The sequence below is a fragment of the Sturnus vulgaris genome, chromosome 5 (genome assembly GCF_052056855.1).
Source record: "Sturnus vulgaris isolate bStuVul1 chromosome 5, bStuVul1.hap1, whole genome shotgun sequence".
NCBI classification, from domain to species: domain Eukaryota; kingdom Metazoa; phylum Chordata; class Aves; order Passeriformes; family Sturnidae; genus Sturnus; species Sturnus vulgaris.
In genome coordinates this window covers 4,969,919-5,109,820 of record NC_142247.1, presented here as the reverse complement: position 1 = coordinate 5,109,820, position 139,902 = coordinate 4,969,919, and the positions used below count along the sequence as shown (strand labels likewise).

The following is a 139,902-nucleotide window of genomic DNA, read 5'->3' as shown; positions in this document are numbered from 1 at the left end:
TCCATCAAAGCTTGCAGGGTGTGCAGATTGTCAGATGTGTGCTCATACACAGCAGCATACTTCTGCTTAACATACACAGGGGAGCTTGATTGCAAATAAAGATTGTTCTTTACCATATGATTGTTGTAAAATTTTCACCAAGTTGGGAGTCCCCTCTCAACTTGATGTCCTGGGTCACCTTTCCTGAATTGAGCTGCAGCTGTTCTTTGTATCCCAAGGGGTGCAGTGAGTTACCAGCTCTGTCATATCAGCAGAAATGGAATCTCCAGCGTGATGGACACCAGCTGAACTGATTGTCAGATTTGACCAGACTGTCAGGGTGATGTCACTGCATAAATGATTATCACCATGTCAGGATGGAGACCCTGGATATTCTGCTGAGGCAGTGGACTCATCACATACTTAGTTTTACTCTCTATATGTTAAAGTATTGACATTCTCAGTAAAAAATGCTGGCAAAGCACCTGAGTCTTTGACTGCCTGCCAGTAATCCTGAGTGGTGCTGTTATCTACAATTTGAATATTAGTCTCTGTGTGTTTGCCAGCTGATAACTCACTTTGTCACCTTTCTGCATATACTTCCTGAGTAGCTGACTTTTTTTCATCATAACTTTGTCGAAAAACAGAGTATAAATTCTGAGTCTTAGGTAAAGCTGATGAAACCTAAGATTTGTCTTTAATGCCCTTCCAAGGCCAAGATGGAAGTAAATTCTAATATACAGTAAAGAGGATTCTGTGCTTTTGCTGTATTAGAAGCAGCCAAAAAAAGCTCTCTGCTAAGATAAAATCTTTTTCAGGAGTTCTGATACAGCTCCTGAGGACTGATCCCGTGTGCACAGCTTTGGTCAAGTTTCTCCTCACAAAACTCTGTGTTTTGGTGTGCAGACACTGAACTTTAGGCTTCTTCATATTTGAGTCTATTTAATAGTCTCAGATTTAATCCTGATAATTCATTTTGGAATGAGATCCTGAATTTCTTTTTACATTTGTAGTGTGATCACTTTTAGGGGAGTTGCTTTGGTTGGATTTAAGGCAGACCCTTGCTGCAGCTCAGAGCCTCAAACAGCTTCAGTTCAACTTTGTTGTCTTCTGCTTGTTGCATTCTTTGCTGCCCTGGGTGACTGTTCATCATGGGAACTTTGCTTTCCACCCTGGCTTGTACTGGCACTTGGGCACAGGACTGAGTCTCAGCTTGAGGAGCATCCATACTAAACTGTGTGCATCTTATGCTTTTGTGTAAGAGTGTTAATGTCCTATTCCAGCTGAGAAGGTTCAGGACAGGAGCTGTCCTGCACTAGGGGTGCTGCAGAGAAATCAGGTGAGGCACACAGATGTTGTGTTCTCAGAGCATTGTGTGCTGACAGCCTGGCACAGCTGGGGCATGGGGAGCTCTGCACAGTCACTCTTGTGTCCTTTCTGTGCTGCTTCCATCCTTTGGTGTGAGCCTGCTCTGTTCTCCACAGATCTGTGCTGCTGTGGCTGCTGGCCTTGAGGCTTTGCAGGGAATGTTCTGGCTGTGGGTTCAGCCTAGGACAGCTTCTTTCTTCCATACCCTGCTGCCACTGTTTGTTCCTCTCCGTTTCCCAATTTTTCACTGCTTAAGCAAGTTGGCCCAGCTGTAAGCTGTGTGATGCTTAATTCTCACAGCAGGAAGACAGCCCTGAGTTGGCCAGCAGATGCAACACTGCTTGTCTGTTTGGCTTTAAGGCCAAATTGTGTAGATAAGGCCTTAGGGGAAACATAAAGTAAAAATTGATTTTTAGTTTGCTCTGGGTATGGTGCAAGTCAGAAGAAATCTCTGTGTATTCTTTAAGGCAGTGGAGCAATTTCCCTCAGCCTCCACCTGCTCATGTTTGAGCATTGTTGAAAAGGTTTTGTTATTACCTAGTAGTAGACAATAAAGTACCAAAAAATCAACAATATCTTATGTTTATTATTAAAGTCTCATCTTCTCTGGGAGCTGGTAAGCGCTCCTATTTTGAGAATGAATACATGCCGAGGCAGAAGGCTTTAAGAAGTTACCTTTTAGCTGGTTTTCACAGTTTTCTAGCTCTATTTATTGATTCTTGTGACCTGCAGAGGACTTGGAGACCCTCTTGGGGTACTTTAGGTGAGCCATGTGAGGTGTGTAAATGCAGCAGCTGTGATGCAGGAGGAGGACTGCTGTTCTTACAGATGCACCCCTGTGAGTACAACTTGTGCTGTTTTTTCTGGAGTTTGAAGGTAGTTAAGTCATGACATAATATTTTAAGGAAATAAAAAAAATTCCTGTTACCTGGCATCTTTAAACTAAACTTGGGACATCCTTGACAAACTCAGATGACTTTGAAATGTCGCAGTTGAATTAAGTGGAAATCCTATGAGTATGGCTGGCATGGCATGGGATTCTGGGTGCTGTGCTGCTGGAGAAGTGAGACAAATCACCTGGAAATTGCTGGATGGTAAATGATTCATCTGGTCTCAGAATCTAAACTTTTCCTTTGACACCAACACGGTAAGTGTTGAAGTAAGCTTCTTCTGTCTCTTTAAGTGCTTCAGTGCAGGAGAAAATCAGCATAAATGTTGACATCTAAACTGTCAAGCTTAATTTTTATGGGTAGGACTCATTGAGGTGAATCCTTGACAGTTTTAAGGATCTTTGAGGTTGAGAAAGAGAGCACAGTATCTCCTGCTTGCATTTGGAAAGTGTTGCTGGACTTCATTTTAAAGGCAATTAACACTGATATAAAGCTGGGGACACCAGGAAAACAGACTGGCCAACAGTGTGACAGAGCTTGACTTCTGAACAAAATAGCATCAATGTGAAGTAAACAGATAATGTGGGTTTGGCTGGGATTTGTTCAGAAGGTTAGGACAGCAATTTTCAAAGATGTCAACTGTGCAGCCATCATTTGATAATGGGGGCTCCTTGATATCCCATAATATTTCAACTTTATTGAGTCTTGATTGAGCTGGAATGAGCTGTGACACTGCTGTTGCACAGCTTGGAACACCAGTCTTTGCAGAGTTATTTTAACTGGTGCATTTCCATCATATTACTGCAATCAAACCAAGGCTGTCACTCCTCTAAGTGGTATTGCAGGTGCTTTATACAAATTATCTACTCGTTTGGTTTTAAGGAGCAAATATGACAGCATGCCTCTGAGGAATTTTTTTGCAGACATTCCAGTTACTTGTTATCCTGATGAGATATTATTCACATATTTTCTTTTTCCATGCTTGAACTCTTGCTTTGTCTTTTCATTATTACCAGGAATAAATCTGTGGCTTTTATGCTGTAGTTATTTTCTCAGAACCCAATTTTATATCTCACCTGAAGTCACCTTACTTCTCGTTTTATGACATTGCAGCATTTCTTGGTGATGCCAAAAAGAGCAGTTTACATAGTTCCAGTGACAGATAAATACTGTAAACCAGTGGAATCAGATCGATGGCACTTGGGTGTGCCCTTGCCTTGCCTTCTCTTCTGCCATTTCCATGGCAGGGTTTGGCCTGATGAGCCACACTTTGGGGCAGACATGTGCTGTTGTCCCAATCACCTGTTTTTGTCTGGTTGGCCTTTAATCCTTTTGCTTGGTATAGTGTTCATAATTTTGGTATGCTGACTCTAAGTGGTTTTTTTTGTACGTGATATTTGGAGACAAAAATAGATGGTCTTGCCAGGTATTGGCAAGGACAAGCTGAAGGATGGAAAGTGTTGGTACCTAAAGGACAGGCAAGACTCTGGGCACAGCAGAACTATTTGCCATTTTGTCTGCAAGAGAAAATAGGGCATTTTTGGAGCTGGGGCAAGAACAGACTTTCATTCCTCACTCAGTAGCTGTGCCTCCAGTGCTTGCTGTCTGTATACCCTGCTTGCCAGTGACAGTCAGGAATGTATTTCTGAAAAGACTGTCTGTGACATATCTAACACTGATGATCTCTCTTTTGTTTTTACACTTCACTTAAGGAGATGAGTGTTTTTCACCTCTCTGAGTTACTGCTTTGGGCAGTGCTCACACCTAGGTGGGTGGGAGGTGCTGCATTAATGTGTGTTTGGCTTGCAAACTGGTGGAGAGGGGAGATCACACTTGTAATGCACAAAGACTTAAGTCCTCTCTAGAACCCTTCTACTCTGCCACAATGGTAAGTACCTTCAGTGTAAACACCAGGCATCGAGAGCATTGGAAAAACCCACACCTGAGCTCTGGAGTACAGTTATGTAGCAATTTAACAAATAAATCACAGTTACACAGTGTGCCAGAGCTTATGTAATCTCAGCACACTTGGTATCCGTTGTTTTCTGCTTTTCTTTTCTGTAGAAAGAATGTTTATGTGCAAATGCAGAAAAAAAATACACATGTGTGCATAAATGGGAGTGTTTTGTCCTTAAAATGTTTTGGGTTTTTTTTCTGTTTCAGTGTTGTCAAACTATGTGTAAAATGTACCTACATTTTTTAAATGAGAAAATTGTTTTAAACTTACACAACATAATGTCCCCTCTCTTTTCTGTCTTACCTGATAGTGATAACCTGGTACGAAGAGCTGCATGCCAAGAAGCCCAGGTAATACTGTTTAAAGTAATTAAATTAGATTAAAATCTCCCTCTTATCTTGGTTGTGCAGGTCTCCTGAGATTTTCCCAGAGGGCCTTTCCTACGTGACAAGCCTTGCAATGATGCCATCTGTGTTTTTTCCCTCAGTGCCCAGGGATGGATGGGGGTACTGTCCCTTGAGTGTCCTGGCACTGCTGCCGGGGAGTGAAACGTTGTCCTCAGGGTGATCTTAGTCCCTTCTGGAGCCACCCAGACCTCCCTTGCTGCACATGCAATTGCTCTGTGCCTGTAAACTCCTTGCAGGAAGATGATTTGTTGATAAGAGTGAAATCCCAGCCCTTCCAGGAGGAGTGTAGTCTGGGCAGAAGCAGCACAAACCACTTCGAGTCAGTGCTCAGCTGCAGAGACCTTGCCCTTGTCTGTTTGACCCTGAGTGACTTTATCAGGGATGCCAGCTGTGACGAGTGCCTGAGCCAGCTCTTTTGGGGACCCATGTACTGGGATCTTAATGGGGACAGCCTGATGCTGATCAGTGACAAGAGGGCCACTCTTCAGAGGGGGAGAGTTACTCTCTCAGGGCCTGCATGGGCAAACAGCACTCAACAAACTCCCATACTGCAATATTCCCACAAAGAAATCTTGTCCTTAATAAGCAGTCTTCTGGAGGTGTAAGTGCTGCTGTCCATGGATGAGATCCCTTCTATAGGATTTTAAGAGCTTTTACTTCCCACAAATAAAGTTTATTCTAAACCTGCTTCTCTCATGACAGATCTTTGATGTTTTGCTGGGTGTAACACTACTCCCATCATTGCTACGTACTGGGGCCTGAGTAGAATGGTGAAAATTATTTTTCTCAGTAGAGATATGTTGTGCACCTGAATTATCCCAATTTTAGCCTGTCTGCTGTTGAAAGATTTTCACAGCAACTTGTCTTGTGCAATGGATCTTCATGCCAGAACAGGTGTGAGGGAACTCATTGCTCATGAAAAAACAAGGAAAATCTTTCTCTGAAAATACTGCTTTCATAAACCATACTTGTAATTTCAGAGTCTTATGTTTTCAATATTCAGTTTTACTGCATAATAACAATGTGATAGAAGTTCTTTATATCACAAAAAAATAACTGTTAATACCTCAGAATTTGGAGCATGCTGACCAAATTAAACCAGTTTTTTTAAAAGGCACCGATGAAGTGGTTTGTGTGTATTGCCAAAAAGGTGTAAGTGCTAAGGAAAGGACTGGTACCAACAGATAGTTCAATTGTGGAAATCCTGAATTTCCCATTTCTTAAATCCAGTTATTAAGTCACAAGTTCTGTTCTATTATGGCTTATTCTTAAAAATGAAAATACAAAAGCACTGTCAGTAGAGCTTCCTGCAATTTTAGTGGTTAAAGCCTGGGAAAATGTCCTGCAGAAGACTCCTGCATTAGAAAAGAATGAACCAGAAAGCCTAGTAATCAATTCTTGCTGCAATTTCCATTCTCACTGATGTGTCAGTGCCAAATAGTGCTTGAAAACACACAAAAGTACTGCATTAAGGCATTAAGTGTCTGGTATGTTCTTCAGAATAACAACAATCTAAAATAGTTTGAAAAATGCTACGTGCTTTATAATGCTGTATATAAGTACTGGAAAAAAATAGAGGCAAACTCACCAAAGAAAGTTTTGTCTGAATGAAGTGTGTATGAAGTTCTTACCATTTTTACATTGGATTTTTAGATTTTAAGCCTGTTACATTATCAGATTGATGAGGGAGCTGCCTTGCTGAGAAAGTATCCACAACAGCAGTATGTCCTGCTAGGGTTCCACCACGTGTATCTGAATTTAAATACCAGTTTATGATGGCAGCCTTGGTGTGGCAAATGACTATGGAAAGATTCTATAATAAAGAACCCATTAATCATATTGTAACATTTTTACTCTGTCTCTGGAATAAGTCAGTGTTGACTGACTTAGACTTCCTTGGCAAATCAGTCTTGCTGATTGACCTTGTTCTTGCTGAGCTCATGTTAAAGAGGTGCTATTTAGCTGGCAAACAATTCACTCAAGGATAGTTTTCTGTAAAAGAATGTAGTTTCTTTGCTGGTATTCATGAAGCACTATAAAAGCTTTGTGTAAAGGATTTTTCATAGTTTCATAGTAGAATAGTGGCTGTCATTTTAGAAGTCCAGAAATACAATACCTGGAAGTGGGCATTTGACAAGAAAGCAAAAAAGGCATTGACTTACCTAAATTATACCTTCATATATATATTTAATAACCATTTTTATTATATGACCATTAATTGTCTTTACTTATGTTCTGCTCTGAAAGACTTCTAGAATATTGCATTATTATTTATTTCCTGTCTTACAAATCAGCATTTGCTTTAGAAATGCCCCTGTATGTAACATAAATGTCTAAGTATATTACATAAAGAAGCAATTATGTCATTACTAATAAAATCTTTATGAGCCTTGTTGGGTTGTTTAGAGCCTTGTTAGATTGTTTGGAGTGTGCAAATACATCACATTGTGCCCCCCAAGCAAATAATTAGTTGTTTCTAATAGCTGTAACATGCTAGAGGTCCCCTATTCCCCAATTCCCACCCAACAATTGCAATGTAATAAGTTGGTCTGTTTTCCAACTGGTCTTTGAGTTTAAGACCTATTCATTTGTTTCATTTTCTTTGAAGATTTCTTGACTCTCAGCAACTTCTCTCATCCTTTTTCTTTCCTGAAGAAGAAATTCAGATGTTTTAAGCAGCACAGCCAGCTGTACCCCTTCTTTAAATTGAGTTTTCGTGACCAAATTTGCAAGTGGAATTAATAAGAAGTTTGAACAGCTAACAACCAGTAAAATGTACTGTTCTTTGTGTACAGTATCACCTCCTTCAATATAAAAATTCCTGCTAGGGGATTAGCTTTCAAGGTAAAGGAGAAAAAAAAGGGACAGTTGATTGAGCCACGTTCAGCACAGTAGTCTTTGGTTCCTGCTCTTTCTGGAGCTTCTGGGTGGTATTGCTGAATACTTTGTATTCCTTGTGTTGAAACCCTTTTTTGATTTGGTGTGTTGGTGAGGATGCCTTTAAGTGACCTTCTAGAGACTTACAGAGCAGGATGTAACATGTGTGGAAGTTTTGCATTTTCTTGCCTGTGCTGAACAACTTTGGAAATGGGTACAAAGTGCAAGAGGCTTTGTAGAGGAACTCTCAAAGATGTGAAAATTGAGACACCTCTTCAGAATTGGATTAAAAGTTGAAGAGGAATTGAGTGATTTTTATAGAGAGAGATTAGCTTTAAAAAAAGTGTAAGAAACAGTGGGCTTGCTTATAGGTCAAGGCAGATTCTCTTGTAATTATCTTTCCTGTCTTCAAAAACTGAAGCATAGAAAATACTAAAATGAGTAGAAGAGCTAGAGGAATTAAAGTTCAGAAGTTGGAAAGGATGCAGAAAGAAGGTGGCAGGCAGGTGTATGAGAATTACATAAGAAAAGAAAATCTAGTAACCTTGGAGTCAAGGAGAGCTCCCTGGATCTCTGCCCATTGCAGAAAACCAGAGGTTGACAAAAACGAAATGGTGGTGGAATTGTAAAAATGAGCTAAAGAGTACTTATGACAGGGATGTGAGCTGCTGCTAAGAGTACAGGTCTTTGAATGAGAGACCTGTACAATGGCTGAAGATGGCAGTCATTTGAATGTCATGAGGCTTGAAAGCCCATTGACATTTGCAGAGATGCATTATTTTGAACTGTTTTAGCAGTGTACTTAAAAGATAAACTGAGCCCTGCTCTTTTTCTCTTTCTTAGGCTTTTGGCAACCAGCTGATCCCTGCCACTATGCCATTGAAGAAGGCAACAGTGTTCCTCAACCCAGCAGCTTGCAAAGGGTAAAATTCCCCCTTCCCAGCACTCTCATTTCAGGCACTCTGTCTGCATTTTTGCTCTGCTATCCACTGTAAAAGCCAGCCAGATTTTTGAGCTCATTTTTGCCTCCCTCTGATGCCAAGCTGGTGCTATGTAACTATGCCAAACTTTATTTCACAAAAAATATTGGGATGAGAAATAGAATTAGTTACTTGAGGTGGAAGAATGATTTCTAAACATATATATATATATTTTTTTTTTAAATCCTGTGTTTTGGCCTTTGTCATTCCTTCGTATGTAAAATTCCTTTGTATTCCTTCCAAACTTTTGCATGTGATGTATTTCCATCCTCAAAATGTAGAAATAAGGGATGACCTTGATTGCTTCAAGACTTGAAGTTGGCAAGAAGTGATCTTACTTCTGTGGGAACCTGCCCTTGAAAGGGATGTGCCCACAAACTGAGAGGCTAAATATGGGCTCGGAGCAAGACTCCTGGAAGAGGTCTGCTATTTTTACATGCTCATTAGCAGAAAAACTGTAATTTTGGATGTGATGTGTGTCTGTTTCTGCTGATCAGCTTTGGAATAGTAGCATTTTGTGGAGGGGCAGAGAGTTGTTACTACCAATGTGAGGGGAATATTATAGCTGACATGGACGTGCTTGGACTCATGTGCTTTTGTGAGTGTGGAAAATGCATAGTATTAATCAAGTTTCGTGTTTCTACTTAGTGATATTTTATTATATTTTATTATGCAGTGACAAGCATAAAATTATCAGTCCTATAACAGAAAAGGTCAGATAGAGTTTTGTTAATAATACGTGGTAATAAATAATTGGGATTTAAAAAGATATTTCTTAAAACCTACATGGGCCTTCTTTGTGGTCCTAAAGGCTGGTGCTTTGTAAGTCATTCATTTTCTAAAAAATTTCTTTCTGGAGATCTTAACTCGTTTTAATGGTTTTTTGAAATTATTTTTGGCAAAAGTTAGATAGCATCTTGTGCATTTATTAAAACTGCTACAAAACCCTGACATATGAGATATGAGACTAGAAATGTAACACATTGGAACCACATGAAATCTCATCTTTCCTGACTGTCAGGTTGAGTGACTGATTGTGGAGATTGAATGCTTGGTTTTAAGTAGATTTCTTCTTGCTATACATTTGTTACTTTCATTTTTAATGTTTTTTTTTCAGCCACAATACTCATTAAACAGTTTTTACTCTGTTATTTCTAGCAAAGCTGGGAACCTTTTTGAAAAGAATGCTGCACCAATTTTGCACTTATCTGGCTTGGATGTAACTGTGGTTAAGGTAAGAACTGATAGGTTTTGCTAATATAAAAAGATTGACTGCTCTTCTTTACCCTCTTGAGGAATTGAAATTCAAATCTGGATGCATTTGAAATTCTCAGTTGTCCTGTAGACATCTTATAGGAGGAAATAAATACTGAGATATTAGCTGATACCTAATCTTTTTAATTCACAGTTAGTTTTCAAACAGTGTAGTGAGATTTTAATTTTCAGCTAAAGCAGTACATATGCTTGTTTGTCTGTCTAAAGCAGCCCTTCTATAATTCATCTTTGAGAGAAAGCTCTCTAAATATTTGAGTGCTGGCTAGTGGTGCGTGCCCATTGCTGTTGAATTTGTCATTTCTGCCTGAACTTGAAGAATTGAAAAGTGAGGAATTTTGACATGCAGTTGAACTGTTCAGATTAATTAAAAATAACTTTCTATCTTTACACTGAAATTATTTCTGTGTCTCTCCAAATAATTAAACGTTCCCACCCCGAAAGCAGAGCACTGAGCTCTAAGTGGTGTGAATTAATAAACAAGTTTTCTTTGGAAAGAGAAGAACAAGGAAATACTGAAGGGACTCTGATCTTTCTGCAGTTTTTGAGGCTGTGATATGTGGATTACTCAATAGTCAGTGTGTCCTAACAGCAGAGTACTCTGATATCCGTCTCTCTGTCTTGGAATCTTTTCCACAAGGTTTAGTATTAAAATGCTGTATTATTAATCTCTTTCTCTGATCATTAAAAACACCTAATCCCACCCTAAGAGAAGAAATTATTTTGCAAGACTTAAAACTGATGCTTGGTAGCATCAGACCTGACAAGTCGACAAAACAGGGCTGAGCAAAGAAGTGAGGTTGAGATGACTCTGTAAAAGACTCTAATTTTGTAGAAAACAGTGTTGATGGTTTAAAAAGTCAGTACTCTTTACTGCTAAATCCATTGTCAGTGGCTGTCAGGCAGTGGCCTTTTGTGTAGTTGATGCTGTGTTTCAGGAGATGCACTTGAGCACTTTGGCTGTTAAAGACAGTGGGAGTTTTTCTGCAAGTGGCTGGCTTCTGGATTTGTTTCAATATAATATTACCTGGAAATAAGATGATTGCTATGGTGTTCTAGATCTATTGAGTGAGATTTGTTCTGATACTTCATTTAACCTCTGTGTGTGTGTTTGCTTGCACGTATTATATTATGTGTCAAACTGGTTTTATAAGTTGAAAAAAACCCTCTGACTATAAGTAATATACAGTACTGTGTGCCTATATAAAAATAACTATTAACCAGATGGATAGATATTTTTTTTCTATAAAAGAGATATACTAAAAATAATCATTTGAGTCCTCATGTTTAGATCTCTGTTTCTTCAGACTGATTATGAGGGACAAGCAAAAAAGCTTCTGGAATTAATGGAAAGCACGGATCTGATCATTATTGCAGGAGGAGATGGCACAGTCCAAGAGGTACTGCAGGAGCTTGGTTTGTTGAGAATCATAGTTGGGCTGAGGGCAAGAAGATTGAGTCTGTGCAATGTAGCAGCATCATAACAAGTGTTCCTAGAGATCTGTCTAGTTTAGTATCTGTGTTTTCAGTTAATGTTATAATATTCTGGGGACACTCTGCTTGTTGGTGTTAGTCTTAAAGAGGAGATGGGAATGGGGGCAGAAAGAGTTTGTGACATAACTGCCCTCCAGAACTTTATTCTAGAATGAGCAAACTCTTTGGAGGGACATGGTTCTAACTTTTGCTTTCTGTGTAATATAGTTGTAATGGTTTGATGTTCAAAGTTCCTTCCTTTCTATAAACTCCCCAAGAGGAATGCATATTTTGCTAAGTGGGAATCAGATAATGTACAAATTATGTGGGAATGATAACAAAGCATAGAAGGTATTTAATTAATGCCTATTGTCAAGATGATTAATGACAGGAGCAGAACTGGGGGATACTCTCTTTTTCAAGACTGTATTTTATTCAAGCAGCTCCTGGTTTCTTAACTACTGATTTCATAAGACAATGGCTAAATGAATGCAATGACCTTAAGAGAAAGTGATCAGAATACACGTGCAAGTTCATTCTGACCTTTTGTTAATTGCATTGACCAGTGCTGGTTTTGCATTATTCAGAGCATCATTCAGTGTTAAAACATTCACACTAGCGTTGGTTGTGGTGCCAGCATGTACTCAGGCACGCTCATAAACCTGCTGTTTCCAACGTGTTTGCAGGCTGAACATTCCTCCTTTCCTATGTAAACATCTGTAGCACCTTCCATGAAAGAGTAGCTGCTCCTTAAATCTACTCAAAGACTAAACGTGGTTAAGAATTTCATACCTTTTTACTGTAACTGAAAAATAAAATTCTTAGAGCTGAGCATTTCCTATGTTTTTCAGGTCATAACTGGACTTCTCCGTAGAGCAGATGAGGTGAGAAGGTGTCATTTTAAAAATTGTGTTTATTTTTTGGAGTGTCTTGTGCATCCAGTGTGATCCCCTGGCCTCAGCTGCCTTCAGCAGATACATTGCTTACTGCTCTGGAGCCAGCTTGCTGTGCAGCAGTCCAGCTGGGCTACTGTCCTGCAATGCTGCCTGTTGTTCTTTGTTCCTTTTCTGAGGGACTGCAGTGACTCTCAAGCCATGGCTTTGGGAAGTTTCCAGCATCAGAGCAGGGATTGTGGAGAAGCCAAATGCTCAATTTTCAAAGACCCATGGACCAGCTGTGCATGCCACTTTGTTTGGCAGAAACACTGGGCAAAAGTACATATTTTTCTTGTATTTGTACATGCTTGAAACTGAATTCAGTTATGGTCAACTCGTTCTGCTTTGGGATTGCTGTGCTGTTTCTTCAAGCAGTGCATGCCTACCTATGCAGATGGCTGTACTAAGCAAATTTTAACCTCTCAAGGTGGATCACTCTGAATGAAAATGAGAGAGATTTTTCTTTTTAAAGTGGGAGGACAGTGTTATTGAAGAAAGGAGGGAATCATTGTTCCCAAAACCTTCTGGCAGGAGCTGGCAGAAACTCAATTAAATGATCCAGACAAGATTATGATGATACCCTTGGCAGCTAGAATTGTATCTATTTAGGCATTTGCTTTGGCTGAATGTGACAAGGAGGACTCTGCAACCAAGTCAATATTTTTAAAGGAAGGCTGCTTATATCAATTCTGAGACATCATTGTTTTAAATCTAATATTATTATTGTTGAATCCCAAGGCTTTTACAATCTGACGATAGTGGAAGAAAAGTTTAGAGGTTTTACTGGCCAGTTTCTCTTTATTTTTTTGGCTTCTTATCTCGGTGTAGCTTGGATGGTTTTGCAGTAGTGTAGGAAATTCTGCATCCAGCAAAATTGTGGGTGGAATACTGCATTGTAGTATTGCCACTATGTCTTTGGCCAAGGAGTTCTTGTCCTTCATGTCACTCTGTCCTAGGAGTAGAGATCTGCACTCAAGCTCCCTCCCTCTGTGCCCTGCTTCCCTTTTTCCTCGGGGTGTCACACTGCTGTTGCCTGCATAAGAGCCTTTGCAAGGTATTCCAGAAGCCTGTTCCTAGCAGCCAGGGGAGCAGAGCTTGACTGCAGGAGCTGCAAACAGCCTCTCATCTGCACACTGTGCTGAAGGAAATGAGAGCAGGGTGTTTGAGAGTGCTAGGATTCAGGAATTCCCAGTGCCTGTGGATTGGCTGTGCCCCGGTGCTGTGGGCAGCATTGCCCAGCAGGGGGATGCTGCACTGGAATATGGGGTAGTTTACACTGGTTTGCTGACACACTTCAAGGAGCAAGGTTTAAGTGAAGTACAGCGTAGTAACTTGCTCCTTCAACAAGCCCTTCTGCTGAACAGCAGTACAGAAAAATAATGTGGTCAGTAACTTCCAAAAATTAGACCTTCTGCTGCTTCATGATTTGGATGGCAGAGGAATCAATTAATTTCCTTTCCTTAAGTGAGAAAATCTCTTTGCAGTGGTAAATGAGATTCAGAGCCTGTGATGCCACTATCAGTATTAAGAAAGATGGCAGATTGCTGACAGAATCCATGCATTAGTTGGGATGTGGCTGCCAAAATGCATGTAACAATGCTCTTAATGATTACAGAGAGCTCCTTTGTACCCAGTTGGCAGTGGTGGCTTCACAGATTTGGGTGCCATGTTCTGAGTCATTGTGTGAGGAAGTGCCTGGCTGCTCAGTGCCAAAGGGGTGATGCCAGGCACAGCTGTGATCTCCACACAGGAAGCTTCATGCAAATGTTAATTTACTCTCCTTATGTGTCCAGGCAGCCTTCAGTAAGATTCCTATAGGATTCATACCCCTTGGAAAAACTTGCACTTTGAGCCACACTCTGTACCCTGAGAGCACAAGTCAAGTCCAGTAAGTATGACACGTTTCTGAAACATGGTTGGTTGTTTTCAAGGAGCAGTGCTTCTTGGTAGCTTGATGCTTTTCTTTTTCTTCTGTGTTACATAGAAGTTGGCATTCTCTGGGCACAGCCTGATGATTCTCTGGACTTGCCTGAGTTAATGACTTCCAAAAACTGACTAAAAATTAAAAGAAGGAAATGTATGTATTATTAGAAATCATTTGCTGTGGCTAATTTCTCTGTGATCGTGTGATGCTCAGAGTTTAAAAAAAAAAAGGGATTAAAAGGATCAGCCTCTTAGGAATAGCAGAAAGGGTATGACAAGGATATAGCAAGGATATGACAAAATAAGCCAAAAATAAGTCCTCTTTCTGACCCTCCTCCAGTCTAAGAATTCTAGAAACTGGTCCACATATAGCCTGATTAGGACCTGCAAAGTGAGGCATACAACAATATGGGCAAGATTGGATCCCATTACTGACTTTGCAGGATAGGACTGACTTTTCCTGTGGTGGGACTGATGCTGTAATCCAACAACCCAATTCTTATCTTCAGTATCCTGGATATGATCCAGTCTGGTGGTATCTATTGCCTGCAGTTCAGTTTCTTGCAGGATTCTTCTGTCCACTTATAAAGAGAAAAGGGAGTCAAGTAGACTTTCTTTTCCCCACACTTCATTTTTCAATTCACTTTTCAATTTTTCCCTTACTTTCCTCTCATAATAATAAATATATTTCTTCTTGGTCCTGAAATCTTTTACTCTCCCAGTAACTCATTAACATTGTTCTTTGTGGAACCCTTGCTGGTATCCATCATACATAAAACCCACGAGTCAACTGGCATAACATCCTTCATTAAAACTGCCAGAGTGCTTTGAAGCTCAGAAAGGTGGACAAGGCTGTAATCAGCAGCTAAGATTAAAATAATAATTTATATTTGGGTTCTAAAGAAGTTGTTTGAAATGGATGATCTTGTCCCAAGGTAATGAGCTGTGCAGGTGGGGCTGCAGCGCACTGGTGAAGTTCAAGGTAATTTGGTCAATAAGCTGCTTAACAACCCACACCAGTAACAGAGCCTGAGTTAAGAAGTGCAGAAGTGATATTTTTCAAAGAAATATTTGGGCTTTGGTTCCTTCAGCCTTCTCTTACTTTGGAGTGTAGGAACTGTAAAGGTCTTAGAGAAAGATAAGAACTGGGAGAGAAGACGAGCTGTGGGAAGAGCAGCTTCCTTATCTGTCTCAGTATTGTAATCCTGATGAAACCAAGGGCAGTTTCTCCCACTGATTCACATGAATATTGGGCTGGATATGAAAACTGCATTTTTTCCTTGTCCAGCTGAGACTGGAAATGTATGCAGTGTGGAAACGAAATATTACCCAACTTTGCAAACAGGGAAGGAGTTTCAATCGAGTAAATGCTTCAAGGTTTGAACAGAGATTGTTTAATGGACTTAGACACTTTGGTTACGAAATCTTTACAGTTTGAAATGACAAAGTGCCCTGGCTACTGTCCACAACTTAATGGAGACCTAAATGACATGAGCACTGCTGATGGTAGATTTATGTTGATTAAAAACTTCAAAATAAATTAGCACATACTTATGCAGTTCAATCTCAGACATCTGAATTGAGACCAGCCATGCTGTCCCATTCTCTCCCAGGCTATAATACTTGCTACCACTAAAATAAAACCATGATTTGGGTTTCTTAGTGTGTTAAGTATCTGAAACAAGAGGTAACACAGCTGGCCTCTGACCTGCTAGGTTAGCTCAAAAAGGAGGAGTATCTCAAAAGCTTAGGCTGACAATTTCCTTTTGCTTTTTGTGCATTTTGCTGTTTGTTAGGTTTTATCATGTGTTGCAACCACCCATTTCACTTTCTGATTTCAGTTAAGTGCAGCATGTTTCCCTAGGGTTTTTTACTTTTGCTGAAAAAAAGCCCTAGCTGGACTCATAGTGGAATTTGCTGGAAAAAAAATGTAATTTTTAAGCTTACTCATTTCCTTTCTCCTGCTTGTTTTTTTAGCTTTTTTCTGTTTGTTTTGCAGACATATTACTAATGCTACGTTGGCCATTTTGAAAGGAGAGACAGTTCCACTTGATGTCTTGCAGATCAAGGTGAAAGCATCTACTTATTTGGAACCCAGCATTCCTAAAACTTTCCTGTTTTTATGTTTACATGGACTGGTTTTCCTCTGTGTATTGCTGTTACAAATTTTAGTTTATGATATCAGCACTTCTGCTGGCAGTCATTTCTCCACGATGTGCTATGGCATCAGACAGTCTAGACAGGAGAAAGCACTAGAGTTTCTCAACATCACCTTTCTTTGAGACTCAGAGTATTGATGAATCCAGAAATTACTACAGTGATATTTCTGTAGCAATGGTGAGAGATAACAGTAGCTGCCTGCTGATTTGATGCATTCATGTGTATTGTGAAGTTAATAGCTTTCTTTGACAAAATGAAAAATACAAAATGGGAAAACCTTTGACTATGCCCCGTATGGTTTCTGAATATTTTCTGTTCAGTTGTAGAATAGACATTTCTGCAGCCAGAGTGTTGTGTCGCTGTCCAGAGCTCCTTGCTTTTGCTGACAGTCAAATCCACAAAATGAAATTGCCATTGTTGGGCGTGCAGTCAAACTCAGGCTACCTGTTCAAAACTTCACTTCTTATATTTCTCCCTGGAGCAGATGGAATGTACAATGCTTAAATTCTGCTAAGCTTTATTAGAAGAATTTATTAGTTCTTTGTCATACCTCTTCTGTTAAACTTCTGTGTAGAAATTTAACAGAAGGTTTTATGTAGAAATGCTGTTTTTCCAACTTCAGAAAGTAAACTTGGAATCAAGGTAAGAGAAAACAATTTTGCAGTGTTTATTTTTCTTTACAGGGAGAAAAGGAGCAGCCTGTGTTTGCAGTCTCTGGTTTAAGATGGGGAGCTTACAGAGATGCAGGAGTTAAAGTTAGCAAGTAAGAAAACACTGTTTTTTGAAACGGTACCCTTTTTCTTGTTGCTTAAAAAGACATATCTCCCTGTCTCAAGTAAGTCTTGTTTTTGAGTGTAGGCATCTGACAGGCAGAGGCACCCACTCTTGCTGGTTCTTACATTACACACATGGGAGTGTAAGATGTATCAGAATTCTTGTAATTTGAAATAAACACTTACTTGGTGCTGACCTGCTCTTTTAAGTATTTACTTTCTTCTTGCCCTGTGGTATCAGCTTCTGGAACTTTATTCAAATTGTAACAGGGAGAAAATCTCTCCCCTGAGTAAAGTCTAAGTAAAGTAATTGGTCATTGTTTTTCATCATCTGCCAATGAAAAGCTGTGTGTGTACTCTGAAACTCAATTCCAACAAGGGACATCAGATGCAGTAGAAATGCCATTCAGGTTCCTGCCAGAAATGGCATGGGCTCTGCTATCTGATGACTGTTCTCTGAATGCTAAACTCATAATTACTGGGTTTTCTCCAAATGGACATTTAGCATGTCACTGTCTGTATATCAAATGACAGGCATTATCTGCTGAAGGAGCAGCAGAGCCAAAGCAGCTCACTCCCCAAACTCTTATGGAGGAAATGCAGCTGTAAGAAAATACCACGTGCTTTGTGAATGAGCTGTCTTTGTCAGGAAGGAAGAGGTAGCAGACCTCTGGAGTCTGTCAGGCAAATGTTTGAGTAGGTTTGAGAGGTGGTGTGGGATGGGGGAGATGCAGTAAATGGTCAGGTTGTTTGTCCCTGGGTAGCCAGGGACATTCTTAGTAGGCTGTGTAGGTGCTGACTTGGCTGTGCTGCAGGCTCTCCTGCTAATTACAGCCCCCAGTTAAAGGGAGTGCACTTCTCTCTGCTCTGCATTCCTGCTGGGCTTCCTGCCCATGCCCTGGTTTTCTCCTGGTGTCAGCCTTCACACCTTTCCCTGCAGCACTTCCCTTTTGTAAGAGTCCTTTGGGCTCCGTGCTGGAGGCATGACAGCACCTTTGGTACGTGAGGCACACGAACATCCTCAAGCCTTGCTTCCTTCCAGAAATGTTTTTGAATGCAGAGAAACATGTCCAGCTTGGAAAGCTCTTCAGCAATAAGGTGCTTGGAGTCTGCTTGGAACAAAATCCTCATGTGCTTGTCCTATTTTTAAACTTTCCCACTTCATCCACTTTTGCACCCTGTGAGAGATGGGTTATTGGACTAAAAACATTTGGTGTGTTCCAGTGCAGCTGATCTTAAACTGAAAGGAGCTCAAAGGGAGTTAAGCCATAAGACACAGTTCCAGAAGTGTGTCTGACTATCCCTCTGCTAAGGACTGTGCTGCTGGAGATCTGGTGCTGTTTTATGTTACTATTTTACAGACAATTTCATGGCTTGAGGGGAGTGATGGCACAGTTGCATGCCTTAATGGTTAATGAGATCCTTAGATCTGCAGTACTCTTGAGCTGGTGGTGTTTAATGTGCTTTATCGACCCTCTTTGGTCAAAGACAGTGATCAAAATGTGTGCCAAGCCTGCCTAAATACAATCACATCTCTGTGACTGTATTCTATACAGTGCTCTGTGGCTGGCAGGATTTTTATTGTGTAAAACCCTGATTTCCATCTGAGAATCCTTTGGGACTAATGAATGTTTACTGGTTCTTTTGTCACTGAAGCTTTTGAGTTTTTGTTTGTTTCCTCCAACCTTTGGAAATATGCTGTATTGCATGTTGTGGAGATGCACACCAGCAGCTGTTAGACCACAGGCCTTTAAATCATCCCCAGTTGTCTCACATAACAAAGTAAAATTGTGATAGTGAGATGTCCTGCTGCCTGTAGTGCAGATTATACACTGCGTTTTGGTGATGTGTAACTCAGGATAGGGATGTCACTGCTAGGCTGCTGGTGATGTGTAGAAGCTATTTTACAGTATCAAAAAGCTCAAGGTTGTCAGGGAGCACTAACTCAGTGGCAAACAAGTGTGTGTCCTCTGACTTCATGCAGGTTTCTCCCTGGATATATAAGTTCTGTTTCTGTTCTTTTTTCAGGTACTGGTACCTTGGGCCTCTGAAAACCCAAGCAGCTCATTTTTTCAGTACATTTAAGGTAAACATTAGTTGTGAAGAATGTGATTTTGTTTGGGAAATGAACAGGCTGACTTTGCTTTTTTATAATCTATCTGCAAGCTTTTGTGAAGGATTCTGGTAACAATATGAAATGGAACTAAAACTCAACTTGTTAAAAAGCCTACGAATTGATAGACTTAATTCTGAAGAGAGGAAGGGGAAGAGAAATACTTCTAAATTTCTTTTTCTTTTTTTTGTTGCAAGATCACCAGGGGAAGCCAATAACCTCCTGTAAAACTGGTGAGCAGCAGTGGTGAAGTGCTAAAGTACTCAGCCACCTTTTCTCAACAGTCTTTGTAATAACATTTCACTCTGATTTATTCTTCTGGCAGAAGGGTCTATAATTAGACTGCTCATGCACGTTGATAATCAGGCTTCCTTGTGTAGTAAAATGAACATGAAGATGAATAGCTTTTATCTCACCTTAAACTTTTCTGTTGCTTAAAATTGATCCTGGAAAGATTAAAATTTGACCTGCATGAAAGGTAAGGCATTTTCATTCACATGGTTTTCCTGTTCTCTGAACATATAAGGAACCTCTTGAAAGGCAGTGAAAATACCCAGGAGCTGGTTCAGTAGATCAAATAGTGCAGTCTAGCCATGCTGTCTGTGACAGTGCCAATGCTTCCTCTATAGGAAACTCCTGTAAAGGGGGACTTAATAGTGATGTGTCCAGGAAAGTTGGGCTGGGCTTTCCCCCTCTCATCCACAGAAAATTTGACTTTATGCTTCTGTGTTCTGGCGTTCTAGGTAGAAACTTATTCTTCATTTCTGTCCACCTCTTTTCTCACTTCCTCTGAGTCCTTAGGCTCAGCTGGGAGTGGTGATAGTGGATTTCTCTGATGAGCTATTAATTGTACATTAAAAAGGTCTGTTTAACCTGCTGAAGGTTAAAGAGAAGTGCCCACTTCTTCAGCCATTTAGACAGAAAACTTTCTACCTGATCTCACCTAATTGTGGTTCATTGCTTTATGTGGTTCTTATGTTATGATTTCATTAATTTCTACAAGAAGTGGCTGTAGCCTGTTGAGTTTAATCTCTTCTTGGTTTGTGTTTGCTGCTCCATGCTTCATATTTTCTGATTTTACTGTGGGTGTCTTTTGAAAGAGGATGACCTGTAGCTGAAAAAAAGTGTAATGGGAAATATCACCTCTGATATTGGTAGGGGCATTGTTATGAGTGTTACCATCTCTGCTAAAATACACAGGCTAAAATTATCACAGCATTGCTGCTTTTCCATTTAATCATTAATATTTATTGTTTGTGTACTGCCCTACTGACATAACCTCTGTTTTTCCTGCTTCTTATGTAAGTGTGAGAGTGGAGTCTTTCCTTGCTCTCAGAAGTGTGAGGTGAATTAGTTTAACAACTTGTGCTGTATGATCCAAAACTACTTCTCAAGTTTTGTCCATAGAAATCAATTGTACTCAGTTCATGTGGGCTCTTGGCTGTGTTGTTTTAGTATATAGATCTAAAAACCAATTAAATGATTCCTTCTCTAAGTCCTATGTTTGGAGCATTTCGGAAATTATTTTCAAAGCAATGACAGGAAATAAACTTTGTCAGCGTCTGGAGATATTTCAAAAGCTAAGGTTCTTTTGTAGGCAGGCCTAGTGGTGGGATCTGAAATATCACCCAGAATAATGTGTTAGTACTTTTTTTTTCTTTTTTTTTTTAAGATGTTTATAAAGCTCACATGACTTGCCTTAAGAGCTTGTGTTGCTGTTTAGAAGCACCTGACTGTCTGCTCAGGTCTGGATTGTTTGAGTTGCTGGAGAACAAAGGCCTGTCAGGTTTTAGTGCCCCTTGGCTGCACAGTCTCTGTCTGTTTGCACTGGATCCCACCGAGCAGTTGCCCTTTGAGGTTGCCTTTGTGCCATGCAGAAACCAGCTGTGCTTTCAGACATTACTGCTGACCTGGCTGGTTCGGGTTGTTCCCTCCAGCCAGAAGCAGCTGTGTCACCCTGCCACACATCAGGAGCAAAGGAAACATCCCTTCACCCTCTGTTCATAGAGGGGAAAACGACCTCACTTCTGTGCAGGGAAGGATTAGATTAGTGGATTTGGGAACTGTGGGTAATCTTTTTGAAACTGCAGAAATGTCATCTCACCAATGCAGCTGGAGACTGGAGAGCCATAAAGTAGGTTGAGGCAGTGGGGGGGGTCTGAGCAGCTCTGCAGCACATGTGAGTACACAATAAACAGGCTACAGGGCTAAACAGAATAAACAGGTAATGCCCTATTGCTAAACAAAAAGCCCTTTTATCTTCTGTCTTTTCTTTCCATGTAAATCCAAGGAGTGGCCTCAGAAACATCAAGCTGCTCTCATGTACCTGGGTCCAACTGAGAGACCTCCAGAAGAGCCAGATGAGAAATCCAGGCCACCTTTCTTTGTGAGGCTTTACAGACGACTTATAGCATACTTGTCATCTCCAAAAGGTGAAGTTCTGGCATAAACTCACATGCAGGCTCTACTCCTCTAACAGATCCAGGGGTCTGGTGTGTGGAGGGCATGTCTACTTTACTGCTCTCTTTTTTATTGCTGTTATTTATTTGCTTGTTTCCCTTTTTTAATTTATTTAAACTGCGATTTTTGCCAAGACAGTTATACTGGCATCTGTCAGAAGTGGAACAGAGTAGTCCTGCCAGTGTTTGTGGTTTCATAAACAAATACTCTTTTGTAAAGAACCCGGGGCATTCCCTGGACTCACAGTTGCCATTGCAGTGGAGGCATCCACAGAGGATACTTGGCACTTCTAGGTGAGCTTTTTGTAATCTTTTTCAGCAGAATGGCTTCTTAGTGAGCTGGGAAGAGAGGAGCAGCCCTTGTTTTCCAGGGTAGGGAGAGCTGCTGACACAGAGCAACAAATGTTAGTTTAAATAGAGCAGTAAAATTTGGGCCATGCAGAAGCCCTAAATTTCTCTTAGTATGTTAAATTCTTTCTGTACCATAAACTCTCTGTTCTCTGAGCCTCTTTTGGGTTGGGTTTTGTCTGGGCAGTGCACATGGCAGGCACAGGAGGAAGGAGCAGTGAGTATTTGGCACAGTCTGGTGCAAAGACCTCGTTCCTTCTTGGCCAGCAGAGGTGATTCATGCAGGGGCATGGACCAAGTAACCTGGGTATGAGAACTGAGCTGTGGAGCTGCCTCCTGTAGAAAATGTGTTACCACAGCCTCCTGAACATTGGATTCCTGACTTTTTTAGCATTTCATGGGTTTTCTAAATGTTCCTGTCACCAGCCCAGGAGATCTGTTAATCCCTGGACATAAGGACTCACAGGGCTGTGATGTATTGTGCTTGACAATCTTTTCTGCCATTGTGTAAATGCTGATGGTATTTTTTCTATTTTTTCTTTTCTTCAGTACTCCCAAGCTCCCTTTTAATTTCTGAAGATTTTGACATTTTAGAGAAACAAAACTAGTGGCCAAAATGGCTCAGACTGATTTGTATATCTGGCATCTGCTTCATCGTGATCTTTGTAATTAAATTCCACTTAATGATTGATACCTTTTCTTCCTGATGTGCAGGATCCTCCCAGGAGGCAGCCCCTGAGGATTGGGAAGAACTGAAGCTGTCCACCATTGAGCTTTCCATTGCAACTCGGAACAGGCAGCTTGATCTAACAGTAAGTCCATAACATGATTGGATTCCAAATACTGCCTGCCCACACTTTTCCTGTCTTGCTAAACTCCCATTCTTGTGTCTGTATAAATAACACTTTATACCTCATGCAAGAAGAGGTCTGTGATTGAATCCAAGAATGGGCAGTGTAAAAGCACTGGAGACCAATGTAAAACTGGGATGCAGTGGAATCAGAAGGAATTTGTACTAGGTTTCAATAGCCAAACAGGAGTTTTAGGATTGCCCATGAATAAACAAAGCACCAAGAAGCATTCCTTTCCCTCTTCACCTACATGAGAGTGATTCTCTTTTATCAGCTGCTGCTTAGAAGGAAGCTGAGTCGGAGTGTCTGGCTGGAATTTTTGATTCTTCTCTCTTTTTTAGACTTGCAGAGTGGAGTTAAAAATAATTGGTACTAGGGAAAAGACAGGGGCTACACTGATTTGAAGGAAAGGAAGTGCAGGTGGTTGAAAGAATAGAAGCAAGGCAGCAAAGGAACTGTTCCTGTCATAACCTTCTCAGCATGTTCATGCTGTTCGTTCACTGTTTTAGAATTTGTCTTTGGCTTATGCCTGTGTTTTGGTGCAATTTTACTGCTGTGAAAGCTATTTGGATAGATGTCAGTCTTTAATTTTACAGGAAAATCTAACAGTGATCCTGTACACATGAGCTTCTCTTCATTTCCTCCTCAAGGCTGCAGGAAACCCTTGCCACTATACCCAGGTTAACAGGAGGTGTTGAACTTACTGCACCATATTTCTTCCTTAGAATTCAGGGTCTTTAAGAACATGAAAACCTGAATTATATTGATATGTTATTTTCTAGGATCAGACAAAAAAACCCAAACAAGCCAATGCAATTTTTAAAATGTTCTCTGGGTTCTTCTTTGTCCTGGTTTATGATTTGGACTGTCAGTGTCCTAGTAATGGTAGAAACTAGACAGAGACTAGTATTTGGGTATTTTTTGTGATTTCTAAGTGGCACTTGAACACAAGAGTTTTGGTTGTTGAACTGGATTGGAGCCAGTGATGTAAAGTAAAAACAGACCTTCCAAGAGCAGAAAAAGTATCTGACTGCCACAAACTAGCCCTTATGCTCTTTCTGTTCTTTGGTTTGTTTTGTCTCCCTTAGGCCTTCAAGATGCACTTTAATATTGGTTTTGAAAAGAAGGAGTGATGGAGAGTTCTCAGGTCTCTTGCATGGCCTAGAAAAATAGACAAGTTCATGTTAGACCAGTTGTACTTTCCTGTTTCTAGAGCTGGAAGTATCTTGATACTGCATCTCTTTTTCTACAAGTATGGATTCCTTATTGCACTGAAGTCCCTCTCTCGAAGCTATTATTGTCCCTGTAGCCCTCAAAGCTGAACAGCAGCTCTCTGGAATCAGTACCAAGCCATATCTGCTGCCTGCTGCCAGCCACTGCTGTCTCTGTGTCTCAGAGATTCATGCACAGGCTGCCCCATTGAAGAGAAGCTGATAAAGCCATGCAGGTGGAGCTCAGGCAGTGCCTCTGCAGAAGGGCAAAGGAATAAACCAAGTTACACTAATAGATGCATTTATTTTTACTTCTGTCATTTCCTTTGCATCTGCACTAGGACTTTCGCCAGGACAGAAATATTAAAATAAGTAAAAAAATAACTTGCATCTTAATCAAAGTTGCTTTCCTGGAAAAAGCTGTACTGTGTACTCAGTTTAAGGGCAGATTGTAAATAGGAGAGAAGCTAAGTAAGGAGTTTAAAGGATTGTTACCAAGGACACTTTGATTCCAATTTGTATTGTTTAAAATTCTCTTACTGTGATGTTTGGTGGCCAAATGTATCATTGTACTATTGCTTAAATTCATGAAAGACCCACTGTATATAAATTAAATAAGTAAACCTAAGAGATCTGCTATTGTCTTTAATTGTAATAAGAAGCCAAACATGTGACTCATTATTTTCCTCCTTGTGGTATTTATTGAATATTCATTAATGGGAAAATACTGTCTGTAATTTCTAATTCAAATCTCAAGTTGAGATTTGAATAAAGCATGAAATGCAGAAATGCATCTTCTGCCTCCTTTTGTGGGACAAAGGACTGGCCATTGTGTGAACATATTGCAGTATCATGGGTGTGGCATTTTCAAATGTTAACTGCTTGATTTCTGCATCCTTTTTTGCACAGCGCACTGAGGACTTCATGGACATTTGCATTGAAGCAGAGAGTGTCAGCAAAGGGCAGTTTGTTCGCAGAGGGTGAGTATGGGAAGGCTGCAAAAAGGGGACAGGATCTCTGAAAAGTGTGCTGGTTTTCTCTCATGCTGTGCTGCAAAATTCAGAAGCAGAGGCCTGTAAAGCACAGCAGTCAGTACTGCTTCACAGGGACTAATACTTTTGTTCTTTAAAATTCTTACTCTTCTTCTGTTTCTGTAAACAAGGCAGAACTCCAGAACTGGAAGTGTCAATATTCAGAACCTGGAATTCTTCCTAGCTTCTGAGTTTGCTATACCTTTCATCTTTGTCCCTGTTGCTGTAAGTCAGTACTGCTTGCATATTACTGTCATTACTGAGTTTCATAGGCAGCTGTGCAGACTTATCCCAGAATCTTTTAGCCCTAGCTGCTCAGTGGATTGAGAGGTGGGTCACAGAGCTGGTATGTTTGTACTAGTGGTACCTGAGAATTCTTGAACTGTGATTAGACAGGCCCTCTTCAAAGAAAAGAGCTTCCTTGCCTAAATAGCTCTTGTGAGGAATTAAGTCTGAGCTGGAAGAACTTTGGAAGATGTGAATTTAAACAGGGACTTCTAGCAAATGTATTGGTCCTGCTTGTATTTGGAATAAGAAGGCTGCAGGTGTGCATGTGGAGAAAGTGAATGTTACTGCTTCCTTTGTGCTTGTGATGTTGTCTTGTAGTGTGCTTGTTCCTCCTGCTCTCACAAGATGCAAATCAGAGCTGCCTTTTCCAGCTCCGTGTTACAGTCCCACTCACAAATATATTGTGTCTTCAGTGCAGGTTTTACCAGCAACAGATTTTTCCTGCTGAGTCCAAGAGAGCTCCTCTCCATATTACCTTTTAATTTGCTGTTTTCTCAGTCTTCGAGCTCCCTCTAGTGAAATCAATGGGAGGATTTCAGTGCAGGTTTTTTACCTCCTTGTTATCACCCTAATAATTCCTGCAAGACACTTGTTTATGATACTAATGGCAATTCAGGCCCCTTACTTGAGCCTCCCAGGAGCCTCAGTAGGAATAGGATCTTCTGAACTATGCATACACTGTAAGTCAGGTTACCACCTGCAGCTGCTTTTAAATTGCATGAGCATGTGGACCGTGGTTGGTTGGGACTGCTTTATTTGCTTTGAAGGCTACAGAGGGAAAGGAGAAGGTGGTTTTCCTTTTAGAAGCAAGAGGAATCTTGTCTCTTGAACGAGGGAGATAAAGAAGATGTTGTTCTGGGTTCTCAAACACTTTGCTAGCAGAAAAATGTAGATGAGCTTGTGTGACTTGAGGGAGGCATATTCAAGTGTATTCCCAGTGTAAATAATATGTCCTTGTTGACTGGACATGCTTCCTGCAGTAGCGTGGCACATTTTCTGACTGCAGTTACAGTGTCGTGCAGAAAAAGCCTCTGAGGAGCATTACCACTGCCCTGCTGTTGAGAGCTAATTAGAGGCAGTACTGAAAGCTTTGAGCTGTTCAAGCAAAGTTCAGAGAAACAAGCTCCTTTGATTAAATAGTGCCAAAAAGCCTGTAGGTAACAAAGAAAGACAAAGAGGGGTGTGGGGGGCGGGGGAGCAGAGGGAGGGGATGGTTAGTTGTACAGAGAGGAGTCACTGCAGAAAAAAGGTCCCCTGTTTTTTCAAGGCAGAATCAGGGTGTGTTCAGAGGTCCCACTGTGCCTTTGCCAGCTGGATTTGAGTTAAGCCCATTATCAAAGGCCCCCCATTGCCTAGCACCAACAGGGTTTGTCTTTGGAAATGTGTGAAACAGCTCTTTCTTTTTTCTTCTCTTTTTAGTGCACAGTTTAAATACCAGAATTTGGGGGATTGAAAAAGGTTTTTAGGGGAAATACCTTAGTGCAGATATCGAGGAGTTTTTATATTGGAGAGGGCACTGACATGAGCTGATAAGAGCTGATGGGTCACGCAGAGAAAACGACACATCCAGCAGGAAACTACCATGGAGGCTCAGGCAGTGTGTGTGTCTGGGGAGCTGTGGGGCTGCATCAGTATGCTGGAGGGCAGCTGCTGTTGGATTTCCAGGAAAGGAGAAGGTCATCCCAGGTGTATAAAAGTGCCCTCTGGCTGTGGATCAGATCTGTGTGAACAAGAGCATCTGCAGCAGCCACAGAGCTGATGTTTAGACAAGGTGGGGGAAGAAGAGTTGTTTCCAATGGAGTGCTTACTAAGAAGTGCTGCAGGGAAGGAGAGCAGGCATGGAAAGTGTGGCATCAGTAATCCACATCCTGGTAGCCAGTTCAGATTCTGTATATGAAAGTATGGAGAGCTGTCACTTCAGGGCACAAGTACAGTTATCACCTACAGTGCAGAAAACTCGGGTTTCTTGTTAGAGGTCTTACTCTGAATCATTTAACATTGGCAGCTTCTGGGTGTATGTAAACAAGGTTCCAGTTGTGTGTTATGTGCAGTAGGTGGTGTGGTTCTTTCTCTGCCTGTATTTTTGTGGTTCAGCATAGAGTGTGATGCAACATGGATTCCATTTCCATGCAATGGAAATTTGCTGTTAGACTTCTTGTCTTGCTCGTATTTCAAATTGCTGTCTGGTCTTGAGTTAGGAGCAGAGTCTAAGGGAAATGAATTATGGTTTTTTTTTTATGCTGGACCGCTAGAGAGGTAATCACTGCAAGTGGAGTTGTGTCTTATTTGCTTCTACTAATTTTCTCCTTTGATTGGTCTTTAATTCCATGTCTTGGCTCTTTTGAGTTTACCTTGACCCCACAATTACATCTCTATAGATCTTCATGTGTCTTCATTGACCAAAACAATCTGCTTGCTCACCAGAGTATGCCTTGTATGTATCTAGTATCTAGGACCTTGTATGATAAACTCCAAGCAGGTTAAACTTTAAGTGGGGAATCTTGCTGCTTGTTTGTACAGCACTGTATAAACTGACAGTATTGCATGCCATCAAAGATTTATAATTTATATTGCTGGAGGATGTTTAATTCCCTCACAGTCACTCATCAATCTTTTAGTGTATACATATTTGATTAAAACCAAACTTTCCACAGTTAATATTGCTTCCGTCCTTCCCTGCCCTTTCCTTAGCTTTTCTTCCTTTGTCTTTGATTTTCATCTCCTGTTTCAACCCTCTTTTCTCATGTTCCTTCTCTGGGATTTTCTGTGACTTTAGAGGCACTGCCTTCCTCGGGGCATAGAAGATTCGGTGTACAGGGAGAGTCTGATATGCTTTTGTGAGTTCTTTTCCTAGGCAATATTTAAATCTATCCTTCTTTCATATCAGTCTAGAGATGGAAATTTGGGGACAGCAGGCATTGCCTGTCAGGAAAATATCTGTGATAATTCTGCCATGTTTGAGAGTTGTGGTGTATTAACACTGTAATTCTGTGCTGTTTTCTTTGCCATTTGTGTGTTGCTGTCTGTCTGTCTGTCTGGAGAGGGGCCCAAACTGAGAGATTGCTGCCTGGGGTGCAGTGTTACCCTTTGCAGTGCCAAAAGGTTTTGTGTGTGGTCAGTCAGGAGGCCAGAGGAAGGTCAGCACAGCAGAGTTTGTGCTCACTCTGCAGCAGCACTTGGGAAAAGGAATCACAGCTCACTGTTCTCTAACAGCTGAGCCAGTGAGAGGACAGCAGCCTAAGCCTTGAAAAAGACCACGTGGCACTTGAAACACCAGCTTTCCAAGACAGGAAACTTCATTCCATGTGCTCCCTTTTGACACCAGCAGTAGTAGGAAAGGAAGCAGCACTTATCTAAGTACAGTACATAAATAAGAATCTCACAGGCACTAGAAGAGCGAAACTGTCAAAACTGGATATGTTATTTGGAACTGATAAAATGGTGGGGGTTTCTTCATGAGTGATAACAGAAGCAGCTGATGTCATGCTGATTGGTGTTGATATGAAAAATGTGGGGCTTTTGTTTTTTTTAGATAGCAATTTAATGGTTCCATGTAACTATAATTCTTTTTTTGGTTTAGGTTGTTTAGGTTGCTGGTAAGTTTAGGTGCACGAGATACCAGGAGATGATAGTCACTGCAGGAAGTGCACAGTTCAGCATGGAAGTGAAGAGCACAAAACTGTGCTCAATGTTCAAATATATTCAGTGAGACTCAGAGCAGAAGTTGGTTGGATGCTGTCAGTGCATTCTGATGTGCACTGATGCAGCAGAAGAGGGAAGGACTCTTCTACTTTTTCACAGTTAAACCCACAAATATTTGTGTGTGTATATATATATAACCTCTAAGTTTACCAAATGCATAATGATTTACCACAATAAAATGTCATCCCTGGAGAAGGCTGTTTCTGAGAGAAGCATATTCTTACCTTACCTCTCTTCTGGTTTGGACAGAAGTCACAAGATGCGTGAACCACACATGTGCCCTGAAGGGACTCAGTACATCCAAGCCAGCAGATGCATCTTGCAACTTCCAGAGGTGAGAAGCTGAGACAGCTGAAAAACTCTTACACTTTGTTTCTTGTGCCTGTTGATGCTGCACTTTAAGAAATTCCTACTCTAAATCTGGGAGATTGATTACACTGCAAGTGAGACACTCAGTTCCACAGTGCAGCCAATGAGTCCCTTGCCAGGATATACATACTGCAGTTCCCCAAGTGATCTGTAAACCTGAAGGGGGAGCTTTGTTCTGCCAGGAAATAGTGGCAGATCTTTTATGAAGACAGTCATGGTGGTTAAAGGGTCTCTTACTTGAGTGTATTGCATACAAATGGGAAGTTCTACCTGAACATGAGGAAGAACTTCTTTACTGTGCAGGTAACCAGGCAGTGGAGCAGACTGCACAGAGAGGTTGTGGAGTCTCCCTCACTGGAGATAAACTTGAGAGCCTGTGCCATGTGCTCTGGAATGATGCTGAGACAGAGAGGTTGGACCACATGATCCAGTGTTGATTCCAACATATCCATTCTGTAATGCTGTGATATGCAGATCTTCTTCTCCTTAACATTGGAGATGGGTATATTTTAGAAGGCATTGTGCTGTAAAGAAGAAGATAAATAGTAGAGACAAAGGAGGGTAAGATAGGGCAGGGAAGCTTAGATCAGCACAAGGAAGTGCCTCAAAACTTTGAAATGGTGAAGCTGAGAAAGAAGACAAAGCTGTGCCGGCCTGTGTAATTTAGATTCATCTTTTGCTGCCTCTGAGCTGTTATTGTGGCCCTGGGAGGACAGTTTCTTGTTTTTACAAGAAAACGAAATCAATATCACAGATAATTTCTATCTTCAAGTGATCTATCATTTGGCAAAATAATTCCGTATGAAGGGAGAAAGAATGTATTGAAAGGCAAAAAATTCTGTTGCTACCAAGTAAAAATCATGAATTATGATGTCATGATTAACCAGCATTCTAATACTTCCACTGAATTCAGATCATGGCAGATTTGTGATTCTGGAAGAATACTCTGCAGTGCCTGGGATAAGTACAGCTGGACCATAAGTAAGGGTTGTGATATAAAATGAGCTGTTCCTGCTGCAGCTGCAGGATCTTCAGAATATGGGTGCATGGTACAGAGCAGTGCTGCTCAACTCCATGGCCCAGCTTTAGGGAAGGACCTGGAGGCAGCCCAGATGAGTCTCACCATCTTATATTGATGGAGGTGGACTGCTTTGCTGTACCTCTGACTGCCAGAACTTGTACCAGTTCCTTTAGTCTGTGCTGCTCTGGTGTCCCAGTTCCCTTGGAGTTGGTTTGAATACCCACGTAGCACAGCCCTCCCATGAGTAAAGGGCACGCAAAGCAGTCACTGAAGTTGTTTTTAGGTAAATTCAGCCTGCCATTTTGATGAATGGTTTTAATCACATGGTGACTTTATCAGCATTAAACACTTGAGAAAATTCTACTGCTGAGTAATTCCTGGCCAGTAAATTACTTTGCATCTCATGTTTCAGATCAATATAGTAAAACAATGCTGAAAGGAGTTTGTAACATGGGTTTAATAGAAGTTACTTAACAGGAATTTCTGCAGATTAGTTTATGTCACCACTGGCAGACCCAAGATCTAAGTGCACATAATTGTAGTTCCAATAGCAAATAATCCTTCAGTATAAACAATGTGGGTCATTAGAGCTTCCCAGTGTTTAATTACCACTAATTAGTAACTAAGTGAGGTAACATCTTATGCACCAGATTCTTAATACATTCTGTGCAGTGAAGAATAGGTCTCCCTGTGTTGTGGAGAGCAAATGGGCTGGAAGGCAGAGGCAGGGGTTCATCTTGGTCGAGACTGAGCTAAGTATGCAACTGTATTTTATTTGTAAAATCGGCATTACAGCCTTGCTGAACTCATGTTTGATGTTTAACTGTTATGTGCACCCAGGGCACTGAGGGATCCTTTGGCATTGATAACGAGGAGTATGAAGCTATGCCTGTGGAGGTGAAGCTCCTACCCCGCAAGCTCCGGTTCTTCTGTGATCCCAGAATGAGAGAGCAGATGCTGCAGGCAGCAGTACAGCAAGAATTCGTGGCAGAGGGGCAAAGCCCAGCAGCCTCACCAGGGTCTATTCAAGGCACATGAGACCTAACTAACTCAATTAACCCCACTAGACTAATAAGCTTTTTGGCTATTTTAATGTGCGAGGTACTTCCATTGGAAGTGTATGATTTGACTGGTCTTAAAGGGGTTAAAAATGCAAATGAAAATTCTGAAAAATACATGTTAACTTGATGGCATCTTTTCTCCCCCCCTCCCCTAAGAAGTTGTCATTGTTCCATTTACAGCACTACAGGGTGAGTGCTGTGTACCAGATGCTACTGCTGTAATGCAATTGTATATGAAATTAAAATTTAAGTATACTTGTCCTTGTGTTCTGAGAGTTTAGGTTTACTTTACCCATGTAAAAATCTTGCAAAAACTGGGATCCTGGAAAAAAATATTTGGGGGGTGTAATGCTAAGGAATTCTATGAAACATTGGAATTGCCAATATTAAAATAGGTGGTTGGTTATCTACTCTGTCACAAAATAGACTGGAGACTGGTGATACAAAGCTTGAAAGCAAGTTTAAAAATACCCCATATGTAGCTGGCTAAGGTATTTATGTTAATTGTTTTCATCTTGCCAGATTCAACAGCACAGAGCTCCAGTAATTGTATAGTAGAAATGTATTCCTTTGATCAGTTTAGGTATATTGCACAGAAGCAAATTGGAAAACATCATTGACTTCAAGCTGTATGAAGTACACTTGGAAAGACTCTTTAACAAGCTGAGTGAGTCTTTTTTTTAAGTATTCCTTTTATTCCTGCAGTAGTATAACACCAGTAAGGACATCCAAATAACATTTATTATTTATTGTGTCTGATTGCTCTTCTCTAATGTAAACAGTGCTCACCACTCCATATGCAATCTCCATCCCCTTGAGCCTCAGTGCCGTAATTAGTTTTGTTGCTTTTATGAGCTTTTGTTTATAGCTTTAATTGCTGAAAGGAAGTATTGCTGATTTAGGCAAGCTTATCTGTTGCCCTTATTGTAACTTAGAAATTCACATGATTCTGCCTTGCTTACTGGAAGAAAGAAAAATGTCTTTATTTTTCTGGTGTGATTGTTTGTAGCCAATGTGTTACGCTGTGGTCTAGTCTAAGTTCACTTGTTGACTCTGCTGTTATCAAAATACAGACATAAGTGAGTTGGCTTCCAGCAGCTCTGTCAAGGGCTGAATCCTGGCAGCCTGTGCTCCAACAGCATCCTCTGCTGGAGAATCTTAAAGGAAAAAAATGCCTCGAAAGGGGAATCAGGATTGGGTTTCTGCATGATGCTGAAACCAAACTCCATTTTCTTCTTCCCTGGACTACACTGTTGAGAGACAAATTACCTAAACGAGGTGATCTTTAAAGTCCCTTCCAGCCCTAGCTGTTCTGTAACTCTTGACTGAGACTGAAGGGGGTAGAAGCCTGCTAGTTCCCTTTCACAGTTGTGCTGGTGATAGGACCTGGTTTGTGCTGTCTTTTGGTTTGCAGTAATGGAGAGTGCCCAGTGGAGCCCTGGGTCACTCTCCAAGGGACATGGTGGTTGTGCTTTGCTCTTTTTGCTTGCCACAGAGACACCTGGGACATTGCTCTGCAGCCCCTGGCTCATTCAGAGTAAAGGGCAGTTCTCACCACTGGAGTTTTTCCTCAAGTTGATGTTTCTGTAATAAAATCAGCAATGTGTTTTTTCTCCAGTGGCAGGAAAGACAAGGCAGCAGCCATTTCAAAAAGGTAAGCTTTAATTGTATTAAAAAATACCCATGTTTTTAGTAAGCAGTTTCTCTACAGAGCCACAGGCCTATGGGAGCAACCACACATCTGCAAGATGGAAACAACATCAGAGCTGTTAGAATTACACCCAGCCTGCTGCAAGGGGTTCATCTGTACCATTATACAGGGAAAATCACTGATTCTCTCCCATAACTCCCATTGCAATGTGATTCCTTGCTTGAGGGTAACCAAGAGATCCTTTCAGAATTGGTATTGCTGATGCTGTTCTGATGTTAAAGTGTCAAGGATCATGTGAGACACAGGCTGGTATTTAAATATTCTTATCAGCATAAGTTAGCTTGTATAAATACCGTTCAAGTAATTTTTCTCTTTCATCTTAGTTCAGAGTTTTTCCAGTGCAGGGTAATTCTAGACCTCTGAATTGCAACATTCAGGGGGGAGGTGTGAGATAGACACTACATAAAATAGGCAGGGGCTGAACCCACGATCTCCAGTGTTTAAGGAAAGGACTCAGTTCTTATGTTTCTGTCTGACAGCAACACAAGAAACTTTCTTTGTACAAACTCCAAGACAGGAAGGAGGAGTAGAATCCTAGGTCCCACTCATGAAAACACTTATCCTGGCTTCAACTTACAGTCCATTCTAGAAGGGTTTAAAATACTGTAACATAAATAAAAAGGATAACAATGTAATGATGGACCAGCTCAAGGCACCTGTTTATTTTGACCACATTTAAACATTCCCATTTGAATGGCATGTTGCATTAACCAAGATCTAAAATCCTGGTTCAGAGGCATTTAGTACCCTCTATTTTAGACAGATCACACTGTTAAGTCAGTACATTCCAGTCCCTTGTAAGACATTTATGTTGTCTTTTCCCATAATTACTACACCACTGGTGTTGAGAAGGTGGGAAAAAGACAGCAACTAACTTAGAATGGCTAAGATGAGAGTTTGGGTTAGGGTGCATGCTTTGTACCTAGAATTTTGCTTTAGGATAGAGTGCTCTTGCCCTGCTATTCCAGGAGCCACTGTCTTTCCACCTCCCAGAGGGAAGCATGCCTGTCCCTTGCATAGTCTGTGGCCAGGAAGGCCACAGCTACTGCCAGCCTTTTGCTCATTAACTTTGACAGATATTAAAATGGGCTATCACCATATCTCTACTGAATAACTGTACAGGGAACTACTTCCTCTTGAAAAGGTGATGGAATTTTCTTCTGCCCAGAAGAATGGTGGACAGGCAAGCACAGCTCCTGGGACAGTCATGACCATTGGCTGTAAGATACACTGCAGTAAGTACCTCATGTATACTGGAAAAGAAGGTAGTAGCATGTCTGTAAGACAAATCTGAATTCTGATTCCATAAAGTGCCTTTCTTCTAGTATGCATTATAGTTCTTTATTGTACTTGGCTCTGTGCAGCTTGGCCTAACCTTGCAGTGAGAAGACTTTTGGATGATTTAAATATCTGGCATAGTGTTGCTTGTTCAGATTGAAAACCTAGCTTTTATGTCTCTCATAAGCTTTACCCTTCAATGCAGATAGTACAAGTAGTAATAATTCATTGCTTGATTATACATTTCTAGTGCATTTTGAGTTAAGATGCAGTTAGGAAGATCTTGTTCTCCTGGTTAAAGTCAAGCAAGTACCAGCTGAGAACCTGCACTGGCTATCCAATGACTTGAGATTTGGAGAACACACTGGGGCACAGCACAGACCTGGTTACTGTAACCACCATTCAAACGTGGGCTCTGATCACAGCAACTGACCAGACACATTACACCCAAGAAACTGAAGGCACCACTGTAAAGGCAAAGTATTCAAAGGGAGAAATCACCAATATCCTATCTTATGCCACACTTTCCTCCCTCTCTTGATTGAAAACACACACAGTAGATGTCTTCCAGCTGCTAGTATGCAACAAAGCACCGAGTGCCCAGGAGGGGATTTTGAATATCTGTGTGTAACTGTTTTATCTTGAATTATGTTATTTTCTGGAAAGATAAGACTCAGTTAAACTGGTTCCACATAACAGTCCTTCATGTCCCAAGCTATAACAATTTGTTTCTATTATGTACCCATTACCCATTTCTCAAGAACTTTGCACATGTGACAAACATAAAGCAGTGTCTTTCAGAAAAGGAGTGCAGGTGAAAGCACTTTTGCAGCTATTCAAATAAGGAAGGGTTAGGACATAAAAGTCTTGTTCTGTTTTCTGCTGGACAACTTCCTGACTATTGTAGCAGTTGCCTGCCAAGAGAGACTTGGTAGAGAAGCAAAATTACAAGGAAGCACAAAATAACAAGGAAGAACAAAATAGGCTGCAGCCATTCCAACTGGATGTAGCACATGGATGCTACTAAAGTAATCTGTTTGCTTTGGTGCTTCTGCACCCATACTGCTGCTAACAACTGAGGACCTAATTTCTGCAAAGCAGAGGTTTAATAAATGTCAGGAGTTTCAGGAGCTTCTGCTCTGTGGGCTCTGGCAGTGCTGTCTACTGGACCTCATGTTCCAACAGCTTGTAAACAGCAGTGTTCTAATGCAGGGTGTTAGAAAGCCTCTGACTGCAATGACTTTAAATTTCAACATTAAATCAAAGGTTTGTTTCTGTTTAGTTTAGCAAAAGAACTACTGATGAAGAGAATAGAAAGTCATTAACAACTGACCACAGCTAAACTATGTAACAAACCTTCAAGAAAGCGAGGGGAGAAATTGCTAGAGACTAGTTTCAGTTCAGTTTTTTTCTTTTTTGATGTCTGAAGAAGCGACAGCAATACAAGGGCAGCTCAGCTGTACTTCCTCAGGAATCGTCACTGCATACAGAATGTTAAAACAAGTGGAAGTAAGAGAAAAAAAGTATGGAAGTTATGGGCCATTTTTACACTTCAGGTGTCAATTTAAAAACAAAGCCATTTCTTAAGGGAGACTGGTCTTTCCATTAAATGATACTCAGCTGTTTTTACCATTTTTTCCCCCCAACCTTCTAAGGATGATGATGTTACAGTAGTTGTGAGAAATTGGCAGTGTGAAGAACAGCAGATTTTCTTCTGTACAAAAACATCCAAAGCCTTGAAAAAGCAGGGGAGTGAGTGCTCAGGGACAGGCAAATTGCAGGAACAATTGCCTCCTCCTTTCCAGAGGGAGACAATCCACAGAGGGTATCCTTGGAGAACATTTGCTTCACCTGTTTCAAAAAAGTGCTGGCCTGCTTTAGAGTGAGTGAGATCTCAGTGGTTCAGGCTGTCTCATCCTATAAAATGCTAGGACAAGTGCATACATCAGCTACAGTTTGCATTCCTACAACACACAGAAAGCCTCCAAAGGTGCTGAAATCTGTAACAACAGAGGCAGCAACTAATCAGCTATGGCCACAGTTCAGGAAGAACAGTCAGCTTAAAGCTGATATTGCTACTGGCTGAAGGATTTAGGGCAAAGCTGTATACCACACCTAAAACCCACAGTACCATTCTTGGATTTTGCATGGCAAAGGGATTGCTCTTTACTGGGATAACCTTCCTGGAGGTAATGACTAGTCCTTCAGGAACTGAATCCTATTCTTTCCACAGCATAAGAAAACATCTGTTTCGTCTGGTTCTACAGCTCTACCCAGGAAAAAAGACAGACTTGGTTTTAAACATTGTTCCCAACAGCTGGGCCAGTTAGGAATACTAAACTCCAAGGGAACCTCCTGCAAACTTGAGTTGTTCCAGCTGGAAGGTCTGTTCTCTGTCTCACACCGAAAGCCAGGGATAGCAGTAAGCAGTGCTGAAGGCTCAATAAAAGGAGGATTAGCAGACAATTAGTGTTAAAGCAAAGGAGCAACAAGTCCCATCATCTACAAAGGAAGGGCTAGTGACATTAGTTAAAGCATACTTATTCTACCCCCTCCAGCCCAGCACCATCCAGCTGAGGCTGGAGAACAAAGTGACTGCAAAGTGGCTCAGTGGTGTTGGTCCCTGTTAAATGGGAGACCATCTTGCTGGTTTGAAGATTTTAAACCGAAGCAGCAGGTGTGATGCAACTAAAAACCAAAAGAGGTGGTGGGATGGATTGAGGAGAGGGGGTGCTCTTCTCCAGCTGTGAGATAGGTAGGTGCAGTTTAGGTGCAGTCTCTGCCAGTTCAGACCACCTCAGATGCTGGAAGTGAAACCGTGCTGCTCCAGTAAACAAAGTCATAAGGTCCTGTAGCGTCCCCGATCCCAAACTGCTTCGGCCATTTACAAGGAAAGGTGGCTTTACTCCAGTTCACCTTAAAGTTGGGTGAGGAGTGTTTAAAGGAGTCCTGGTTCTTATCATTGGTTTAGCTGTCCCCACCAATAAACTTGGTAGGAGCTCTTTATGAGACTGGGCCATTAACAGCTTGTGCTGAAGCCCTCTTCAGTCCCCAAGTGGAAGGGGGAGTTGATAGGAGGATTTTCCACCAAGTCTGAAAGCTCAGCTGTAGCATTTCACATTGGTTGTCATCAAACAAAGTGCTTTCCTGAAGTCTTCAGCCCTCAGGTATCCAGGCTAGGCCAAAACCTAGCTATCACTGGCAACAGTGAGGTTTGGTGCAAAGGTGCCACTGGTCCTAGCTAGGCAAAACAAAAAAACACAAATGAAAGGGAAAGGGAGACAAAATCAAAAGGAACCCTAGAGCAGGTACTCACTGGGAAGTTGAGTGTGAGAAAATAAAATCACATTTTGTTTTAAAATTATAAATACTCTCCATATAAAGTTATTAAATAACTGTGGCTGTGGTGAGTTCCAGTGATCCTCCTTAAGCAATGTCTGGTAGTCTTTAAAAAGTGATCTTTGCTCCCCATCTCTCTTGCCCTTGGTTTAAGTGCAGCAGGGGTTGTCAATGACTAGCATAACATCAATGCCATACACTTCCAGGAGGTCCATAAGGAAACTTCGATCCCCTTGGGGGTCCAGGCCCATGCCTCGTGCGTGGTCAGCTGTCAGTGTCTTGTCCTGGCTGGCTGACACCTCCATCAGCGTCTGGAAGATGCGGTTGTTCTGCTCCATGAAAAACCTATGGTGCGAAGTCAGCAAAAGTGACCACATTGGACCTCCTAAAAGACAGTGTCTTTACCAAACAGGCAGCAGAGCCCCAGAGCTGCATTTAACCCCCTTTAGAATTGCATTTAACCCCCTTTGGAGCTGCATTGAAGCCCCTTTAGAGTTGCATTTAAGCCCCTTTAGCCAGAGATCCCACCTTGTTAGGTGGTGCTGCAGTACTTTTCCATTCACTCTACTATGGGTGACCCAGAATAAACAAAGATATAAAGCAGTCACTTTGAATTGACAGCAGTGCTCCCATCTGCGGGTGGATTCCCCTCAGAAGAAGCCACATTATCAGCTAAAGTGTGTTCAGTAGTCACCAAGCAGGCATATCACACCTATAGCTCCAATAACGTAAAGGAGGAAGCAGTGCTGTCACCCCTCTGATAAGCCAATGGGTAAATAAATTCTCCCTTACTGGTGCAGAACACATCAGTGAGAGCTAGTTCTTACCTGTTGCTTTCCTGGAAACACACAAAGCCACTCAGAAAGAGCTCTGGCTACACCTGTGAAGCTCAACAATCAGAGCTCTGCCCCCACAGCCCTTCACACAATTTCATCCCATCACTTCTCACCTGCTGCAGTGTGAATAGCAACAGGCACTGAAGGGCTTCAGAGGTGCTAGACACGTGGTTTTTATCTAATTCTGCACCTCCTACTCTACACCCAGTTCTGGTTCCTCTGCTTGCCAGGTATGAAGTCAGCTACATCAGTGGGCCAGTCCTTCACATGCAGGTCTTACCTCTACACTATACCAACCCCCAGCATGGTACAGTGCCTGCTTCCCACAGACATCATCCCTTCCAGAGCCAAATGTTCTGGCAAGAAAAATCCTATAGTGCTTATGTTTGCAAGGGCATTATTACATCTGTGTTTTTAAAATTCACTTCTCTGTCCCAGCACATAAGCAACCCCAGTGGATACTACATTTTGGCTTCTCAAAATGAAAGGAAGATGATCTGAAGAGGAAGAGCCAGTCTGTTTTTGGAACCCTAAAGGAAGAAAGCTGACTATGGAATTATGTCAGACATGCTGTTTCAGAGTATGCCAAACAGTGCAACACAAGATCAGTGCAAGAGGCTCCCTAAAACTAGCAGTGTCCAGCTAAGTATTAGAGGTAGCCACTCACAAGATGAAAAGGTCCTCTTCACAGGAGCTGCAATCCTCACCCACTTCTTGAGAATACATTAACATCTGCCTGAGAGAAGGGAGACAGGTTAATTGCACATACCTACTGTGAACTTGAAAGCTTTATGAGACAACCAGAATCTTCAAGAGATGAGCTGAACCATTGGGATATTTTGAAAATACTACAAGGAGGAAAGCACAAAGGAGCAGTGTCCTCTTTATTCCACATCTCCTATCAGGACCACCCAGATGCCTGTGATTACCTTTGGTCATTGAGCCGTCTGTACTTCTCCTTGTCAGCACTGTTAATTTTCAGGAGTGGCTGCAGATGTTCATGATGTGTCTTCACATTCTGGTTGTCCACATAGACATCATAGAGATCCCGTTTCTGCTCGAAGATCTTTTCTGTTGTACCTGCCAAAATCAGAGAAGATTTTCAGAGCAGCATGTTGCTTTCCCAGCAGACCAACTGTTCTCTCCTGCTTGCATAGTTAGTCATTCCATGCACAACCCATTTCTCATCAGTTCTATTCCAGAGTCTAGTGTCTAAAGACATTTTGCAGCCTGAAGCTAAAAACAATCATGCCTAATCCATCATACTTACAGGCCACATATGATACTTCTGTCTCCAGCATTTCTATGTCTGCCACATTCACATAGAAGAATGGTTTGGACTCTGGGACAGTTCCTCCAAGACCAGGCAGAGAAACATTTGCAAGGCAACAGCAGCAATACACTGTGGACAAGAGAAGTACACCCTGAGATGCTTTTGGTTTCCCTCAAGGGCGCTCTGAACCCCACTTCCCCAGTTCTCCCACAGGCCTCTATGAAAACAATGGTCAGAGCTCTGAAATGCCCTTGAACACCAGAACTTCAACTTCTCAAGTGATAACATCCTGTTTTGTATAAATAATCAGTTCTCTCACAGGAATCCCACATTCTAGAATCCAGTCAGTGCTCTTACAGTCCTGTGCTGACAGGAACTGAGTTTGACAGTGCCAGATGTGTCTTTACTCACAAAGCCTGAAGAAAAGCATTTGGTAGGAAACGTGTAAATGCAGACTGAATGGTCACAATGGATTTTGAAGACTTGCATGACGTCTGTCCCCTCAGTACTCACAGGCATTTCTGCAATGCTTCAGCCTACTGGATCAGAGCTCTGCAGTGTCCCTGGAAACATACCTCTATAGCAGACAACTCCAACTGGGGGTGGTGAAAATATCAGGATGCGCTTGCGCAGCAGGGCAAACTTCCAGAGGACGAGGATCTGCTCACCGAAGAATTTGATGAACTGAGACATGCAGCCAGCAGGGTGTGTGATCTGCAGGTGGAGAGAAAGGGAAGAAAACAGCTCAGAGGTGAATCAGGGACACATGCACAGATGCTAAGTCTAAATGTGGGAGCAAGACCAGCACACAGCTTGCAACAATCCAAGAAACAAAATCTTATCTAAAGCAGCCTACAAAGAGCAGGAGTGACTGCTTACATAAAGGAGTATGAGGCACCAGCAAGGAGCAGCACCCTCTGCCCATTCCTGCAGGCCTCAGGCACCTGCCTCACCTTCATCTCTGGGTACATGTATCTGTGGATGGAAGGCAGCCAGTGGACAGGTTGCTGAGAGCTTGGGGTGCCCTTGCTATCCGGGAGAACTCCTTTCTTGTCATCATAGAATGCCTCTAGATGGGAGTAGTGCCCTGGCATCTCCAGCTGGTGTCTGGAAAAGAAAGGAGAAAAGGGGAGATCTGAAGTGTCTCCAGACTATTTGTTTAGTGCCTTGCCCCCAACAAACATCTGCTCTCCCAGCTAAAAGGGATCCTGTGTACTTCAGTTGCACAAACTCATCCAGGAGGGCCGAAGAACCATCAGGACTACCAGCTCTCAGTGCAGCCAGAGAACATGCACAGGACTGACACAGGCAACGAGCTGGGGTGTGCATAGGACTGGTCCTGTTTTAAATACACTCAGTTGTCTTTGCTACCATCACCATTTTCACTGCTGGATCCACTCAACACAACTGAAGCACATAGCTAGCCAGGATCACCATTACATGATGAGAAGCCTTTTGTAAGCCCCTAGTAAAATGGTTTTCAGAAGGCAAAAAGGGAACTTCTTGTTCTCTCAACTCTCCCTGTGACATTTATGTCTGCCTACAATAACTAGGGTTTGGGTAGCATTTGACTAGCCTGTTAGGAAGGAACAGACTGCTGCTAATCAGTTCCTTGACTCCTTCACACTGTGAACCTGTAATACTTTCTGGAGAAATAGCCAGTCAAGGAAATCACAGCAGAGCATTGTCACTGAATTCTCACTTGCCTAAAACTGCTCTCCATAGAAGGAACATTACCTCTCCCAGGATGGGAATGGCCAGGCTCATTCCCAGGGGAACTTACCTGACCTGGTTCTCCAGGAAGTGCATGTACCTATACAGCAGCGTGTAGGAAGGGGAGAGGATGCCCACGGACTTCATGCGGGCCCCACGCTCCAACTCACTCTCCACGGGCATGTTGGCAAAGCAGGCCAGGCCAAAACAAAGCCCTTTCCGGAAATAACTGGGGACAAAGGTTTGACACAAGGGTTAACGTTAAAAAGAAGAAAAAAAAAGGTAACTGAGTGCTAAAATTACTGATTTGGGAACATATTTTCTTCTGTAAGGAACTGCCTGAAATCCCACCCTGCTAGCTGAAGTGCTGAGGACAGGCCTCGGGTGCCCCAGTCTTCTCAGTAGCTAGACAAAATATTTAAGGCAAGAGTTCCCAGGAGTTCCACTAAAGCCAAGTCACAGACTGGTAAGGAATGCAAATAAATAAATAACTTGGAAGGAAGACCAACAGAATGAGTGATTCAGTCAGTGTAGAGCCCTTCCTGCAAGGAAGAAGCCTGCAGTGAATGCAGTTCTGAGTACAGTACAGCTACCCGGTCATATTTTGGGTGTGCCAGCACCTTGAAGCACACTCTGATTATCAGACTGCAAGGGTTCAATTCACATGCCTTTAAGAAAGTAACTGCTATTCCTGACCCAAAGGAACTGTGACACTGCAGTTCATTGCAAAATATTGCTGCATTGCAACATCGGGTTAGCAGAATGCAGAAAATTCCTCTTAGGTATTTCCACTGAAGGAGCTAGCAAAGAAAAAAGTGAGTGAGACCTGTTTGTAACAATATTTAAAGGAACCAAAAGCCCTGGCAGAGTTAAGAACATTTTTCTAAGTCCTGTTCCTGCAAAATCCTTCCCATTTCACTTCTGCCATTGCTTGCTCTTCACCCTAGGCCTCTGCTGACAGTCTCAATAGTGGCAGTGCAGATGATTTGCCCAGTAAAATTAAAATTAAAATTTGCACACCAGTAAGAAGCTGGCCTGCCGCAGTTGGCTTCCACAGGCAAAGCAGACATACAGCAGATCCCTGTATTTAATATGATACTGGAAGTGTCTGAAAAATATCTTTGGCTCAGGTAGAAACAGTTTAGCAAGCAGGTTTCTGCAGCAGCCTAGCTTCCTAGGTGGCATTTTTCTTGCATGTTCTGAATTAATAGCTGATGGTGTAGATGTCCAATTAAGAAAGGAAAAAGTAATACAGCTCAGATGTACTCACATGAAATCTGACTGGATTTTGTGGGACCCGCTTGCCATGGATTTGAATTCCACACCTTCCAAATCTATATCTTGGGGTAAACACCATTCCACCATGTTGCCTGCAGAGAAGCAAATTAATTTGGGTAAGCTTGGATACAGTGAAATGCATATATCATCAACAGCAAGTTGTTGCTTTTCTAACCCTGGGATACCTGTAGCAGTGCCCTAACACAACTCCTGAACTCCTAAACTGTCACAGACAGTAGGTGACATACAATATGCCACACATCTCTTGCAAATGTTACTTGTTGTAGCACAACATGCAGACACTGCAGGACATTTGGAGCCACTTCTGAAGCTAATGCTATTTTATGGGTTTATCCTTGACAAGCTTAATCACAGAGCAGCTATGATTTTACCTGATGGTGGATCAGCTTTGGTCTACACAAGTATCTATCCTATACAGAAAGAATCAAAGGACAGACTGTTGCTCTTTAGGATGAGTTTCTGGGATAGTTCACACCACCACTATTATTCTTTGCCTTTGACAGGTCTGGTCAAACACAAACCCCTAAGGCATCATCCAAGTCATCACTTCTTCCCTGAAATCTCTATTGTTTTCTTTAGGGTAGGAGGAGTTAGCTGAAGCTTTATATGGAGGCTGAGGTGATCCAAGCACTGCAATGTGTTTGTGTATGCTAGAATAACCAACAAAAAAGGACATAAATTACAAGCTAGATCAAGATCAGCAAACATCTGTCTACCTCCCAACCCAGCCAGAAAGCATGCAGTTGTTCAGGGGAAAAGGCCACCTGAGGAGCCTGATCCTGGAACAGATGGTATCAGAGAAGTCATAAAATGTCCCTAAAGCAAATGAAGTCCAACAGGTTTGCCATGGACCAAAAAAGGGGTGACTTCTCACACTTTCCCATGCCAGCACTTCAGAGCCCAACCTGCTCACCTGGACATTCCCACTGCACTGATGATGAGATGTGCTCCAGATTTACCCACTGACTTTCTGTTCTGTCAGTCTGCCCACAGCATTTGAAGTTTTAAACACTTAGTTTTAAAAACAAGGCAAACAAACCAAAATTCTTCAGGATAATGCAATGGCAGATGCAGCACAAAGATGCTTCCTACCAGTTCACTCCTTTCCCTGCCCTTTGGGGTGAGTATTCCAGCTGTGCTTGTGTGGACAGTGTACATTTGGAAGGGCCTTACACTCAGCCAAGATTCTTGGAGATATTTAAATCTGAGGCCTCATTTCTGAAGCCTGTCTTTTGTCTCATTACTCATACTGCTCAAGTATATGCCTGCACAGGAATAGGGCTTAGCTACTGACATTTAAATAGGCTATTTTTCTTCTCACATAGATGCTGTATTCAGTAGACCTCCCCCAGCCCTGCCTGGCAAGGACTTCAAAAAAACCAACAGCATTAGGCATGGCAACAGGAGAAGCTGTGCATGCAACTGCCCACTTGCAGTGCACAAGCAGAGCTCTCCTGCAGAGCAGGGCTGGCCAGGGAGCAGCAGCAGCAGCCTCGTGACCCCAGCACAGCCCTGTGCAGTCACACACAAAACCACAGAGCTCTGTGTGCAGTGCCTTGGCCTCTGAGGCGTGTGAAAGGCTGGCAGAGAGAGCCACTGACATCATAGCAGCCTGCACACTCCCCTGGAGAGCTGGCAGATTATATAGAGATGGTGGCTTTGTTGTTTGGGGTTTCTGTGTGCCTGTTTGGTTCGCCTTTTAAAGGTGCAAGACCCTTCCTTGAAAGCATCAGGAAGTCAACTCTTGAGACTGTTGCTTCATAACCACGAAATTGTGATTAAGGCCAGATGTGCTTTTAAAGCTTGCCCCACAGCGAATCCCTTATTGGTCATCAGCTGTAGATTAACAGATAGATAGGCAAGGGTGGCATCAAGAGCAAAGGAAGATTGGCTTTGCTCAGTTTAGTCACAAACACTGTCAGGTGGTGTTGAGGTAGACATGGCTCAGCAATACCTGTTCTGTAACAGCAATAAGGAAAGGATGCCTTGATCTTTACCCTGCATGTGACCTCAAAACCAGCTCACCTATCATGTAGCTTTTTTTTTTTTTTCCTGAGATCTGTCAGGAGCAACCTGCACCTGTGCTCCTGACTGTTCCTCACGCCACCGTGCCCTATGAGCACATGAGCGACGTGGCAGTCGGAGAACAAACGCGGAGATTAAAAAGTAGGAAAGTCAGTCTGGTGAAACAGGAGAGCAAACAAAGGAGAGACTTCACCCAGATGTGATACGACTGCCAGCCTGACCGAGAAACCAGAGGAGGGAGGAGGGAGCAGTGCTGTACAAAAACAGGAAGCATTGCCCTTCCCCGTGGAGAAAGCAGCTCTCATGCATACAGGAAACTTTCCAAGTGAGAGTCACCCAGCATTAGAGAGCAGGCTAGTGATTTTGCTGAGAGTCTGATCTGCAGATCTGATCTCCTGGAAGCTGTCTCCCATCTTCAGATCAGGCCTGAGCCAGCACTCTTTTTCTAGTGTGCAAAGTTAGGGATGTTCTTCCTCCTTCTCTTGTATTTTCTTTCCACTGGACTTTCACATCCTCACAGACAAGATATTGGCACCAGCATTTGGGGGTCATCACCTGGCCCTCCTCACTGTTTCCCAAGGCCTTTAGGGTCCCCAGCTGTGCAATGCTACCATGTTGTGCCAGGACAGGAGAAGCATAAAGTGCAACCTAAACATCACACTCACTCCATTTCCTGCAGGGAAGAAATGTGGGACAGAAAAACAAGAGTATTTGCATGTTCACTGGTGCAAAACACATTACTTCTCTCTCTTCCCTCCTTGTCTCTCTCCATTACTTACAGACTCTTTCAGCTAAACAGACTGTGTGGAACCTCCACAAAGGTGATTGTTATCAGCTGCCCCACAGCAGCAGTGAAGAGAGCTCCTTCTCAAGTGCCACAAGGTTCACCATGCTGCAGGTGAGGCCAGCACCGATTCAGAAGCTGCCTCTGGCTCTTACATCAGTTATTCACATGAATTGACAGTCACAGGGACACCAGAACTGTGACAGTGACCTGGCAACCCCATAACCTACCTTTGGAAACTCATCACATGCAACTGCTATACACTCAGCCCGTCTGCTTCAAGCCCTTCTAAATTTAGGAGGGAAACTGTTACATTCTTTATTAGCATGGTCACCACTTCATGCTTCTACAGTAAAACCTCTCTTGCACACCTACTTGTCTGTAGTTGAGCAGACACTACCTGGCATAACCACCTGCACAGCCACTACCAGAAATTGGGCTGTTCCTGTGCCTCAGCAAGCTGCCAGAGGTGCTCTGCTGTGCTTTTCCTGGGCAGGATCATGCAGGTTTCCTGCTCAGACACTAACTGGATGATTTCCTTGAAGTCATACGCAATAAAAACATTACAGAAGTCCTTCACACTATCTGATGTGGCTGACCATTATTTCCCGTATTCTCTTTTTGACCCTAGCAAGTTCACACCACTGCAACTTCATGATCTTTTTCTAAATCCACACCCTCAGTAGGGCACTTTGCTCTCAGCTGTAAAGCTGACATTTGCTGGTGTATTGCTCACAGTTCTATCATCCATGCTGGGTAGCAGCAGGAGGCAGAATCTTCCTGGACTTGACAGACTACTCCAAGGCTGGTGACACCCAGCATTAACTGCACATCAGATGTGAGAAGAGCTGTTGCCCAACTTTCTCTGGACTTCATTCAAAGCAACAGCTGGTTCAGAAAAACTCCTGAGAAAGCTCAGCTTTCTGCCAACTCTCAAGAAAATCTCACTATTTCATAGAAGGCATATGCTGTCAGATCGAAAGACAACCTGCTGTTGCTGCAGTCATCCAGACTCTTTCATGTTTTGGATACTTAGGACAAACACCTAAGTGTCTCCTGGTGGAAAGATGACATCCAATCTCATTTCAGATTTTCAAGAGTGAAGAGCCTCTGACCTCTAGACTGAAGACACCTCTCTGGTGCAGTATGAAAGGGTAACTTCTCAAAACCCTTGGGTGTTTTGGGACACAGCAGCCATGCTGTCTGACAGTGGCATTGCTGACAGCACATCACACCAGCAGCTACGTCCTGTTCACGGCTTCCTTAGGATTTTCAGTTCAAGGCTGGCATTTATTCTTCACTAAGTCTCTCTTGTGAGCATGATGTCAGGTACTTGCCCCTGCCACTGAAGAGCCAACCTCACCATGCTTTAGAGACCTCTTTCCTGTCTCTTGTACTTTTGCTGTGCATTGGCTAAGGCAGTGCCAGTCTAGAGAAGAAAGAGAAGCTCAGTCTCACATCTGGATGCAAATGGGCTTCTGAATCTCCCTCTCTTGCCTTTGAACCCCAGGTTGATGTCTGGCGGCCGAAAGACCCAACAATGTGTCTCAGGACATCAGGCCCCTCTGCAGAGCAGTACCTGTGTTCACAGGTGCAAGGCAGGTGCTAATTTCATACCTGTGTCCTAACATCCTGTTTTGTGGATACTGTGGGAGCAGCAGGATCGGAAAACAAATTTAAGACATTTTCCGAAATGCTGATTTACAGGTTTGAAATTAATAACCTTTGTCAATAGTGATACAACACCACAGTCCAACAGCACTGAGAGAGATGGATATAGCAGTGAGAAGTAGAAAATACACTCCCTTGCCCCTCTCCTCTGGATTGCAGCACTCCTTCAAAGCACTAAGTCCCAGAGATCCCACCAGAGGCCAGCCTCTAAACACATTGGTCACCAAGAAACATGCAGCTGAGCTGCCGCTGCTGCTGCTGGTGATCATGCCCTGCGAGCCTGCTGGATTTACGCCTGCCACAAACGCCATCCATCACGGATAGCTGCGGGCAGGTCTGCGCCACTCCACGGAGACAGAAGGATGCTCTCAAGATGCTGCTAACAGGTTGGTGCCCTCCAGGCAGCGCTGGGCAGAGGCTCGGCCTAAATCGGGGGCACAGGGGATGCCCCAGCGCCGTCCACAAACTCCCTGTGCTGTGACCCGCTGCGGGGAAGAGATGCACCCATCCTTCTCCTCGGAGCGGCACCAGACGCGGCGCCTTCCTCCCGCCAGAACTTCTTCTCGGAGGGATGGAGACCAAAAGCCATCCCCTCGTGCTCCGTTTTCGGCAAACACCCACGGTCCCCGGTCCCGACCCCGGCAGCCGTGCGGTGGAGCCGCGGTTCCCCGCGGGGGCAGAGCAGCTCGGCTCCCGCTCTGCACCGGTCCGGCCCCGCTGCCCCAGCGCGCCGGGAGAAGCGGTCCCTGCGGGGCGGGATGCGGGGGGAGCATCCCCAAGGGACGCCCAGTCCCGGCCGCATCCATCTTCCTCCAGAGGCACCGGGAGCCCCAGGCCCGGCCCCCGCGCCCCGGCCCGCCCGCCCCCGGCGCCGCTCACCCGTGCGGGGGTCGAAGGTGACCACGAAGACGGCCACGATCTGGTCCTCCTCCGCCTCGGCCCGCGGCGGCCCCGCCGGCCCCTCGCCGTCCCACGGAGCCGCGCTCCAGCCGCCGCCGAGCCGCCTTCCCCCTCCGCCGCTGCCGCCGCCGCTGCTGCTGCCCGGCTCGGCCGCGGGCGGCGGCGCCGACACGGCGGGGCCCTCGGCCCAGAACAGCAGCGGCGCCTCGTCCGAGCGCTCCACCATGGCCGGGCCAGGCCGGGATGAACCGGGATGAACTGGGATGAACCGAGCCGAGCGGGGCAGAGATCAGCCGGGCCGGGATGAGCCGAGCCGAATGGGGCACAGATCAGCCGGGCCGAGATGAACCGAGCCGAGCGGGGCACAGATCAGCCGGGCTAAGATGAACCGAGCCGAACTGAACCGATCTGGACCGAGCCGAGCCGAGCCGAGCCGAGCCGAACGGAGCCGAGCCGGGCCGAGCGGAGCCGCACCCCCCGCGCCGCACCGGCGGGGCGCGGGAAGCGAGGGGCGGGAGCTCGGGGGTGTCACCGGCGGGGCGGGGCCGGGGCCGCGGGGCGGGGATGGCGCCGGAGCCGCCCGGGGCAGATCCCGGCTCAGAGCTCTCCGTACCGGCTCCTGGAGGAGCACGGGGCGCTGGCACAGCCCGGCTGCCTGTGCTTCACCTCCTCGGCAGGGCAGAGCCAGCTGTCCCCCTTCTGTCCCCCCCAGGTGTGACCCCAGTGCCGAGCAGCTGCTTCCCCCAGCCCGCTTAAAGCCATCCTGCCGGGAAAGGCACGGGAATTGGGCAGAGCAGCCTCAGGGCCAGCAACGGGGCAGGCTCGCACCCCCTCGAATGGTTCTGGTGAAAGCTGCGAGCCGCAACGAGTCAAGGATACTGATCCAGTATATACTGGTGTGTGTGGGGGTGTGTATATGTGTATATATATATGTGCATATGTGTATATATATGTACGTATATATATGTACATATATGTGTGTATGTATGTATGTGTATAGCTATGTACTTATGTGCTACAGAAGGATGTGAAACAGTTTTAGGCGGAAGAAGAATCAGCTTGAGGTTTGAAGATGGGGACACAAGCATGACCAAGGCATCTACAGGCAGCCAACTTTTTGTAATTACTGTCCTCCTTATGCTACCACCAATGTCATTAAGTGTCATTAGGATTAATTTGGTTCCCTTGGTCTTTCTGATTAATTGAATTACCCAATTAAGCAGACCACAATTAAAAGAAAGATGCTGTCATAAAAGCTTTAATTGTCTAACTTTTTTCCTGTTGAGCAGTTCTGAGTGTTCAATACCCCATTAAGAAACCCATCATCCAGTTTCCTCAGCAGTGGGGTTTGGGTTTTTTCTTTTTTTTTTTGTAACATTAGCATCCATTTGCTGTGAGCTTCATTTCAGACAGCTCCAACACTGAGTGGGCATTTTATTTTGCAAAGCCCATGCACCAAGTTTACTTTGCAGAGCTATAGACCAGAGTAGGTGGTTTTTAGCAGATGGAGTTTTTCATAGAAGGTGACTGGTAAAGAAAAAAAGAAACAAACCTTGCACAATATTTTGTTACTGTGTAAAGAAAAGCCAGATTCTGCAAATACTTGGCCACATGCTTGGCTTTAACTGTACAGACAGTGCCAATCTTCATTTGGATGAATATATTTTTGCATGTTGGTGATGCTGAAGTGACAGCTCGTTTCTATCTTCCTCTCCACAGCAGTGCTGCTACAAATGTCAAGTGTCTGTCCTCCAGCAGTCTAGGCAGGAAACAAACCCCAAATAAGAATTCTTCACGACCCACACGAGCTATTTGTGGTGCAGAGCTGTTCCTGGCCCCCCCAGCAGTGCAGTCACACCAGAATTGCCCAGCATGAGGGAGGGGATGCAGTGGGAAGAGCAAACAGTGACAGAGAGCAGGGGCTGCCAGTGGTGGCTCTGAGATGTGTGAAATGCCATCATGCTCTGAGCTCCCAGCTTTGCTGAAAAAACCCATGGGACAAGTGACCTGCTGGTACCAGAGCAATTGATATGGCTTTGGCCAGCAATCCAGGCCTGCTGAGGGCACACTCTTTGTTGGATACATACAAAAAACAAAGGCCACATTTTCTACTGTTTTATTATTTCACCAAAATTGAAAAGATTTAGGCTGGAAGATAATGTTACCCTTCTAGAAATAAAAACTCTACTTCAAAAGAAAATGAACACCTTTTCCCTCCAGCTGAGGGCTCAGGAAATTGTAATCAGGTTTTAGAACAGTCAGGAAAAATGTAAATAAAAGTGTGGGAGCTTTTATTTAAAAAATGCAAGATGAACAAGCTGGGCCTTCTTTACACAGCACGTCCAAGTTTTCTCCTTTACATATCACATCCCTCCTTGGAAAAATGGATACTGCCTCTAAATCCTGAGGGGGAAAAAATGTTTAAAAATTGTTTAAAGTGAGATAGTTTAAACTGGTCTGAAGGAATTTCATTGCTGGATTATTAAAAACAGGTAGTCATGGAGACTAAAAGCATTATTTCTTCAGAATTAATATATTCCACTGTAATGCTTCAGGTACTGAACATCTGATGAATGCAGTCAGATCACAGCAGTACTAAAGGGGTCCTGGACCTCATCTGGCCAGATGCTGCAGACACAGCTTGTCACAGCAGAAAGCAGCCAGTGCTGGCACTGCCAGACTTCTGGAGCTTGCTCAGGATAAGGCACAGGGAGGTGCAGCAGCTGCATTTCAGGCTAAGAGAGACTGCATGGCAGCAACAGCTCTGTGCCTGCAAGAAATACTGCAACCTCTGGGCCAGATGCAGCCAGTACTGGGCTCCTGGCATGTCCTCCTGAGGCTGTTTGGTGAATTGGATACAACTCATTTCTGTATCAAATGAACTGTTCAGTACAGTCTTAAGAAGCAATTTCAGACCCATATGGCCATACTTCTCATTTAAGGAACGGATTAGGAGAGCACAGAGACCTCAGAGCAATGTGGCCCTGTGTGTTGTGGTGGGAATTGCCCTTGATGTGTGCAAAGGAAAGCAGGTGCTGCTTTTGCCAAACACCCATCTCCAATGGGCTGCAGCCACTTCCAGTCTCTGCACATCCTTCTAGCAGCTCTCCTCAAGGCTAAGAAAAAAGGCTGCTGTAACCTTGTTCCCAATTAGTTAAAACTTGCTCTAGTCCCATTTTGAAACACAGGTTCCCAAAGGCTCAGAAGATTCCTGTTTTTAACAGAGGTGCAGTGAGAGGAGACACTGACTTGCTCCCAGGGAGACCTGTGTATGGCTCCTAGCTCTCTCCTGAAGTCTTCTAAATTACACATTCATTCATAAATCTATACATTACAAATTAGGCTAATGACTTCTCCATGCAGGCTGCAACGCTTGCCCAAACTAACACATATCTAAATGCAGGAAGCAAAATTCAGACTTAAAGAAGGAAACACAGGGCCCCATCATCATAAGACAAATAATTTATACAGGTAAAGCCCACAAAGACTGGATCTCTGCTGGGATTATGGAGCAGACAGGCTCCAGGAAGCTGGAGAAGGGATGAGCATGCAGGAGCAGGGAGATGACTCAGACTGAGAAGGAGCCCTGGCTCCCTGCAGAGCTGGGTGTTGGCACTGCAGATCCACATCCAGAGAGAATTCCTCATCCAGCAGCAACTGTGGCCAGGTGCTGCCAAGCTCCAGATGATTCCCATTAGCATTGGCTCAGGTGTGGTGTGGTTATAAATGGTCCAGGGTAGGAGAGAAGCTGTCTGTGGGGTATCTGGTGACTCCTTGGGGCACCCTCTGCTTTTACAGCTGTATGTAGCATGGAATTTTGTTTCTCCCTCTCTGGTTGAGAAATTTAATGCAGAAAAGAGTGAGTGGAGGGCTGTGTGTGTTATCCTTTAGGCTGTGGTTTTTTGTGTGTGATGAGAGTAGTGGATGGAGGAGTTCTCTTGGAAACTTACTGGGGAAGGCAGTGGCTTCTGAGTTGTATCTGACTTATGCCAATAAGACCAAAAAAAAATTTGTTTTTTAAATAAGGCAAAAAATCTGTTGTCATGAGCAGTAGCTGAATGACTTCGTACCTGGTAATTCATTAACCAATGTTGTCTAATTACACTGATGGATGACCAAGGTTTCTGTGCATGTGGGTTTGAGGAGTGTGGTCAGCAGAACTGATGCCCTGATGAAACAAGGAAGAAGATAGTTTGTTTATCTGTAAATAATGCTGTCTTTTCCTCCCTCTGTCCCTCTAACAAAACAGGCCAGTATCAGCTCTACCTGTTCTATTTCATGTGCTAACATGGATGACTGGGACAACAGCAATGAGTTCATTCAGCGACTGGACTTTTCCAGCTGTGGTGAAGAGAGTGAAGACAGAAGTGTAAATGAGGAGGACTCCCTGAGCTCGAGCCCCCCCAGAACCTCAGAGTTCCAGAAATGGCAAGAGAGCAGTCCTATGCCAGCAACCCCTCAGAGAAAGCTTAGTGAGATTTTCCTGAGCAGGACAAAAGCCTGGATGAGTCCCACCCTGAAGTCTTCCCCATCGGTGAGCAAGAGCTGGAGTAAACCTGAGACACCACTGCACATCACCTGGAAAAAGCTGCAGCTCTGTGACACCCCCCACACTCCTAAGGTAATGGCAGGACTGTGGCAGCTCTGTAGGAGATGCATTTATCTCCCTCCAAGAAGTTTGTTGTTAGGCAGCTGCCCTTGCTGTTCTGTTCAGCACGTTTTTGGATGCAAGTGGGTTTTGTCTTGAAAATTGGAAATGCATTTATGGCTGGGATGTGTACTTTGCCTGGCAAGTCTGATCAGCTCCAACCAGCTTGTTGTCTGGTTGCCACAGTTTTTCTTTTTGTTTGAAACAATGTCTCAGTGAATCTGAGGAAAGCAGGGCTTTGTTCTCAGGGTAGCAAATCTCCTATGGAAGGGGTAGCAAACCAATGTGTGCTTGTGGAGGGAAGTTAGCATCTCTTCACCTGTGTCACTGTCCTAAAATGCAACTTAGCTACTGAGCCAGTTTGAGAGAATTATCCCAGTCCCTGTTTTATGTGTAACTTCTTGGAGAGGGTATAATACAACTGCTTTTTGTCTTGAGTAAGCACAGGTGGAGACTTGGCACCAGCTCCTCTGCTCCTAGATAATTTCTGATGTGTGCATGGCTCCAAGCAGTCCAGACCTGCAGTGAAGCGTGGCTGTTGCTCTTCTCTCAATGTTCCTGCTCTACTGATAGATTGTTTGCTCCTTTGCTCAAGTGGTACACAGAAGATCAGTCCTTTAATGCTCTTGAGCTAGGATTCGACTTCTGTCCTCCTCTAAAAAAGTGATTGTGTGGAGAGAAGATGATTCTCTAGCCTTGTATGATAGACTGTGTGCCAGTACTTACTGAGGAATGGCCTGCCACTCTCTAGGGGAAAGCAGACTCAAGGGCATCACTCCAAAGATTTCCTGCAGTGACCCTTTACAAGAAATCTCCTTAAATCTCACCTTAACTTAGGTGAGATGTTATCCTTGCTTTGGATGGAGTGAATTTTCTCCTAGTAACTGGTACTGCACTGTGGTTTTGGGCTTAACTTAAGGACAGTGTTGCTAAAACACAATTGTTGCTGAGAAGTGTTTACCCAAAGTCGAGGACTTTTCAGTTTCCCATGTTCTGCCAGTGAGCAGAAGCACTGGCAGCTGTGTGGCTCCATAGCTAGGACAGCTGCCAGGAATAAATCAGAGGAAAGTTCATGCCATAGAATGTCATGCTCAATATATAAACAGAAGGAAATTAGCCAGGAGGGGCTGATTATGGCCCAGGGATGGGCTGGACATCAGTCAGCAGGTGGAGAGCAATTATTAATCACTTAATTGTCTGTCTTGGGTTTTATTTCTTTTTGTTGCCTCTCTTCATAGAAATTATAATTATTATATTTTATTTTGATAATTAAATTCTTCTTTTCTCAACCCACAGGTTTCACCTGTTTTTCCCTGTTTCTGCTCCCCATCCCACTGAGGAAAGATTGCAGTTGTGAGCAAAGGGTTCACAAGGGCTTAGGTGCTGGCTGGGGTTAAACCATGATAGAGGTCTATAAAAATCTTTTCCAGACCAGATGGGCTGCAGGTAGTGAAGGCTGCTTTCAGGGTGTGCATTGTGTAGATAACATGTTGGCTGGATGATTCAAAACATGCTGCTTGCAATTTGTCATGCTGTAGCCCATAAGTAGCAACTGCATGAAATCAACAAATTTTTTTTCCCTTCTCTCCTGGGATAAAGATCTTGTTTTCCAAGCATGCTGCAGGAGATGGGTTCCAAAGGGTCTAAATCTGCTTATAGACAAAGCTGTGAGAGCATTGGCCTTAGAATATTTGGAAGTGATAGAAAGGATGAGAGAGCAGAGCCCCGTCTAAAATTGCAGACAGAGCCACTAGATGTGAGTGGAGAGGGTCCAGGATCATAACAGTGAGACCACTGGGGGATTTGAAAGATAGAACAGTACCTTGATCTCCAACAGGGAGACTTCTGTTAGTTCTCTTAGTTAAAGGGCTTTTAACTAGAAGAAAGCATGATGCTAAATAACCCTTTAGATTTAACACCACTCTCTTGAAGCTGAAATAAGTCACAACCGAATATTTTTTAAAAGCTGAAGAAGTCAAATCAGAGTGAGTAGATTTTTGTTGTCAGCTCAAGACTGGTGTCTATGCTCTCCATGGCCCAAGGTTCTGGACTAGTGAGTGCAACACAATGGTCTGGGTCCTGTGGCAAGGTAAACTATAGAAGATTCAGATTCTTTCTGAACTGAAATTTCTGAAACTCTGGGTTTTATTAATGAGGAGAAATGGGTTCTTTTTGCTTTGCTAGTAGCTGTATAAAAAATATTTCCAACCACTTCCCCTATCCTAATGCTGCTTAGTGCTGGGAGACTTGGGTGGTGTTCTAGTTCATCTCCTGACAAACCTGTCCTGACCAAACTAATGCAACAGTCCATGCCTGGCAGAGCTAGGCTTTCCATATTAATGCAACATATGATGCAATTCCTACCTCTCTGTAGGAGGGAAAGGGGAGCAGCTGGCTCCTCTTGAGGACTGTGCTTGCCAAAGTGGCTCTGCAGGCCTCACCCAAGCGAGCAGGGAATAGAATATGAAAGGGCTTAACAAAGAATGAAATGCTTTGTGGAAAATGAAAACTGTGGGGACTAAACTAGGGACACAGGGATTTAGTGATTCAGCTATGCCAAGGAAGGGAGCTGAGTTTTCCTCGATTTACAGGAGAACAAGTATTTTATTCTGAAATAGCAGCAACAAAAAAAAATTTCTTGTTTATTTGCCACTTTTCTCTCCATACAGAGCCTGTTGTCAAAGACAGCTTTTCCTTCATCTGCAACAAAGGGTCCACCCAAAGGCTTCAGACATCTGAGACTGACTCCTCGTGCTGACACTGATGACTCTTCCCAAGCTTCTCTTGTCAACATTAATCCCTTCACACCAGAGTCCTATCGACAAATGCTCTTCCATCCTAATGGCAAAAGGAAGGCCAGAGGAGAGGTGTAAGTGAGCTACTCCTAAGCATCAGACTGAAATCAGACTGTTGTAAGGAGATAAGTAATGGAGATGTTCAGTATCTGGGCTCATTTGCTATCAATGAATCAACTACTTCTCCAGTATTCATTGTTTGGCAGATGTATAAAGGTAACAGAAATATTAATAAAAATCTATCATTGCTTTTGTTCAGAAAGGTAAGTGGGGGGACCAACAGCTTTTAGTGCTAAGGCTGCTGCTTCACCAGTAATAATGAGGCCAGGAGAATGTTGCCTCTGGACAATGCCACTGTGCCCTGTGGGCAGTACTGAAATGGCTTTTTGGAGCCTTCTAAATGGAAACAAAGAATTCCTAGCCTGGGACTGCGGTCTTTAAGAGCTCAACTAAAAGCTTTTTTATCAACTCTATAAAACACGATTAGGCTGTAAAGCAAGTTTTGGAGGTTCCTTTGAAAGATAGTTTCATCTCAAATCCGGTTGGGTTGCTGCACTGAAATCATACACCAGACTTTCCTAATCTTCTGTTATAGGAATGATCCTCATCCAGGAAGCCAGATCAAACAGGAGCTACCTACAAAGGTGAGTGTCTGTACATTTTCCTCCCAGAGTGGATAAGGTGTTTGCAAAAGCTTGGTGTTTGATGGAATTCCTTCTGTTATTGGAGTATAAACCATGGCACCGTGCCAGAGGACGAATACCTAAGATAGAAAACGTCTAAGCTGAATGTTTTGTTAACATTTGTTTGAGATGACTAGCTCGGAAAAGGTGGAATTGTTCTTTGTAACTGTGCAATAGCCAGGCTTATGGAAGGATAACGCTACCCTCTAGCCGGGGAGACTGGGACTGCAGGCAGGTGGTCTCCATGGAAAAACTACACCTGCAGAGCAAATCTGCTACCAGGCAACATCCAGGGCTGCCACAATTATTATTTTACCTAGAAGAAAGCCTCAAGTAACTTGTGAATTACTGAACTATTATTCTGCTTGTGTGCTAATGAGATTGAGTATGTAATATAGGTATAAAATTGTGTACTAGGAGCTATTTTACTGCCAAGCTTTTAAAGAGTATTTAATACTATTTAAGGTAGTATAAAATACAGTTGCCTTATGAAATACAAGCTGTTGGCAAGGGCTGCTGTTTCATATAAGCCACATTTTCTGGCTGTGAGGACCAACCCTTACCTCCTCCTCTGTAAGCTCATGTACCATAAGCTACAACAATCACAGCAGTGGTTTCTGTGGAAACCACTGTGCAACGTGAGCTGCTGTCCCTGTAAGGGATGCAGGAGGATGGAGAAAAATCACTTAGTCCACTCTTGTTGTTCACTTCATGCTCCAGTGCTTATCTTTTCTTATTTTTCCCTGCCAGTAGGCATCATAGTACCAGCAGTTCCTAGATCCCTAGTGGCCATTATTGTAGCAATAATTATGTTCCAACAGTTCTGCCAGCTTTCAACCCTTTGTGGAAAAGTGTCTCCAAGTGAGATATCAGTTGAAATACTAACAAATATACTGAGACCAGCTAATCTGCCATTGGTCAGCAGCTGGTGCTTCAAACCTGGAGAGCCTGAGCTGATGCAGAATGGCCTTGGCTGCAGGCAGCCTCAGCTGCCAGGGTAAAGCAGCTCTTGTATAGCTGGGGTCACAGGAAGCCAACACACCAAGCTCCTCTCCTGAGCTCAAATTAGGCAATAGATCTAAGGCCTTCTCAAGTCCTGTCTTTAGGCCAGTATGTTGCTGTTGTTTGCTGCTCATCCCTGACTGACTCCATCAGCTGTGGGTATAGGAACTGGTCTGGCTTGTCAAGAGAAGGGATGTGATGGCAGTAACCCAAGGAAGACTTAAGCATATACAGCCAACTAGACTAAATTTCTCCTTAACTCCAATTTCTACCTCTATGGCTAACAAGTCCTGATTTTTATAAAACTAACCAAACAGACTTGCAGCTTGACCAAACCAGGGATGGTGGCCTTTAAGTGGTCAGAAAAACCCCCACAACAAATGAAATGTAATTCCAATAATTGAAATTACCATTTCAAGAACTGGCCACACACCTGCACGTATGCCTGGATGAAGGACTAGAATGGGAGAGGAGTAGTGTGGGTGCTCAGTGACAGCAAGTGTTACACACCTCTAAAACAATGACAGCTATGAAGTCTTTCAACTCCTCTTTGTCTTTGCTGTTTTTGTGACTTTGCAGAGATATACTCTGAAAGCAAGCAATATGGTTTCCCGCTACAAGAAGGAGTTCCTGGAACTAGAAAAAATTGGTGTGGGGGAATTTGGCTCTGTCTACAAGTGCATCAAACGCCTTGATGGATGTGTTTATGCCATCAAACGCTCCAAGAGGCCTCTGGCAGGATCCTCAGACGAGTGAGTGTGCTTGCTGGAAACTGCCAGCTGAAATGATGGGCGTGTTCTTGAGAGGTGTGATGGGAAGGAGGGAGCGTGGATCTAAAGGCATCTGATGGGTGGCATGAGCAAAAACTGGCTGCTGCTGCACTTCCAAGTAACAGCTGTGAGAGTGGGGGAAGATATCACTGTGCAACTATTGGATATGAATGTCTAGGAAGAAGTCACATGCACTGCAAAGTGAGAGGCTGGCATACCTGAACACCTTGGGTCCATCCAGTTTCTTCACAATAATTGTCAAGAAGTTTGTTTGACAAACATACAGCTGTTCCTGCCTTGCTGTATGGCCAGCACTACTCTTATGTGTATTGAAGAGCTTGTGGTGCCCTCTATGCTCAAGTGAAGTCTTTGAAGCTGCTGCTGCTTTTGCCTCTTGAACAAAAGATTTGCTCAGTGATTTTCTTTAAAACAGCTCGGGGCATTTGAGCAAGGGCAGGTTTTGCTTCAGCAGCTGTGAGAGCCAGTCTGTCTGTCAAAACCTGAGAGAAAGGGGGAACACAGTGGTTCAGCAATTTCAGGCTGCAAACCAGGGCTCCTCTCCTGGTGCCAAGCAGCCTCTGTCAGGCTGTCCCCTCTGCTTTTTCTGTGTGCTTCCCTAGGCAGCTGGCACTGCGTGAGGTTTATGCTCACGCTGTCCTGGGACACCACCCCCACGTCGTGCGCTACTACTCAGCCTGGGCAGAGGACAACCACATGATTATCCAGAATGAACACTGCAATGGTAAGAGCTGCACAGTGCTGCCACCTCAGCATGGGCAAAGTTGCCTTCTTTTGCACTTAAATGTGGGGTGTTTTGGCTTACAAGAAAGCAAAGTGCCCTGGGGCTGCATTTCCATGGAGAATCCAGTAAGGGCACATAATATTTAAATGAAGCTCTGAGTGGTGCTGATGTTTTAGAAACTGAATAACCATCATATTTCTGGGATTTGAAAACTGTTTGTCTATTTTGGCTGGCCTGGAAAAGCATTCCTCATTCTGATGCTTAGAGTTGGGACTGTCCAGGTAACATCTGATATGAGTGACTCAAGAGCTGCTGACTTAGGGGCCAGGTTTCTTGGCAAGAACCTCCTCATAATGGTGGTGGGTAGTGACTGGTTGAGATGAAGGCACTTTGCATCCTGACTAGAAGAAAGAGTTGACAATTGTGGAGGAATGGAGCAAATGATGAGGCAAAGTATAAATGGGGTGCTGCAGGGTGGTAAATCCCTACCCGAGTTTGCCCTTGGCAGTACCATTGCTTGAAAGAAATTGTAAAAGATATCTTTAGCTACCAGAGCTGCTGAAGACAAATATGTAATGTTCATCTTTTGACTGCACCTGTAGTCTTGGGGGTCAATGAAGAATGGTGTGACAGCTGTTTGGAGAATTGCTTTCAAATCTGGGGGAGGCAACCATGAAATGTGGTGCTCATTGCTGCAGGGCTGATGAATTGCTTGTGTTCCAGTGGCTGAACACACCTGAGACTAAAAGAGAGGTGGTGAAAAGTAAGCTGATGGAGGCTGTGATATCTTCTAGCTCTGAAATGTCATGTGATATGTAAAATATCTGTGAAATATCATGTGTATGGTTTTTGTGTGTGTACCTACCTTAGGGGACTATGTTCCTGCAAAGAGTAACGAGGTTTCCTCTCTGCAGCTCAGGATGGTCACCTCCAGGGCAGTGATTCCCCTCATCTCATAATTAATATTCTTTGAAGGGAACTCTTATTTCCTGCCAAAAGTGTCTCAATGGAGATGCACAAAACTCTGTTGAATGCTAATGCTTTTCAGTCAAAAATCTGCTAGTGGGAACTTAATTTCCTTGTTCCACCATTCCTATACCTGCTTTCTGCATCTAAGCACAGCAGAAGCAATTTTTGTTGTTCACTTGCAGCAGCAGCATCATCAACAGGTCAGCCCTCCTGGCAGGATGTAGAGGTGGAGGCTGGAGGTGGAACTGGAATTGTTTATCCTTGTCCAGCAGGAGGCTGGGCATTCCAGGGCAGTGGAAAGGCTGAAGCCAAACAGTCATGTCCCAGTTTGCTCACTGGAGCACACAGAGCTGGTGTGGTTGGGCCTCCAAGTGTTCTGGGCAGCTAAGCTATTTCAAATGTGCTGTTCCATAAAATCTGTGTGACTCTTTTCCCCTAGGTGGGAGTCTTCAAGATGTGCTGCTGGAAAATGCAAAGCTTGGGCAGTATTTCACAGAAGGAGAACTGAAGGAAATATTGCTGCAAGTCTCCATGGGACTAAAATACATCCACAACTCTGGCCTTGTGCACCTGGATATCAAACCTAGTAAATATAGTGCCTTCCTCCTTTGTGGAGGGATTTCCTAGTGATCCCTCAGGGGTAGGACCTGTAATAAATCCTTCTGAGTGGACTGGTTGTAGAGCTTCAAACAAGAGGACCTTGCCTTGTGTATGGTGTTTTGGGGTGGTTCTGAAAAAATTTTATTTTCATTTATGCTACTACTGCTCTAAAATTGAGCCTTCTCTGATAGTTGGCAGCATTTCACTCCTGTCTCATGACCTTTGTAATCCTGCCTCATGGGAATCACCTTCCTACTGCTGGAGCAAGTAGGGCTGCCAGGGAAGATGGGGACTTCCTTATTTACTGCTGTCTTGTTGCACAACACTTGGCTTTTGTGTGTGTACCTACCTTGGGGGATTGAGTTCATGCAAAAATAGTAACAAGGTTTTTTTCTCTGCAGCTTGGGATGGTCACCTCCAGGGCAATGCTCCCCCCTGTCACATAATTAATATTCTGAGAGGGGTGCTCTTATTTCCTGCTGAAATTATGCTTCTAGCTTAGAGGGCAGGGGAAGGTTGATTTCACTGCGATATTTTATTCACAAGATACAAGTGTCTTATGCCAGCTATGTGGCTAAATGTGAGCTGGGCAGAAAGCAGACTAATGAGTGGGAAGCATGAGAAGCCAGTTGTTCTGGCTGCAAAGCTCAACTGCTTTGACAGGTGGGATCTTTACAAAGCTGTCAGGCTGCTGCAGCCTGATTACTGATATCCCCTTACTGCTAAACTTCTTTGTCTTGCAGGTAATATCTTCATCTGTCACAAGCTGGCAGTTTCAGGCCCTGCTGGGCAGGAGGAAAGTGACAGTGAAGATGAATTCTCTCCTGGTGTGGTGTATAAGATTGGTAGGTTTTAGCCCACTTTACAGCTGGCCTAAGATTAGGGCTGCCCATTACTGCCTGAGACTGCCATGTCCCGAAGAGATGTGCACACAAAACTGATAAGATAGTCATGAATGCCCCAATTACTCACCAGAATTAATTTCTCTAAAGAGACAAGTCACAGAAAATTCCTGTGCTTGTTTCCAAGTGCAGATTCCTGAGTTAGGAGCAGGCTTGTTTCTCACTCAGTATTTCTTTGTTGGTGCCTATAAAATGCAATATTTTATTGCAGAATGACTTCATTTTGCTACATTAAACTTAAGTTGCTTGTTCTTTGTCTCAGGTGACCTTGGACATGTGACTTCAATAACAAACCCTCAGGTGGAGGAAGGAGACAGACGGTTTTTGGCCAATGAGATTTTGCAAGAGGTACAACTGCTAGAGCAGGGCAGTGGGGAGAACAGGGTGGAAGAGCAAGTGGGTAGAGATCAGCTGTAAAGCAGTCATTAGTCTAACTTGTTCCTCCCCTTATTTCCTCTTTCTTCTGTCTGTTCTTGCTGTGAAGCCTGTGAAATTAGCACTTTATCATGAACCATAGTGGTGTGGGTCTTATCACATAAATACTTCTTATGTAAATACATCATAAGCAGTTCCCATTGGATTATTGCAACTATTTCCCTTGAGGGATCAGTGAGACAAAACCTTTATCAGTTTGAAGACGTTTGATTTGCATATCCAGCTGAGATTAAACTACTGGATGTAATTATTGAAGAATATTTTTACCCAGACAGATGCCTTGTAAAACAAACACTGAACAAGTGACGGGAAGGTGGGAGCACACCACTTAAACTGGCTGCAGTTTTGTCACAACAAATGGAAAGGGAATTAGTATTGAACAACCAGCTTGGATATGCTATTCAGTTCAGGTAGTGACAATAGGTGTTACTCAGTTCAGGTGGTGACAATTTACGTGACAATACCTATGCTGCAGGCGGATTTAGGAACTGTTAGATCCATGTATCAGATGCAATCTTCAGCCTGAGTTGGGCATGGGTAGCTTGCTGCCTTGTGGTGAAGGCTGGAGGTACACGTGTTAGGCCATCCTCTGGAGTTACTGCAGTGATCCCAAAGTGGCCTGCAAGGTCCTTATGGCTGGCTGAAAGCCAACATGCTGTTGGTTAGTGGCACTGCCTGCTGCCAGTGTTTTTATCCTGAGGAGGAGAAAACAGCTCACTGGGGTGGTGCAGGCAGTGCTATATACACACACTTGCTTGGCTGCTGCTTTTTGAGCTCGTGCCCCAGCTCACCTTTGCTTAGTGTAGCAAGATGTTCCTTTGTAACAGCTTTCCCTTCTCTCTGCAGCAATACTGCTACTTGCCCAAGGCAGACATCTTTGCCCTGGCACTCACAGTGGCTCTGGCAGCCGGGGCAGCAGCACTGCCTCACAACGGGGCCATGTGGCACCACATCCGCCAAGGCAACGTCCCACACATCCCCCAGAAGCTTCCCCACCGCTTTCTTGAGCTCCTTAAGGTGAGGAAATATTCTTGACAGGTTGGTGGCTTTATCAGCTGGCCTGTGATAGGAGTGTTAAACTCTGAACTCCTTTGCCTTGTAGCTCATGATCCATCCTGACCCAGCACAAAGACCTTCTGCCACAGCTCTCACCAAACACCCTGTTCTCCGTCCTTCGTGTGGAAAAGCTGTGCAGCTCCAGGAGCAGCTAAACATGGAGAAATGCAAGACTGCCATGCTGGAAAGGTAGGGCTGGCTTGGCCATGAAGGGGAGAAGGTGTGGGCACAACCATGCTGGTTGCCAGCTTTGAATGGGGGGTGGTAGTGCAAGGAGAATGCATGTGCAGAAATCCCCTGTCAGCTCCTATGCTGGAGCTGGGGGGATGATGGGGCTGGAAAACAGGGACTTGCAGTGCCCAGGGCAGCTGTGCTTCAGCTCTGGCTTGGAGGAGCTGGCTGAGTTACAACAGTGAACTCCTGTGCTTCCTGCACTGGGGATGCAAGATGCTGATACAACCTGCGGCCAGAGGGCAGATGAGGAATTGATAATGCACTGAGATAGTACTCTAAGGATAGAAGGAAAAGAAATAACAGGTGGTGGCAGAGATCCCTTTTTTCCCTTGCTCCTTCTCACTGCTGTTGGCAGTAGCGTTTTGAGGTGCTGGGATCTAAGAACTGCCCCACAACCCCTCTAAGAACAATAGTCAGCTGGGGAGTAGGTTTTCTGTGTAGATAGAAGAGTAAATTCTTTGGAAGAACAGCAAGTACCAAAAACGGAAGAAGCAATGGAAAAGAAGCACATACCTTTTTTTAGGTATTTATGTATGAGATTACATTGATCTAAGTTTCAGCATTCACAACTATCTGAAATAATGGGAGAAAAACTGAGCCAGGTGTTCTTCATACTGGTGCCAGTGTGTTGCTGACCTGATACATAGTTTTCTTTTGGCAAATCTTCAGAGCTCCTATCTTTTCAAGCAGAACTCTAGAGACAGCTACAATAATCTTCATGTTACCCTCCAGGCCCCCTTCCAGCAGCACTGGAGTATTACAGTAACCCTCTTGTGCAAGATTATTCATAGTTTGCTTCTGTAGCTGATGGGGATTTATGCATGACCTGGTTTTCTTCCTTTCCTCTTCCTTCCATCTCCCCCCTGCAGGGAACTTAAAGCAGCTCGCCTTGCCCAGACCCTCATGAAGGACCAAGCCTTAGGAAGTGCCAAGTTACAAGAGTCTGAAACCTCTTCTAAGCAGAAGAGCAAGCGTCTGGTGGGAGGGAAGAGCTGTCGCTCGTTTAGCTTTACTCTGGGTTTCTAAATTTCTGTGTTGTCCAAAGACTGCTGAATGGCCCTGTGAAAGCAGAGGGTCTGCACAGACCAATGCCCCATATTGTCTCTGTCATTTTCTTTTTATTGGTTTTTCTTTTGTGTTCCCCTGTTAGGAGATGTTGGCTGAGAAAACAATGACTGGCTTGCAAATGCTGGATAATGGGATTTAAGGTTGTTCTCTCAGTCTTTTTACTTGTTTAATTTCTTGTGTAACTGGCCTTGCTGTAGATTCTGTGTAACTCTGCTGTGATGAAAGGATGTTGTTTTCTCTGCTCACTTTTTTCTAGAGTTATTGGTGACTTTATCTTTAGAGGGGTGATAATGGCTGTACAGGGAAACAGCATCCCCAGCTGTCTCCTTCTAGGAGCAAGCAGGCAGAGACTATGGCAGCCAGTTTTGGCTACCCATTAGGAGTCAGACTGGTTACACAGCAGTCCTGGGGGGATCACGATGCAGCTGGAGTGATGTTTCAGTAAGGGGGGACAGAGTAATAGGAAATACTTGGAGTTAAGGAGTGGGGAGTTGAAGAAAAATATTCTTTCAAATTTCAGCAATAAAACTTTTGTAACTGGGTGTACTCTGACTAGCTGGCCCCTGATGCTCGACTTGTTTTCTGTCAATCGGGGAGGACTCTTTGTTCATGTGGGAGAGATAACTCAGCTCAGTGTGTTGGTAGCTGGCTCTGCCTGTAATCCATTTTCCCTCACACGTGGTGCAGCTGCCTGCCTGTGAACTGCAGCCTTTCAGCAAAGATGTGGGCAATTAGAAAGGGCTTTTCCAGCTTTTTGGAGCTGCCCATGTTAATGGTGGTCTATATTTTGCATTTGAGTTTTCGTACTCCCCCCTCTCCCCGCTGAATGTACCTTTGGGGGTCCTTGTCGCTTGTTTGTGTTGGCTGGACAGAGCGCTGCCCTGTTCTGAGGGAGATCTTGGTAACTCGATTATTTCCAGCTTTTACTGGTTTGGTTTACGATGTTGCGCATGCTGGCTTTTAACTGTTAGACCCTATCGTTTCGTGCGAATAAAGGTTTTATCACTTTTTTTAACCGATGACGGAGTGATGGCATTTTGTTGGTTTTATTTTTTCCCTCCGCGAGCTCCGGGTGCCCCGTGGGCGAGGGGCCCGCGGTGCCCAGGCCGCGTTTCCGCCCGGAACCGTTTCCTCCCGGGCCGCGTTTCCGCCCGGATCTCCCGCCCGCCCCTTTCCCGTTCCGGGCGCGGCGCGGCGGCACCGGAGAGGCGCGGAGGGCGCGGGGTCGGGCGGCGGGGCCAGGCTGGGGCTCCCTGGGGCGCTGCTTCAGCCCTGCTTTTCCCTCCGCAGGCTCGGCGGCAACATGTGGCGGCGACCGGCGTGGCAGGTAGGGCCGTGCGGGGCCGCGGCGGAACTCGGGCCCGGTGCCCTCGGGGCGGGGAAGGGGCGGCGGGGGAGCAGCAGGTGCCGCCCCTGTGCCCATCTGCGGGGTTGGCAGTGATTCTCCCTCCGGACACGGATCCGCGCTCGGCTGCTGTCCTGGGAAGGGGAGGGGCGGGCAGAGCCGAGCGCTCCGGAGCCCTGGCCCGGCCGTGCCCGCTGGGGCTCGGCGCTGGGTCTGCTCTTGGAGGGGAGAGAGTGTGAGCTCTCCCGGGGGCCTGAGAAATGAGACATTTCCCACGTCTTCTGGGAAATGAGCCTTCTTTCCAATTCCTGCACATGGACCTCTAACAGAAGTGTTACTGGGCTTTTTTTTTTTTTTTTTTTTTTTTTTGTCCCCTTCGCCTTTCTTCTATTAGCTGGAATAATGGCAGTTCCTTTACTGCTTTCCCACTTGCAGTAGTAAGAGTTGTGCCCTAGATTTATCTTGGGGATAAGGGTGTTGGTGCATCCACTGCTCATTCCAGTCCATGGATGTACTTTTTGGGCACAGCTGGTTAATCTCTGAAATGAAGCAGAACTATCAGACCTGTTTGTTTCCAAAGACTAAAGCTCAAACAACTAAACCCCCGTTTTGCTACAAACTTTCTCCCTTCCTATTTATGTATTACAGAAAAACAGTAGTTACTGCATGTCCCAAAAATAACTGCTGGAGTTATACCTTTGGGTCACACTTCTTTTTAGGCAACTCTTCAACCGTAATTTAACCAGATATTCTTTAAATAATCTTACTAGCTTCATTTGGCTGAACAGATTTCTTTCCTCAGCTCCCTCATTACTTATCTGGAAAAGAACATACTTGCAAGTGTTCAGATAAATGAGGTGTAAGGGCTTGTGGGTGCTGTTCATAGTTTGTGTGTTGGAAACTCACATTTCTCTGTTCTGTCAGGTGCTACGCCAGTTTGTAAGACATGACTCTGATACGGTTACCTCACTGGTACTTGAAAGATGTAAGTAACTCCTGAGATACAATCTAGTTGTTATTCATTGTGTTTATCTCAGTTTAGAATGTCTGAAATAAGGCAGGAGAGAAGCAGGTAGGAATAGTAGCTCCTCAGTGTGGGAGCTAAGGATATGTTGTTTCAAACACACAGACTTTTAGGTGGCTTCCAACTTTTGTCTCTGTCAGGTGAAGTAGCATTTTAGGGCAAAAAGCCTTGACAGGGACTACCACCTCTATAGGGCAGGTAGTTGTACTTTATCTGAGGCAGGTTTGGGTTTACTGTTGGCATGGTTTCCAACACCTGCATTCAGGTGTCTGGTGTGCTTGTTTCTCAGACTCCTGGCGCACTTGGTGTGTGCTGCTGCCCCAGCAGGATTTGCTCCAGCTGTACTTCAGCCTTCAGTGTTCACTTCACATACTCATTGTGAACAAGGGATACTTCTCTGACCTCTTAAATTGTCCTTGAACATGGAGAAGGGATAGACTGTGTCTGCCTAGGCCTGGTACTGGTGTCAAAACCTGCCTCTCATTCAGAGGATGGAGCATAGTAATGCAACTTTGTTTCAAAGGTACTGCTGTGCATTGTGATTTGTCATTATGAAATAAATAAAAGTCAAGATAAGTATATGAAAATTAATCTCAAGTGATACATGGATGTGTCTGTGAAAGAGATGGAACAGATAATAAAGAACCTTTGGCTTTTTAAATCAGTTACTTCACGGTGATAATGGCAGTACTGCACAATCAACCATCTGCTGGGGCCCAAAAAAGTCAAATGTCACAAGAGCTTAGAAAGTGCTTAGAAGATGCAGCAAGTTGTGATCCTGGCCCTTGAGTAAAGCTGCTGACTGATGGCTTGCCATGCCTAGAAGCATCACAATTCACCTGTGTGTGTGTTTGGTCTCTCTTGTTTCAGCCATGAATCGTGTTCAGCTGCTTGGTCGGGTTGGACAGGACCCTATCATGAGGCAAGTGGAAGGAAAAAATCCCGTTACCATATTTTCCCTGGCAACCAATGAGATGTGGCGGACAGGAGATAGTGAAGTGGGCCAGGGAGGTGAGTCTGCACGAGCAACATGGCCCAGGTCACTGCTGCATGGCCAGCAGCACCACACTTGCAAATCTCTGGGGTGCAGGAAGGTTCCTCTGAGGTCAGCAGAGATGCTGGTGCATTTGTGTGTCTTTTACTGATCCCCAGCAGCATAAACTGAAGAGAGATCTGCTGTTGACTTTCCTCAGGAGGAGAGGGGAGTGTGTTGTAAGGGCAGTTTGTCACTGGTGGAGTTTGTCAGAGGCATAGCAGTATAACCATACTCTTACTTGTATTTCAGGATGAGAAAAGTAACGAAAGTATTTTCTCATTGATTCTGTCATTAGTTTGCATCTACAGATGTCTCGTTCTCTAAATTCTATTCAGTGTGGAGTGTCTGAGGGGGGGAAAAAATTAATAGCATGAGCACTGTCTTACAGAAAAAGCAATGTCTTGGTTTGAACTGTGCTTCTGCACAAGAATTTATTTGGACACAGACGAGTGGAACATCTAGTTCCAGAGCAAAGGGGGACATGGAGTGCTAGTATACTTGTTTTCAAATCACTTTTCACAATTTGAGATTACTAATGTGTTGAAACTATTTTGAGTCTTGTATCATGAAGAGGATTTGACATCTAGCTCTGTCACTTCTGTGTACCTTAGGTGACATCAGTCAGAAGACAACATGGCACAGGATCTCTGTCTTCAGACCGGGCCTCAGGGATGTCACCTATCAGTATGTGAGGAAGGGGTAAGTGAATAACAAACGTGGGTGAGGATGTAATGCCTTAACAATGGATTACTGTAATAATTGTGACCGGGAACTGTAGTAAGATACAGTTGCCATAAAAGAAGTTAGCAGAGCTGCTACGAACAACTGATACAAAAGCCTGAATCAGATACTTTGAATCAGATCCTAAATTCAGCCTTTTCATCAGGAAGTGTACTGATAAGACAAAGAGTCATGGGCTCCAAGTGAAAGAGGGGAAATTTAGGTTGGACATGTGGATGCGAGCCTTACTGTCAAAGTAGTGAGGCCCTGGCACATGTTGCTCAGAGACTCTGTGGATGCCCCAAGTGTTCAAAGTCAGGCTGGATGGGGCTTTGAGCAGCCTGATGTAGTGGATGATATTCCTCTCCATGGCCAGGGGCTTGGAACATATGGTCTTTAGGATCCTATTTCAACCCAAACCATTCTATGATTACACAGTAGAAAACAGCAGCACAGTTCTCTGACCAAAATCAAATTCTTGGTTTTTTTTTCAGCTCTCGAATCTTTGTTGAAGGGAAGATAGATTATGGTGAATATACAGATAAGAACAATGTGAGGCGACAAGCCACAACAATTATAGCAGGTAAGGAGCAGAGCACCAAGGTGCCCCTTGCCCCTTTAAAATGGAAAGGGCCTGGAGGGCTTCTGAAACAGCTTGGTTTGTCATCATCCTCAGTATCCACACTCAGATTTTGATAGAATGGGTAGTGTGTACCAGATTTCCTCTGGCACTGCTTGTGAACACACAAAATGAGAGTTTACAGTTGCAAACTGTTGGTGTCATTTGCTTACCCCACAGAATGGATAAGGAGTAGACTTGTGCCTTGGATTGACATAGGAAACTCAACTTTTTCCCTAAGCCTTAAAGTAGCCTGAGCATCCTACATCTTTATTGTGGATAGAGCTACTACTGTTTTTCTTTTGAGTGAGGGATAAATTAATTGGGTAGTAGAGCAAACATTTATATTACATGAGTATGTCTAAAAAAACTAGGACAGAGGAAAAGGGGGGATGAAAAAGGAAAAAGAACAGTCGTATTCCTGGATGTTTCTGTAGCCTCTTGAAAAGCTAGCAGTGCTATAAATTACTGGAAGGAAGAAGCAATTCTTTTTTAATTAGTGTTCTCCTAATGGTTTCTTGTTTAAAAGGCCCAGTCTCAAGATGCTTTAGAAATTCCTTAGGCTTGATGAAGCAGGAGCTTCCCATAGTCCTATAGGCTGTTGACACGGTAGTCTGCAGACTCAACATGACAAAAGAAAAAGGAATTAAGCTGTAACTGATAGAGATTGCAGTCAAATAATTAAACCATTCTTTTTAAACGTTTCTAATGTATTTGGTTCAGCAGCTTTTCATCAGCCTTAGCACACTTGTTTTACAGTACATATGATCACCTTGAATTGTCTGCTTTCAAGGGACAGAGAAGGAAGGAACCCTGTATTGGACACTTTTGTTTTATGAACTACTGTTGTTCCAAAATCCATATCTTAGCAACTTATTTGTACACAAGTACCTGGGATTCATGGTGTGAAGGCTTGCAACAAGGCAAAACAATGCTCAAGATTAATTTTTTTCATTTCTTTTCAGATAATGTGATTTTTCTGAGTGACAGCTCGGTGAGAGACAAGGTGTGATGTCCTTAGTGCTTGGATCCAGGCCACTTCATTCCTTTGGTTTTTCACTGCTTCATAATTCTGTAATCACCTATATTGCTGTAGTTTCTTTAAGAAATAAATAAAATGTTTGGTACCTAGAGGGTACATCTGTGTGTTCTGTTTTCCCATGTGCTTTCTCTTATCTTTTGGATTCCTTTTTTTTTTTTCTTCTTAAAAAGAATGTATCAGTTCTTGAGCTGATGCATATATAAATGGGAGTCACTCTGCCCCTTCAGCCATTTTCAAACCTTCTGTCCTTGGCTGCCTTAATCTCTCTCCTGTCTGCAAGGACTGCCAGCCTGATCTCCTCTCTGTGTTGACATCCCTCCTTGTTCTATAGGTGTCATTCCCTGTTTTTCCTTCACTAAGCCAAGTTGGACATTAAGTTTAAAGCAGAGCCATTGGCCTTGACTGGTGCTCAGCTGGAGATTTCGGTCACAGACCCAGAGGAAACCTCTTGTGCATTTGCATCTGCCCCTCTGCTGATCCTAGGTATTGTCTTTCACCAAACCTGCTTAGATCTTGTTTGTTGTGGTATTTGGTGTAGGATGACATCAGCATTCCCATCCAGTCCCTCGTTAGGGTGATGTGCCCGTGGTTTGCCATCAGGAGGAGCTGGAGGAGCGACTGCCTTGGCTGTGCCCTTGGGAAATCCCGTGAAAAACATTCCAGGTTCAGGATTCTTAGTGTGGGAGTGGCGCTTGTTTCACCGTTTTGTTGTCAGAGTGAGAATTATTGTATTATTGCTAAGAAGTTGCTCAATTAAAAGGTGTTTAATTCTACTGCACGAAGAAGAGAAGGTGAAATTCCCACTGTAATACAACATGTTGTGAACAGGGAAAGAAAAATATTAGAGGTGACAATTTCCTGCCTTCAGAGCTGGTGGGATTTTGTATCTCACCTCTCTCTGAGCCCAGTGCAGAATACATTAAGTCTTTGCAGCTCTTTCCCCTACAGAATTTTGGGGCTTTTTTTATGCCCTGTGAACACTGTCTGTACTAACAAAAACTTCAATTCTTTCAATTCAGCAGCTATTCCTGGTTGATCTTAGCTCTAACAAGTATCTGAGCCCCTGTCACCGGTATACTGTGGTGTTAGATGTACTGCAACGGCTTGGCTACTTCAGTGGGTTGTTATCACAGGAGTTTGTCTTTTTAAATAGAAAGTCCTGAATTTTAATTCCTTTAACTACTTGTTTAATCTGAGCCTGTTGTACTGCTCTGAGAATTGTGATGGTGCTCTTGCACAGTACTGATCCAAGTACAGTTTGTGCTTGGTCCACACAAATTTTTCCAAAAAAAAAAAATTTTTGCCAAAAGCTGGGGTTTGTCTGGAGCTTTCTGCTAGGAGGCCTCGAGCAAATGTGCTGAGCTTTTGTTCATTCAGTGGTCACCTCCTTTGCACTCTGCTGTGGTGGAGCTCATGGCAGTTTCTGTTTTGGAGTCTGGGAGCCGCCTTTGCACTCCAGGCTCAGAGCAGGAGTAGCAGCAAGGATTCTCTTCACCACCACCCTGGAGTGGCCAGAACTGCCAGAACTTTCTGCAACTGTGAATGGCTCTTCTCTGTCCGTTTTCTATGTGTGCTTTCTGTGTGGGCTCTCTGGTCCTTGCAGAAAGGGAACAGAATTCTCAGTAAACAAAAGCTGAGCTCTCCTCTGTATCTGCAGACAATGACTCCCCACCCTTTCATGTTCTTATATATTTTTGGTCAATTTTTGCATTCTCCCCCTGTGCTGCAGAGTGAGTTCAAACCGGCTTCAGATAAGTGGGGTGAGGAAAGGGTCTTAGACAAAAGAAATCAGAAATGCTCTCAGAATTACATGAGTGGAAAAGGAAAAATACTATTCCAGCTACTTTAAGAGAAAAGTAATGAAGCATGGAGAAACAGCCTTGATTTTCAGCAGGCTGGTAATTATTGAAATCCACCATTTAAATCTCCAGGAAGTACAGGATAAAGTTAGGATAGCTGTGTCTGTATCATGTTTTTGTTGCTTTTAAGGTGCTTTCTTTTTTTTTTGTTGTAGTGTCAGTCTGTGGGCAGCAACATTAGAAGAATAGAAGAACTGGTGCTGCAGCACAAACACATCAGGGCTTTGCTGTTGGCTGCCACCATGCAAAGCAAATTGATCAGGTTTCCTTACAAAGTCTTGGGTAATTGTTTCAGAGATATTGAAGCTCAAAATTTATATGTAGCCTTGAATACTAATATTAATAATGTGTCAGTAACTGGGCAAGATGGCCTGTTACTTATATTGATATTTGTGCCTCAGAAATGGATAGTTTTGTGTGTCAAAATATTTCTGTAGCCAAAGAAGTCTTCCAGCATACTTTATGAATTTTCAGCAGCTCTGTGTCCCACAGCAGCAGCTGTGCCTCAGTACCAATGATGAAGAGAGAGCTCCTGGGGAAGTGCAGAGGGGAGAGGGACACAACTTTTTATGGTGCAGGAAGAGTGGAAACCACTGGGAAAAGCAGTGTGCCGTTTACCCAGGGTGCCTAATTTTGTATGAGTGCTTTACACAAGGGGGAATGACAGAAGTATGTGCCTGTGCAACCTCTTCCTTTAAATAAATATTTCTGCCTGAGAAATGTGTTAGGGTGAGAAAGTTCAGCCTTGTACTCTTGGCAGGGAAAAGATGAACTTAATTTATGTTTCTGGTTTTTTCTTAACTACGAACATTGCGAGATCAAAATGAGGACAAAAAGTGTCATGGACTTTCAAATTCGTGCAGTTAAAATCGTGATTACTTTTCTAAAAAAGCTTAAAGGCATTTTGTGTCCAGAACATCTTTTTTTAGCTTTAATGTGAAAGAACCTTGCTTGGGACAGCTTGCTGGCAAGATTAGTTGGGGATGGAAAGAAACCTGACTTAGTTTTAAGATGTGGCTTCAGTGCCCAAGAGGGACAGTATGGTGTGGTGGCTGGGATGGAGCCACTGGAGCTCTGAGGAAATGGTTTCAAATTCACAGGCACTTAAGGAGGGGAAAGGGAGCTTGGAATTGCAAGCAAGAAACAAGAGTTTGCAGAAACTTAGATTGCTGAAGAGGCTTCTGAGGCAGCTACTGAGTGCAGAAAGCTGTAAAGTGTGGGTGTAAAGGAGCTTGGGTTGTGGCTAGGGACGGCCAATTAACGGTGCCACTGCAATGATGAAAGTGTTTGAAAAGTATGGTTTGGGGAGATTCTTAACCTGGCTCTTGCAGGTGTCAGTATGGCACAGCTTGGTTGAGGACCTTTCAGTTCTTAACACCTGGATGTGTGAAAGAGGCTAATTTGGGAGAATTCCAAGAACCACCACAGAAGTAAGTGGTTGGAGTACTAGGTTTGTGAGAAATGATTACTGCCCATCCAGTTCACCAGCTGCTGCAGAAGTCTCCTGATCTAGACGATAGTAAGCAGCTCTAGGCTTCAGCAGCGCTGCTTCCCTCCCTGCCAGGGCCTGCAGGCTCGGGGCAAGGACCGCTGGAAGCCCAGCTGGGTGCTCTGTGCAGCTGCGAGCTGACGATGCTCCCACCTCCAGCGAGCCCCGGTACCAGACAGGACGCGAACCCGGCCCCCTCCTGTCCAGGACCCCCGGGGACAGCGGTGGGTGGCAGCGACCCGGCCGGGGCTGGATCCCCGCTGCCCTCGGCCGAGCGGGCCCCTCCCTCCCGGGGGCGGTTCCGCCCAACGCAGGGGGCAGCGCAGCCACCGCCGCTTCCATCCCCATCCGCATCTCCATCCCCGGCGGCGCTGGGGCCGCGCCCGGGCCACGCTCGGCAGAACCGGAGCGGCGGAGCGCTGCCAGACCGGAGCAGAGGAGCGCACCGCCCTTCGGCTCCGCCGCTCCCGGTGAGTCCGCGGGGGCCGCGGCTTCTCCGTGACAAAAGCAGGGCAGCGCCAGGCGAGCAAACGGGCTGGGAGCGGCGCTACAGGGCCGGGGGAGCGGGGAAAGGAGCTCGGTAGGGCCCGGCCGCTGGGCAGGTGGGGGGACCGAGCCCAGGCGGGGCCGTGCGGGCGCGGCTCTCCCGGCCCGCAGCCCCGGCAGGAGGATGGCCCAGGGCACCGGGCTTCGTGCAGGGCCTGGCCGGAGCCAGCCGAGTGGGAAATGTCCAGCGATCTGCTGATAGCTGCCAAATCTGGTACCCAAACGCGTGGGCTACCAGCCAAGCCCCGAGGGTGGGCTTGGCAAGCAAAGGCTGCTGCCAAAGTGCTCCCGCCGCTGGAGCTGGGGATGCTGTCGTTGTCCAGGCAGCTGGAGGGGGGGCACAAGCCGTGGTGCCTCAGGCAGGGATCCGGCAGCTTTGGGCACCTTCCAGGGAGAAGACAATGAGCTGGTGTGCCGGAGTGAGACCAGCGTGCACTCTGCGATCCTCCCTGCTAGGGACTGTTCCAGGGCTTGCACATTTCCCGTGTGTGACTTGCCTAAGAATTTGGGAAAGATTACATTTTCTAGGACAATGGAGGACCTGTGATATTGATATCTTCTTTCTAGACCTTCTTCAAGGTCTGTCTTTCAACGGATAGACACAGAGCCTGTATTTCACTCAGCTGTGTTTGTGTCACTTAGCAATATAAAGGGAACCAGCATCCCAGACTGTCTCCACAGGGATGTTGCTTGGTGTGGTGCAGCATCGAGAGAGCTGCCTTTGACCCCTTTCTCCTCATAGCCCTTGGTGGAATAGATAACAAGAAAGTCTGCAGAAGGAAAGGTAAATAAGGGATTCTCACTTTAGTAGTGGTCTCCTGAAAGCCAAAACCACTGGAGCTTAGATGGAGTTTGAGGTAACACCATCTTCTTCTGAGTGGAGATTCAGAGAACCAGAGCTGGTTCTTGGGGAGTTCCCACTCTGCTTTTAGCAGCAAGTGCAGACTACAGATGGCTTCACACAGTTTTACTTACAGGCATGTTCAGTGCTTAGAAAAGAAACAGCACTTTAGCCAAAGTTCCTGTAAATCAAACTCTCTTGATTTTTTGTGAGAGACAAGAGGAGGCTCTCATTATGAATATTTATCCTGTGCATTTCATAACAACATTTCAGAAGTAGATATCAACCATTTGCAAACCCCAGTACAAGGAGAGCACTGGACCAGCAGTTCCCTTGCAGAATAAGGCCTTCCTGCACTTGTAGAGCACCCCTTGTATATTTGTGCATGTATATTCACATACATGTTTCCAAAGAAAGTTCTTCTCTTCATGCTTTTGAGCAGGAGCGCCTACATTTAATGAAGAAAAGCCAACATTCTCCCATGACATCCCTTGAATGACACAACAAACACCAATAATGGTGAGCAAACAGTTTTTACAGGAGAGAATGGTTATATTTTCAATACATTTACTTCCAAGAGAATACCATCTTTTTCTTTGAATCCTGAGCAATAGCATTTCCCGTGGCTCTGCTTTCCCATGCACTTGGAAGAGATGGCTTTTCCCCTGTGTTTACCACACTGTTGAGCTCTATCAGCTGGATGGTGACCGAGACACATTTGCATTGTTCAGGGCCACCAGCAGGTTCGTGGCAGCCCTCCTCAACTCTTCCTCCTTCACTGTGTCCCCAAGGGACAGCAATAACTTCATTGTCTTCAGTGAAGTCTGCACCTGGCTGTCCAGTATCCTCAGGAGGAGATCCTCAATGTCACTGTTGGGCAGCTGGCCTTGCTGCTGGTCACTGGCTGTCACCTCTGTGGTGTGTGGGCCAGAAGGATTTGGTTGTGTGCTCACAGGTAAGGAGGTGGGGATCACAGCTGCCTCTGTGCCAGGTCCAGAGCCAGCACTGGGAGACATGGGGGGCACTGGCTGGGGATCGAAGCTGCTGGGTGACATGGCATCACTGCTCATGATGATGCTGGTACCTTCTTGGCTGTGCTGCTTGGCTGTGCTGTCTCCTGGGCATACAGTCCTCTGTGGAGGAGAAAATGTTCCTCTGGAGAGCCTTAGGAGCAGGCACCTATGCACAGCCCTGTTCTGTGGGTTTAGCTCTCCCTGCACAATCTCATCTTTCCTGTTTCCTACTAAGATGAGCCCAGGAAAGCAAAAGAAACCTTTGTATCCTTTCCTTGTCAGGTCTCCCTGTAAATCTTTCTTGGGACTTACAGCTCTCTTTACTCTCTTCTTCTATCCTACATGAATTCCCCTTTCTTCTGGAGAAACCTAGATTGTCTCAACTTGGTTGGGAATGAGAGCTGGAGAAGAGGGCTGAGGTGGTCCTCAAAGGTTCATTTTCTTGAAGAATGCCTTCTGCAAAGTCTCTTTTTTGGCAAGTAGATACCATCTGTGTTAGCTCATCAGCTTGGTGTGAGTGCCTCTGGAAGGTGGGCTGCTCATGGCTCTCTTCTGTCTTCCCTGTCTTTTAGCTTTCTGTTTTCCTACTTACTCATATTCAGGGTTCTTTCTTTTGCCTGTTAATTGCCCAGAGCACACCATAATCTTCAGGAAATAGCTAAATAACTCACCTTAAGGAAATACTTTTTCATAATACAGCGATAAAGAGAAAAGGTGCAGAAGTTGTGGAAGGAAGGATTTCCTGGCAGTTCGGAGCATATGGGCCCTACAAAGAGGCAAATAAAGACACAGACCCAGTGACAGACTCCAGTGCTGGCATCCCCCTCAGCAATAACCTCCCTGTGGAGTCACAGCCCTTCATGAAAACTCCTTTTGAGAAACTCCACTGCTTCTTGGTCATCTTCATGACCCAAGGGGTGAGAGGAGGCTGTTCCTAGGGATGCATGGGGATCCAGTCAAATGTGGCAGAGGGTGCCCATGAGCACATGCCTTCTCCTCACTGCAGGATTGCTACCCACCCCTCTCTCCCACCCCTTCTCCTCCCCAGATCCTGAGTGTTTCCTCTCCCAGTGCTCAGGGCCATGCAGGACTCCTGTCCAACTGCCTGCCCTTGGCAATCATGGTTGGCTTTACCTGGAGGGATGACTCCGTGGTTTTCATACTCATCCAGTCTCTGGACCAGTGAGTTCTTGCAGCCATACAGCTCACGAAGGCGGCAGGCAGTGCTGGCTTGGATGGTGATCCTCAGGAACTTGAAGAACTGACGGTATTCCTGGTCAGAGAGTGGTGTTCCTGGCTGCTGTGCCTTTGTGCCCCAAGGGCTGGCTATGCCCAAGAGCACTGGTGGAAAACAGAGTGCAGGAAGTCAGAGGGAGAAGGAAGTCCTAACCATGGCATGTTTGGATGAGTTAGAAGGCTGAATCCAGATCTCTGCTGCCTTTTCTGGATGCAGGATCCAGCACATGGAAAATACATTATCAAGCTAGAGATGGAAGGTCCACACCTGTGGAAAACTTGTTTCACCCATGTTGAAAGGAGTGACGTGGCTGAGGGCCCTTCACCAAAGCTCTAGAGATTCGAATATTGAACTGGGAGAAATGTCTTGGAAATCATGGCTGGAACCCAGAATATTGTTCTGTTGTCAGGGCTGGAGCAAGCAGACTGTTTCCTTCCAAGATTTTTAGCCTCTAGAAATTCTCTTCCTCTGGCTAAATAGGTCTTTAACCAAGGTCCTGTCTCAGATCTCTTTCTCCTGCTTCCCCTTTTTCCTTGCTGGGCCAACTCTTCCCTCTTAGCTTTGTGGGTTAACTCCAGACGTGTGCCTTAGTGCTTGTGTCTGGTGTAATGCACCCAGCTGTCCCTGTCATGGCATCTCCAGTCTGCACCTCTGCTCCAGCCTGTGCCCACTGCATCCAGCTCTGACTCATGCCTGGCTCATAGGTTGCTCTGTGGTCCTCCTTGATGACTAAAATACCAACTCCAGTGGTGAAAATTGCCAAAATTATGAGCCCTGGGATCTTTGCGCCTGAGGCATTGGAGGGTGCTCCATCCCTTCCTTTTGCCTCCAAGCTGCCCAAGCTGAGGAGCTATGGGGAGGGTGTAGAGTACCTGGGTCAGCTGCCCTTCCTCACAACTGAGTTTGGAGGAGAGACATTTCCTACTCACCAGACAAAGCCAGATAAGCCCACAAGGCCATCATGGCACTGGGAGCAGTGCCTGTGACACCTGGGGCCCACCTGCACTGCTGGAGGTGTCACCTCTGCTGCTTTGCCACTGATGTCACAGACACCTGCGTTCCAGACACTCCATCCTGCTCCTGCTTCCTCCCTGCTGCCCCCTCCCCCAGGCAGCGTTTGTGCATGAACAGAGGTGTGTGACTCTTTCTTCCTGCTCACTGCCAGCTTTGTAAAATCCCTCTGGAAGGAGGCAGTCAAATGGACATTCTTCTGGAGCACAGGACAGGAAATTCTGCCTTTGGGCTGCTACTGTTGATGTGTGAGCAGATCAAAATCTTCTCTCTTGCCCAGATCTGTGTATGCTTGGCTGATCCGTTAAGACTGGATCAACAAAGCACTAGACAGGGCTCCAGACCATGACAGAAAACGCTAGGAAGAAAGATGATGGAGAGAAAATGGTTTGAGGAATTGATACTTTTATTATACAAAACTCTGTCAGGAGGCATTTTTGGTCTGGAAGTGCAGCAGGAAGAATATCCAGACACCTGTGGGAAGGCAGTGAGGTGTCAGGCAGCTCTCTGGACGTGTGGTTGACCTGTGTGTGCTACCTGAGCTGGCCCTGGTTATTGGACCTGAACAGTGGTGTCACACGGCAGGACAGAGAGTGACCCTGACTCATGTTTCTGAGCATCATTTTCCTATGGTCTAGGTTACTTTCAGCTCCTAAATACTTATCCTCCTGTAATCTTACCCTACAGCACTGCTACCATGACAGGTATTTATTATGTCTGTTTTCCTTCCTCTGATCAGGACCTGCAGTCCCCAGCTTGGCTTTAACCTTTTGGCTAAGTGAAGAGAAGCAGGTTTTTGACCAGAAGCAGCCTAACACTGAGGCAGTAGAGAGACTGCTCACAAGGTGAGATATTGCGTGGAGCATGCCTGGGAAGGGAAGAGCTGAATGCTGAAAATTCGGAGTGTGCCATGCTGCACACTCCACACTTACCCTGCCTCTTGTGCTCCCTCAGTAAATAGATTCTGCTTCCAGGAAGATGTGTAGGCAGAGTATGGCAAAGATGAAACACAGTCCTAGGGTATTTAATACTCTTTCAAAAAGACCCTGTCCAAAATGAAATCAATCTTGTGTATTTTTCAGCAAAGAATATATTCATAATGTTAAAAGACATAAACCGAAGTGTGGCTTTTTCATCTTTTCGTGCTGATAATATTTGACAATATTTGGGTCAGTTTGCTGCTTTGAGGTGCTTTTGAGTACCTTTGTTTGTACCACAAATGTTTTTCAGCCCTGAGTGTTGTAAGCAAAACTTTGGGGATTGGTATAACCAGTGTAGTGGTGTCTTCCAAAATCTTCCAAATGAGTCTTAACCCATGAAAAACCAGGAGCCTCCATATGTTTCAGTCTAAAGGTTAATAAAACAGTTTATCATTCCACTCAGTTGTCTATCTGTCCTGTAGATAAAATCTAGATACAGTTTGCTGCAGAGCTTTCTTTTTAAGAAAGAGGGCTATGACTGGAAGGAGGAAAGGAAATAGTCTTCTGGGTAGGGTTGGATGTTTCTGTGGTGTTGGCTGATTTCTTCCATGATCAAGTATGGGAATATTGGCTGAAGAGCAGTGATTCACAGGCAGCAGGAGGAGAAGCAGCTGCAGTGGAAGTTATTAAGGGAAACAGTCACGATGTTCCTCTAACCTTGCTAGACATGGGAACTTTGAAGGCAGGCAGGTGATGGGTCTTGCCCTATAGGGCTGTAACTTTGACAAGGATCCCCTTTGCAGACTGTGCCACAGTGGCCTCCCATCCTTGACTCACGTTTCCTTCCCACTCACCTCAGTCTTCATGCCCACACTGTGCCCTGAGAAGATACCAAGGGGCTGTCTCCTGGGCTGTCTCCTGGGCTGTCAGCTCATGGTGGCTGACGTGCAGCAGGTCTTGGTGGTCTCCCTGTCTGGACTTCCCCCTCAGAGAAGCAGGGAGTTATTCATTGCTAGTTCCTCTGTTCACTCCAGCAGGTGACAGGACCATGGGTGACACGCAGAAGGGCAGCCTTCATCAGGAGCTTCATCAAGAAAGTTCAATGAGAGCTGAACCCCATCTCTTCCCCTCCAGGAAGCTCACAGGAGATTCCCTCCAGGAGGCTGATCAAAGACAGGACAACAAGCAGGAGCTGGAAATAAAAAGTGAGATGGAGACATGTTTTCCAAAGAGACAGGGAGAGGTACATCCTTATGGGATGGAAGTCTGGGAGTGCAAGGAGAGTGGAAGAGCCCACATCAGCAAGGCTGTCCTTGCTGGTGACAAGCCAGACCTGCCCATGTGTGGGAACGGTGCTGTTTGGATTCAGCAGGTGGGGGAGAAAACTTACAGGTGTCCTGAGTGTGGGAAGAGCTTCAGCCGGAGCTCATACCTGAGCCAGCACCAGAGGATCCACCTGGCAGACAAACCCTTTGGCTGCTCCGAATGCGGGAAGAGTTTCACCCGCAATTCAGACCTGATCAAACACCAGCGTATCCACACGGGGGAGAAGCCTTACCAGTGCAGCGAGTGCCAGAAAACCTTCAGCCAGAGGTCTAATGTGATCAGGCACCAGCGCACCCACACGGGAGAGAGACACTACCTGTGCAACGAGTGTGGGAAGAGCTTCAGCCAGAACTCGCATCTCATTGTCCACCAGCGAAGCCACAAGGGTGAGAAACCCTTTAATTGCCCGCGGTGTGAGAAAAGCTTCAGCGACCGCTCCTCCCTCATCATCCATCGGAGGGTCCACACCGGAGAGAAGCCCCACAAGTGCCAGGAGTGTGGGAAGCGTTTCCGGGACAGCTCAGCCATCATTCGGCATCAGAGGATTCACACGGGAGAGAAACCCTACAAGTGCACGGAGTGTGGCAAGACCTTCCGGCAGAGCTCCTCGCTGGTGACCCACATGCGGACACACACGGGTGAGAGGCCCTACAAGTGCCCCGTGTGCGGGAAGGGCTTCAGCCAGAGCTCAGCACTCAGCACTCACCGCCGGGTCCATGGGGGAAAGGCCTTGCCCGTGTGCCTCCTGCCCAGCCCCTTCCAGTGCACGGAGTGTGGCCGCAGGTGCAGCGGCCGCTCGGCTCTGTGCCAGCACCGGAGCCTGCACGCCGAGGAGCGGCCCCACATGTGCGGCGAGTGCGGGGACAGCTTCCGCCGCAGCTCGGCTCTCAGCGTGCACCTGAGGATCCACCGTGGCCACAGACCATACAGGTGTGAGGAGTGCGGGAAAACCTTCCGGCACAGCTCGGCCCTCCGTGCCCACCTGAGGATCCATGCGGGAACCAAGCCCTACAAGTGTGTCGAGTGCGGGAAAACCTTCCGGAAAAGTTCAACGCTTAAAGTGCATTTGAAAATCCACGTGGCCAAGAAACCTCATAAATGTCTGGTGGGTAGAAGAATCCTCACCTCCCGCTCACTTCTGCCATAAGCCTGGAGTGGATGTTCAGAACAGGAATATAAAGTAGTTTTTGGAGGTACCTGAATGCATGGTGAGAACCATGGTGGGAAGAGATTGACTGGAGATGTGGTATGTCTGGTGTTAAGGCTGGGTGCTTAACCCCAGAAGCACAAAAAACTTCAGGAGATTTGGAAACAGGGAGCTAGTCCCAAGAGTTGAGTGCTGGGGGTTTAGGAAGAGTGCCAAGAGCCTGAGGAATAAGCACCAGCTTCAGGGTAAGTGAGTACTGTGAATATATGCTAGAATAATAACTGGGAGAATTGTAAAATACAGCTAAGGTGAAAGTCAAAATAAATTGTTCCAGGTTGGTTCTGACTCAAAACTTTGGCTTGTTAGATGCTATATTAGACTTAGGAACTCTTCTTTCTATTACCTTCCCTTATTTTTCATGACTGTAGTAAGTTTACATAGTGTTTTACAAGGCATTTCTAGATCTTTTCAGAGTGAGACTTTGGAGCTGAACTTCAATCTGTCTTTTCTTTCTATTTTCCAAATCTTACATGGGACAAAGAATTCCTACCTCATGATAGCTAGGTAACACAAAACTCTAATGGCTGTTCCCAGAAAACCTGGATGCAGAAGCGCTTCCAGTTGAAAGGCAGTCTATAGGTTCTCCCAGATTTGTGGTTGCTGATTTGAAACTCCTTCCAACTTGGGACATCAACAAAGCGTGGATAAAAATGTGGCTTTATATTATTTAACCCAAAAAGAAAGGATTTGCCCCCAGATGTCCTAGTCTGAACCGGTACACGGTGAGTTCTCGCTGCTGGTCCAGAGACTGATTGCAATTGTCTCTTCTTTTTATGGCACTCTTCTTTAGCTCGCTGTTGTTTCCAGAGTATTAACATAAACAGTTCGGCACTTAAGGACTGCGTATTACATAAACCTCTTTTATACTGCAATGTTTTATTACACTGCGTTTCAATCCTAAATAAAACTTTTTTTTTTTTTTTCTCCTCGGTAATCCAATTTTCTGTCCTTGCGGTTGATGGGAGGGAATGGGAAAGAGGAGCGAGCGGGTTTGGAGCTCGGCAAGGCGGGGGGGTCTGTGCGGAGAGGGGAACGCGGGGCGGCTTTTCCGCCGCGTCACGGGAAGGGGCGGCGCCCGTGCCCGGTTCGAAGCGGGGCGGGATGGAGAACAGCGGGATGGAGAACAGCGGGATGGAGAACAGCGGGATGGAGAACCGCGGGATGGAGAACAGCGGGATGGAGAGGGAGGGAACGGAGAGCGGCGGGACGGAGGACGGCGGGATGGAGAACAGCGGGGCGGCGGCGGCGGGCCCCACACCAGGCCGGTTCCCGTTCCCCTACGCTCCGTACCGCATCCAGGAGCAGTTCATGGAGGCGCTGTACGGTGCTCTGGAGGCCGGCCGGGTTGGCATCTTCGAGAGCCCCACGGGCACGGTGAGGCGGCGGGGCCGAGGCTGGGGCCGGGCGGTGGCGGCAGCGCTCTTCACCGTGTTGGCTCTCCGTGCCAGGGAAAATCGCTGAGCCTCATCTGCGGGGCCCTGTCGTGGCTCCGGGACTGGCAGGAGCAGCGGCGGCAGGAGGAGGAGCGGCTGCTGGCCCTCGGGCAGGACGGGCTGGCCCCGCAGCAGGACACGGCCGGACAGCCGGACTGGGTCACGGCCTTCGTCCACAGCAAAGAGGAGCGGGACAGGGTGAACAGGCTGAAGGTTCGTGTGTACAGGACGCGTGAAATAAGGAGGAAAGGGTCGGGAGGGCTGATACCGTGTAGGCACAGAATGGCTGGGGCTGGAAGGGACCCGGGGGTCACCTGGAACAGCCTCTCTGCTCCAGCCGGAGGCTTTTTAGCATCTCCCGGGAAGAGAACTCCACCACCTCTCTGGGCAAACTGTTCCTGTATCCTGGGGAATGAATGGAAAAAACGTGGGCCAGGTTTGGTGGTGGTGTGTCTTTGCCTGCAGGTTGCCCAGGACAAGAAACTATCGTGCTTTGAGCGGAGTAACACTCAGTAGGCGAGCACTTGCTGTACTGGCAATTTTGTTTTTCTATGCCCAGAGCATAACTAGTAATACCAAGGGTTGAGGACTAAATCCACTTCATCCTGCCTGCCTACACTCTGCCTTTTTTGTAGGAAGAACACATCAGAAGGAAAAAGCGAGAAGATAATCTTGAGAAAATTCGGCACAATGTGAAGTTAAAATACGCAGCAAAGAGGAAGGTGAGTTATTCCATAAAGATCAGACCTTTCCCTTTTGGTTACCTTCAGTGTTGTTCATACTCGCTTATGTGTGACTTCACACTGACTTTTCCAACCCACCTGTTTGAGGAGCTCTTTGTGTGAGGTTTCTGAAATCGGTTATCTGAAATTATTTGTTATAATTTCTTTGAAAAGTACATATGTGAAAAACAATTTGTGCATTGATAATTTGCTATGATGGTTTTTGTGTGTTGGCAGAAATGATGTGTGTTCCGATTGCCTTCTGACCCTGCTTTTCTTTTAAAAGCTTTTAATATTCTGAGGCTTTTTTTGGGAAGATCTCTGTTTTATGAGCATGTGTGAACAGTCTGTACTTCTGCAATAAAAATGGTATTAAAGTTCACAGATATATTTCCTCTCATTTAGATGCATAAACTGGCTTCAGTGCTTCTGATGCTTTTTGATTATATGAGTCAAACTTCCCAGAAATACTCAGCTCAGGTCCCCAAATAGACAGATTTATTAGGCTGTCAGGCTATTAATTTCTAGTGTGCTCAATTTCAAACACTCTGTAATGTTTTGGTCAACTCCTGTCAAAAGGATATGACAGGAATAGTAAAGAATGACAAATAAAAAACAAATGGAACAAAGAACTTGTCTCTTAAAAGAGGATGAAAAGCAAGAAAACACATGAGAGAAATATTATGGAGATTTGGAAGTGACTGATTCATCTTTTCTGTAGTGCTTGCTAACTGTATTTTCTGTATAATGCCATAGTAGTAAAACACTCATTGACATTGGAAGATACTGTTTTGAGATGGAAAAAATGAACTTTTCTTTGTCGTGACACAAAAGTTAATCAGAAAACTGTTCTTCAACAGTTTAATTGAATTTTTGTAGAGAGCTAGACTTGTGTTAGAGTAACAATCACACTACTGGAGAAAAAACAGCAAGAGAAGTCTTGTTCTAAACCCAATGCTGAGCTTTGAGTTAAATGCGCACAGAGTGTTTGATTATGTCCTTATATGTTTGCTCAGGTTTATTTACACACTATTTAATCTCAGGCAGGTATCTTTTATGGGCCACTTTAAGCAAGTAATACTGGATTTACATGAACATTTCATTGAGGGTCTATTAGTTCAGCAGGCCTTTTGCAGAGAAGGTCCTTTGTGTCTCCCCTCCATAACCATCTATGTGGGCAAGTGTTTGGTTGTTGGGAACAGCTGCCTTCTGTGGGGCTGAACAGCTTCAGCCTTCTGGGAGAGACTGTGCTGTCTTCTGACCTGTCCATGCCATAAAGAACCCCTGTGCTACTCTTTTTATATAGGAAATACTGTGCCTTTGTGTTCTTCCAGAGATGTGAGGAGGATGAGGCAAAGCGCCTTCTTCAGCTCAGCAAGGAGGCTCTTTCACAGGGAGCTGGAGAGGGTGGTCTAGACCAGCTGGATCACAACGAGGAGGAGCTGATTCTTGCTGAATATGAGAGTGATGATGAAAAGAAGGTGGTATCTGGGTAAGGACAGGGGCTGAGGGGATTCCATGCTAAGGGAACATCTTCTGTCTAATTTTTGTCTTGCCCTGATTAAAGCAGATGTGCAGATTTTATTGAAAAGTGTTTCTCACCTGTTCAGACAGTGTAAGGTGGTGGTTGTTCTGGGGTTTTATTTAACTGGTTGTTTTGAGGAGATTTTAGTTTGGTTTGTTTTGGTTTTTTGTAAACTTTTGTTAGACTGATCTGAGTGAATTGAAGTGTTTTCTGAGAAAGTGTGTCTTAAAATGTGTGGCAGTGTCCTGCCTTTACCCATGCCCAGGTTCCCAAAGAGTGCCTCTGGATGCTGAGTGAATGACTTGAGATCAAGTTCCTTGCATTAGAAAAGCAGAATGGAACTCAGGACACCAGAGGAAGCTGTCAGTTCTGCAGATTAGCACTGGCATCTTTTGATACTCTAAAGCAGAGATGTTCACATTTCTGAAGACAGAGCTTTGTCATGAAAACCCCATGCACACTTTTCTCTCTCATGCATTTGCTTTATGCAGAAAGCCAAAAGCCATACTTCAGCACAAAAAGTCAAACACATTTAAGTAGCAAATTTACTAATTAGTATCTAGACAGATCCTTCTTTCTTAAAAATTGAAGAACACTTAACTTCTTTTTTTATATGTAGTTAGTTTATCAAACATTGAACTCTATTGCTTTTGAGGAGCTCTATGGCAGCTGAATGCTTTCCTGAAGCCTTTCTTTACTCAATATCTGCAGGGTGGTAAATTGCTTTTAATGGAAAAGCTTTACAAAAATAAATAAGCTCACCAAAGAATAGTATAGCACTAATTAGCTTAGGCCTGAGTCTTAGAGGCCCCTGAACAAAAAGAATCTTGAACTTTGAAGAGGCACAGCCCAGGAAAGATTTTTCCTTTAAAGAGAAAGGCTTGACTTGATTATACACATTTACACTGTTCTTAAAAAGTTCATTTTTCTTTTACCACCTGAGATGAGTTCTGAGGCCCTTTGTGAGATGACTTAATCATCTCTCTTGAGACCTCACTCTTGTGGTGGAGCATCATTTGATTCTTACTGAATCAAATGCTGAAAGGTGGTCTGCTGAAAGGAAACTATTTGAGCTTTCTCTTTTCTTAGGCTGGAAGAAGATGATGATGATGATTTGGAAGAGGAGCATGTGACTAAGGTGAGATGAGGAAATTAAATAGTACCACTTCATGGAATAGTGTAGGAGTGAGCAGAACTATGGCTTCCTTGCACCTTTCCAATAGTTAGGCAGTACAGAAGGATTTAGGAAGTAGCTTCCAAAACCTGACAGGTTTGTTGGTAGAGACAGCTAGTTCTGCTGTGCTCATCTCCTGCACTACACTGCCTGCCTAAGCAGCTTGCTGTGCTAGCACTGCTTAGTTTTTGCTGTGGCTTGCTGTAAAAGCACGCAGCAATAAATAGTTTTTTATTACTCTCCCATGGTGAGTCCCTGTTTTATAGAGACCTTAGAAAAATTACATGGAAACAAAGGAAAATGCAGAGGAGAAAACAAAGATGGGACTTTTGGCCTCAGAAGTTTTAAGATGACATTCAAACATGTGCCTTCCCTTGTGCTTTTGAAGGTTTGAGCAAGGTGAACCTTGTTGCTTGGCTGCTTCCTTATAGGATTGGTCACAGGTAGGGGTTGGCTTCCATGTTCTTCTTGTCTTCCCTTTGTTCTTCTTCACTGCAGATCTACTACTGCAGCCGCACTCACTCCCAGCTGTCCCAGTTTGTGCGCGAGGTGCAGAAAAGTCCTTTTGGCAAAGACACACGTCTGGTCTCCTTGGGATCCAGGCAGGTACGTGGTGGTGTTCTCAAGGGAGCCAGAACACATGGAGAACCCAGGAGCTGTGTGGATCTGGTGCCACAGAAGTCACCTTGGGGACTGGCTGAGTCTCCTGTTGAAAAACTAAGGCAGCCATGAGTCACAGCACATCTGTGTGATGTACGTTTTTCTGTGAACTCTGTTTTGGACATTTGCCCTTTGATGTAAACACAATAATATGTTTTACCTTTTCTAATTTGGAGTATTAAGATGTCTGAGTCATTGAGAAGGTGCTTCTCTTAGTAAACTAGTACTTCTGGCAGCATTTTTTAGAAGCTGCTGTGTAGCAGTGAGCCCTCTTTTTCTCATTTTTTTCTAAGTTTCTGTGTGTTTCAAGCATGTTTGTGGCAGTTGGTATGTACAATATCTGACTGGTAGACTTTTCCTTTTTGGAATCCGGCCTGAGATTGCTTTAAAGAAAATGTTTTGTTTTACAACAGAGGGTGCACAGGGGAGCACTCAGCTGTGAATTGACTCCCTTCCTCTTCCTCTCTTTGCCCGTGGCAGAATCTGTGTGTGAATGAGGAGGTGCGGCGCCTGGGTGCTCTCCAGCTCATCAATGACCGCTGCATGGAGATGCAAAAGAACAAACATGGTAGGAATGCTCCCAGCCTGGGGAAGCAGTTCCTGATAAAGGTATCACGAGAGTGTGGAGACAGTGGGCACTGCCAGTCAGTTCTAGCAACAGTGGTAGGAGCTTGGAGGAACAGGAATCCTTGGTGCTTTTCTTGATCTCCAGGCTGTGCTGAGATCAAGATGAATTTTCTGAGTGTCTTAAGCTGGTCAGGACTTCTGCATGGAAAGATACTTGTGTTTGTTAACTCAGTACTAGGAATGCTGAAAGATGTCACATGGTAAATCTAACTGGCAAGAGTAGTGTTCACTGTTGAGATGGAAATGTTACTGCTGAATAATTTTTAAATAGGTGAGAGGTCAGGAATACACAGGACAAAGCTTGCTTTGAAATCCAGGAGGTTCTGCAAAGTGGTTGTTGTAGCCTATAGCTTTCTTTTGATTCCTGCTGTTAGAAAAGAAGAGTGATGAGGAGAATGAGGGGAAGAAGAGACGTGTGAGTCGCACCGTGTGCCCATTTTATTCCTATGAGCAAATGCAGTTTCTCCGTGATGAAGTTCTAGTGGAAGTGAAGGATATTGAGCAGTTGGTGTCCTTGGGAAGAGAGACCAAAGCCTGCCCATATTATGGGAGTCGATTCGCCATCCCTGCTGCTCAGGTAAGGCATAACAGTTTTAGTGGCATTAATGCCAGGCACTCTAAGAATTAACTGATGGCCTGCTCCCTCTAGTACTGTTACTTAGACTGGGGGAGTCTGTAAACAGGCTGTGTTTCTGTCAGCTGTAGTTTTGCTCAGAGAAAATGAGAATTCCCATCAAAAGTTCATAAGAATGCTGTATGTCTCAGCATTTTGAAATACTCAAACAGTTCAGCAAGTGTGAAGCAGTACTGTGAGGTGTACTCTTAGCTCTTACACCACTCTTCCTTGCTGGGTTCTCTCTGAAGACATGCTTTCAGTGCTCCAGAGGAGATTTGGAAGGTAACTTGAGCCCATATGCAATTGTAGCATATTTGCATATGTGCCCCTCTCAGGCATGTGCTCCTGGTTTTGTTCCTACCTTTCCCATAATAAGAGTAAGTCACTTGGCTGAATTCTGCATGGCCCTCTGATACGAGCTGTTAATGAGTGGTTGTAGAATGCTTTAAGTTTGTAAGGATGAGAGCTGGAATCAGGGCAGCGTGTGCTTCTCCTGTAGCTGGTGGTGCTGCCCTATCAGATGCTTTTGCATGAACCTACCAGGAATGCTGCTGGGATCAAGCTGAAGGACCAGGTTGTGATCATTGACGAGGCTCACAACCTCATAGACACCATCACCTGTATCCACAGTGCCGAGGTCAGCGGCTCTCAGGTGAGTCACAGCCTGGCCTGCTAATGGAGAGAGGGCTCTGCTTCCAGCAGCGCCCTTGCTTTTCTCATTTATAACAACAGCTTCTGCTTTCTGTTTGTGTAGCTGTGCTGTGCCCACTCCCAGCTGTCGCAGTACATGGAACGATACAGGTGAGGATCTTGGGGGAAACAGCCCAGCAGAGGCCAGGTCTCTGTGGATGCCTTGGCTTGCCTTGTGGCTGCAGGGTCTTTCTTGCTTTTCCCCAGTGGAAAGTTACTGTATTAAGAGTTCTGCAGATGAAAAGACACTTGGTTCATTATCTCTCTCTAGAATCTAAGTTAGACTCCTGGGGATGGTGTTAAGCAGCAAGAAGGGGATACCCAGAGGATTCTCTTTTCTCCTTATACACTCAGTTCCTTTCCCTAATCACTTCCTCTAATCACTTCTGCTTTGTGATGCAGAGTTTCAAAAGATTCAGTCTTTTATGTCTCTCTCTTAGTCTTTCATGTGCTGACTGGCATTATGGTAGAAGCAGGAAGCTGTGAGGAGGAAGTTGTATGTGGGTTTTGGCTGTGCATCTTGCAGAGGCTGATTGTTGTGTTCAATGCTAATAACTCTGAAATTTTGGAGCATTATTGCAACAGGGTCTTGAGGCATCACTGCCATTGTAATAACCAACTAAAATTAATATGCAAGGAGAAGTGCAATGGTAGGAACAGTGTGGGAAGCATGGGTAAGTGCTTTGGGATGACCTTGGGCAGGATATCCAGAAGACTCTGCCCTATCACAAGCAGGGAGAATGAACCTGGAAGAAATCTTAGTTCTATCTCTCCAAAATGAAGAAGAATTCATGTACTTGTTTCTGCAGCTCAGCTGCTTCAGTTAGTCCCTGAAGAGGTTTTGGGGCCTAAACGTGTCTCCTTTTTCACAGGAAACGTTTGAAGGCAAAGAACTTGATGTACATTAAGCAGATCCTGTATTTGCTGGAGCGGTTTGTGGCCATGCTGGGAGGTAAGAAAACCTCTTGTGTCTCCAGGGATACTGATAAACTCTGTTAGTTAGTGCTTCCTCAGGACACTGTCCCCCTTCCTCCTCTGCAGAGACTGCAGGGAAGTGTTGCTCATGTATAGGTTCAGATGCCTATAGTAGTTTTATTTCTCAGGCTGGTTTGTGTGTGGGGAAGTTGACTGGTGTCTATTTGAACCCTTCTCTTTGTTTCACTAGCTGAGGAGCAGCAAATGACACTGTAAGTTGGTAGAGGCAGTTTCCTTCTCTTTCTGTGTGGTTTTGAGATACAATTGGAGTGGTGATAATGTAAAATGCTAAGTGAGTGCTGAGTTTCTCCTTAAGTAAAACCAACACAGGAATGTAGCAGATGCATAACAGTGTAGCACAAAGAACTGCATGAAATAAATCTCTAGGTCACCTGTTAGTAAGGCCTCTATGTGTGTCAGCATGCATCTGCAGAGTTAATCTTTGCTGACTGGTGCCTTTCCTTTGTAAGAAAATACTACTTTGCTTTGATTTTACGTCCACAGGAATTTGCAGGGCTCCTTTTCTCCAATGATCTGTTTGCTAGACCTTAGTATGTCTTGAGGAGGGGATGTCCTAAGTTCATATAGAACTTCCTCCATGCCAGGGAAATGCAGCCCTTTGGGACAGGGGCTGCAAAAGTGAGATGTGAGGTGGGTGTTAAACACTAGGACATAAAATGCAGTGAGTGGCAGCAATTAACCCTGTTCTGGGTGTCTGGGCATGTAGGTGTCCTTAGGTTTTCCCCCTCCTCCCAGTTGTCTGCCAACCTCTGTGCTTCTCAGCTCCCTGCTGCTGCATTGAGGAGGGGTGAGGGATGTGTTGCAGTCCCTTCCCTTTGTCTTTGCAGCACGATGACTATGTCGGGTGTGAGCATTTCTGATCACCCACCCTACCTGCTGCTTCCTGCCACTTCCTGCCTGAAGGAATGTAGGTGGTGTTCCTTAGGATGCAGCAGCACATTTGTTCTACAATGTAGGGCTACTCTACAGGGCAAATGAAAACTGAGTGGAGCTGATATTTTGTCTGTATAGTTATGTTTTGCAGATATGTAGTTACTTCTTGGGTTTTTTTGTGCACTGTACCTATCAAGCTCAGTCTTTAGTTTCCTGCTTAGTTCTGAGATAGATTAAAGCCTTACTTGAATTGGTTTCATGCTTTACAGGTAATGTGAACCAGAATCCTGGATGTCAGGCAGTTTCCCAAACAGGTAAGACTGTAGTGAACTCCTGGGGTATGGAGCTATCAGTCAGGGACATGGGTGTGGGCAGTAAGGGGTGCAGGTCCAGCAGCAGCAAATAATTTCTTTTCCCCTTTTCCCTCTTTTCTTTCAGGGACAGTACTAAAATCCATCAATGACTTTCTGTTTGAGAGCCAGACTGACAATATCAACCTCTTCAAGGTAATGCAAACATTGTCTGATAGGGCACAGGTGGTGGTGACTTGTTGGAGATTATTTGGAGTGTGTGTGAGAGCTGGAAGTAGAGCCAAAGCCCACATGGCAGAATCTGCTTTCTAGCTGTCTGTAGGCAAAGCTACACTGTAAGGGCTGTGGATGCAAAAATTTTGCTACTCCAGTAACCTAACTCCCCCCTTGAACCTCCAAACACAGCACCTTAACACTGTGTGTTTCCACTCTGGAATGCTGTTGTAATAAACTGTTGTCTGGCTTGTAGCACCCATGAAGAGCTGTGCACCTCTCCCCAAAAGCACAGGAAGCGACAGCCTTGCTGGACAGGGGTCAAGGACAGCAGGATGGGAGAAAAGGTGCTGAATGGCAGTTAATTTTCCTGTCTTCCTTCAACAGGTTCAGCGGTACTGTGAGAAGAGCCTCATCAGCAGGAAGGTACTTACCCTGTCTGCAGTGTTCAATACTGTTCACACCTGGAGTTTGAGATGGAAGATGCAGCAGCTGGGTTGGAGCTGTTCTCCACCCTGTTCTGCAAACAAAATGGTTCCTGTAAAAAGTACTATGTGGGCAGATTAACTTTTGCTTATCCAGAAAAGAAATATACAATGTGGTGTACCACAGTATTCCAGTTTTGCTTGGCTTCAAATCTGCCAGCCAGGTAGGCTGCATTGCACTGGAAGAACAGACATCAGAGACTTGTTTTGATTCAGTGGGTGGAGGAAGGTAATGGGAGCTGATATATTTTGATTAGGCTGGTTTGTGAACATCTACTAAGGAACTTAATTTGTGGCAGGCCAGCAAACCTGCCTTTATCTTCTCTGATTCCTGCTGTTGGTAGTCTTAGTCTTTCTGGCTTTTGCTCGGCAGCTTTTTGGGTTTATGGAACGATATGGCGGCCCTGCCTCGGCTGTGAAGATCAACAAGGAAAACCAGAAGCTGGCTGGTTTGCAGAACTTTCTTCTGACCCTTCAGCAGGGATCTGATAAGGAGGGTGAGTTCAGGCATCCTCTCCTTGTGCATCTGTGGGCAGAGTGAGGATGTGGAACCTGCATCTGTCTGCCTGAGGAAAGGGGGAAGCAGATTTGCAGAGTGAGAGACTGGAGAAGGTGTCCTGCATTAATGTTATTTTTAACAGCTCTCACTAGCTAACCTAGGCAACTGCTCATTTGATTGGTGAGGTCCCTTTCAAGCTGAATGGTTCTATTTAATTCCATGTTCACACCACATGCACTCAAGCCTTGCACTTCTGTGACCTGCTGGCTCTGGGACCTGAGCTACTGTGTGTAGTAGCTCTGCTTAGTGGTGCCATCCACAAAAAACAGATATTTCTTTTATTTTTTTAAATTTAGCAATGAGACAGAATTTGGGTTTTCCCCTTTAATGGGTCTTTGTTCTCTGCCTGCATATGTAGGCCAGATACTGTGTTCCTGTAGAGCATGTTCTGTGCTTAGCCCCTGTCTTTAGAAGGTGGCCTAAGTTGCCTGCCTCTCCTTTCCTTTTTGGGCCAGCAGGTACCCCCCAGAGCCCTCCTGTGGAGGCTGAGCATGACCAGCTCCGAACTGCCTCTCCACTGATGCAGATTGAAGGATTTCTCTCAGCCCTCACAAATGCAAACCAAGACGGCAGAATCATTCTCAACAGGCAAGGTACTGGAAAGGGTGAGCTGGGGAGAGATGGCATGAGTCAGTCACAAGCAGGGTGCTTCACTGGCACTGAGGGAGAAGATATAAGAGGCTGTGGGGAACCTGCAGCAACATTTGTGCCATCCGTGATGTAAGCTGGCTGGCTTGGTCTGTCTGAGGATGCTTATGACCCCAAGGGAATTTTTAACCAAGGGCATTGGGGCCAGGGTTTGCAGAGGTCTGCTCCCATTTTGGATCTCAGTTTTTGTCCTGCTTGTTGTACAGCTCCAGGGAGATTAGGAAGCAGAAGGTAACTTCCAGGTTGGTATTACCTGCTGCTCCCTCTCTGTGTTGAGCAGCAAGTCCTTACTTTGAGAGGTGGCGACCTGCCAGAGTGCCCATGTCAGGAGGGAGAATTTCATATCCCTGAGTATGTGTCACAGCTAGCTCCTGAATGCTCTTCTCTCCTTTTCCCAGGCACAGTTGGTCAGAGCAGCCTCAAATTCCTCTTGCTGAATCCAGCTGTCCACTTTGCTAAGGTTGTGGAAGAGTGCCGTGCTGTCATCATTGCTGGGGGCACCATGCAGCCGGTGAGGGAATAAGGAATAAGCTGTGCTGGGCTCTCAGGAGGTCGGTGCTGCTGTCTGCGAGCCGGGCTGGAAAGAAAGCAGCCAGGCTGAGCTCGTGACCGAAGTAGCACGGGGAGCAGTTGGAGGACCCCGTGATGGTTCCGTGGCTCTGCAGGGCCGGGGATCCCACGGGGATGTTTGCCCGAAGTCAGAGCTGTGTGCGGGCAGAGGGCGCTGCCGCTCCGCTGGTGGCCCGGGCTGCGGCTGCCCTTGACCAGCAGCGCTGGTGCTGCCCGTGTAGAAATTTTTGGGACACGGGTACTTTACTCGTCTTTTTGTGGATCTTAGGTGGCTGACTTCCGAGAGCAGCTGCTGTGCTGTGCTGGCGTGGACCCTGCCCGTATTGTGGAGTTCTCCTGTGGTGAGTGTGCCGGGCTGGCAGGGAGGGCTCAGCAGCTGCAAGGGCTGCAGTTTGCCTTTAACACTGTTCTGTCAGCACTCAAAGCAACGTGGCATCTTTCCTAAAAATCAGGGCAGCAAAGGGGTGTGAGTTCCCCTTCACTCTGAGCTTCCCCTGTGGTCTTGACTGCTATTGGCAGGCATGTGCCATGCCTTCTTCCCAGGGGCTGAGGGGATGGAAGTTGGAGCAGCTGAGTGACTTAGGCACTTTGGCAAATGTTTGCCTCTGTCACTTGAATGCAATTAAAATTCTTCAGCTCGTGGGCTGTGCCAACAGCAGTGATATTGACTCTCACTACTGGTTTTTGTCTCCAGGACATGTGATTCCTCCAGAAAATATTTTACCCATCATCCTCTGCAGTGGTCCTTCCAACCAGCAGCTGGAGTTCACTTACCAGACCAGAGACCTGCCTCAGATGGTCAGCCTGTCCTTTCTTCCCTTTCTTGGATCTTTTTTGCTTCACATGCTTGTATTTCAGAGCAGGGAACACTCTGCTTAAGAGCTGGGCTGAGCAAAAGCCATGGCAAGGGAAATCCCAAACCACAGGAACAGCTGCAGGTGTTTTGGCCCTTCTTCCTGTGTCAGGCCAAAACACCCAAGGCCAGACACTAGGTCTGCTCTGCCCCTGCTGAATCTCAGCCAATGTGCTAACCAGCTCTCAACATCTGTTTTAATGGGACAGCTTCCATCCACTGAGGAAAACCTCCTTTCCTGAATGACCATGGCTCCACAGCCATAACAGAAACCCTGGGCTAGGGAAGAAGGCCAAGCAGTGAAGAGTTTTTTAGTGATGCCCAGCTCCCCATGGGAGTTCTCACAGACTTGGCATATTTCCCACACTTTTTCCTCCCCTTAGGTATGTCATAAGGAAGGTGTGATCCTGGGATTGAACAGAGAATTAGAGTGGCATTAGCTGGGGCTCCTGTCAGCTGCAATATGCTCTCATCTCTCTTGCAGATGGATGAGACAGGTCGAATCCTTTGCAACCTGTGCAATGTGATCCCAGGAGGTGTGGTGTGCTTCTTCCCCTCCTATGAATATGAGAAGCAGGTGTATGGACACTGGGAGAAGACAGGGCTGCTCTCCCGCCTATCAGCCAAGAAGAAGGTGATTGTGACTGTGATTGTGATTGTGATTGTGCAGCCAGGGAAGTTGGTACTTTCCATGGAGGTGTCAAAAAGCAGACAATTCCATATATATTCCTCTCCAAGTTGTTCCCATAGTCTGCACAGCAGAGCAGAATGGATGTTTATCCAGCTAATCCCTCCAGTAACAAACAAATGATACTGCCCGGGTGGCTGAGCACCGAGCTGTGATCTAAATGAGACTGATTGCAGCTATACATTCTTCAAGTGCACAGTCTGTGCAGTGGCCATGGGGGCAGCCAGTCCTTGCTTTCCATAGCCAGCAGGTTTGTTCTCTTGTGGCTAGGGGAGCTGTTAAGGTTGAGCTCCTACTGGGAATTTGTTTTTCCCAGGCTCATCTGTGTCCCTTGGGCACAGACCAGCACAGCCAACGGCTGGGTAAAGTGATACAATACTGCAGTTCATAAGACAAATGGCATTTGCTATCTGCTAGAAGTAGAGAACTGGAAGACAAGCAGCAGCGACTCCTGTTGAAGGAGCAGTGAGAAACATTAAATAGGGAGTTCACTGCAAATATAAAATCTTTGCAATGATTCTCACAGGTATTTGAAAGCTGGGTATTAAAAGTCAGGCAGTGCAGGCTGCACTGCAGGGATCTTGGATCATGTGCTAGGGGAAAGAAGAATATAACCTGGCTGTGACTTCTGTTTACCAAAAGCTAATCAACTTACCACAGTCGCAGACACTTCACAGCCTTGGTGATTCTTGGCATTCTGGCACATGGGGCAGCCTGTAGATTTTTAGGTGGAAGCATTGTGCTTCATTTTCTCTGTGTTTGTAGAGTTACTATTCCGAGTGCCTTTCAGGTGTGTCCTGTCAGGGTCCCAGTGCTCTGCCTGGTTCCTCCAAGGCTTTGGATCACACACAGTGTGTTCCAAATTTCAATTCCAGTTTGTTCTTGTTTAGCCTTTGCAGTGTCCAGCAGATTGGATATGTGTTAGCAAGGCAATTGGGTATAAGTGCAGCAAGTGTGACTTTCAACTGCCCACATACAAGATCTTAGGGAAGGTTCAAGGCTTTCCTGAGGTTGCTGTGGTGAGATCACACTGAGGTTATATACAAATTACACAGAGAAAGTTAATTTAAATCAGAGGCTTAAATAGCTACTTTTCAATAAGTTAAGTTTTGGCTTATATTTGTAATTGCCACTTACTTTTCTACTGAAAGACTGATTTTGACTGGTAAAATTTGATATTACTTCTTGCTAACCAAAGGAAAACACATTCTGTTCTTTAATGTTACAGAGAAGATAAATGTTGGATGTCTTGTTTACTAGGAAGACTACTTGTGTTTTAGGCCAAGGAAGACCACTTATAAAAATACAACTTAATTAATTGCAGAAGTTTTCAGTAACTAATTAGGTGTTCTAGAATAACATAAAGAAATATTACTTTATTTATGCTTTGCATGAAAAGCTTATTTATTCACTGGGCAAGGGGAGCCATGCTTGGAATAAATTGATGATTCAAATTGATTTGTCCTGTCCTTGTCCTCCAAGATCTTGCAGCTGTAGAGTCTCCTGACCCCAGAGAGTCTTGATTCATAGGTGCAAGAGGTGCACATTGCTTTTCTGCCTCTCAGCTCTTGGATGACTTGTAACTTCTGCAGTATTGAACAAGTCTGCCAAAACTGAAAGGGAATGTTGGAGGGGCAGGAGCAGCTGCAGATCCCTTCAGAGCCCAGCTGAAAAGAGCTGTAGTGCATTTTCAGGGTGGAGGGAAGGTACTGGTTAAATTAGTTTTTCAGGCAATTTTCCTTTCCGTGACCTCAGTTCTATATGCTGTTTAATGGCATGGGGATAAAATGATTTTCTTTCGTTAAACTGTTTGCTTCCTGTTACTGTAACTGATGAACTGTGCCTGACAGATCTTTCAGGAGCCTAAGAAAGCCAGCCAGGTGGAGCAGGTGCTGGTGGAATATGCCAAGTGCATAAAGGTAAGCACCAGGCAGGCTGGTGGGAGTGTGGTAGCCCAGCAGGTATGGGAATGCTGCAAAGGAGGGCACTTTAAACAAGGAAAGAGGGCTCTAGCCTAGGTGTGGGAGTGTTTCTGAAGCACAGAAATCTTCCCTGCTCTGGTTTAAGTTGCTGGTCCCTCTCCTGCAGCGCTGCAGCCAGCCAGGAGGACAGATGACAGGGGCCCTGCTGCTTTCTGTAGTTGGAGGCAAAATGAGTGAAGGGATAAATTTCTCCGATGACCTGGGAAGGTAAGGTGACTGCTCCCTGGAAAGCCAGCTCTGGCTGTGACTCCAAGCATGATGGGCATATCAGTACTTGCATAGACTGAAAATCCTGGGGAATGTGTGACTTAGCTGATGCTTAGAGCAACAGGAGGGTCTGCTGGGTGGTGTAAAACCTGCCTGGCCAGGCCCCTCTTCCAGTGAATAATGCAGTTAGGCTTGCTGTGCTAGATAATCTCTTTGTTTTGGCACCCTGAATCCCTCTGCAGCTCTGTTCAGCACGTGCTTGTCAGACTGCTGTGCTTTATTGCTGCTTTTGGTTTGCAGGGCTGGCTGTCTTTCAGGGGTGCAGTGACCTCTAATTATCTGTCTATTGGCAAAGTGCTCTAGGATGAGACATTAAGAATAATGCAGTCCTCCCTTGCAGGTGTGTGATTATGGTGGGAATGCCTTACCCCAACATTAGATCTCCAGAACTCCAGGAAAAAATGACTTGGCTTGATAAAACAATGGTAAGAGTCACTTACACCTCTTATCTCTTTCAATTCTGCCTTACAGTACTAACTTCCCAGCACACGAATCCCAGAGCTGCCTTTAGAGGTTTTATTTTCTTTGAGCTTGCCCTCATTTCCCAGCCTTCTCCAGGCTGCTGCTGAACAGCTCTAAACACAGGGAGGAAGTTGGATGGAGGGAAATGCCACCAGGCCTGGCTGGTAATTCTTGAGTTCCAAGGGCAGCAAGGACCCTTCAACCCAGCAGGTGGTAGAAGCTGCTTGCTAGGATCATTTGTCTCTTCTCATTGCTCACTGGAGTTGCTGTTCCTGGGGACAAAATTTCTGCCTTCAAGGGGATCTTGGGTTGGCTCTGTGCATAGTCAACATAATTTTCTGACTGCAGCCTTTCTTCTGTTCCTTCTTACTCTCGGCTTGGGGTCTGCCTGGCCACCCGCTCACCCTGCAGGGGTAAAAGTATTTACCTCACTTTGTCATTAAGACTTCCCAATTTGATTTACATCTGCCTTGTGTTCAGACTTGCTTATTTCCTTTTTCCAGCCCAGAGCTGCTGGCCAGGCACCGAGCAGAGTGCTGATTGAAAACCTGTGCATGAAGGCAGTAAACCAGTCGATAGGTAATTCATCCTTCCTTGGACAGGCTGGGGGATAAGAAATACACTGAAGGAGGAGGGTAGGAAAAAGGATGCATTACAGATGATGGGAACATTATCTTCCTTGTCTGAGAACAAAAAATTGACTGGGCCATTCTTTGTTTTTATCCTTTGTGCAGGCAGAGCCATTCGGCATCAGAAGGACTTTGCCAGCATCCTGCTCCTGGATCACAGGTACGCACGCCCTGCCATCTTTAACAAACTGCCCCAGTGGATCAGGGAGAGGACCCAGGTGAAACCTGCCTTTGGATCAGCGTTTGCTGAGTTAAGAAAGGTCAGAACTCATCATGTCTTACGTACTGCTACCAACACTGTTCCCCACTGTCCTCATCTGGACCTTTCTCAAGCCTTCCCTTTAGAGTAAGGCCAAGGACAAACTGCCTGGTTTTGTGTGTTCCCAGTTCCATCGAGGCAAGTTGGATTCTTTGTGATGTGGAGCAGAGAACAGATGGTATTTGTCATTGTGACTTACACCTCTGAAGACTAGGTAAAGTTGCTGCTTTTCTGTACCTTAGACTTCGTAAAATCTCTGCCTTCTGCCTCCTTTGTGGATGTTTTCTGTTCAGTATCTGAATGCTATGATGGTGAGACAGCCTTCAGCACCACAGCCAGGAGGGAAACTGGTTGTAGGTCTGAGGCAGATGAAGACAGTAACAGCAGGCACCTACTTGTTTACAGCTGTTAAGGTTTTATTTAAATTGATTAAATATTTTCAGTAAAAACACTGAAGTATGGCAAGTATTATTTAAGTACACTTAAGTATGGGGAGTAATTATTTTGACTGAACACATGTTTTTTTCCCATCAACCACCAAGTGTAGGAGGCCTGACTGACCAATGCCATCACTGAGCTTTTCACAGGAATTGTAAACTAGCAGGCCACTAATTTATGTCATATTGGAATAATACAGAGTGATAATGGAGCAGCTGTGGGTAACACTTCTTCTGACCCTCTTTCTGCCTTGCTTCAAGCAGTCATTAGATTGAAGCAGCTCATTCTTTCAAGGGGAATAAAGATAGGTCCACAATACAGCACCACTCCTTTGATCATGCCTAAGCACAGGATTGCTCTGCTGTTTTTAACCCCTAAGTTTATGAATTCACGGTAACTTTTAAAATTTAACTTTCCTGGGTTATGGGTCAGTGCTGGAGGGCAGCAATAACAGCAGGAACAGCCACATAATCTCTCAGCTGTTCCAGGTACCTCCTGTCATCCTGAGCAAGTCTCATCCCAGGAGCTTTGCTTCTTTTCCAGTTCCAGCAGTTGGATGCTACCTCTCTGGGCTCTTCACAAGGAAGAAAGTACTTATGGCACAGAGCTGTTACCTGCTCCCTGTATGTTAATTAGCCCCACAGGGAAAGAAACAGCTGCCTCTGAGAAACTTCCATTGTGAGTAACCTGGCTCTTGAGTAGGTCCAAACCCATTGTCTGCACAAGCTCTGCCTTCAGAGAGGGGAGCACCTGCTTCTAGCAGCTGGTGCCCTCCAGCCTGTGGCTAGTGATGCTGGGCTGGATGGCTGAACAGCTGGGCTCTCCCTTTACACATTCTTAATAATCCCACTTTTACCAAAGTGAAGGCAGTAAAGACCTTTCCTTCAACTTCATGGAAATTTTTCAGACAGCAACAGTTTCACACTACTACTCAATGGATGTCATCTATGACTCCCAGTCATCTTCATCCTCCTCACCTCCAGGCTGCTGTGGGGGTGGGAGGGGTGGTATTGAGTCCGACATACGAGCAAAGGCACCAGCAGGACTGCCAGGAGCATCATTGTTCCCAGAGGCTCCTGGTCCTTTCCCTGAAATACCTGTGAGGGAAGGAAATCGCCAGTGAGTAACACCTGGGGAAAAGCCACGCTGTCACCACCCAGGTAACCTGAACAGCCAACATGTTTAATGCTGCCACAGACTTGTGCCAAGGTCTCGTTTAACTACAGCTCCCCCTGAGCAAGTCCCTGCTGTTACTTTTGATCTAAATGCCCCAGGGCATCTCAAATCCCCCTATGGGCAGTGGGCCCAGCTGCCCAAGCACTGGATTAAAAAAAGACACTGCTGTCCCTTCTTCACAGGTAGCTTTCAGGGTCCACCCTCTAATACACACAAACCCCTCCAGGGTCCAGAACTGGACTTGAGGTAGAGATTCCTCTGCTCATTCTCTGTAAAGACACTCCCAGCTGTACTGCGGTACACACTGCCCAGGAAAATCTCTGTTCCTGTTTCCAAGGCTGTGGCTGACACAACTCGGGTGCCAGGGAGTGCCCTCCCTCTTTCCTAGGTGAAAAGGGCAGCCCACGTCATAGGACAGTACCTTTGCGCCTCAGCACCAGCTTGTTGAAGAGGTCTGACATCAAATCTCCACCTTGTCCCGTAACTCTCACTGTAACAGAGCAGAACAAGTCAGTGAAGAAAGAGCTAAGCACTATGGTAAAAACATTTCCCTGCAATTTTGCCTTCAGATTAAAGAAAAAACTCCAAACCTCTAATATTGTATGACACCCCAAAACTACAGTCCATGTTCAGGTCAGGAAAACACTATGCACAGCAGGGTTAATTTCATCTTCTGGGGGAAACCATGAGTGCTATTCATCGAGGGGCTGTGCATTTGCAGTCTCATTCTGCCAAAGAAGCTCCATCAATCCCCAAGGTACTTAAACTGGTTCAGCCCTGTCCCATTTGGCCCCCAGGGTTTCATATGTGTGCCCAGTCCTGTGCATCACATGTAAAACTTCTCCACAAGTCCTGAGACAGATGCCCTTTGGGCCAGTGGGGTTTAGCAAGTTCACAGAGCTCTGGCTGAGTGCTGAACACCTGAGACCTACATCAGTGAGGAGAGACAACTCCCTTCTGCTCTGTGAGTTCAGTGTGCTCCTGACTTGCCTGCCTGCCTCTAGACCCACACCTCCCCAGGTTGGGCAAGGAAAAGCAGTTCGGCCAAAAGAGCCTCAGTACCTTGTTCTTGTTCCTTCTGCTTCTTTTTCTCCAGCTTTCTCTCCTTGACACTACGAAGGTTGGCCTTCCCAATGCCCCCGGCCTGGCGGATGGACTCCAGGAGACTGGCACGCCCAGTAGAGGGGTTCACCACCTCCTTTGGGGCTCCCTGGACTGAAGCTGCAGGGACAGGAAGGACAGGCAGCAGACCTGGGTCAGTGCATCAGCTACAGGCCCAGCCAACTTCCCATGGAAAGGGCTACTCCAGTACCTTGACAGCATCTCTTCCCACTGTAGCTCCCCTCCTCTATTGGGAGGCTGGGAAGGCACAGGGGGGCCCCAAGGACACAGGCTGAAGGCAAGGAGGCTGGTGCAGCTGTGGAGGAGGCCAGCCCTTACCTGCAGGCACTGTGTTGCTGCTCTCCTCGCTCACTGTCCGAGCTGGTTCCGAGGGTGCTGTGGGCTGGGGCAGAGGTGGTGGAGGAGGCACCGGGGTTGGCATAACAGGAGGTGGTGGAGGAGGTGGAGGGGGAGGAGGTGGCAATAGCTCAGCACCTTGAAGATCTGAAATAAGAAAGTTTTATCTGAGGAGTCCCAAAGGATGGCACATCGAGAGTTTCAGCTCAGAGCTTCACACACCTCAGCAGCAACAGATCAGAGTCCTCAGCACCTGCAATAGAGCACTCCTGCCCTGTGCACCATCTCTGAAACAGCAGGCAGGGCCAAGGCAAGAGTCTGAGATTCCCCTACTCTCCCTCCCCAGCTGCATCCCACTCACACAAGGGCATCTCACCAGGCTGACACACACTCAGTCCTTGCAGACTGTGCTCCCTCCTCCCTAGCCATGCAGAGAGAGGAGGAGGGAGGTAAAGGGGCTGCAGTCAAGCCAGAACTTGAGCAGGTTGCAGCTTTCACTCAGACTCAGGCCAGACTCCATCATCCATTCAACATCCATCTTAAAAATTCTACCAAGGGACTTTCTCCCTTGTCTCCACTTTCTAGCAACCCCTGCGTTCCTCCATCACAGGGTCCTGGGATCAGGGATTGAAAATACCTGGTTGCAAAGGCTCCACTGACTCGGTGTTGAAAGTGGGCAGCTCTGGAATAGCACTGCTGGGGGCAGAGGGTGCAATGCCAGGGCCCAGGTCAGCACTGTACATGAGATCTGCAGCAATGCCAGGCAGGTCTGGCAGGTAGGAGGGCACATCAATCTCAGGGACCTGGCCCAGATCTGGCACGTAGAAGTAATTTTCAGCAACCTAAAGAAACCCAAACCAACAAAGTAAGGCAATGACTATGTGCTTGCAGGGGCACTGCAGAGAACAATCTGTCAGCAATCAGAGCTGGGCTGGTGTACCATCAGCTACCCCTACACCTCTGTGCTCAGATGCAACTTCCTGCAGACCAGACTTGGGAAAGGTAGACTGCAAGAGGAGGAAGTGTAGGACTCTTGTTAGTTTCATAAGTAGCAAGTGAACTCTGAAGGGTTTATGCACTAACTGCTGCAGCCTAAATAAACCAATCCCTTCTCATCCAGAAGAGGATGGTTGTAGGAGTGAGCTGGGCTTTGCACCACTAATTAGTGGTTTGTCATCAGTCTCGTCTGTTTCTGTTCGGAGCCAGGATTAAGAGAAAGGCGACTGAGATGGATTCTTGTGTTTGGACTTGGATGTTTATTATATCTTATCAGAGAATTACAGAAAGCACCTCTAGCTCCTTGCTAGAAGTAGGAAAAATGGCCCCAAGCTGAGCTTGTTTCAAGGCCTTTTAAAGCTAAACAGACCAATAAAAGTTTAACACCTACATTATTTATACTTTTGACCCAGTAACAGATTCCCATGACCCTTAGAGTGATTTTAGACTGACTAACTAGAGGTTACTACCTAAGTTCCGTGAAGAAGGAAGATGAACAAAGAAAAGACACCACCCAAAATTCTCCATCTTGTCCCATAGCTACCACTATGCTATAAAACCCTCAAATTTAAAACTCATCACCCAGTGAAAATAAACACATCTAACCCACTACACATTTGTGATTTCTAACTCATTATTTATATTTACAAATCTTCTCCAAGGTTTCAGGTCCAGTGCAGTGTTTTTCAGAGGGTCTGTGTCTGGAAGCACAGAAAGCTCAAACTCCAGATTTCTAGGATCCAACAGATAGTGTCTGAACCATTTCAAAGATTAAAATGCAGAAGCATAACCCAGTAGTTACAGGGGTTTGCTTTTGTGTTTAACACACAGGCAACACAGCAGTGATGGTGCACTGTGAATACAGTTTGTTCACTATACACATTATATCCTCCAGTCCAACACGATAAGCAAATGATTCCCAGGCTCCTTTTCCCAATCTCAAATGACACCCCAGCAGAGCTGGTACCCTAGGTATGGCCTCTATGAAGTGTCAGGTACCAGTCACATGTTGAGGCAACTGGGTTGGTGCACTGCCTGCCCCATGTGTACACCAAGCACAGCCCTTTTCTCAGTCTGGCTGGCCCTTCTGTTTGCACCAGCAGGAATGATGGGGATCACACTTCAACCCAGGGACCTTCTAGCAGTGGCACCTCAGACTCAGCAGGAGGCTCAGGAGTTGGCACAACTGAGCTGGTGAAGTCATAGATCCTCCAAAACCCCCTACAGCCCTGAGATCAAGCAGCAAAGTGAGTCCATATCCTATTACTCTCCTTTCACCACTCAACAAAGACTTGAGCAGAGAGAAACCTGCCAAGTGTGAGGCTTTTGTCCCACCCTCAAGCACAAAACCAGGCAAGGTCCTTCTGATAAATGAGGTACTCTGCAGCCCTGTAAGGGGCTATTGTCCTACTGCTCACTACTCTATCGAAGCCCTTTCTTTTCAGAGACCTGAGCACAACCCTCTGAAGTGTAAGCAGTTGCAACCTCACCTGTCGGTCCAGCTGTCCCCTTTTGGTGATGGAGAGGGGTGCATCAAAGAGCTTCTCTTCTGTCTCTGTTTCCAGAGCCACATGGGTCTTGGTCACTGCTCCAGCCAGAGGATCCAGGAACACATACTTCTTGTACCTAAGGGCAGAGAACAAGTATTTTAGTGATGCTGCCTTGACAGCCAAGGCCAGAAGAAACAGTGTACATAAGAGGGCCTTGGAGGCAGAGACCTGATTTCACTCATAAAGATGGAACACAGTGAGCCTTCCAGGTTCCTTCTTTTAGCTCAATTTTCCTGCCTTTCCCCTCCACAACCAGGAGGCAAGCAGCTCCCCACCCTGCCAGTGCAGCTTCCAGACTAATTTTAAAGCAAAGCTCCACTACAGTAGTGCCACCATGACCAAGCTCTCCCCTTTCCACCACCTGGCCTGAAACCATCCTAGAATCTGCAGCAGGACACCAGATACTTGTCACTCAAGGTCCAGGAGGACAGACAAAAAGGAGAAATGATCCAGGAGAAGAAAGAGCAGGTCCAACAGCTGAAAGCTCGAGAAGAGCTTAAAGCAGCTCTTCAATAAGAGCAGAAAGAAGAACCATGATGGGAAGGAAGCCCAGTGGGAAAGGAAAGGAAACTGCAGTGAGGGAGGTGGTAGAGACTTAAAGCAGCAAAAGCAGTAAAGTACTGCTGTGAGGAATTGTCAGGAGAAGAAGCAATACCTAGGCTGGCACACAGGGAAGAGCAGGGCAGGAGTGACAGCATATCTCAAGGCTGGAAAGAAATTAGAGGAACAATAGGAAGAACTAAGCAAAAGAAAGTGCAAAACTGGGTTGGATCAGGTGAGTAGAGGATCAGGTGAGGACCAAGTAACTGCTTCCACCCAAGGCAAAGAGCGAGGAAGGCAAGGTTCCCAGCTGGAAGCCAGCAGAGAGGTACCAAACCCTGTCCTATCAAGAGCCTGATAGGTAACATCCCCAGGAAAGCAAGCAGTCACTGCTACCCCTGGGGATGGGAAAGCTCCTCTGAGGACAAACAGGGGCAGGTGAGCAGCACAGCACTGCTCCAGCTCTCACAGGTTCTCGGTGGTATTGAAGAGTAGCAGGGAGCTGAGGGAGCTGATGTTCCTGGGAAGGCTGCCAAGGCCTTCTTCTGCATCATCCTCCTGGTGAATTTTGGTGCTCACACACACAGGGAAATACTTGAGCTTTTCCTGCAAGAAGACAGATAAAAGGTGGTAAGACACTAGAACCACAGCTGCTGAGGCAGCTCTCCCCAGCCACCACAACCCACGCTGCTGGATGCACTGTATGGTCTGGGAACCCTACTGCTCCCTCTCTACATTCCTTTGAGCTAGGAAGCACATGGACAACACTGCAACCCCACACTCATGACAAGTGTTGGCAGTTCAGACTTGTAGCAAGTGCTTTTGGTGCTGTAGATGGGTCATACTGAACATGTTACTGTGGCAAGGACCCACCAGAATAAAATCACCACTCCGGCTCTATAGTCAAATACAGTGCAAGACAGGTGCAGGGATAAAGCCCCACAGCCTAAAAGGCTTTTGTTACAGTGTCTCCAATTACAACACATTTTCATGCAGGCAGAGTTCCCCACACATCTCTATCACCTCACCTCTTCTCTGTTGCCTTCACTTGATGTTTTAAAAGCTGTGATCACACTGGTGGGGTATGAAAAAGGGGTTAGGAAAGAACAGACTGCCTGCACTAGGCAAGAGATCAGGCAGAAAGGAGTGTGCAGGGTGGAACGTGTGCCAGATGGTTTCACAAAGCCTGAGGGATTTGCATGAGTTTTCAACTCTAATGAACTGAAATCTTCTCTCTCTCAGTTCTAAAACTTCATGCATAATATATAGAGCTCCCTTTCGAAAGGGACTTATTACATCTGAACTGCCTGACTTTTCTAGAGCAAAGGAATTGCCATCCCACATCAGACCAGAGTTTCAGCTGGCATGACAGTGCTTGCTGCCAAATGCTCTGGGGGATGAAGCTCAGTGCCCACAGCACTCTGCTCTAGAGGGAGGAAAGGCTTCAGTTCCTGAACTGATGAGAGACAGTTTGGGATGAACAAACCTCCACCTCAGACCCCTCTGTAGACCCCTCCTCAGCCCCTTCATAACTCTTCACAGTTCTTTCTTCACAACTAAGGCAAGCAGCAGCTACAAGGCAGTAAGTGTTCATACCAGGAGAAGCCAGAGCACTCTGTCAGGTTCAATAACTGACCACACTTGTGATTTTCTTCTGCCACCAGAGGATGGCCACTCCAAATACTGTCCACAGCTTCCTACTGCCTCACTACTTCCAGCATCCCTGCACCACCCCATTCTCTGAGTCCCACTCCCCTCCTTGTACTTGTATGGGAGAAATGGAGACCATTGGTGGTTCAGTTTTAAGACCACATGTCAGTGACACAAGCAGTTCCTGCTGATTAAAATTTCAGTCTTGAATCTGGTAGCCAGAAATCCAAGGAAATGGCTTAGTCACAGTTCAGTTAATCCACTAAGAGTTCAGACGATGCTCTGAGACTGTAAAATGCTATAAGAAAGGACCTGTAAGGTTTTGATTTAATTCAGGTTCCAGCTTGTGAAAAATACAATGAAATTAACACCTTCTATTTTTTATAGAAGCAAATAGGCAAAAATATATAAATTCTTATTTAAAGCAGAGACTCAAAAATAAAAGTTCTTTCGATCATTAATATTCATTTCCCAATGTTTAATTTTTTAAGCATGAGGAACTACTGACTTTTTTTGCAGGAACTGTTCAGACACACTTAGCCCTCAAGTAATTTATATGGTTTTTTTAATTCTCTTTTTGTAGATTTCAGTTATCACTGGAAGATTGTGCATCACTTTAAAGGTGTAGTGAGAAAGCAATCATTACCTAAATTTACTTACAAACCTCATCTAAGGCAGTTATAAAATCACTAAGCATGAGTATTCTGAAATGTGAAATATAATCCTTTTAATTTAAATGCCATCAAAGTGCTAGTCTTACTCTAGTACCTAGATCTGTTCTGAAATTTGGAACAACCACACACTGTCAAAAATATCCTTCAACTGTGAATTCCACAAGTTAAGGTACCATTTAAAAATTAGTTTTCTTATAGGAACATTAAGTTCTTAAGCCAAAGTTTGGCAACCTTGACATACTGAAGTCATGGGGGGGTGCATGAATGCTCAAACACCTCAGCTTGGGGTCTGGTACCTGGAAGGATCACACCCCCAAGGACACTGCATTTTCAGGCATTTTTCTTCCTAAGAACCTACAGTTAAAAATATATAAAGTCACTGTGGTTCTTCAGTTTAATTAAACACCCACTATTACAAAGGGAATTGGTGTGGTATACCAGAAATTCCACTTCTCCCCCACCAATGGACTGCTGAGGCCAGCTGGGAAAGCACTTCAAGATGAGCAAGTGACAAAAACCTGGTTTAGCCTCCCCATGCCTGTGGTGGGCTCTGGGAGAGGCAGAATTCACTAGGACATGCCAAGTTACTGACACTTTGGAACCCTAGCAAGGTTACTCCAGCAGTGGATGGTAACTTTTCCTTGGACTTCTTCCAAAGCCCAGAAGACCGTATCTCCCCCCGTTTTCCAGTCTCCTGAGTGTGCAGCACCCAGACACAGCTCCCACCACAAAGGCAGTGCCCAGCTCCCTGCTGAGCCCTGCCTTGCCCCCACCACTGCAGTGTGCAAAGCAACTGGCTTTCCAGGCTTACCACAAGCACTGTGTTTCTGGCACTCTTACTCACCTTAAGGTGCTTACCTTACCAACCTAACCAGCATCCTCTAAGCAACTTGTTTTCACTTGCTAACAGCAAGTTTTCACTTGGTTGGGGTGGAGGGGGCAAGGAGAAATTCCAAGGGGGAAGCATTTAAAATCAGCTGCAGAATCACACATATTTCCAACTCAGTTGCTTACTCCCCAGAGCAAAAACCCTAAACTAAAGGCTGAGCACAGGCTGCTACCACTTCCCCTCAAACTGACATGAGCCGAGTTTGCTTTCCTGATGAGGTGTTGTGTGCACGTGGAGTTTAGCAAAGGCCACTGCGACTGCTCACAGCAAAGAGGCTCTCATTAGAAGAGAAAACAGGCAGTGAGCCTCTGCTGAAAGCCCTGAATAATTGAGAAAAGCATAAATGCAAATATTAGACTTCTCCCTGTCACATTTCATCACTGCAACGCACGTCAGGCTCTGTGCTCAGCTATGGCCGAGAAGGGCCTGTCCCCCTGGAATGTGGCTGGAGCTTGGCCACACTGAGCCTCACTCAGCACATCAGCCCCTCCATCCTTCACCAGGTGACAGCAGCATCCCCCAGCCCACAGAGGAGCTGCAGGAGTGACAGCTGCTGCATGAGGCACACTCAGCAAAGTCAGAGAAAGATCAACAGTCTCAAAAGATGGATTGCAGAAGGGAAGCAACAAACATCCCCCAGGGCCTGAAACAAAGTCCCTGTGGCGATGGCAGCTTTAGTCTCAAAGGGCAGAACATGGCAATGGTAGAGGGATTGATTGGGGCTGGAAGAGGTGGCATCCCAGACAGCTGGCTGTGTGGAATGGCACGTGGAGCCTGCTGGAGCCAGCAGGCCAGCTGAACAGGCACACATTTTCTCCTTGTGGGACACTGCTTTTTAATAGCCAGTGTTCTTCTCAATCCCTTCCCCTCAAGGGGCTGTACTTTGGCAGCAGCCCTTCAGGGTGGGAGCCCATCTCCCTGTCCACTCCCTGCCTGCCTCTGTTCCCCCCACACTCCAGTGGGATGGGGACACCAGCCAGACAGCAGCACTCACTGGCCTCCCTGCCAGGCACCAGCATGTCCCATGAACTTCTGCCTGTGCTACTGCCAGGACTGGAAGGAAGCAGGAGCCCTGCTCAAGTTTGCCAGCTCTCCATTGGGCCAGCAATCCTGCTTCCTTGGCCTGGCTGAAATATTCATAACTACCTCACTGTGTGAGGGCTCAACTCCATTAACACTCAGGAAAGTTTAGCATGATAAATTATTCAGTGGCAACTTTATTTTTGGCCAAGTCATACAAGGATGAGGAAGGAAGTCTCTTCAGGGGTGGAGAACAGGGAAGTTGTCAAACTGATCCTTCACATGCTAGGAACAGCACATCTGCTACTACTGACACAACATATACACAGCAACTTTTAAACTTGAAGCATGGCAGCTCTTCTTCCTCCTTTCCAACCCAGGGAAAATGCCCAACAATTTCCTGGGGCAGAAAAATGCTCTAATGAATGACTCCTTTTTCTCCTGACAAACTCATAAGCCTTTTTACCTTTCCTCTCCCACCAGAAGTTATATCAGAGCCTTCAGAAACTATTTCTGAAATAACTACGAGCTTGATCCCAGCTGCCTCACTATGCACAGCCAAAGCCTTAAGCCCAGGCAGAAGCACCTGCAGCATTTTAGGAAATGGAACTGCTCCAGAGACCTGGCAGTTGACAGCCACCCAAACTCTTGCACTGACATGCAAGGAGCTCTCCAATTGGCATCTCCACAAGCTTCCCAGCCTGACCTCACACCCTCCCCACTGACAGGCCAAATGAAAGTATTCTACTCCTAGCCTATATCCCAAAGTCCTGGCCCACTTTAGAGAAGAGATTAACAGACTCCAGGTTCTCTTTGCTTGTCCTTCCCAAGGTCTGCTCTCCTCCTTACCTGCAGAGCTTTTTCATCCAGCATTCGGTGTTTGCTCTGAATCTTGTGTCTCGGCCATTTCTGTTTAGCTGGGTCTTCTGCACCAGCAAAAATGGAACTGTACTCCTGCAGCCGTTCAGGGGCCGGGTACTTGGCACTGGAAAATACCTATGGAGAAACAAGGAGGGACTGAAAAATCCCAACAACTAGGCAATCCTATGATACAGAAACACAAGGAGAGGAGTAAATATGCAATCTGTGCTGCCAGTGCGAATGGACAGACTTGGAGACAACAGGCTCCTAAGGGCTATATGTGGACAGACCCAAACATGCATGGGCTACCACTTCTGAAACTGGAATTGCCAGAGTTTTTTTCTCTCTCTAAAAGTACTAGGAGCTCACTGGAAAAAGGCTTCCACTGGCAGGAAAGGAGTTGGAAATACTGTATAAAATGGAGCAAGAATGGGGAAAGAAGGATTTTCATCAGTTTTACATGGCTCAATGGGATTAAGATGCACTAAAGGGAGGCTCTCTGACAGCAGCTTTCATTCAAGTGTCTATGAGCCTGAAGTGAGGGTGTTAGGCTTAGCTAAGCACACATCTTTTCTCTTTCTCAGGAAGCAGCTGGGACAGAAACCTATAAAGGCTACATAAAGCCTGAAGCTGTGTGGCTCATGGGTCTAAAATTCATCAATTGGCCAAGTTAGGAATGGGATTCTCACCACAATCCTTCTCAGTAGCAAGGCATGGAGAAGTGAGTGGGCAGCAGCTGCAGCAGCCAAGCACTTTTTCTTCTCCAGAGCTTATGTCAGGAGTAAAGAAAGAAGGAAGAAAAGAGGCCATGCAGCTTTCACTGAAGTCACTACCTTAATTGCCTTCTTGCTGCCCTTTATCTTCTCAATCTTCGCCTGGGCGAGTGTGACTCTCTCCCCAATTGCCTGGAGCTGTGCCCGGCTGGCCTCCACCCGCTGAGAGATCCTAGGAGGCAAGAACACTTCTTAAGATGAAGATTCCAGAACCAGTGGGGTTTTTTTAAACAGCCAGCTCCCAGCCCCTCAGAGAAGGACGTGAATCTCAGGGGCCCGGGTGGTTTCACAGTGCAAAACAGTGCTGGTTGAGACACACTTGTATCCATCCTATTGAGAGTTTGAGGTACTCCAACATGAAGCAGGATTAGTCCATGAATCACAGCATGATGTTCCTGTGGCTGTCTAAGGCACAGAAAGATGGAAAACTGGCAACAGACACAGTGCTGATAACACAGGGATGATTTAATTATTGTTGAGCAGAGCTTAGACAGTCAAGGCCTTTTCTGCCTCTTACCACACCACAAGGAGTTGGGAGGGGACACAGCCAGGACACCTGATCCCAACTGACCCAAAGGATGTTCCAGACCATATGGCATCATGCTCAGCACATAAACTAGGGAGAAATTTGGCTGGGGTCCACTACTCAGGGACTGGACAGGCTCCATCAAGTTAGTGGTGAGCAATTGTTTTTATTTGCATCACTTGTATTTCTTTTGTTTCATTTATCTTTTTTGTTATTTTCCTTTACATTATAATATTATAATTATATTTTATTTCAATAATTTAACTGTTCTTATCTCGATGCATGAATTTTCTCACTTTTACCCTCCTAGGTCTCCTTCCCCCCACCCTGCAGGGAGTAGTGTGAGCAAGGAGTTGTGTGGTGCTTAGTTGCCAGCTGAAGATAAACCATACCACTAGATCAGCATGAGAATGCTTTGGGACTCAGGTGAAAAGCACTCAGTGGCAGCAGAGGAGAGCAATCAGTGGTTAAATACCTCTGCATTCACATTGTAGACATGTTTCTTTTTCCTTTCCCACCTGGGAGCCAGGGGCACGACTGAAACTGCCTCCATGCCATGCACAGTGGCTGCTGTGCCACTGGAACTGTCACACGGGTACAGCCAGGGGTTAGGAGGGATGCTGGGAGCAGGCATCAGCTACAGGTACTGATGGAGTCACCTTCTCAAAAAAGCCCTCCTACCTCATACATAACCAGCAGATTCTCTCTCCCCAGCTACAAGGTCAAAAGCTGAAAAGTCTTCTGAACTTTCACTCCTCCAGTGAAGCCAGGGAAGAATATTTTTATGGCTACATAACCCAATAGGAGAGAGAGCACTTCACTTCGGCAATGTTTTGTAGCAATGAGCTCCACTGGATCATTCTATGCTTGTAAAAAGCAATCTCAAGTATTGTCTTTAAATTTCACCAAGAGTGTCTTTGCTTTTGAGGAGAGAGCTCTCATGCTCTTTATCTGCTCTAATTCCCTTAAGTAATGACTGTGAGATCAGCAGTGATCTCCAATTTCAAACTGTACCAAATCCATCTTTTCCAGTATTTTCTCTTTGGGCAGCACATTCTCTATTATAGTATAGAAACATAAAGCCCCCCCCCCCTCAATGCAGGTAGTGAAAAATAGCAAGTACAAGCAGCCTATTCTTCTTGTACCATTCTGAAAAAAACCCTCACTTTCTCTAAACAGCTTCAAGTATTTCTGTTTGTTTATAGCCATGTCCTCCTCTTCCTGGAGGCATGAAAAATCCTTCCTTATGCATATGGCATGATAGCACACAGCCTGTTTCTTACCTTATTCTGTTTGGAGTGGGAGATGAGCAAAATTGAACCTCGTGAGATTCTCCCTCTCAGAATTATTCTCCATTACCCCATTTTATTTTAAACACAGACCAACAGCTTGTATTTTGTACCAACACTGAGTACAAATCTGTTCATGATTTCCTTCCCACACCCTCCCTCTGCCTCAGAAGAGTAAGTCCACATCACTTATACACTTGATAGGTTCTCAGAGTAGTTTCTGCTGTTCCTTTCAGCATGCATTTCCTAGCACCTGTCTGCAGCAAATTTCATGTGCCAGAGGACTGTCCTACTGCCTTGTTTTGTTCAAGTGTAAGATGCCTCTGAAGGACCTAAATCTTTCCTAACTGCTCTCACCAGCAAATTTTCCCACCTCACAGTTCACCTCTTTTCTAGAAGTTTCATAATTGTATTGATTGAAACTATTTCCAGTACTGCTCCCTAGAGGTATCTGACTATTTTTACTTCCTTCAAAGCTGAAAAAACCTAGTCATTTATTTCTGCTTTGCTGCTCTCCCTCAAATCAATGCTGCAATTTTCTCTCTCACCTGAGAGTAGACCTCTCTCCTAGAAGAACTCCACAAAGTTTTCCTAAAGCTCCAAAAAAAGTGAGGTATCAATTGCCTTTTAGCCAGTACCCTGCTGACTTCTAGACACAATTTTCAGGATCTGACAAGGCACATGTTTCTCTGCTAGAAGGAAGTGCTAAGCAGTTATGCAAGCTCAGGCCTGGAAACCAGTAAGTGTTCTTTTCCCTTTCACTTCATAAATGTGAGTGGGTCCAGTGAGGCAGTCAAACACCTCCCTCACTCCCTTTCCTGTCCCACATTATCCCCAGTGCTTCATCAGACACCAATCTCTTTGCCTTCCTTCCCTCACTCAAAGAAAAAGAAAAAAAAAAAAAAAAAAGAGGGAAGACATCCATCCCCAGTGCCCAAATATCTTCAATGAAAGGAGACCATACCAGGCAGACAGCCTGCTCCCAGCACAAGCTGGGGAAGTTGTCCAGTGCCAGCTTAGGTGTTTCAAACCATGATGGATCTTCTCTGAGGCACTCTGTACTTTCTCCTCTTTCTCCTGTGATCTCCTGCTCTAGGATTTGACAGGCCAAATCCCACTGACCTTATGAGATCTGCCAAAAACCCTCACCTGAGGTGGTACAGATGCAGGCCCACAACACAGAAGGAATACGTATCAGTCCACAGAATTAATTTGTTGCTGAACAAGATAACTTTGAAAAAAGAATTAAAGCCCCTCAATCCAACTAATCCAAATTCCATCACATGTACAGGCTCCTAGAGGTGCATGACTGTTATGCACGAACAGTTCAAGATACAGCTGTATGTGCTAGTTAGAGACAATATACCATATCCTTACTGGAAAAATACATGGAGAAAACCTCCTCATGTTTGATCAACTATTTCTACTGCTGTGGCATCTGAACTTACTCAAAGGACTCAACCAGTTTTTGTAAAGAAAGGAAACAGGAAGGAAGGAATGGAGGGATATGGCTGAGGATTTCAGGGGCAGTGCTGGAGGAAAGGTGGCATTCAGACCTTAACCTTCATTAAAGGAAGGACAAGGACAATTAGGACAATTAGGACAAGAGGGATTAAGTGTTCATAAAATATCCCAATACTGCCTCTCAGAACAAATTGCTCAGGCAGCCAAAACCATCATGAGCATCTGAACCTACCCCATGCCTATTTTCTTGGTCATTGCTGGGTTATTTTGCTCTCAATGCTCTTTTCTGCTTGAGAAACGCCTTTAGTTAAATTCAATATTACTTTGGAGTTGCAAAGGAGCAGGAGGCTACAGTGACACCCCTCCCTTTCAGCAGGATGTGCTTCATTCAGGACAAGTGAAAGGTGGTGTGTGTGGAAAAAGGAGAATACATCACCTACCTTCAAATGCTGGGCACTGAGCCAAATCAACCTTCCTCTCTCAGTGCTTTTCTTTGGGGAAGCAATACACGTGGCAGATTAAATCTATCTAGAGGATTATCTCTTAATCCATACAGACTTTATTTCATCTAAGCAGATATTAAAACCAACCTTTCAGCTGCTTTGATTCAAGCTTTCACTTTCTCTTGTCCCTCTGAAATATTTTTGCCCTCAAGCTCTCTTCACTTCACCCCCAACTTAGATCTTGTTTCTCCTTTGTCCTAAAGCCCTCACCCTGCTGTGCTTAAGCCACTCTCCATTTTACAGGCAATTTTCTCCAACACCCACAGTAAGTTCCAGGAATACTTCCTCTTGAGGGCCCTCTCTTGCTGGCCCCCTATCCACTACTGTCCCATCTGCAACCACAGAACAGATCACTTGCTCTTATTCCATTATTACTCTTCTGATAAATCTCACATTCAGGTGGCTACTGAAAGACTTCCTCTGCTGTTATCTGTGTCTATTCATGGTGGAAAAATTACTGTTTCCTTACTCCCACAGGAAAAAGATTCGAGGCATTAGGAATCTGGCATGCAGGACACTGGATACTGCCCGACAGTACTGTCAGCACTGGCAATAATGCTGTATTTGTATGCACTTCACAGTGCTAATAAAAAAAAAAGCGATTTTTATCATCTATATTCGCTAGGGATCAGACAGCATCAGAAAAAAAATAGTTTAAAACCAGGGAAGGTTTAAAGACAGACTGACAGATTCCAAGCAAGGTGTCTGAGAAAGGCAGGATTCAGCTGTAAGAAAGCTGAATCACAACAGCCACAGAGCCTTTTCTCTCTATGCTGAACGTCCACGTCACCTGAAAGTGACAGGGATGACAGAACTTCTGAAATGGGAGAGCAGATTGGCAAGCTACACACCAAGGTGAACGAGAAAGGTTAGGTAACAGAGGCTGGAGCAAACCTCTCTAGAATACCAAAGAACTTCATCTTCATGACTGAAGTACAAAAGTAAGCGATCAACCAAGGAGAAAGAACATTACAGAGCAGAATGAGAAATGAAGTTGCACAGGAGGACAAGGCAGACGAAGTATTAAATTACTTTTTCCTTAAATGAGGACTGTACACATCACAGCAAATCAGGCTTCTGGTCACCTCCCAGCCCAAGCTCCAAGCCTCAGAGATAGCAGGGGGATGCTTGGCATTGCTGTGTACATATAGTAAATTTATTCTATAAAACCTTGGCTTCTTGCCTAAAAGTCAAGCTGCCTTTTTTTTTTTCGGCTAAATGACATGTATTTTTATTAAATTTCTCCCTTACTGCAGGAGGCATGAATAAGAAGGGACTGAGTTTATGGTTGTCGTATTTAATTTTATTCTCAGACTCTCCAAGCAGCTGGTACTGGAGCAGGATAACAAGGGAAGAAAACAGTGTCAAAAATGAATGCTATGAGAAGCCCACTGCCCACTCCTACTCAGTGCTTCTGCCCCTGCAGCTGGCAATATCTCAGAATTGAGATGGGGAGAGCAAAGGGAAATCTAAGACACTTATGGTTTACAGTGATCCAGGGAAGCATTCAAAATCAGCTCACAAATCAAATTCACCTCAAAAGTTTGAAAGGCAAAAGGAAAAATACATACTCTTATGAAGAGCCCAACATGCTCAACCACTCATAGAAAGATCAACTTATTTGCTTTCTGCTCTTCTCTCTCCATATTTAAGCAGTTTTTAAAGTCTTACTTCTTATCTGAGTAAGTGTAATCAGAGACTGTCATCATACACCATCTCTGACAGAAAGAAGTCCCAAGTGAGGCTGTGTAATCAACGTTCCTTCCTCCATTAAGGGTTTGGGTATTATACTAATTAATGTTTATCTCACTTTGATTGCTCCTCGAGCCTGATTTGCAGGTGTTTCAGCATTTGCATATTGCCCTGTTCCTGTGATGCCAAATGGCTTTGCAGATTGGAGAGTGATCAAGGTTGCCAGGTTATCCTCAGCAGGATCCAACATATATCACTCTCCACAGGTCATGTTCTCACACAAAAACCATTCTATTTTGATTTTTAATCTCTCATTTCACAAGGCACTCCCATTGCTGTGAATTAAGTTTATGTTAAACTGGAAACTTAGAATTCTGACCTACCATCACAGCACCCTCCTCCTTCTTCCCCTGCAGCTTGTTCTCCTCTCCAGAAAAGCAGCTTCTCTTTTTTTCTTCATAGAAAAAGGTCACCAACAAATTCCTCTTTAACCTTCCAAGCATTTTACTTGCCTTGTATCACTGACTGGTCTGAAAGCAACATGCTTTCAATTTTTTAGAAGAAATATATACTAAATAGAAAGTCAGTGTATACTAAGCAGAAAGTCTGTGTCTGTAAATAAAGTACACCATTAGATCTTTAAACTACACAGGCTACTTTTGGTCAGTCAGCTTCTTCATTAACACGTATACAACACAGGTACTACCATCACAGTAACAACTTTTGGGAAAAAATGACTTTAAGAACTCTATCACTTCTAAAAGAAGCAATGGAAAAAATAGTTCCTTCCCAGTACTGCTGGAGTTTCACAGGTTTTGAGTTCCTCCACTGGCAGTGGAATTGCTTCCCAAAGCAGCAGCCACAGGAAGAGTCTTGGGATATTAGGCAGCTGATGATAGTCAGTATAGAATCACAGAATAGTTTGGCTTGGAAGGGACCTTTAAGGGCCATCTAGTCCACGCCCTTGTAGTGAGCAGGGACATCTTCAGATGAAGTTGGTCAGCCTTGAATACTCTGAGCAACCTGCTCTGGTGTTTTACCAGCCTCATCACAGAACATGTCTTCATTATATTTAATCTCATCTACCCTCTTAATTTAAAACCAGTACTCCTTGTCCTATCACAACAGGCCCTGCTAAGAAGTTTGCCCTCATCTTTCTTAAAAGCCCCTTTTAGGCACTGACAGGCTGCAATAAGGTCTCCTTGGAGTCTTCTCTTCTCCAGGCTAAACAACTCCAATTGTGTCACAGCCTTTTCTCAGAGGAGAGAAGTTGTAGTAACTGATACTAGTACTGTAACTAGTAAAAGCTATTAGTAAAATATTATAACTGGTTTGTTATCTTTAGAGTCTCCACTCATCCTTGCAAAAATCTCCTAAGTATTTACTCACTGAAGCTCAAGTTTTTGTAGTAATAGCATTAAGTGTTTCCAGTTTTGTTTTTCTTCTTTTTTTTTTAATCACTTGTGAAAGGAGAACTAATCCTGTTTGGACAGAATTTTACAAGACTGTCAAAAATAAATTTTGTTTCCATGTTGCTTGAAGTAATAGATCTTATTTGGCAGATAGCTTGAGAAGGTGTTTTGGCACCTTGTAACCTTAAATTAATCAACTGCATGTACACAAACATTAGGTTTCTCATTCTCCCATCAAAGCTCCATTCTCAGACTAGCCAAAGATCTTCCTCCCTGTTCCCATTGAAAAGAAAATGTGTATCACTACAGAGTCACAGGAAACAAGCAGTGGAGAAATGCCCAGGTGACCCTGTTGTGGACTGTATCTGGGGTAGGGAGAGCTAATGCCTTTAAAAAAGATCTGAGATTCCTCTGGATCATTGAGGGTACCACGTCTGATTCTAAACAGACAATATTTCTGTTACACAGCTCACTCAGTATGCTCCAGTTTCCCTACCAGCAATAGGTACAGGAGACAGATCAGCCTGGACTGAAATATCTCATCTGTGCCCTCTCCAAGGTGGGGCTGCAAGAGAAAGGACAGGAGCACTGACCTCAGCCATCCCAGCCCTTGCAGGCTGTGCCTCACTTGACCAAAGACTCATCACTATGATCATGTGGGAGAAGTGACACTTGCAGAGACTTCCTATCCCCTGGCCAGGCAGTCAAGAAGTTCCTCTTTATTCCCAGCTTTTCCCCATTGTCTTGGTTTGAAAAACAGGTGCTTGTTAAGAAAGGAGCCTTTCTTGAAATGGAGAATGTAAACCCTCTCCCTCCAAATTATTGTAATTTTGAAATTAAGGAGTTCTCAGGCAAAGATATGGGAATAGGAATAACAGTTCTTTACTAGGAAAAATTAAGATAGAAATACAATAATACAAAAAAACCCCAAAACACTGACAAAGTCAGAATAGAACCTGACACAGTCAGGGTGTTGGTAGCAGTCCCATTAAATGGTGGCTGCATCCTCCTGCAGTGACAGATGTGGTTCTGCTGGAGCAGTGCTCCTGTAGAAGGTGCAGTTTTCCTCCAAAGCTCCAGTGATGATGTCAAAGGGTCTGGTTTTCCTCTGGAATCCAGTGGGAAAAGGCTGCCCTGATGTTCCAAATCTCAGATTTCATCTAGGTAGGAAATGTTTGGCTCCTCCCCCTGGGTGGGGCATCTCCCAGTGGGATGATGTAATTTTATCAGTCATGCAGTGGGACTCAATGGCCCATTAACAGGAGATATCTCCTGGAAGGATGGGGCATGGAAATTATAAAGAACACTGCCCCAGCTGGTTTTAACAGCTGGTGATAGAATACATACCTTTGGTCACATCCTGCTTTGCAAGCCAAGACACTCATACCTTCCAAATGGTTTTAAATCAGTTTTCTTGACCAAGGTACACAGTACTCAGTTACATACATATAGCAAAAACCAATGAAGTGATCCCTAAAGGTCTTGCCCTGATGTAAGGCTGAACATATCAGGAAAGCTGAGCTCCCACTCTTTCATTGGGATGGACATTTTGCATACCCTGACAGCACACAGCACAAGCACTGCTCTTAGTCTGTTCATCTCACCAAAACAAGCCATTGTCATCAAGAATAAGAATGCTGAGCAAAACATGCCTGCCTCCAGAGCAGAGCATTATTCCTGCTGATAGCAGGTCACACTCTCATCGTTCTCCAAGAAAAGCACTGCTTTTCTTTGCATTTAATCAAATATCCTTAGAACTCCATAGCTTTTCACCCAAAGATCAAAAACACCATTCTCCCACCACCACCACTTCTTTCTTGGGATCCAAAATGTAGCCTTTACCCACATTTAAGGCATGCTTACAAGGCATTGACTTGAAATTTTCTCCACTTCCAAGTAGCTGATGGCAATCACTCAAGATTTTACTTGCAGATCACAAGCTGAAGCCTCCAGTCTCCTTTTCAATAACACATATCTAAAAGCTATCATTTACAAGCTAATGCTTACTCCATAAAAACTGCTGTCCTGCACAACTGGACTTGAGTATTCAGGAGAAGGAAAACCCAACCAAGAAAAAGGACAACTACACTTCCAAGTCTTTTTGGAACTCTTACTTCCTTTCTGACTTTGATCACATGATAAGGGTCTACCACTGTGGTCTTCCCTCACTGTGCTGACCTGTTGAAGTTGTATTCAGATACTTGGTAAATGACCAAACTGGCCTTTGAAGCATGACTTGGAATATCTAAGTCTGCACTCAGTACTATGTTTCTGCTTAACACATTTGTTGCAGTGATCCCTGTACTTCTCAACAGTTTACATCTCAGTGAAATTTCTTCTATTTCCTTGCACTCACCTCTTCTGCTCAGCAATGACCCTCTTCATCATCCTGTGAGGACTAGTGCAGATTCCCAAAATTCATCCAAAATTTTGCTGCAATTAAAACAAGTCCAACTACATAAGACAGACTCTCTCAGAAATACTTACGAGCCCTTTGCCAGTTACAAAACCTCCTTGCTAACTCAGCTCTTCTCTTTCTCACCCTTGCTTTCAAAGTGAACTTACTCTTAACAGATCCTCCTCTTTCAAAACAGGCCTCTTTCTCTTAAAGAAAGATTTCTTCACATATTTTTTGCAAATGAAGTTTATTTCATAATATTTACTTTTCAGAAACAGAGGTTGTTTAGTGTTACTTCTTCATTTTTCAACAATCAGTTGCAGTCACACTCAACTCTCAAAAGGCACCTTCTATGATATGCCCATCAACAAGCTAATTTGAGTGTTCTTCTTCAACAAATTAGAACAACTCTTTATGACACCTTATCCATCTAATATCCTTCCTGAGTGATTACATCACTTACTTACTTTCTTGAGGGATTCCTAGTTACTCTTCCCCCAGAAACTTTGGGCCATAGGCAGTGATGTTCCTTACAGCATCAAAAAGCAGATACCTCTCTGCTTGCACTGACAGCTGCTCTGTCATTTCAATGAAACAGTCTGAGGCACATCAGTGATCAGACACCTTTAGAACTGGTCTAGACACATGATTTCATTTCCCCCATTGTCATTTTAAAATCATCTTTCCCATGCACCAACTCACAATTAGTCATTAAGAATGGAAATATTATCTTCACAGTAATATCAGAACAAATTCATACAGTGCACCTTCCAAATCTCCTTTCCCACCTCAAAACTGCCAGAACTGTATATTCATACACTTTAACAGCTTAACCAGTATCCCTGGCACACACAGGAAATGCTCTCATGAGCAATGCTTTGACAGCAGCTAAACTCCTCATCTCAGCTAAAAGTAAGCATGAAGTGTAATGGAAGGGCATGATTTTGGCTGTGTGGTTGGTTGTTCCCCATCCCCTAAACTGCCCAGATGGTAGAAAAAAGAAAGAAAGCCCTGCCTGGTGCTCAACTGTGAGCTTCTCACCCTCTCCTTCCTCAAAAGGAAAAAAACCAAAAAAAACCACATGGAGTCTGAATTCACTCCAGAATTAACAAAATCCAGGATGTCACTCTCAAAAGTATTGTTGAAGCAAAACCAAACTATTCAGTCACTGGGACAAAACAAGACAGAACTGCACTGTGGAGACCATGAACTTCTTTGCTTCTTGGTACTGAGCTACTGGAATGTTATATATATCTATATACTGGAATGTTATATATTTGTCATAGATAACCAGAAGGCTATTCCTACTGCACTCAGAGCAGAAAAGCAACAGATTTACCTCCTCTTCTAAAAGGAATGTCTTGTTATGCCTCTTAGGCCATCAAGCATGTTTTCAGATTGAGCTTTGCTGGTCAATCTAAAACAAGAGTCCTAGAAGTAAATTAAAATGCAAATACCTGGTTTTATAATGCACATTAATCCAGAGTAAGGATCATATTCTTGGATAAATTAAAAAAGGAATCCAATTCACTATCCTGTGCCAGGGAGAGTAGGGAATAAAAATTATTAATGGCACAGCATAGTGAATTCCTTCAATAAAATGTTTGTCTGGCAGATTTAGAGGAGGGGATGAAAGTTTCTGGGGCCTGGGTTAAAGAATTTGCATGGCAAAGTGTGTTAAAGAGAAACCTCAGGTGGGTAATTTAGGTCCTGGAGGATTTAGATGAAAGAAAACCAGAATCTCCTTCATTAGCACCTACCAATGGGTCTCCTGGCTCCAAAAGCACTGCTCTGTCTCAGCTGTCAGTTACATTTACACCTAGCCCTTATAACCTTCCCCATTTGCAAAACCCGACAGCACCACAGCAAGTCAGAAAGCAGCACCATGGAAAGGGAATTTAATGAGCCAGTCAAGTGTGAAGAACAGACCTTTGGCACTGGTGTTCCTCCCCCAACTCTCCCCTCAGTGTGCACACTCCCATAGGAGTGAGCCTGTAATACACATTTCAAGCCACTCAGTGTTATTTTCCAGACAGTTTTCTCCATGCTGGATCCCTAATGGAAGTCATGCCTGTAAAACAAAATGACTTGTTTGAATCTTTTCCTCCAGGGCTGACTGAGTACACAAAAGTCATCCATAGGAACAGAAAATTACTCCAACACGTGTGAGTCTCCAGTGTCTGAAGCTGGTTGAGAAAGTAAAGCCATCACTTTGTGTAATAAAAGAATAACATGGCAATTGTGTCAAGAATAGTGAGAGTGGGAGAATCCAACAATATTGCCAAAACTGTGGGCTAAGAAATAAGGGAACACTTCTGCTGTGAGGCACACACTGATTTGTTGTTATGATTTGCTTCTCCTTGCCTATTTCCAGAGAATAATAGCCATAGCCAATTGTGGTTAGGGACTGAGAGGTAAAGGAATTACTCTCTGGATGGGGAAGTTCATAAGATCTTTGCCAAAACCCTTTTAATTAACAGAGACTTACCATTGGACAAAATTAGCTCACAAGAACTTGAAGGCTGCTACTCAATATTGAATTTTCTCCAACAAGGAACAGAGTACAAACAAGAGACTTCCCTGTAAGTGTTAAAAAAATCCCATGAACTAAAATAAATCAGCAATTCATATGTACTGAAATTACCTTAGTTTTTCCTTACTGTCTCCCTTTCCTATTGCACATGCCATCTGTTTTAAAGCAAACAAGAAATTTAAAGCAAACTGTCTCATACTTCCACAAGATATTCCAATCCTGCTTTAAGAGTAGAAAGAATCTTCTCAAGAGCTCCTTAAAGTCTGAAACTGTTGTGTGCCTCCTGCCTGCTTAGCAGATTTGAGACTAATTCCAGAAGTAGGAGAACACTTCTATGGCAATTTTGCAGAGATCAGATCCCAGATCTTAAGCTTAAGGATTTTAGCAGCATCCAGAAAGAGTTGTGACCTGGTCTCTTGCAAAACACTCCCTTTGCCTCTTTATGGGGGTGTAGGATGCCTGCTAGTGCCAGCTGCTCCCAACCTTCCAAGCATGCTGATCACACCCTCGTGTCACCTCCTAAAGTCTTCATCCTACAGTCTAGGAACCTCTCCGAAGCTGTATCTTCACAAGCTGTCCAAATCAGCTTCCAGAGGATCATGGCAGCCATAACAAATAAAGGTTGCCTTACAAGAAGTGTGCTACACTTAAAAGGAAAATAAATCCACGTTATTTGGACATACATCTACAAGAATAACAACTAGCTGCAGGCAAAATGTCTTCCCTGTACTCCATTTCCTCATGTCTCCACTCCACTCACTCTTTGCCTCACTGCTTCTGCTTTATCTTCCTGGCAGCAAATGACTGTTCCTACAGCTTCTCAAGAGAGGTATCTGAAACTAAACTAGACCTAGCATTGTCTTTCAGATCACCTCTGGGGCAACTTCAAAGTGCCATGAGGCACCTTGTTGTTAAACAAGTCATAACACTCTCAAATTAACTGGAGAAAAATTGATTTCTTGCATGACAAAGATCTCTGGGTGTAAACTCACCCTCATGGTGAGCCATCACAGTGGACAGCTCTCTTCCTAGAAAGATGCAACCCTTGCAGCCAGCAGAGGAACAAACACAATGCAGTGTCCAAGCTGCATCCCAGATCCCCACTGCCCCACAACCAAGAGCAGAGTACAGCTTGCAGCAAGACCCCTCTTGGCAAGTTTCCATTCCACAGACCTCCTAAATTAAAGACATTTACACTGACGTATTCAGTCCCTCACTTCCATTATTGATCATCATGACTAATCACAGCATTAAGTTTAAAACAAGGAGGGCTTTAAAACACCCAAATGTACCTCATGATTAAGATTTTGCTGGTATTTTCAATTTCAGAACTACTCACATCTCAGCTCTGCTCTTGTCCTAAACATCCCTTAAGACTCTGCTGCCCAGCCAGCTACTCCTTACCTTCCTTATCACAGCTTTACCAGATTTCTTCCCCACCCTTAACAGCATTTTCACAGTGCTTTTGTTTTCCAGCTACGGTTTTCACAAGTGTGGCTCTCAGTTAAATTTTTGCTTAACATTAAAGCTCTTTTCAGATATGTAATATGAAATTAATTTGAATTCAACTGGGGAAGAAACAGGATACACTGGTTTAGCAAAGTATTATTCCAGATAAGCAAGATACTGAATAAAGATTTTTAAAAATAACACCAGAAATTCTCCCATAAACTGAAAAAAAATTAGTACAAGGATGGGAAATTCTGTACACTGGACAAGTTGAGGTCTGATCACAGGCAAAGGAAGCCAGGACCTTGATAACAACCTTCCAATGCCACATATTTGATTTCTTTCTACTACTGTAACACTTCATGAGATAACTTGCAAAAGCAATTTTCCACACATCTATTACTCAAAAGTGAACACTTTGAATAACAAATGGACAACATCAGATATTATTAACATTTCCTGCCAGTACAAACTCCTCAGAAACTGAGAAATCCTAAAGGACAAGCCTACCTAACTAGGGGGACATATCACGAAATCTAAATTCAACACTTATTTTAAGTACTTATCACAACAACATTCCTGTAAAATATTCCAAAGCACATGATTCCAACACAAGCTCCCACCCAGAAAACACCAGTAATGAGAAAACAAATAGATGAAAGACTACTGTTAATTGAGGGTTTAAACTGGTCATCCCACCTCCTTCAACCTGTATCAAAAACCCTTCTTAAAAGCCCAGGAGTCAAATTCAAATAGTTATTATGTCAGATTGGCTATGTTAGAATATTTATGATTTAAGCAGTATTAATATCTCAGTTACTACAGGCAGTGAATCTGATTTTTACTGCAGCTCCCACAACAGATTAATGACTTGGATTCAGTTAACACACACAAGCTTATAACTTCCATTACTTCAAAGCATAAACTTGAGAAGGACATGCAGTCTCTTGGTCTCATCATAGCACTGATACCAGCACCAAGAGGACAGGACTTCCTCAGAGGAAGGCACTGCTGGACAGCACTGGCCTAAGACAACAATCTGTATTGCCCAGCAGCCAAGAGCTTGGATGTTCCCTATGTGAAAAAAGTCAGGTGTGTCCCTGCTCCTGAGGGCTGGAGCTCAGGATGAGATGATGATATGATGGAGAGGGATGCTGAGCTAATGTATCCTGCTCTAAGTGATTCCTGATTGCAGTCCAGGCTGCTCTCCAAGGCTGGGCCCAGTGGGGATGCTCTGGGTCTCAGCCACAGTTTACCTGTGGTTTTGCACCCACAAATCCCTTGATTGTCTATGAACTAATGAACTCTATAGCATCTCATTCACCAAGTACCTTAATATCAAGTAAACTTCTTTGAGAATGATTGGAAAGAAGAGAGGTTGGCAGAGACCTGTCACATGGGTTATTTCCCAAATTACCCAAAAAGGGGAGAAGAGGAGGAAAGCTCTCTGTATTTTCTTCTGATTCCCTAAATGGAAAAGTATCTTTCTCGTGTCATCTTGACATGCTCATTTTAAGAATTCATACTCAATTGTCATGTCAGCAACAACTCTGAGCAGAAACTTTGATTAGCTAAAATAGAAACAAAGATCTGGTTGTGGAAATATTCCTTTTTTCACAAAGAGACACTTTCACTCCACCTTCAACAAAGTACAGATTGGCTTGCCACTCTCAAAAGCACTGTACCAATCCACCTGTTCCCACAAAACAACCTCAGAACATCTCTGCATCCTTGTAGTACTGAAGTAACGAGTTGGACACCCTCAGCCAAGTCTCCTACAGTGAAGAAGTTTCCTCTCCATCAACACTGCAAGCTGCTATTTTGCAGATCAAAACAGTCAGCTTCCCCAGATAAGGCAGCTCCTTCCTCAAAATGGAAAACAGAGCTGCATTATCTCAGGAAATGGAAGATAAAAGGTCACTCTTCACTAAGTGGCAAAATTCTCACCTTGAAAGCTTTGCCCCTTGATTGACATGGAACAACCAAGGTCATGGAACTTCTAATCAGATGCCTGCATAATTACAAAATCGCTATTAATTATATCAGAGAGCCAAGACCTCAGTGGAAAGGCAAAGCAAACAAAGAAGCCAATGAAGCCTCCTCTGTTGTTGGAGAAAATTGGTAATTAAAAGTCATGAGTGCACCAAAGAGTGAGGGAACAGCATCACAGTCACTGCTCAGTACTTGGGAGTGACTTGCATACAAAGCAGCAGGATTGTCTCCCTAGGGAAATTACAGGGTACTGTGTTAGACAGCAGTGAGGAGAGGAAAAACAGGGAAAAATACAGACAGAGTAACTCCTGTATTATCAAGCTTCATTTACCCCACAGAGAGGGACAGCACTGCCAACCAGGCCCAAGTCTGAGAAGGGCTTTCCACATGTTTATGGAAGCTCTAGAAAGCCTTCTCCCAGCTTTAGATCATGAAGTGTTCCCCTGCTTTGAAGAGTACAAATGAAGCAGACCTTGTGTTCAACCTAATCCAGCCTACACACAGCTCTTGCCCAGAAAAAGACTATTCCAATGAAAAACCTTCATTTCCCTCAATAACCGGAGCTCAGCCTTAGAAATTGCTCTTTCTCCAGAGGCTACCCTTCAAAGTATCACTATCAGAAACCACAGAACTTCAATTTACCCTTAAAAAATGCCTTCCAAAACTCAAAAAAAGACAGAATGTCATGACCCTGCTCACACCATAATAAATTAAATCAGATAGTCATGGGACCTGCTGAAACCAAAGCATGTGCTGTTACTAATTAGACTATGAGAAGATAAATCTGATCTGTTTCCTTCCCAATGATACTACACACCATCTCAGAGCACTGAGATGTCAAAATGGCACTGGATGGAAAAAGGCACCACATTATCTACCATCATTTGCAAGCAAACACAAGAATCTCTCTGATCTGCTATATAGACAGTTTTATAGATCCAGTCCTAAAGACGATCATATGCAAGAGGTGCCAGGTCTGGACTAAATCCATAAAGAGATGGACTTCGATGGACTATGGTACTGTGGCAAGAAAAAAACCCAGTCTGACTCGGGTCATTTAGCCCCTCACAAAAAGGGAAATATGAAACACCAGAAGCCCAAAGAGAACCGTTAGTACATTGCAGAGATCAGAACAAAGAGACATTTACTACTCCACTGCTTCAAGTACAATGACTCAAAAAGACACATCTTCAAGATGCTCTAAATAACAAAGCCTCCCCTTTAATACATGAGCAAGAAGGAATAAAGGATCAGTGCAGCAGAAGCAGTAATGCAATTTGTGGAAGTCTGCCACTGAATAAAAAATTAATAACCAACAATCTCTGGCTAACTGCAGCCATTTCATTATGCTTAACTTTGACAGACTCGAATCTAATAAACTTGTATTGAAGTGCATCTGGTCCTTTTTCATCTCTTTTCTGAACTTCCATTGCTTCCAACACAATGCCCTTTCACTGCTGCGACCTAATCCCAGAACTCTGTTTTGTAATGCTGAATGCTAAGCACCCAACCCCCCAGGAGAGCACCGCACCTGTTGAAGATATCACCTGACACCTTCTGCAGATACTGAAGTGCATCTGCCACCTGCTGCACAGCCTCCTCCCTGCGCAGGTCTGGCTGGATCAAGGGCACTGAGTATGTCTGCCCTTCCAGAAAGTGCTTCTGGGCCACCGTGGCCATTGTGCCTAAGGGAAAGAACAAACAGGTCATTACAGTAAACACACTGCCATTTCATCACAGTAGTTATTCAGGGACTTCTAATTTCTGCTCCACTAATTATTTTAAGAAAGCATTTGCAACAAAATTGGTGAGCTGAGGAGAAAGGCACAAGTAGGAAGGCTGACATATTGGATTTTCAATACATTCAAGGCAGCTACAGTGAGGTGGGAATCTCTTACTTATCTGAATGCTCTTGGAAACCATAATTTTATTTTAGCATTCTACTTAACAAATCTATGTTCAGTATTGTGCTGAAAACAAAGACCAGAATAAGAAGTAAAGTCAGTCAGAGTGGCAACAAGACTCATCAGAAATCACCCTGTCTCCTCCTGCCTTTCCTCATATTCCACTTGGATATATTTCAGGTCACCCAACCCTATTAGCAAAAGGCAGTATTTCATTTTACACTTCTGCTCCAAGAAACACACCATCAAGCCCTTTCAAGAACAGAAGTCATGAAATTACAAGGCATTCATGGGCACACAACCCCTTGCTCCAAGTAGGTTAATGAGAGTTCTTCCATTCTGAGATTCCCAGGAGCTGTCTGTTGCTTCTGGTGACTGGATATTGCCTTAGTAACTATCTTGAAAGAAGCCTCATTATTTTAGAATCCTTTCTCATCTCAAGCCCAACAAGTCACCAAAATGTTTCAGTTGTGTGCCACCCACCAGAGCTGTATGCACACTTTTGGAAGCAGCTGGGCCAGTACCACTGCTCTATAGCTCAGCAAGGAGAAGCTCACCCATCACCCATGTTTCCATCCTGAGCCTTGCTCACATCTCCCTCAACAATTCCCAAAAAGTTTGCCTCCCATGTCTTTACTCACAAAAATAACAAAAAAGTTCCTGTGACTTGGAAGAACATAAAGAGAAAAAAAATCCATTTCTCTGAGCACATTAGAAATTGCAAACTCACAAATACACTACTGTTAGGACATTCTGAAGAATGAACAGAGTAGAGTATCCATACTGTTTTCTAATCCAAACTCTACTGCTAGGCCTACACAACTCCCTTCATTCTTGTTTCATCTGTATCTCTTCTCATTCAGGCTGTAAAAACCACATAGTTTACAGGTGTTCATTACAGAGTTTCATCACACAAAGCTCCATACATCTGTATAAAAAAATATTCATTAAGCTGAGGAGAGGAAAAACAAAGCAGGATGAAAAATCAAGGTATCAGAAACAGAGATATCCACATTCCCTCTGTGGTAGTTTAAAGTCAGCAGCAGCCAGTTCAGAGAGCAGTGCTGTGTGCAACCTGCATTCCTGGCTCAAGAGCAGTGCAGGCTGAGAATAACATAAATACAACCCATAAATCAGGAGCCTGAAGAGATAGTCACAGCATAAAAAAGCAGTTTAATATGTGAAAACGGGGGTCTTCACACATTCTTTCAATTCCCTACCTTGCTTCACAAACCAAAGAGATAACAGATTAGGCTTGCCTGCAACCATTTCTGTGTATTTAAGAAACACCATCCACCCTCTCCAAATTGTTCCTTTAAGATGATCCCACAGCAGGGTGGGAAAAGCTTTCTGTAAATGTGATGTGGCTGTTATTTAAGGGTATTCTTTTGGGATGTGGGGTTTGCTGAATTGTTCTGGGGTTTTTTTGGTGGGGGTGTTTAGTAATGAATCATATGAGATGCAGGGGCATATAGAAGCATTTCCACAGTTAACAAATTTGCAAGATCAAGCCCAGCCATTAGAAAGCTGGCTCTGTTGCCAGTCTGGGAAGCCTAGACCTATTCTGTTTCATTTCATGCATCACTGGCAGCCAGACTCAGTATCTGCACTCTTTAGCAGCAATGTTTGCACACTGATTAGTCTTCTTGACTGGGCCTACTCTGCAGACAGGAAATTATTATTTATAGCTGTAAAGCATACAAGTTAATCTGAGAGGAGTACAGCTAATTTTGAGACAGCAGATTTTGATCTGCTGACCACAATCAAGCTTCAATATTTTTCCTTTCAAATCTACTATTTGACTGTCACCACAGAATAAAGTGACCAGATAACATAGCAAGAATGTAGTTATGAGTTACTCTGGCCTCAGCAGCAAAAGGAGTTTATAGTCCCCCTGCCACTGGTCAAAACTCTGCCATTGCATCAGTGCTGCTGGTGTTTGGGATGCCTATTTTTAACTCAAATCAGTTCAATGACCCAATTTACCACAGCCAGATAAACAGCTGTAATTGTCCAGTCGTAAAACACAGTGGGAAGCAGGGGCAAGAAGGAAACTTCTGAAGCTTGCTTCATTATCAAAACCATTCCTGTGTAAAGATAATCCTGAGAAAGCCAAGATTTTCACCTATTGAGGAGATTATACAGGCCTAATGTGATCTCTCAGACTCTCACCAATCCTAATTCTCTGAGTGTCCTTGCTAAAACCAAGCTCAGTTCAGCTGCTGACTGACAGATGCCCCCAGTCAGAAGCAGGACTCCTCTAGCTACTCCCAAACCATTTCTTTCCCTGCAGCAAGAAGCTACAGACTCTCCTTCAGATCCCACTGGTCCTTTGCAAAGAGAGGAGCACCCAGCACTGAGCAAGGCAGGAAAATCCCTGGGTGCTCTTGTTCACAGTTTGTCTGTCAGGAAACATCACCTTCACAGGTTCTCAATGAAGACTCCTAAAATGAGCTTCAGATCTCACCTTTCCTAAAAAAAACACAGTGGAGAAATATGGCAAACTCTGGAAACTACTGCCAGAGACAGATACAAGAGACAATTCTTTCTGTGCAAGAGAACAAGTTGGAGATCTATAACAAGGAGGAGGGCAAACAGCAACAACTAAATGACTAGACTTGGGCAAAATCCCATGCTACAGCTGCTATTTGTTACCTCTTAGGACCAAACTAATTGGAGAAATAAGCCAGTTTTACCAACAATTTGAGTAAGGGCCTCAGCACTGGGTTAGAATAAAAGGAGAATTGCTTCACATAACAGAGACTGCAGGAATAAGGAATATTTTAAAAAGGAAAATTCAAAATATTCCCAGCAGAAGCCATGAAGGAGAGCAAAGACTGAGCATCACTCAGTAAGACTGACTCTTCCTTTATCTCAAACTCCAGTGCACTGAGAAGGAAGCAGCACATTTTCTTGCCATGCTCCACTATCAGAATTAGTACATTAAAAAATAAAAAACTGAGTGCTACATGTTAAAATACATCAACTCCTCCACTCTATCCAATGAGTGCCAAGCCTTCATGTAACATGAACAGCAAAGGTGCAAATAAACTGCTTATGTCTTACATATAGAAGGGACTGCCAGCAAAGCAACAAAACTGATACAGTATCACTCCAGAATCTTACAAAGGGAGTGGTGTGTTTGCTTAGGAAGTACAGCATGCTGGAATTATGACAGCTGACATGAAATACTGTGATGCCACAGTGAGAAATGGACACATGTGCCCAAAGAAAGTATGAGTCACAAAAACAGATGTCAGAAAACCCAGCAGATTTAATCATTAGTGGTGTGTGACCCCAATGGGTCACACAAAGCAGAAGAAATAGCAACATAGAGTTGGTTGGGTTTGGGGGTTTTTTTGGTGATTGAATAGGCTCTTGAAAAGAGCTGCAGCATCTGGGGGCTCCAGCCATTTTTATTCAATTATTTTTTCTATGTCAACTTTCATGATCAAGACAAATATGCTCTGGTGTTATATAACAACCTCATTTACCTTATTAAAATGAAAACAAAGAGAAGAACGTTGTTTTCTCACTGCACCACCTGCTTCCAAGTGCTATGTCCTGATTTGGAAGTTCTGACTAAAGCTACTGATTGCTCAGATTTGCACTTGTGCCTTAAGCTGTCTGTACCTTTCACCTCAGGCAAGCTGATCCAAAGCTCCTCAGGGCTGGGGGCTGTTCCTCCTCACTCTAAGCTGCTCTCTCCCTCTCAGTTTCAACACTCTCACTGGCAAAAGATGAGAGAAACAGCAGGAGTGGGAAACAGAATCAGTCTCCACCAGACTGTCTCACCTTTCTGGAAGACATAAACCAGGACAGATACAGGGTGAGCACTCAGGATTTTCAGGCATTTGGAACCAACAACTGGGCTTACTGTTCACTCACCACAGCCAAGTCGAATACTCTGAGGGACATGTGGAGCTCTGCCCCTGGAAAAGGAAGTATACAATTCACTGCTCTGGATAGGTAGAGGAACACTGCACCTGCTTTGCTCACCTCTCTCCATAACAGTAAAACTTCCTATGTTAAGGCAAGCCCAAAAGAACTTGTTATAGAGCAAACAGAGTTTATAAAAGAAGCAATGCTTCCCTAAGTTCTTTAGAAAATACTGCTCTATGGAGGATTGACCATTGGGATGATTATCTAAAAATAAAACAACCCCACAGCCTTAAAATACCTTAGTTTTTCAAAGGAACATAAACAAAGGCAATATTAAAAAATAGCTTGGCTGCCCTTAACACGGGCTGAATGTAAAGCTATATACAAGCACTTAGCAGACGTGTACTTTGCTGTGAAAATAAAGGGAGAATAAGGCAAGCCATCAACATTATGTTTTATTAACATGCTTCAAGAAACTAGAAAAAGCAGACTCAGGGGAGAAGAGGGATTAAATACTTTGAAAAAAAAATCAGTGTGTATACTTCAAAGCTACAATGGCTGCTTAAGCAATTACTGTGCTGCTGCTTCTGCCACTGCACTGGAAAGGCAGCAAGAACTAGAGGCCTTTAATTCCCACAGGCAGCAATATCTCTAGAAATAAGTGACAGGCTACCTCTAACCCTGTGTGTCTCTCTTTTGTAGGACCCTAATAAAAGTGCAATGCCTTGTAGCCACCTGTGAGGACACAGGGATCTGCAATATGCAATAAAACACATGTCTGCATATCCCTCACCACACACCACTACCACCAGTATGGGTCCAAAGTGGGAACAGACCAAGCCACAAATGAACCACAGGTTAAGATCAAACACACTCAAAAGATGGAGCAGACAGGCTCTGGGCATAGCTTATCAGAATGAATGTGCTATCTCCTCTGACACAGGAAAGTCACATCCATAACTTGGTTAACCATGAGAAATCATCCCAAATTCCTCCCTGAGAGTAATTTCTTACATGCAATACTTTCTACTATGTTTACCTGGACAAAGATTTTCTCATAGTCAAATCTTCTAGAATATTCAAGTCACACCTTGATTCTGGAGGCTTACCTAGAGGCTATCCCAACAAAATATCAGAATTAAATCCTCCAAGGAAAAAAATAAGAACAATTAAAAAGTTAATTATAACACCTTGCCCTCCACAGATAAAGCACACTCTTATGAGTTTACCAGCTGCAAAAATAGCGAACTGTATTTTAAAAAGAGACTTGAAAAGCTAGAAAAGCAAAATATGTCATTGCTGTTCAGGGACAGGGTAAGGCAGTGTGCACACACACAGAGATGTAGAGACTGAAACAAAAACTAGAAATTGCTCAAATGCAGCACAGGAGCTTACATACACATCCTATTATTATGCAGCATACAATCATTCTGCCCTGTGTTGACATTCACAGGAGGGGATGAAATTCAGTCCTCCAGCAGAGCACACAAGAGGAAACTATCCTGGATAGGAGAGCAGGATGCATTTCCAGCAGTGAGATGAGAGGTTCACCACAGTCCCTGTGCTTATCCAACTTTACCCTTTTTTGCAGGAAGCAACGTGGGGGAAGGAGTGAAGCACTTTGGTAAGTTAAGAGGATGAAAAGTCTATTTATATTTTTTAATTAACCATCTTCTACAGTGTTATTAAGCAGCAATCAAAGATGCAGACGCTACTGATTTGATTGGCAAGAAGTACACTGTGCTGAATATTAAGGAACTCTGCCCCTATAAATAGGTCTAATCACCATCTGAAGGCTGGAAGTGATGAAAGAAAGCATTAATAAGACCCTAATTAGGCCCTGTAGCAGGCTGTACTCCACCAGGATGCTCATGCTACTAGATGTCTCTTATAGTAGCATCCTCAAACCCCATTGTAGATGTTACTGCTTTGGTCTCAAGACCTCTAGTAGCTATTTTAGACAAGAGTGGGGTTTCTCCATCTTTCGAGTGCTTGGCATCAGCTGGGATTTTGCCTCCCGGTGCTATTTCTGGAACACAACAACTTTCTATTCCAGCTGTCCCACCCTGCCCACTATCAAGGAATGAATTGAACTGAGGAGCTGAGGAGTTCCCCAGACACAGAGACTGGCAACAGGATACTTAGTCAACCTCAATCTTTCAGCCTATCCTTACAGGATAGCATTACCTCAGAACACCAGGAACTAAAAGTTCGTGTAGAAAATGAATAATACTGGGCATCCCCTGCTCCCACAGCTGCTCATTGATATGAGACTACCTGAACAGCCAAAACCTTTTCAAAAGGAGTCAGCCTCACATCACACCATGGCCCTGCAGAAGCAGCAGAGCACTGAGGAGTCTGACAGTCAGCAGGATTACCTGAAGAAAAGCATTGACCTGTCAAAAATCTCCTTCAGAAAGTGTTTAAGGCACCAGCATTTAAGCATCTCCTTCTCAAGAAGCCAGAGCCAGTTAAAAACACCTTTGGCTCAGACACTTTGCTTTGAAAGAAATAGTAGCTGTGGCAGCTTCTATAGGTGGAATCTGGAGACTCCCCCTTACCCTAAAAACTACTCAGAGCCACTTTGTTGGTCGGTCACATACTGCTGTATTCCACTTTGGCTTAAGAGAAAGAATCAGAATTTGAGATCTCAGAGCCCAGCTTTACAATAGCATGTGGCAACTCCTTGGAAAAATACCTGACATTTAAAGATGGATCAGTTACAACAAATTATACTGACTGTCCAGAAGAGATAATGCTATTGCATTAATTTTTTTTAAAGAGAATCTGAAAAGTAGAGACTTAAAAGAATTCAGAGGTCCAGAGCTCTGTTTTGTTAAGCACAGGCAGCCTCCCTTTACTGCATCACCTTGCTGAGAAAGCCCTGTCCTCTAAGCACAGGCTGAAATTTATTTCCTCCAGTTGGATACATAAAGCTCGTTTTGACTGACAGATGTTGATACCTAAAGTTAATCAGATAATCCCCTCTGTGAGTGCCACCTTTGGCTCTCATCAGTAATGGAGACAATCAGATGCTGTAATGAACAACTGATCTGATTCCAGGGCTGCATATGCAACTGACCACAAACATTCTGCTAATTGCCTTCCTTCCTTTCCTATCGCTATTCGTTACAAAGGAAGCCTAAACAAATAGCTTAGCCACACCTACTATACAGACATCATAACTAAAGTTGAGAATCCCATTCCAAACGTCCAGGCACAGCACTTTTCTCTTTGATTTCCTAAATGAGGGCACTTTGGTTTTGCATGCCTGAAGTACACAGAAGCCACTGGCTATGCAAAGTCCTCTAGAGCCATTTCTCTACAATAAGTTCTCTTAAACAACGGAATTCCAAAACCAGGCTAACCCAGAATGCTGCAGAATGTCTGGAGCTTCTCATTCTCGCTCAGACCACAGCAATACTTACTTCTAGAAATATACCATATTAAAAAAAAAAAGAAAAAAAGACAACAATCTAGCTAGCTTTTCCCTCTAATCTTCTGATGCAGAATCAGCTCCACCCTCCTGCAGAGGGACCTTAGCTGCAGATCTAACCACTGCCTCATCTCACTGCCTCAAATTATAACTTGCAATATCCTGGTTTTCACCTCCACATTCAGTACCCTCTGCTCCAAAGTTCTGGAGTTTTACAGCCCCCAGGCTCCACATGCAGTATTACAATGAAGCCTTAGCCATTCAGTTAAGGAAACAACCAAATCAAACCAGCGACCAGATCAGCTCCTGCCTGCTTTATACATTCAAAAGCAAAGGCAATGCTTACATTTGCAGAAGATGACAGGAGGGGAACTCACTAAATAAGGAATGTCATCAAGTCTGTTCACATTTGCTAGAAGGAATATCCCTACAGACTGGCCTGATTGACAGGAGCTGATGCAAAGCTGGGTCAAAAAAATGAAACCTGAATGGACTATCTTCTGGGAAAGGTTATCTTGTGAAGCAAGAGCTGATTAGCTACAGAAATTATTTTTCGGAGTAATAAAAATGATTCCCTTTGATCTCTTACACCACAGCCAGGGGAAGCATAACAATTTCGGACATACTCCTTTCTCTGCACATTACCTTTAATCTAAAAAAATGCTGTAAAAAAACACCAAAACTGCCTTGCTATCAGGATTACCTTAATAAAATTTTTCCCCAGCCCTCAATTTCTATCCTTCCCTTCCACTCCCCAAGCCGAGCTTGATGTGACCACAGTGACCTGGTACTGCCCAGAAGCCAGAATGCAGAGTAGTTCCCAGGAATTATGTGCTTTCAGTTTGCTGGCCCATGAACTCCTGAGCTGAGAGAATAGCACCTGGCATCTGAAGGAATGAAGATTTAAAATTCAGTTTAAGTATCAGGAGTGATAGAAGAAGGACAGATGCTAAGAATAGCAGACTGTGCTGCCCTGGGAGTGCCTCAGGCACTCTTCTGCCTCGGGGCTCTGGTGGTATGGCTGTTTCCCCCCCATTCAAAGCATCCCAGGAACACAGAGATATATCAGGCAGCCTCTACATCCCAACTTTACTACTCAGACAAGACAATCATAATGAAATATCAGGAGAATTTATCAGCTAACCTTCCTAAAATAAAGTGTATGCAAGGGACAGTTGACTGGAGCACCCCTGATTCCCAGAAAACTGTCATGAAGAAAAGCCTCTACAAGGACATGCCAAAGCTACTTTGCTTCCAGGCCTTGTCTCTGGCAAGAGCAGCACTCTCTGCTCCACTTCCTTTCACTGCTCCACGAAGGCTCCATATTTCAGGGAACTGCCAAGGAATGGGGGCAGGTCTAGCTTCTATCTCATCTACTCCAGGATATAGCCCAGTCTGCAAATCATGGCCAGCAATACCCACCACACAACCTCCATGAAATAAAGAGGTCATTCCAGGCAAAATCCCAGCTGACATTTGCCTCAATCACGTGAAATGCCACAACCACAGTCAGCAATATCCCACACTCCTTGTTGGAAGCTGCACTGTGACTTGCACAGAGCCAAGAATTAGCTCCCTCTGCAGAGGGATAAAGAACCTCCTCTTTGGAAAGAGGTCGTTGGGAAAATCCCGGTGCTATTCAACCACTCAATATCTGGACCACATTTAATAACCAAAAAAGGAAAGAAAAAATAACACACCAGAAATACAAACAGCAACAACCCCCTCCAAAAAAGCCCACAAACAAACAAAAAAAACCAAACGGGGGAAACTTTATCACAGGACTTCCTGTTGATTACTAAAATAAATACTATTAATGACCATCACTGCTGGATGTGAATTCACAACGTTCCCTACATCCATCAGCATCCTTTCTTCATTTCTTCATCCTTTCTACTAGACTTAGGTCTAATAGTCCTGTGGTCTTCTTACTGCTGGCCAATTCATTCTTTATTTTGAACACAGAAAAAGATTATTCCAATAATTGCAATTATCACATCATCATTTGGGTTCACTTGCAAATACTGACAATATGGTTTTATTTGACAAATCATTACAACCAGCACAACTGGGAGCACACTTGGAATAGTACAGAACACCCAAACCCCATCATAAGCCATTAGCCAACTTTCTGAGGAAAATCACATAACACAGAGTCCCGTGTCTCTCTCAGACACCTCCTTCTCCTTTTTTGTTTTTGTTCCTCCCTTCTGGTTGCAGCATCTCCTGTCTGTCCCTATAGAGTACCTGACCTACACTGAAAAGAGGAATTGCCCTTGCCATTCATTAAAACACTGTGTGAAGCTCAGGAGTCCAGTATGACACTGCCAACTTGAGGCTTCCATGCTCCGTGTCTGCCTAGCAGATTTCCCAATCCATGTCACGGCTCAGCACCGAAGCACCACGTAACAATCAAAGAATGGCTCAGGTTGGAAGGGACCTCAATGGGTCATCTGGTTCAACCCCCTACTCAAGCAGAGTCATCCCAGAACAGCCGGCACAAGATTGCACCCACATGGTCCCTGAATATCCAGTGAAGTAGACTCCACAACCTGTCTGGAAAATGTTTTTTCGAGGCTGGAAAGACTTAGCTCTCTCAGCCTGCCCTCACAAGAGAGATGCTCCAGTCCCTTAATCAACTTTGTCACTCTCTGCTGGAGCTCCTGAGGAGTCCAGAACTGGACACAGCACTCCAGGTGTGGCCTCACCAACACTGGGCAGAGGGGCAGGATCGCCTCCCTCGACCTGCAGGCAACACTATTCCTAAGGCACCCAGGATAAGAAGTGCAACGAACCCTTTTCCAAGCCTGCTGTTGACAGGCGCTGCTGAGCTCTCCCGCCCAACAGCGGCCGGGGCTCCCGACGGGCAGCGTCTGTGGCCCCCAGACGTGACAGGCCGCAGTCCCAGCACAGCCTTCCCCGGAGGCCCCGCTCGGCCCGGCGGGAGGGCACCCACCACAGCTCACCGGAGCTGCTCCCCGGCACCGCCGGCCACGCCCGGGACCCCGCGGCCCTCCCGGGGCTCCGTGGGGCCCGGGCTCGGCCCCGCCCCCCGCACGCGCTCCCCGCCGCGCCGCGCGCCCCTCACCTGCCGCCCTCGGCCACGCCCCCGCGCCCCCGCCGCTTCCGCCCTCACGCGCGCGTCACTTCCGCCCGGCCAGGGCGCCCCCGCGGGGCCGCGCTCCGATGGGAAGGGACAGGATGGCGGCGTGTCCTGGGCTGGGAGGGACCGCCAGGGATCACCGAGTGCAGCTCCTGGCCCTGCACAGGACACCCCAGCAATCACACCGTGTGCCCGAGAATGTTGTCCAAACGTTCCTTGAGCTCTGGCAGGCTGTGCTGTGACCGCTGCCCTGGGGAGCTGTTCCAGTGCCCATTCGTCCTCTGGGGGAAAAACCTTTTCCTGATATCCAACCTAAACCTGCCCTGGCACAGCTCCAGGCCATTCCTTCGCTGTCACCACAGAGACGAGATCTATGAGGTCTCCCCTCAGTCTCCTCCAGGCTGAACAGAGCAAGTGACCTCAGCTGCTCTTCATAGGCTTCCACTCCAGACCCTTCCCCATCCTCGTGGCCCTCCTCTGGACACTCTCTTAATAGTTCCAGCCCGACTTCTGCACCTGGCTGCTTCTTTGCTTCCATGTGTTGTAAATAAGAAACAAAAGTCTCGATATTCAACAAAATTTAGATTGCTTTGTTTGATACAGATGGAGCAATCAGCGCTGGGGAACGTGAGGGGTCACCACCCACTCCATGCTCCATCGAACCTTGGTTTGCAGCCTCTTCTTACAGTATGGTCTCTCATTGTAATCAATAAGTTTTAGTTTTTTGCTGTCGTAATTTTGCCAGATAAGCACTGGTGGTAGAATAAGCATCCTTATACAAATTCACAAAGTTTCTGGGCGATAGTCAGTCTCACAGATAACCATCTGGTCTTTGTAGATAACCACCAGCAAAGTCTGGAAGTCTGGTCTTTGAGATAGGCAGCATTGATCAAACAAAGGCAGGAAGGACTATCGGGAAATCTGATTTTGCAAGCTGGTAGTAGATACAGCTTATTTGGAAAACATTCATAAGAAGGGGATTTACAACAGAATGATTTAATCATATATATTCCTTTATCTAGTGTCCATACTTCACTTCAGACCTTAGTATTCTGGTTTTTACAAACCCCAAGACTTTTGTGATTAACATGAATCTTTTATCAATTATCACACGTTATCTGGTATAGAGTATGGCAAGCAAAAGGGGGAATCTCTGTCTCTCACTTCTATCCACTGCTCATGTTTAGAGTTGGGCAATTTAAAAGCTGACTTTACAAATATTTTTGACAATGTTGCACTAGTTTGTTATGATGCTGCTTTCACGCTTCCCTTTGTGCACACATTCCAGCAAGCAAGGTCTCCCAATACAAACGCTCATGAAAAATGAATTGCGAGAGTGCATCTGTAAACATTAAATACACACTTTGAAGAGCTATATGCTGCACATGACAGAGGTGTTTGAATGCTTTTCCACTTCAGGAACAGAAACAATTTCTCAAAACTTATGTAAACAGTTACAACTTCACACCATTTGAATAGCAAATAGCAGCTTTTGGATGCACCAGGGAACACTTGTGATTGATATGTAGCATTAAAAGCGGTGCACGGGGAAAAAAATAAGGCAAGCCTTTTAAAATAAGGAATGCACTTGAAGACATCAGCACCCACTCATGCATATTCAGCTCAGGGAAAAAGG

General features: G+C 44.7%; 7 protein-coding genes across 14 annotated transcripts in view; 4 read left to right on the top strand and 3 right to left on the bottom strand.

Moving 5' to 3' along the window:
* The window catches only part of AGK (acylglycerol kinase), a 35,222-nt gene extending 3,513 nt beyond the window's left edge, over window positions 1-31,709 (top strand). For both annotated transcript variants that reach the window (XM_088164669.1, XM_014869910.2), the window contains exons 2-15: window positions 4,505-4,544; window positions 8,322-8,401; window positions 9,617-9,692; window positions 11,038-11,130; window positions 12,055-12,087; window positions 13,932-14,026; window positions 16,061-16,130; window positions 16,905-16,984; window positions 19,023-19,080; window positions 21,398-21,539; window positions 22,629-22,726; window positions 24,886-24,956; window positions 29,247-29,331; window positions 31,228-31,709. In XM_088164669.1, coding sequence (XP_088020795.1) covers window positions 4,505-4,544; window positions 8,322-8,401; window positions 9,617-9,692; window positions 11,038-11,130; window positions 12,055-12,087; window positions 13,932-14,026; window positions 16,061-16,130; window positions 16,905-16,984; window positions 19,023-19,080; window positions 21,398-21,539; window positions 22,629-22,726; window positions 24,886-24,956; window positions 29,247-29,331; window positions 31,228-31,425 — 1,219 coding nt within the window. In that variant the 3' untranslated portion in view covers window positions 31,426-31,709. The remainder of the gene's footprint in view (window positions 1-4,504; window positions 4,545-8,321; window positions 8,402-9,616; window positions 9,693-11,037; window positions 11,131-12,054; window positions 12,088-13,931; window positions 14,027-16,060; window positions 16,131-16,904; window positions 16,985-19,022; window positions 19,081-21,397; window positions 21,540-22,628; window positions 22,727-24,885; window positions 24,957-29,246; window positions 29,332-31,227) is intronic.
* Window positions 31,710-33,092: 1,383 nt separating this feature from the next.
* On the bottom strand, window positions 33,093-48,695 carry DENND11 (DENN domain containing 11). Its single transcript, XM_014869969.2, has 9 exons — window positions 48,257-48,695; window positions 42,869-42,968; window positions 41,669-41,827; window positions 40,839-40,992; window positions 40,461-40,599; window positions 39,883-40,014; window positions 39,542-39,692; window positions 39,280-39,348; window positions 33,093-38,121 (listed from the first exon to the last, which is right to left on the bottom strand). Exons 1-9 carry the CDS (start codon window positions 48,501-48,503, stop codon window positions 37,926-37,928), a joined length of 1,347 nt encoding a protein of 448 aa, XP_014725455.2. The 5' UTR covers window positions 48,504-48,695; the 3' UTR covers window positions 33,093-37,925.
* WEE2 (WEE2 oocyte meiosis inhibiting kinase) lies at window positions 47,547-70,056 on the top strand. 2 transcript variants are annotated; one of them, XM_014869974.2, is made up of 16 exons: window positions 52,532-52,898; window positions 55,595-55,794; window positions 56,316-56,364; window positions 57,985-58,157; window positions 58,796-58,917; window positions 60,326-60,472; window positions 61,230-61,331; window positions 61,651-61,736; window positions 62,670-62,840; window positions 62,926-63,068; window positions 65,472-65,508; window positions 66,451-66,511; window positions 67,421-67,561; window positions 68,198-68,285; window positions 68,801-68,889; window positions 69,891-70,056. In XM_014869974.2, exons 1-16 carry the CDS (start codon window positions 52,566-52,568, stop codon window positions 69,935-69,937), a joined length of 1,989 nt encoding a protein of 662 aa, XP_014725460.1. In that variant the 5' UTR covers window positions 52,532-52,565; the 3' UTR covers window positions 69,938-70,056. The 2 variants fall into 2 exon arrangements, with proteins under 2 accessions (XP_014725459.1, XP_014725460.1); XM_014869973.2 differs by lacking the exons at window positions 65,472-65,508; window positions 66,451-66,511; window positions 67,421-67,561; ... (1 more) ...; window positions 68,801-68,889; window positions 69,891-70,056 and adding exons at window positions 47,547-47,763; window positions 63,983-65,198 and having other exon boundaries at window positions 52,527-52,898.
* A 4,139-nt stretch (window positions 70,057-74,195) lies between these two features.
* Window positions 74,196-82,339, top strand: LOC106849405 (uncharacterized). Its single transcript, XM_014869978.2, has 2 exons — window positions 74,196-78,808; window positions 79,918-82,339. Exon 2 carries the CDS (start codon window positions 79,932-79,934, stop codon window positions 81,354-81,356), a length of 1,425 nt encoding a protein of 474 aa, XP_014725464.2. The 5' UTR covers window positions 74,196-78,808; window positions 79,918-79,931; the 3' UTR covers window positions 81,357-82,339.
* Window positions 75,395-77,912, bottom strand: LOC148223515 (uncharacterized). Its single transcript, XM_088166049.1, has 4 exons — window positions 77,882-77,912; window positions 76,850-77,056; window positions 76,387-76,481; window positions 75,395-75,835 (listed from the first exon to the last, which is right to left on the bottom strand). The coding sequence occupies exons 1-4, from the start codon at window positions 77,910-77,912 to the stop codon at window positions 75,395-75,397; spliced, it is 774 nt and encodes a 257-aa protein (XP_088022175.1).
* A 274-nt stretch (window positions 82,340-82,613) lies between the features above and the next one.
* Window positions 82,614-99,109, top strand: DDX11 (DEAD/H-box helicase 11). 3 transcript variants are annotated; one of them, XM_088164665.1, is made up of 26 exons: window positions 82,614-82,790; window positions 82,865-83,062; window positions 83,485-83,571; window positions 84,906-85,063; window positions 86,186-86,234; window positions 86,769-86,876; window positions 87,411-87,498; window positions 87,932-88,134; window positions 88,673-88,825; window positions 88,928-88,974; window positions 89,736-89,815; window positions 91,002-91,046; window positions 91,171-91,238; window positions 91,644-91,682; window positions 92,115-92,238; window positions 92,756-92,893; window positions 93,347-93,459; window positions 93,787-93,859; window positions 94,213-94,316; window positions 94,856-95,005; window positions 96,910-96,978; window positions 97,148-97,248; window positions 97,649-97,733; window positions 98,274-98,349; window positions 98,505-98,659; window positions 98,787-99,109. In XM_088164665.1, exons 1-26 carry the CDS (start codon window positions 82,638-82,640, stop codon window positions 98,814-98,816), a joined length of 2,694 nt encoding a protein of 897 aa, XP_088020791.1. In that variant the 5' UTR covers window positions 82,614-82,637; the 3' UTR covers window positions 98,817-99,109. The 3 variants fall into 3 exon arrangements, with proteins under 3 accessions (XP_088020791.1, XP_014725462.2, XP_088020790.1); XM_014869976.2 differs by having other exon boundaries at window positions 92,759-92,893; window positions 98,505-99,109; XM_088164664.1 differs by having other exon boundaries at window positions 98,505-99,109.
* Window positions 99,054-138,294, bottom strand: WASHC1 (WASH complex subunit 1). 4 transcript variants are annotated; one of them, XM_088164666.1, is made up of 11 exons: window positions 138,252-138,294; window positions 127,473-127,626; window positions 110,744-110,855; window positions 109,899-110,045; window positions 105,286-105,422; window positions 104,217-104,352; window positions 102,368-102,572; window positions 101,713-101,877; window positions 101,335-101,493; window positions 100,694-100,762; window positions 99,054-100,193 (listed from the first exon to the last, which is right to left on the bottom strand). In XM_088164666.1, the coding sequence occupies exons 2-11, from the start codon at window positions 127,619-127,621 to the stop codon at window positions 100,042-100,044; spliced, it is 1,431 nt and encodes a 476-aa protein (XP_088020792.1). In that variant the 5' UTR covers window positions 127,622-127,626; window positions 138,252-138,294; the 3' UTR covers window positions 99,054-100,041. The 4 variants fall into 4 exon arrangements, with proteins under 4 accessions (XP_088020792.1, XP_088020794.1, XP_088020793.1 ...); XM_088164668.1 differs by lacking the exon at window positions 138,252-138,294 and adding an exon at window positions 137,959-138,085; XM_088164667.1 differs by lacking the exon at window positions 138,252-138,294 and adding an exon at window positions 131,479-131,668.
* Window positions 138,295-139,902: the final 1,608 nt, after the last annotated feature.

Coding starts and splice junctions, on each gene's coding strand:
- WASHC1 (XM_014869977.2), bottom strand. CDS start 127,651: ATGACCTGTTTGTTCTTTCCCTTAGGCACAATGGCCACGGTGGCCCAG. Junction 110,046..110,743: donor GCAGCAAGAAGGCAATTAAG/GTAGTGACTTCA, acceptor GTTTCTCCATAG/GTATTTTCCAGTGCCAAGTA. Junction 101,878..102,367: donor AGTGGAGCCTTTGCAACCAG/GTATTTTCAATC, acceptor TTCTTATTTCAG/ATCTTCAAGGTGCTGAGCTA.
- LOC106849405 (XM_014869978.2), top strand. CDS start 79,932: ATGGGTGACACGCAGAAGGGCAGCCTTCATCAGGAGCTTCATCAAGAA.
- DDX11 (XM_088164664.1), top strand. CDS start 82,638: ATGGAGAACAGCGGGGCGGCGGCGGCGGGCCCCACACCAGGCCGGTTC. Junction 86,235..86,768: donor AAGAGGAGCATGTGACTAAG/GTGAGATGAGGA, acceptor TCTTCACTGCAG/ATCTACTACTGCAGCCGCAC. Junction 93,860..94,212: donor TATTGTGGAGTTCTCCTGTG/GTGAGTGTGCCG, acceptor TTTTGTCTCCAG/GACATGTGATTCCTCCAGAA.
- WEE2 (XM_014869974.2), top strand. CDS start 52,566: ATGGATGACTGGGACAACAGCAATGAGTTCATTCAGCGACTGGACTTT. Junction 62,841..62,925: donor GCTTTCTTGAGCTCCTTAAG/GTGAGGAAATAT, acceptor TTTGCCTTGTAG/CTCATGATCCATCCTGACCC. Junction 68,286..68,800: donor TATCAGTATGTGAGGAAGGG/GTAAGTGAATAA, acceptor TTTTTTTTTCAG/CTCTCGAATCTTTGTTGAAG.
- LOC148223515 (XM_088166049.1), bottom strand. CDS start 77,912: ATGGCCTTGTGGGCTTATCTGGCTTTGTCTG. Junction 76,482..76,849: donor CCACGGAGTCATCCCTCCAG/GTAAAGCCAACC, acceptor GCCTCTTTGTAG/GGCCCATATGCTCCGAACTG. Junction 75,836..76,386: donor TGAAAAAGTATTTCCTTAAG/GTGAGTTATTTA, acceptor TCTCCTCCACAG/AGGACTGTATGCCCAGGAGA.
- DENND11 (XM_014869969.2), bottom strand. CDS start 48,503: ATGGTGGAGCGCTCGGACGAGGCGCCGCTGCTGTTCTGGGCCGAGGGC. Junction 40,015..40,460: donor TGGAGTTGTCTGCTATAGAG/GTATGTTTCCAG, acceptor TCTTGTCCACAG/TGTATTGCTGCTGTTGCCTT. Junction 39,693..39,882: donor AGAAGTATCATATGTGGCCT/GTAAGTATGATG, acceptor TGATTTTGGCAG/GTACAACAGAAAAGATCTTC.